A 144,179-nucleotide genomic window follows, 5' to 3' on the forward strand; every position below is an offset into this window, starting at 1 on the left:
GTTCCCTACATCCAGCTGTAAAGAGCATGGCAGTTAGAGCCATCTGATCACTGCACTCCAAGTTCATACTCTGTCCTGGTATTCAAAAAGCTGTAAATGTTAAAGTTTGAGTTACAAGCTGCTTTTTCAAAATCTAGCCAATTTTATTTTAAAAACTCTGTTTACTTAAGCTCTTTGTGGCCGTCGCTTTCAATAGTAATTAATTCTCTGCTTTTTATAGCCCCTGAAATTGTTTTGCACATGATACTATATTACTCTGGGAGAATTAGTAAATATGAAAAAAAATGTGATGTACTATCTCCAGAAAAGCAACACTGGATTTTATTCAGGGATAATGAGCTAAGGTGCCCTGAATTCTTTTCACAGTATTTTAACAAACATTGGATCAGATTCTGCTCTGACACTGAAGTGAATCAAGAATCTGCCAAAGTCTGGGTAGACACACTTGTGTAAAACTCATTTAAGCGCTTAGAGCATAATATAATGCACAATAAAGTTGGAAGGAGCCCCATTTGACTTCAATGGCTTTGAATCAAACCCCAAACCAGGGGTTGGGAACACAGAGTTAGCCACTGGTGAACAACAAGATGCTTTATTCAACTGAGCATCTGCAGGCATGCTGCTCCCAGCTCCCAGTGGTACTCGTTCACCATTCCCAGCCAATGAGAGCTTCAGGAAGTGGTGTGGACTGGGTCACCGCTTCCCACGGCTTCCATTGGCTGGAAATGGCAAACCATGGTCACTGGGAGCTGCAAGAAGCCATGCCAGTGGATGCAGTAATAAACAAACCATCTGGTAGCCTGCCAATGGATGACCCTTACAAACTATGTGTGGCCACGGGGCCAGAGGTTCTTCACCCTTGCCCATAAACAACTTGGTCAAGACCTTGAAGTCTGTTTTACAAGTAGGATTTAACCACATGCATTTGAATGATGTGGCGTAGGCTTTAGCACACAACCATCCTTTCCCTTTTAATATTACAAGTTGAATAATTGTGTATGTATATGTGTGTATAAATTATAGAGTATGTGCATGAAACACAATACATATTCTGTTACGTAGTGGAGCATGCAGCATACCTCATGGTGGTATGCTCAAAAATTGCAGAACAGTGTGCCACAATAAGCACCATTTTAAAAGAAAGAAAAAAAAGCTAGAGTCATGAGAACCATAAAAGTATCCGGACAGAGACTGAGCATTTAAAGTACTCAGGAGGATGTAGACACATACCTTGTGTTACTTTTAATAAAATATCAGATGTAAAATCCAGGACAGGTTTACACTATCACTTAAATCAAAGTCATTTACATTGCCCAGGGGTATGAAAATGACACCCTCCCTGAGCATTATGAGTTACATTGACTAAAAGTGCTGTCCATACTAACATGCTCTCCTGCTGACACAGTTTCCTCCTCTCATGGAGGGAGTAATTATGCCAACAACAGAGTGATTGTTGCATCCTGCATCTTCACCAGATGTTGTACATTGGCACAACTCCACCAGAGTTGCTGTACCACTGTGGTGTGGTAGTGTAAGCTTGCCCTCAAAAAGAAACTTCCCTCATACTGTGATAAAAGTAGAATTTTGTCTTCCCCTTAAATATCCTGGGTTAAAGTATGAGGGCACATACAAGCTTTCCTGCAGTTTCGACTCAGGGCGAATGAAGAGGGATTCATGCTGCAAAACTGAGTGTGAATGCTGCCAGGAAAAACTTAAAGGACTTGAGTTTGCACTAATCTCAGTATCCTTAAGACCATGACCATAACACTCATACAACGGATGAGATATACAGCACAACGAATTATTGTACACTGCTCTTTGTATCCCAAGAGTATGAACTATGGGGCAATGTAGAGGTGACCTAAATCAGGTGACATGAGCTCTGGGCAGTGAAATTGCTAAGGTTCAGTGCCTTGGAATTCTTGCTGCTAGAAAGGGAGACTACCTGTATATACTATTGGCAACAAAAGAATCCGAAATTCTAATAGCTAACTTGGCTCTTATTGCTTCTTAATCAATAAGATGCCAAGACATCTGACCTTAGCACTGTAAAACTGTGTATCAAAAATGTATTTAATTAACTAGACGGTTTTTTTAAAATTACTACTGAGTAAATAATTTATTTATTTGTTTGTTTGCTGGCCAACCTGAAAAATCAGGGGGAACAGAACTTGTCATGTGTCATTCCAAAACCAGAAATTTTTAGTGAACCAAAAAGTAAAATTTAAAACAAATCAAATTGAACAAGCCATTTTGTTTAGAATTATTTGTTATACATTTTTAACAATGGAAAAAATAGGTAAAATTAGAAACAAAAGCCTGTTTTCAATTAGAAAATTAAAAATTTTCATTCCAAAAATGTAAATTAAAGACTTCTTTTTAAGGGGGAAGGGAAATAGGGAAGTTGTGTTTTTATCAAACAATTTAAATTCAATATAAATTCCCAAAATATGTCAGTCAACACAAGTCTGCATTGTTTGGGGGTTTTATTTAAAATGCATTGTCCAGATTTTTCTTTTCCCTTTTAGTTCTTGAAAGTTTAATTCATACAAACTATGGTCTAATGGAGATATTCAGCTTTGAATCCTTTTAGCTGAACTAAAAGATGAATTCTCTGACGATTTCCTCGAGAAGTAGATAATATCAAGTTATCAGTAAGATAGGTGCCTTATCTATGTAGGATGGATAGCCATCTGAGATGAATAATAACTTCTGAATGTTAGTTTAGCTATTTTGGGTTATTATGAACTAAAAATAGTGGAAACCTTTACAATATGTCTCATGATTTGTCTCCACAGGACATTACAGTTTCCAGACAGCATTAATCTGCTAACAATTCTGATGTAAAGGTATTGTTGATGCATTGCGTACAGTGGTGGTACAAGTAAGTTCTTATTTTCTTTTAAAATCTTTCTTACTGAAATTTAACTAAGCAATATAGGGACCAAAACATAGTTTTAAGATTCAAAGATCTGGATACAGCAAGTTCATTGAAAGGGTGCTCCTCTGAATCATCTGTTATACAAAATAATTTATTTCCTCCATACATGTATGTGATTTCTTTATATTTTTAAACTTGTTATTACAGTTGCTGCTTGGTAATTTTTACCATATATATTTTTAACAAATATTCTTTCTAGCGCCTTACTCAATCTCATTATCGGTTAATTTCTCTTTTGTTATAATTGTTGGCATGAACTTAAACTCTGCAGCACCTTTTTGCTCTTCACTAGAGAATGTTGTTACCGTATGCTGTTACAAAGGGTTTTCAGAAGCATACCAATGAAGCTGTAATCATGGCTAGTTCAAAAGCTTCTAATGGGCATGGTGATGGGTAATTGAAGTATGGAGAAGAGACAATCATGAATTATTGCATTTTTTTAGTATTATTTTATATGCCTAAGATGAAACTGAGGGTCAGGAAGAGTAAATGTAATCATTCTCCCTGTTCTTTGCAAAATTATGTTCTTCACTTAAATAAACACTGTAAAGGACATGCATGCAAAACAATGGTGTTTTTTCAAGAAAAGAAACTAATCTAGAATGAAAGGGATACATTTTAATTGAGGACCGTGATTGAAATTTTCAAATCTATTCATGAATTTTAAGCTTCAAGAATCTCCAGTAGACCCATCAAAACAAAAGCATGTCACAATCTTTTTTCAGGGTCAAATATGTCTATTTGATTTTTTTATGATTTTAATTAAAACTTACCAAACAGAACTATTTGGAATTGTCCATAAACCACTGCACTCTTGGTATAAGTGGCCACAGTTCTCCCCAGTCATTAATGGTTGTCTCCATTCACCTCAGGCTTGAACAGCTAATTTGACTATAGATGTTATTTTCAGTTCTGTGCGTTGCCAGATCTCATCATGAACAAGCTTCTTTTTCTGGTGATCCTGCATATGCAGTTTGTTTTATTTTGTTTTCTCCCAAAACTGTTATTGTGATTTCACTGTAGGATCAAGATAGCCTACAAGAGAAAGAACCCAATGTTTGTGAAATTTCTGTGTGTGTGTGGGGGGGGGGGGGTTGGAGGGGAGAGGGTTGAGAGATAAAGGGACCTTAGACCCAATGGAAAGGTTTCTAAGCTGCAGACTCTGTGGATTGTGTTCTAGGATTTGTAAGGAACATTAAAGATTTACCATCTTACTTAAATTATGCAAAGGGAAGTTCTTGCCTACGTTAATTCTGTTATTTCTGTAACTGACTGTGAATGTTTCTAACTAAATTCTGCTGTGTGGTAATGTGATCTGTCTTTCTGATTTCTTGTTTGCATGGATAATAATGAAAAAAATCCTAACTAATTAATTTGGGCTTTTTCTGTAGAAATGTCAGCCTTTTAATAGAATGTTTGATAATTTAGTCAAAGTGTTAGATTCCATTAAGTCATAGAATGTCTGGTAATACAAACTAGGGAACACAGTGAGGATCACATGAATACATTCCTCTTCTGGAACAGTATGAAATTCCACTACCCCTTCATAAAGCTAACATATTCTGGCTTTGTGTGGGGAAGGTGAATGGCATGAAAGATTTGCTTCTGACCTGTCGGCACCTACCACTATAGCTGTTATTCTAGCCCAGTGTTTCCCTAATGGTGTTCCTAGCTAAACTGGCATTACACAGGGACACTTATCGTGGCAAACACATATGAAAATGGTTTTCGATAAAATTCATAAATGAATGAAAATTCTATTCCATTCCAATAATTCAGGTTGTAATGGAATTTTTTTCATGGAACTCCTATTTTCACTTTGCGAAATTTATGAATTTTATCAAAAACCATTTTCATTTGTGTTTGCCACGATAAGTGTCCCTGTGTAATGCCAGTTTAGCCAGAGAGTGGGGATGATGATGTCACTACTCAGCGCTGTGCGCACAGTCAATCAGTTCCGCAAAATTATTTTGAGTTCAAAAGGGTTCCGTGGCCAAATAAAATTGGGAAACATGTTCTAGACAATAGGGTGCATTAGCTGCCACAGATTTCCCATACTCTTTCCCCCACTCCACATTAGTACAAATTCACTTGCTCTAATGTCTCCTTCCATATCTAGTTATGCGGTGCTTAAAGGAACCTCTGTTCATACTGGCTCAGCATATGCCTGCCCATGTCATAGAAGGGCAATGCAAGATTAGATAACATCCTTAATGAGGGCTAGAATTAGTCTGACCCTAGCACAGATGGGGGAAGAGTACAAGGAGCCTTTTCCATTGTCTTGTGATTACTGGAGATCTGGTTTCCACCAGAAGGGACTACTCACTTCCTGTGCAAATCATCCCAAACTGGGTGGGAAGTAGCTGGGACCATGATACCACACCTTTCTTCCCCCGCCTCCTTCCACCTCTTTCCAAGCTGGTTGCATGTGGCAGAGTGGTTCTGTGCATGTCAGGTAGGAAGGAGAAGGACTGTAGCCTGAGACAGCATGGCTCCATACATTCCGAATTTTGGTTAGAGCATCGTACGCAGCCTGTGTAACAGGCACATTAGCACTTAGGAAAGCCTATGCTTCAGTAGGCAAAAGGATGTATATTTTACGTGAGGCTGATATAGTTTTAACAGGTTAGCTGGTTGAGATGAACCTCCCTGCTAGGGCTTACCTTAATATACTGATCAGCTGAAGTATATTAAAACAATTACCTTGTCTACACCAAGAATTTAACATGTGTTAACATGTGTAAACCAGCACGTACTAAGAATACTTTTCTCACTTCACCTTGATGTGGCCTAACTCACATATAAGAACATCAATTTATGTTTAACCACAAATCAACCTTAAGTATTTGTGAATGGAAAATAAAAGTTATGGAACAGTAAACACTTCCATTAACTTGATAGTTCCTCTTTAAGTCAGAAAGAGTAAGTGAGATAAAGGCTAAAACCTTGTTTTACTTGTTCAAATTTACCCTGTGCTAGGAAAAATGGTATGAGAGGAATCTTTATAAGCAAAGGTACAGTGTTTGTGATCACAGTGCATAGTTTCTGTTGTCTAAGGCCATGTCTCCACTTGCCATGCCAGAGATTGCTCTTCTGGCATTCAATTTAGGGAGTCTAGTAAAGACCCACTAAATCAAATGCTGAGGACACCCCTCTGCCCCCCATCAGCGCTGATACTCCTTATAGTCACAAGGAGTAAAGTAAGTCAATGGGAGCATTTGCTCCTGTCAGCCTTCCACTGTGAAGATGGCACCCAGTTCAGCTTAAGGTACGTCGACTCCATTTATGTAGCTGGAGTTGTGTAACTTAAGCTGACCTTCTGGGTCTAGTATAAACCTCACCTCATGCATTCTGAGAGGCAGTTCTCTATTCTAAGTTACAAGTTAGATTGTGCTATTCTAAGGTACAAGTTGTGTCAGCATTGCATTGTTATTGCTGGAAGTATTTTTTGTATTTCATGCTGCATGTGTGCTCATGACCCTTACCAAACCTTCTGAGCTTCAGCCTGTGTCTGATGTAGGCACATAGGTTCTGTAACGAGAGATGCAGGGGGTGCTGCAGCACACTGGGGCTTGAAATGGTTTCCATTGTATCCAGGATTAACACTTTGGTTCAATGGCTCTCAGCATCTCCACTATAAAAAATAGTTCCAGCTCCCCTGTGCATGCAGTAACATTGCCTTAAAATGCTCTTTTTGTGGCACCCCCTTGTTTCTCAGGAATTTACCATGTGCCCTTATTTGGAGAGGATCCATGCAGATCTTGGGAGATGAATGCATGTCTGGGGTAGTCAAAAATCTATTTTGCGGGTTCTGAATATGTGGTCCTTTCACTCTCTGTCCTTTTCAAGCAGAAACCTTCTATGAGGCAAGGCGCCTCGTTGTGAATTACCCTGCTATATATAAGCGAATGGAGCCTTCATTAGTTGCAATTAGAAATGCTGCATTGTAAATCTGAGTGCACTCCCAGGAGTTGAGAATGACAGAAGTAGATAACTGCTGAGTCTATCGCACTTTTAAACACTTCAGGGTCCTTATTGGAAGGAATTAATCAATTTTTATCTATAATGCTTTAATGTGGCATTTAAGGGGCTAACTCAGTAAACGCAGCAGGTTTAATCAAGTTCCTCATAGCAGTAAGTATTCTGCAGTAGGTATGGCTGTATCTTCCCTACACATGTAAACTATGTCAGGTCCTAATCCTGCAAATATTTGGTAGTAAATAGAACCAAATAGAACCCTTGTGGATAAGGGAGAAGCGGTGGATGTCATATACCTAGACTTTAGTAAGGCATTTGATACGGTCTCGCATGATATTCTTATTGATAAACTAGGCAAAGATAACTTAGATAGGGCCACGATAAGGTGGGTGCATAATTGGCTGGATAACCGTAGTCAGAGAGTTGTTGTTAACGGTTCTACATCCTGCTGGAAAGGGATAACAAGTGGAGTTCCTCAAGGGTCTGTTTTGGGACCCGTACTGTTCAATATCTTCATCAATGATGTAGATATTGGGATAGAGAGTACGCTTATTAAGTTTGCAGATGATACCAAACTGGGTGGAGTTGCAACTTCTTTGGAGGATAGGGACATAATTCAAAATGACCTTAGCAAGTTAGAGAAATGGTCAGAGGTAAACAGGATGAGGTTTAATAAAGAGAAATGCAAAGTGCTCCACTTAGGAAGGAACAATCAGTTCCATACATACAAGATGGGAAGCGACTGTCTAGGAAGGAGCATGGCGGAAAGGGATCTAGGGGTCATAGTGGACCACAAGTTGAATATGAGTCAACAGTGTGATGCTGTTGCAAAAAAAGCAAATATGATTCTAGGTTGTATCAACAGGTGTGTTGTAAGCAAAACTCGTGAAGTCATTCTGCCGCTCTACTCTGCACTAGTTAGGCCTCAGCTGGAGTACTGTGTCCAGTTCTGGGCGCCACATTTCAAGAAAGATGTGGAGAAATTGGAAAGGGTACAGAGAAGAGCGACAAGAATGATTAAAGGTCTAGAGAACATGACCTATGAAGCCAGGCTTCATGAACTGGGCTTGTTTAGTTTGGAAAAAAGAAGATTAAGGGGGGACATGATAGCGGTTTTCAAATATCTAACAGGGTGTCACAAGGAGGAAGGCGAAAATTTGTTCCTCTTGGTTTCTGAGGACAGGACAAGGAGTAATGGGCTTAAAGTGCAGCAGGGGAGGTTTAGATTGGACATTAGGAAAAAATTCCTAACTGTCAGGGTGGTCAAATATTGGAATAAATTGCCAAGGGAGGTGGTGGAATCTCCCTCTCTGGAGATATTTAAGAACAGGTTAGATAGACATCTGTCAGGGATGGTGTAGACGGAGCTTGGTCCTGCCTTGAGGGCGGGGGGCTGGACTCGATGACCTCTTGAGATCCCTTCCAGTCCTATTATTCTATGCTTCTATGAACATGGAACCCTATTGATTTCAATTGGTCTGTGTGCAGGCACAGGGGTCCATCTATGAATAATGCATAGCAGAACCAAGGTTTCACAAGGTGCTCTGAAATGGTGCATGTAGGACCTTTATGGATATGTGGGATGATGTCTGAGTCATGGGCATGCTGGTGAGTGGAGTATATCTCTTAGCATTGTTGTCTTTTGTGTTTTCCATCCATAACTTTGTTCATTCGGTACCCAGTTAAATTTCTTTTGGCTTTTACTAGCGTCTCTCTTCTGAGCTCTTAGGCTACATCTACACAGCAGAGCTATTTTGGGATACCTCTGGCTATTCAACATCTTAAAAGCAAACCCATTATATCGAAATATAAAACGCTCGCTATTCCTATGTCTCTGTAAACCTCATTGCATGAGGGTTAAGGAACGTTTTGGAATAGTACTTTATTTTGAAATAAGATCAAAATAAGCTACGCAATTTGATAGCATAACAAGGCTTGTGGATAAGGGAGAAGCAGTGGACGTGGTATACCTAGACTTTAGTAAGGCATTTGATACATTCTCACATGATCTTCTTATCAATAAACTAAGCAAATACAACTTAGATGGGGAAAATATAAGGTGGGTGCATAACTGGCTGGATAACCATTCTCAGAGAGAAGTTATTAATGGCTCACAATCATGTTGGAAGGGCATACCAAGTGGGGTTCTGCAAGGGTCTGTTTTGGGACCGGTTCTGTTCAATATCTTCATCAACGATTTAGATATTGGCATAGAGAGTCCATTTATTAAGTTTGAAGATGATACCAAGCTGGGAGGGGTTACAAGTGCTGTGGAGGATAGGGTCATAATCAGGGCTTGACAATTAATGTAATCTACTCTCACGTAGCGAGTAGATTACAAGCCGGCACGGCCGTGCAGTGTGGTCAGTGCATGCGCAGTGTGGTGTGTGCATGAGCAGCATGCAGAATCACGTGGCTGGCGAGCAGGGCTCACCGCCGCTTGGTGAGGCCTGGTCATAATTCAAAATGATCTGGACAAACTGGGAGAAATGGACACATGCAAAGTGCTCCAATTAGAAGGAACAATCAGTTTCACACATACAGAATGGGAAGTGACTGTCTAGGAAGAAGTACTGCAGAAAGTAATCTAATGGTCATAGTGGACCACAAGCTAAATATGAGTCAACAGTGCGACACTGCTGCCAAAAATGCAAACACGATTCTGGGATGCATTAACAGGAATGTTGTGAGCAAGACATAAGAAGTCATTCTTCTGCTCTACTCTGTGCTGATTAAGCCTCAACTGGAGTATTGTACCGAGTTCTGGGCACCACATTTCAAGAAAGATGTGGAGAAATTGTAGAAGGTCCAGAGAAGAGCAACAAAAATGATTAAAGGTCTATCAAACATGACCTATGAGGGAAGACTGAAAGAAATGGGCTTGTTTAGTTAGGAAAGGGGAAGATTGAAAGGGGACATGACAGTGGTTTTCAAGTATGTAAAAGGATATTGCAAGGAGGAGGGAGAGAAATTGTTCTCCTTTGTCTCTGATGATAGAACAAGAAGCAATGGGCTTAAACTGCAGCAAGGGGAATTTAGGTTGGACATAGGAAAATCTTCCTAATTGTCAGTGTGATTAAACCCTGGAATAAATTACCTAGGAAGGTTGTGGAATCTCCATCTCTGGAGATATTTAAGAGCAGGTTTGATAAACATCTATCAAGGCTGGTCTAGATGGTATTTGGTCCTGCTGTGAGGTAGGGGACTGGACTTGATGACCTCTCGAGGTCCCTTCCAGTTCTAGTGTTCTATGATTCTATGAAATTGTGTAGCTTATTTCGAGGTAGGAGTGCTGTGTAGATGCACCATTACAAAAGAATCTGGAGTTTACCTGTGGATTTCCCCCATATTTTAGCAATACATTCTCAGTAAGGATATAAGAAGCTTCCATTCCTTTCTTCAGATTAAGATGATGATCACTGTGATCCAAAGAAACTCCAATAATCAACACAGTCATTTGCAGATTTCTGGTTTTTTAAGCCTTACTTTCTCCATTTGCGAATAAACCCTGAGAGGCCGTTATCTTCTAGAGTAGATGGTAGTAGAGATGATGTAACATTCTCAGTGGACCCAGGTTGTTATCTGCATAGCAATCAGTCTGAAAGCCTCTGGTATTGCCCTCACAGGGTAACATTTGTACTTTTTACACTGATTTGATATTTTCTGTACATGCTCCAATTTTTTTTTAGTTTCTACAAGGTTTGTCCATGTTCTTGATTCTGTATCAGGATATTAACATGTTTCTAAGAGATATGGTCGGAGAAGTGTGATATTATCTCCCTTGTGTTCATGAAAACAATGTACCTGAAAAACTGGAAAATGTCATTTTCTAGTTTTAAATGTTTAATCAAAAATAGACTGCACCATACTCATCATGTAGGTGTACAGCACCTGCTTCAGTAAAAAAGATTTAGCAACATCTCTTGATCGGTGTGTGTATGTGTGTGTGTAATACCACAGAAACATATCTAATCGTGCTCAGTTATTTTTAGGTTTTTTTACTTGCTTTTCCTAAGGGTAAATATTTTAAAAGAGCACCAAAGTCCCATTTTCACAAGTGACTTTAGATACTGAGAGTCAATGGGAATTAAGTTTTTAAATCACTTTAATGCTTTTGAAAATTTTACCCTAAAGCTAAATGTGAGGGCTGTTACTAGATGGAATTTGTCTTTCAAGAGTCCCTGCTGCAGTTCAGCTGACCTGTGATAAGTGAAGGTGCATGGGCTCTAAAGGGAAGAAGCAGATAGTTAAAGTGAGAGCCAGGGAAAGGGCTGAAAGCAGAGTTGGTGCTCTCAAAGCCTGAAAGAGGACTCTGGAGCAAGAGGAGGGCCTAGGGCAGGGGTGCGCAACCTGAAGGTGTCGTAGCTGTCTTCCTGGGGGGTCACAGTGCTGGGCCGGCTGCCATTTTGTGTTCTTGGCTTGGCGTTCAATGTGCGCACAGTGGAGGCGAGGAAAGTGGCAGGGGAGCGGACCGGTTCTTGAAATTAAAGGGGCCACAACAAAATGTTCTGGGTTTTTTTCTCAACCAAAAGGATTTAAAAAGGTTGAGCATGACTGGCCTAGGGGACTGACCCATAAAAGCAGCAGGGAGAAGAGCCCAGAACAGGTGGGCATTGTTTGTTATTGTTTAGTTTGAATTTTGGGCTATAGTTTAGGGGACTCTGAAGGACAATGGAGACAGATGAAGAGCCAAAAGTCAAAGAGCTAGAACCTTTTGAGTTACTCTCCTGGACTGTATTTTGTAACTTGAGGTGTCCATAGTAATCAGTTAGTCTGTCACTTTTTCCAGCCTGAAGAAATATTCTTGAGGAGTCCCAGCCAAAGGAAAGAGTGTGGGGCATCTACAAAGCTACAGCCTGCCCAAAAGAGGCACTCCAATAAGGTGACCTTATTAAAGGGCCTAAATGACCCTGTCTGAGTCTGTCCTCCAGTCTGGTCAGGGGATGGGAGTCCACTAGCAGTGCTGGGAATGTCCCACCTGAACTGAGAGAATTGGCACGTAAGCAGTGGCAAAGCCAGAGTTTATTCCTAAAATTAGCTTACATCCCTATCAAAGCAATGGCACATAGAAACCTATTAATTTAATTGATGTAAGAAACGACATTTTGACAATTGAAAAAGCCAGTCATTTCCTATATAGCTACTGCTCTGTACATTTGCTTGTTATTATTACTTCAAAAATGAAAAATAAAAATCATTTTTATCCCCAGGTGATGTTACAAGTAACCCAAATGGGCAAGCAGCACATTTACGGTTGTGGGCTACATTACTACCTGGCAACGTGCCCTAAGTAGTGTGCAGCATGTGGTTGTGGTGCCCCAGGAGCATAGCACACCAGGAACTGAATAATGACTTGGAATAACACACATGTGTCCCTGCTGCACCCTGCCATGCCAGATCATGTGTGCTGACCAGTGCACTGGGTGGTGAAAAAGCTGCTACTCCTGACCCCTGCTTCCCACATGTCATCCACTAGCACCGTGGTCCCCAACACGGTGCCCGCGGGCATTTCAATGCGCCCGCCAGGTGCTCGGGGCTGGCCTGGCCCTGGGCACATGGCGCACGGGCGCTTGCGGGGGGAGCGCGCTTGGCGGGGGGGAGCGCCGGCCCCGGGCGCGCGGCACTCGGCGGGAGGGGGGGAGCGCCAGCCCCGGGCGCGCGACACTCGGCGGGAGGGGGGGAGCGCCGGCCCCGGGTGCGCGGCACTCGGCGGGAGGGGGGGAGCGCCGGCCCCAGGCGCGCGGCACTCGGAGGGGGCCCTACCCCCGGACGCGTGGCCCTTGGGGGGGGCCCTGCCCCCGGGCGCGCGGCAAGGGGGGGCCCGCCCCCTGGTGCCTGGCGGGCAAACAGCCACGCCCCCTGGTGCCCGACAACCTCAAAAGGTTGGGGACCACTGCACTAGCATGTCATGAGAAGTAGCAGCCAGGGACAGAGCCAAGATCTTCCTCACCTGAATTGGCTCTTTCACCTTCTCTATCTCCCCTGCGAGGGAGCATTGGTGGGATTATGATCAGGATCTATTATTGTTTAGCTGGCTACTAGGGTTACCTGTGCACTATGCAGCCAGTTACAAAGATAAATTCAGGTCAACAGAAAGTTCCTGCAAGTGACAGAAGTGTAATACAACAAAAATCCCAAATCAACGCCTGTTCTGCCTGGTGGAGGGGTGAGGGGTTCTGTAGTGCTCATTGTTGTGGTATCAAAGAACTTCATAGGTAAATTAAACTTACATAGTGACATCTTTTTAAAGCATGTTCCACTGTTTCCCTTTTCCTGCATAGGGACAAGAAATACATAGGATAACATTTGTATTAGATGGTTCCTCGTTCCAGTTATTGCTCAGAATCTCTGCTGCCACGAGGAACCATGCAGCACAGTATAAAAGCAGTCTGTCTAGGGTACCCTGCTCTCCTGATGAGCCTTGTCCCTCAGCACCTTTGACCAAGAATGCTCTTCTCTTGTGTTTATACCCTTAATTCTGGGGTTGTAAATTGCACTACCCACGAAGACTGCAGCTGTCTTGATGGGTTATGGATAGGGATGTGGGTGACAGTGTAACTAGGTCCTGAGGAAAGGCAGGCACAGCATGGATTTGTTTTTTAGTTTGCTGGCATTTCTGAAAGATTAAAGAAAAGTTTTGTTTTCAGGTGGAACAAAAATGAAATGTTTCTGACATTTTTGGCAAACCCAGAAAGTCAAATTTTGATAAATGTCAAACTGACACACTTTTTGTTTCTCCACCATATGATTTTTGTTGTTTTGACTTTGTTCATTTTGACAGAGGTAAAGAAGGATGAGATTGGTAGAATGGGGCTGTGGAAGAGGGACCTCCCTCATAGTCTTTGATTCTGAGTTTTTCACATTCCTCTTTTCCCTCCTATCTTGATGTGGAAGAGGGATTTGAACATGGCTTTCCCATCATACTGACATGTGCTCTCCCCATTGGGCTGTGAGATATTTTGGTGTGCAGAGCTCTCATTCATAGTGGCAATTCATAGACATTCATGAACACAATAATGAGCCATTGGGCTAGGGAAAGAGTGAGAATGTAGCCTAGGCTATGTCTAGACTGCAAGCCTCTTTCGAAAGAGAGCGTCTAGACTGCACGCGGAACTTTCGAAAGAGCAAGCCGCTTTTTCGAAAGAAAGCACCCAGTGAGTCTGGATGCTGTCTTTCGAAGAAGCCCTATTTACATTCAAGAACGCCTTCTTTCGAAAGAAGCACTTTCGAAAGAAGGCGTTCTTCCTCGTGAAATGAGGTTTACCGCCGTCGAAAGAAAAGCCGCGTTCTTTCGATTTAATTTCGAAAGAACGCGGCTGCAGTCTAGACGTAGGTGAAGTTTTTTCGGAAAAAGGCTACTTTTCCCGAAAAAACCCCTGAATCTGGACACAGTTAGTGATTAGGAAGTGAGAGACCTACATGCCAATTCCTACCTGAAGATTTATTTATCAAAATAATTAAACTAAAATATCTTCAACAGGAGAGACTGAGAGGTCTGCACACGAGAATATCCCATAGCCCAGTGGCTAAGGTACTCTGACTCTCTGCAGCAGGAGGACCCTGGATGACCTCACTCTCCACATCAGAGAGAGGAAGGAATTGAACCAAGATCTCCCACAAGTTGGGTTTAATGTTATAAGGGAGAATGACTCTGATCCACATTGTTTTATGACTCCAGCCCCCTTTTTTGATGTTGTCAAAATGCATGACACTGAAAAAGAAAAATGTTCCATTTTTATTTTACTAAAATGTTTTGGATTTTGCTTTGGTTCGGCCAAAACTATTCCCTTGACTCTGAATCTGCAAATAGCTTCAGATTGACTAACGCTGTATTTTTTTCAGCAAATAAATCATTAGATAAAAAAATACACAACTGTATTGTTGACTCCCTTGTGGCTGTGAAGATCAGGACCAAGGCTTTGTACTACTAGGCTATGTCTACACAGCAGTGTTATTTTGGAATAACGGATGTTCTGCCAAAATAACTTTGTGAGCATCTACACAGCAAGACCATTATTTTGAAATTATTTCAAAATAACAGGTGACTTATTCCGAAATCTGTAACCCTCATTGTCTGAGGAATAACATCTATTCTGAAATAGTTGTCTTGGAATAGGACATGTGTAGACAGGGCAGATGGAGTTATTTTGAAATAAGAGGCCTCCAGCCCTTCCAATGGGTGTCCTGCTGGCAACTCTGTCCACACTCATCAAAACACTATAGTCCCCCTTCCCTAGCAGCCCTTAAAGCTGCAGCCACAGGGGAAAGGGCTTCTGGCTCACAGCAGGCCCTGACAGCCCTGAGCCACACAGCAGCTGCCAGACCAGTGTTTTTCGTTGCCATGAGTGACCCCATTGCTCCCACTGAGTCCTCCACAGCTACAGGGGAGCCATCAGCTGGCTCCCAGGACCCTGTCTGGGTACGGAAGAGGTGTATGCCTTTCAGGTCTGGTGCGGAGACACTAGACCTCATTGAGGTCTGGGGAGAGGAGGGAAAACCTCCAGGATCTCCCCACCAGGTGCAGGAATGTGGACACCTACATCTTGGCACCCTGCCTGAAGTGCGTCCAGGTGGCCTTAAATGTGATTCAGTCTCCAGTGAGTGTGGATGCTCTATTTCAAAATAGTTCAGTGCTATTTCGATGGGCATTTGCTGTGTAGATGCACTTTTTTGAAAGAATCTATTTCAGAGTATTTCCTCTGAAAGAACTTATTCCAAAATAAGTGGGCAGTGTACACATGCCCCTAACGTGGACAGGGTGGGAGGAACAGGAACAAAGGAGTGATATGCTGTAGGACTTTGCATTCTCAGGAAGATAGCAACTCCACGTTTTATCCATATTCAAACGCAACTAAAATGAACTGCAATAATCCAGGCAGGCAACACCAAATGTCTGAACTCTTGTCTAGTTTCCCAGCTGGGAGGAGGGGTTAGAGTTTTCTAGCAAGCTGTAAGCAGAAGAATTAATTAGTGCTAATTTGTGCACTGTTGATCCAGTCAAACACTCCTTAATACCAATTAAACATGTCAATTAAATATATGAAAACAAAGTGCTGTGCTGAGGTAAAATAAACCTCTTGTGGCTTAGTTTCTGGTTAGCCTCATGGGATCATACTTTTTATTACGTATATAGTTGTATTGGGCTCTCTACAAGAGGTGATTTGTTCGGAGGAGTGATTAATAACACTAGGACTTTTCAGCTTGGAAGAGAGATGATAAGGGGGTAATATGATGGGGTCTATAAAATCATAACCTTTGTGGAGTAAGCAACTGTAGAAGTGTTATTCACTCCGCATAATACAGGAATGTCACCAAATAAAGTAAGCATCATGTTTCAAACAAAGAAAAGGAAGTATTTTTAATACAGTACATTGCACAGTCAACCTGTGGAACTGCTTGCCAGAAAAACTGTGACTGTAAAGAACTGTGTGGGCAATAATTTTCCATGAGGGACCACTACAAGAATTGTGTAAGTGATCAGGAGTCACACTTTTCAATGATATTAAGGGGATGCAGGGTCTGGGACAGAGTTTGGGTACAGAAGGGAGCTCTGGCTAGTGGATAGGAGTGCAGTGGGGGTGTGGGTTCTGGGAGGGAGGTTGAGTTCAAGGATGGGTTCTGACCTGGGACAAGGATGTAAGAGGGGGTGCAATGTGTTTGGGTGTAAGAGGCGGTTGTAGCCTGGGACAGGGTGTTGAGGTGTGGGAGGTAGTGCCAGGTACAGGCTCTGTCTGGGAGGCACTTAATGTTTTCTAGAACCGCTGTTACCACACCTCATCTAAAATGAGGAAAAATAAAACAGTAGTTATGTAGCCCTGTCAACTGGATTTTTTCTCAGAACAGGCAGTTTATTATACAGTGTTAGTGGAAAGGCTTTGAGTATAATGACTATATCAAAGATACTAAGGATGGATCATCGTTATTAATAGGAACATGATTCAAACACAAGGAACAGTATCAAAAAATACACAGGTAGTATTGGGGAGAGATAAGAAGCAATAAGAGAGATGTTTGTCCGGAATAAAAATAGCATATGGTAATTCATAAATATATAGGGTTTTGTTTTGGTTTTATGATCAGAAAGGACTATAAAAGCACTCTAGTCTAAATTCCTATATATCACGGGCTATGAAATTTCATTTGGTTGCTACTGCATTGAGCTGGTAACTTGTGTTTAGCTAAAGCATATCTCCCAGCAAGGCATCCAATCTTGATGTGAAGAGAACATAAGAATGGTCACAATGGGTCGACCAAAGGACCTTCTACCTCAGTATCCTGTCTTCCAATAGTGGCCAATGCCAGGTGCCCAAGAGAGAAAGAACAGAACAGGTAATCATCAAGTGATCCCATTCCTGTCACCCATTCCCAGCCTCTGACAAACAGAAGGTAGGGATACCATTCGTACACATCCTGGTTAATAAGCATTGATGGACCTAACTTCCATGTATTTACCTAGTTCTTATTTGAACCCTATTAAAGAGGATGGTCTTCTCAACATCATCTGGCAAGGAGTTCCACAGGTTGACTGTCTGTTGCGTGAAGAGTTGGAGGATCCAACACTTCCCTTGGTAGTGTCTGCCAGGTGTGTGTCATCATCAGTGTTATAAATTTCTATCCTGTTTCTAATCTGAATTTGTCTGGCTTCAATTTGTAAGCCTTGATTCTTGTTGTGTCTTTCAGAGCTTCTTAGTACCTGGATTTTCTCCTGTAAAGGTATTTTATATTGGATGATCACATCATCTCTTGTGCTTCATTTTGATAAGCTAAACAAATGAGCTCTTTAAGTCTCTCATTGTCAGGCATTAATTCCAGCTCTCAAATCATTTTAACGGGTCTTTTCTGCACCCCCTCCAAATTTTACAGTGTTTCTTTTAAAATGTGGACACAGAACTGTATGTAGTATCTTAGTCTCACCAGTGCCACCTATCGAGGTAAAAATCCTGCTCCTCTCTTGTGTATACATCCAAGGATCACATTTCCCTTTCTGACCTCAGCATCACAACTGGGAGTGCATGCTGAGTTGCTTATCCACTATGACCCCTAAGTCCCTTTGAGAGTCACTGCTTTGCAGGACAGAGTTCCCATTCTATAGGTATGGCTACAGTCTTTGTTCCAAGATGTATGACTTGCATTTGGCATCATTTAACACATTTTGTTGGAACAGGGCTTGCTTACCAATGTGATCCAGATTATATTTCCAGCAGATCATTAATAAAAATAGTGAAAAGGGCTACACCTAAGACTCAGCCCTGTGACACCCCACTAGAAACAAACTCTCTAGATGACGATTCCCCAAAAACAACAATTATTTGAGAACTGTCATGAGGACCAACCTGTGGAAAGGACTGTGGATTATTATTAAAATTAAAATGTCTTCTACTTTCTTAATCATTTTTATCATCATCCTCAACTAACCCTTCTCTTTTTCATGGAACACTTCAATCAGAACAGGGAAAAAATCATTTTTCCTTGAAAATTTCTGCTGAAAATTTCAACTTTTCCTCAAGAAGCTAAAAATCAATAATTTGTAGGTTTCAGTTAGGCTGTCTGCTGTTGATTTGATGAGAAGTTAAAATTTTCTATGGAAAGGAAGCTCAGAGTGCTGAGAGCTGGTGAGGTCACTATCAGTGCCAATTAAACCCTGACCTCCCCCTACAAAGAAAGCCTAATTGATCAATGTTCTTGATTACTAGGCCAGACGTGGGTGTGAAAATTAATGAACAAAATTGATCCATTAACAGGCAAGTGGTTTAAAAAGAACACTGGAAGGAAGTGCTTTGACGAAGAAGGGGGGAGCACCATTAGGACACCTTGTCAAGGGAAGTTCTTGATGTAGAAAGCTGGGAAACAGTGCAATGATGAGGACGAACCAATGTGTGCTAATAGAGGGATTGGGACTCTGTAAATAAAGTACTTGCTGATGTTTACAAACAAGAATGTCTCAGAGCAGTCTGTGTTCACGGAAGGAGGAGAACAGCAGGCATGCCCTGTCACGCAGGCACTTCTCATGAGAAACATTGAGGCAAGAACCCAATTTTCTGTTGAGAAACTGGTTTTGATTTAAATGATTTGACCAGCCCTACCGTTAACTTTCACACCCACTTCTGCTGGCAAACCGGTCTGCTCCAGAGCAGTAGCCCTTTTGGTCACGAAAAAAACAACAACTCATTATGCCTGATATTTTCAAAAGTCACATGATTTTGGATGCCTTCTTTCTGGATGTCCAACATGAAACACCTGAAAAGGGCTTGTTTTTGATCAGCACTTTCTGAAAATAAGTGCCCATTCAGAGGTCTCAAGTTGGGCACCTGATGAAAACTGAGGCTAATCACCAGCCTCTGGCAGATCATGGCCCAGACATCCACAAGTGTTTGTGAAAGGAAGTTAATGTTCAGTTTCCCAAGACTTTGCCACATGTTCTTTTTGTGTGACCGACACAGTTTAACATAGGTAGTGAAACAATCATGATGCTAATAAATAAAAGCCTCTGCAGAGGCTGGCGTTGACAAAAATGACACTGGTCTTAATTAGGAGGCCTTGAACTGATAAGGAATTGTACCAGTTGCCGAGTTATACTACTTCCTTTATTGAAAGGGGTGATTCTGTATAGTAATGACTCATGTATCAGGAGGATTTTTGCTCTTTTCAAGTGGGGGAAACATTTTTATAGGGTAGGTCATGGATACCATTAATGTAAACACTGATGAAGCAAGTGAAGTGAATGCATGCGAATGCAGGTGATTTCTAATTGCCTTTTAACGCTTGACTCTTCTGACACATCAGTCCTCCCAAACACTCATCCACAAGGTCATTCTGCTGTCATGCACAACGACAGTGTCCCCCAGGAGCAGAATGTCAGAGACTCACTGAAATGTCGCCTTTTGTGTTTTACACCTTCGCTCCCCTGATGTGAGTCGGGAACAATATTTGTTCCAATGCCATCGTTCTGTTTTACGCTTAGTAACTTCAGGCTTATAATGTCAACTTTGGTGTGTCTTTCCTGAATTTGTCAAAGACGAGACAACAACCATTGAAGCAAAACTGAACCTGCATATGTCTGCTGTGTAAACAAACTCCCCTGCCAAAAGGAAAAAAAAACTCTTCCACATGATCCCTTGGAGATTTTTTTTTTTTTGCTCCTGGGGTTTGTGCACTTAAGTAAATGGTATTGAATTTTATACATTTTCATTCCTTTTTTCGTGTTGCTCCCCCATGATTCACAGCGGAGGGGCAAAGGGATCAATGGTCCTGAGGCCCTGTAACTCAAAAGCGCCTGGGGCTCCTGGCTGCTAGTGCGGCTACTGCATTAGTGGCCAGAGCCCCAGGTCCTTTAAATTGTCACTGGAGCCCCATGTGGCATGCTCCAGGCAATGCTGAGAGCTGCCTGGTGGATGTATGGAGCGCTCTGGGTGGCAGTGAGGGCTGCCTGGGAGATGCTAACCCCAGCACCATCCCTTCTGCCTCAGGCCCTGCCCCTTCCAGAGTGAGGAGTCAAGACACTTCCCCTACCTTGCTCAGGGGCTCAGCAAATCTGTCAGCCCCACTACATGGAAGAATTTAATTAGGTTAGATACCTAAATCCATCAGGGTATGTCTACACTTGCCCCCTAGTTCGAACTAGGGAGGCAAATGAAGCATAACTAATGAAGCACGGGATTTAAATATCCCATGCTTGATTAGCATATTCGCAGCCGGTCACCATTTTAAAGTGCCGGTTGCCCGAATTAACTCGCCACATATAGACACGGTAGTCCTATCCAAAACCCTTCCCTCGAATGAACTGTTACTTTTCTTGCAATGAGTGTAAACATACCCTCAGAAAGAACAGTAATCCTTAGAATTTGGCATTTCCATAGCCTCCTTCATCTGAGGATCCCAAATCACTGTATAAACATGTAGGCCTTAATTGAGCCCCTAAAATCCAAGTAGAAAGCGCCAGTTGGAGAGAGGTACCCACTGCCTCTGAGAGCAACATCCCTCCCATTTTTGGGAGCCAAAGTAGGTGTATCTGAACGGTTATGATTTGTGGGCCAGTGACGGAAAAAGGGGGAAGTGAACAGAAGGTACGTCTACCCTGCATGCTTATTTCGAAATAGCACGTCTACATGGCAGGGACGCCTCAAAATTAGTCCAAGGCAGGCTTCCCTAATGTGCTATCTCAGTTTAGAGCCCCAGTAGGCACTGGGGAGGAATAACTTAGACTGGCCCTGGTGAGGGGCTATTTCGAAATAACAGGAATGGAGCGTCTACACATGCCTAATTTCAAAATAGCTATTTCGGAATAGGCCTTATTCTTCGTAGAATGATGCTTATAGATTTTGGAATAACCCATCCATTATTCTGAAATTATATCAAAATAACAGAATGGTTGTGTAGATGATCACATTGTTATTTCAAAATAACATTCATTTTCTTGAAATAACAGTACAATGTAGTCGGACCCAGACCGAGGGTAATCGCCATTAATCCCATAGGGTATGTCTACACTACCCCGCTAGTTCGAACTAGCGGGGTAATGTATGCATACCGAACTTGCTAATGAAGCCCGGGATTTGAATTTCGTGGAATACAGATAGTTCGGAATGGCTACGTAGTTCGAACTATCTAGCCCGTGCCGCGTGTAGCCGCGCGGCACCGGGTTCGCACTAGCCGGCTTTTAAAAATGGCGGCGCCGGCTTTATGCTAACGAAGCCCGGGAAATTCAAATCCCGGGCTTCATTAGCAAGTTCGGTATGCATACATTACCCCGCTAGTTCGAACTAGCGGGGTAGTGTAGACATACCCCATGGAGATTACCTAATCTTTGCCCATTAATGGTGCTTCTAACAAGACTAGAAGCCCTGGTGTGGAATATTTTATAATGGAGTGGGTTGAGAGGAGGGTTTTCAAAAGGACATAAAACACCACAGAAAAGTCATCTAAGGACATCACACAGTGAGTGAAAATAAGTCTCAGTAGAGAGAGAATAGGACAAAAAGGGAAAAACAGAAAGAGCATACTTTCTAACTAGTATTCTCAGGAGACTTGTGATTTTAAAGACTATTTTAAAAAAAATCCAACCAGCTCTGTCTCTGGCAGGAAACCCAAAGCAAAATTTGTGAAGTTTTTTAAAATCAAAGTTTGACACTGATTATGAATTTCTGCAGGTCATGCAGTAATTAAGGGACTATTGTGAAAGGAACCTAAGACTACATCTACACTGCACAGTTATTTCAGAATAAGTTATTCTGGAATAATTATTCCAAAATAGCTTATTTCGAAATAGCATGTCTACACTGCAGGGAAACTTCAAAATTAGTCTGAGGGAGGCTTCCCTAATGTAGACGTGCTATCTCAATAGAGCCCCTGGAGGAATAACTTAGAATGGCCCTGGGAAGGGGCTATTTTGAAATAGCAGAAGTGGAGCACCTACACAGGCCCTATTCCAAAATAATTATTTAGGAATAGGCATTATTCTTCATAGAATGAGGATAACAGAAATTGGAATAAGCTGCCGGTTATTATGAAATTATTTCAAAATAAAGGAATTGCTGTGTAGAAGCTCGCATAGTTATTTAGGAGTAACAACCATTATTCCGAAATACCTGGGCTGTGTAGACACATCCTAAGAGGCCCCAGTGTAAGCCCCCACTCTAGCCATTATATTACACTGCTTTTTAATAGCCAACACTTGCTCTCCATGTCACGCTGATGATAAGGCATGAACTACTTCTGGAGTTGAGCACTACTGAGCGCTCAAAAGCATCTCTCAACATGATTTGCGAAATAATGAGGTTTAATGTTGATCATGATGTGACTGTGAGAATAGCAAAGAGCCATGGTGCGTGTTACATTCAAGAAGTGAAGTCACGTGCTTCTCTTTAAAACTGACAAAAGATTCATTTACATTCTGTTTTGAAGAAATAATGGTTGAAGCATTTCAGTATTTGCTCTTTTTAAAAATGGGGTTGACTTATATCTCCATGATATAGCGGCATATGTGAGAAGAGAGGAGAAGTGTGTATTTGTGTATTAAAATAAAATTATCCTGCCTTCACAGCCAACGTGGACAAATTACTGGGACACAGAGATGCAATTAGGCAAACAACGGGTATTGTATTAAGTGGCTGTAGGTCAAAGCATTGGTGAGGTGATGAGGTGTAGCCATTTTATGATCATTCTTTATTATGTTCCCCAAAATACTGAAGGTATCATTTACTTCAGTTAAACTCAAGGAACTGGAAATGTGCACCCTATTTTTTCTTCTTCCCTTCCTGCACAAGACACAACTTCAACATGATAGAAACTCATCTTCTGGAGTTTGGTTTACATACTAATGACATGATAAAATAGACCATCCAACCTTAACTTTTTGCTTGCCATAGCACAAGCAAAACATTGAACAATTTACAGGCAAGTAATATGATATCTTGCTCAAAATTCTGGGTAATCTTTTGGTTTATAGGCTTGTTTATGATAAAGCTTCTGTTGCTGGTGAGGTTTTGAGTTTTGGATGCTGTGATCTATAGTTTGAACTCTATAACACTAGAAAACTGGAACGACTCAACAAAAATAACTAGACTTACACTGCTGCAATTGAGATCAGAGCCTGCCTCCTGCTTAATTTCATTTTTTTTTTTTGGTAGCTTAATTCATATAAAATCATAGGGTTGAAAGAGCCCTCAGAAGGTCATTGAGTCTAAAAGCAGGCCCAGCCCTAACTAAATCATCCCAGCCAGGACTTTCTCAATTTGGGACTTAAAACCTCTAGGAATGGAGATTCCACCACCTCCTTGGGTAATCCATTCCAATGTTTCACCACCCTCCTTGTGAAAGTTTTTCCTAATATTCAACCTAGACCTCCCACTCTGCAACTTGAAACCTCCTCATTCTGTCATCTGTCACTACTGAGAACAACCTCTTTGGAACCCCGCTTCAGATAGTTGAAGGCTGCTATGAAATCCCCCCTCACCCTTATGTAGACTAAATAAGCCCAAATCCCTCAGCCTCTCCTCATAAGTCATGTGCTCAGGGTCCCTAATCATTTTTGCTGCCTCATGTTTAGGGGCTGCCTGAGCAACAAATGTTGGGGTTCCTTTACAGAAAAAAATAGTTACTTTTGGTTTTTTTAGGCTCCAAATCTGCTTGTGATATGCAGAACATATGCTTCTGATTTGTGGAGAGGTGAGTGGTTTCATCTAGACAAACGTTTGACAGGGATGGTGTAGGCAGACTTCAGTGAGGAGCAGTGGGACAAGATGACCTATTGGAGTTCTTTCAAGACCTATATTTTTGTGATTCTTTCTTGCTGGTTCTCAGTTTCATCTGAAATAAGCTGCTTGAATAGAACTGGTGAAAAAGAGGACAAGCAGAGACAGGCTTATTGACAGAGTTAGATTAAAATATTGTCTGTTTTTCCAGCAAAAAACATGTTTTTGAGGAGAAACCACTTCCACTGAAAATAATTCAAAACCTCTCAACTGACCATACTTTTTTACATCATTTGCGTTTTCATTTTTGATTAAACTCTTCTAAAATTTCATTTTGGTGTGTAAGTATTTCAGTGGGTAGAGGGAAATGTTGAAACCTAATAATTAAGCTTTTCTTCTTTCTCAAAGAGCAAAACAGTTACCTTGAGCTAAAAATAGGTATGCATTTTGCAACTATCACTTTTCCATGTGAACTGTTGCTGCTCTGTGGAATGATAAAGGAACATGTTCTCCTCTTTTACTAGTGCGTGTGTGTGTGTGTGTGTGTGTGTGTGTGTGTGTGTGTGTGTGTGTGTGTGTTTGTTTCTTGTTCCTATTGCATAGAGATACTATGCCCCATGTTGCTGAAATGGAAAAAAATGATTTTTTTTTTGTTTCACTGCATATTTGACTTTTATCTCCCTATTTTTCTTTGGTGTCATCTTTTCTGAAGAACATTTTGAAAGGAATAAGCAATCAAGTCCCTCGTTTACTATCATTTACATAGCTTTTCTCAGTAGTTCTGTTACAGGGGAAAAGCAAGAAAGGCAATGTTCTGTTTGGAGCTGACATTAATTATATTTTAGCCAGCCCTGCTACTCTGATGTTAGCAGATTTCTACATTATACAAGCCAGAGAATGAATGATTCAAAGTGTGAAGAAAAAAAATCCTCACAGAAGGCTTAAAAATGTTCCAAATAATAGTATGTTAGCATACAGTGTGTATCTGCAACTGTTTGCATTAATGGTGTGAAGCCTCTAGAGGCATTGCACTCAATTAATCTTGCCAATTGTTGTAGGAAATTAGGAAACAGTCTATAAGTACAAGAGGAAATGAGGGAAAAAAGCACATGCTTCTGTTGTCTCTTGGCAGACATGTCTATCTCTTCCCGCATGAAATTTACACAGTATTTGAATCCTCTTCCTGAATGACAGTTTACTACCAAAAAGTCACCCAGCTTGCCATATAGGAATTTCCTAGTTATCATGGTAACTGAGGTCTGCCTCAAGACGTTATTCAGAGATGTTCCTTATCTCTACAACAGCAAAACAAAGAGATTAAAAGGGGGCCTGGTACCATTGCCTATTTTTAAGAGTTCCTGACACTTTCATAAGTAACAGACAACAAAGTCTTATACTTTTGCAAAACATTAACCATCTGGGCTGAAATTTTCCTTACTGGGTGTCTGCTTCAGGCAGAAGCATTTTTGGAAATGTAATTCAAATGTCTATACTGTTTAAGAACACGTTCTATAGCCTGTGATGTTCAAAACACAGCTCCCATTGATTTTAGTTGTAGCTAGAAGTACTCAGCTCTTCCACTCAGATCCCGGAGTATCACTTGCAGTATCTCCTTCCAACAGCTGGAACAAACAAGATGGGGCAAATGAGACAGACCATCACCTACTCCTCTGCACAACCTTGATTGATCCTCAGAGCATGCTCCATTCCATTCATGCAATATGGAAGAGGTTCTGAGGAAAAGTAGTAGATGATCGTATAAATACATACATACAATGGGGCTGAACTAAGGTTGCACAAGTCACCTACATTCTGGCATTTTCTAACTTCTGTTAACCAAAATATATAGAATCATGAGCTTTTTGTGGGCAAAACCTACTTCATCAGATGAACTTGAGTGGAAATAACAGAAACCAATAGATACATACTACTTGTCCTACAACTGACACATTTCTGACACAATATATATTTTGGACTCCGATGAAGTGGGTTTTGCGCACGATTCTATATATTTTGGTTAGTCTCTAATGTGCCACAGGATCACCCATTGTTTTTAAAGTTGCAGTCTAACACAGCTACCCTGCTGAAATTATTTGCAGTACTATATAGAGTTAATTGGTTATGGTGGTTGTTCTGAGAGGTGGGGTTTGGTAATTTCATATTTTCTTTTATATATATGATCAGAATCTTCTCATCTTCCTTACATTGAATAGCGTTCTGAATAATAATGCCACTGATTCAATTGAGGAACTTGCAGAAGAAAAATAGTTATACAATGTGGAATAGATTTTGCCATTTGAGTCACACTGAGTGAACGATGATAGATTCTTATGTCAAGGTAATCATACTAGGATTCAGCAACATAGGATAAGTTTTCAAGATTACATTCAGTATGTCTTTATATTGTTTGTACTGGCCACTATCAGTGTGTCTATACAGCAAAGTTATTTCAGAATAACGACCGTTATTCAGAAATAACTATGTGAGCATCTACACAGCAATTACATTATTTCAAAATACTGGCTTATTCCAACTTCTATAAACCTCATTCTACATAGAATAATGCCTATTCCATAATAGCTATTTTGAAATAAGGCGTGTGCAGACACTCCACTGCTGCTATTTCGAAATAGCCCCTCACCAGGGCCATTCTATGTTATTCCTCCTGGGGCTCTAAATCCAAATAGCATGTCTACATTAGGGAAGCCTGCCTTGGACTAATTTTGAGGCTCCCTGCAGTGTAGACTTTCTATTTCAAAATAAGCCATTTCAGAATAACTATTCCGGAACAGCTTATTCTGAAATAACTGTGCAGTGTAGACGTAGCCATGAGAACGGTTGCATTAATTCCACCATAAAATTATGGACTTGGATTCTCTTGAATCAGTCATATAAACAAGGTGCCCCGGCCAAAGTACCTAAGCTTTTTGAACGTGAGTGCCAGATATCTGACAACAATAAATAATTTTGCTATTAGGAATCTTGACCCAGCATTTAATCCTAAAAAGTTACCTCATGTTTTGTCCATGACTCTCAGTTATATTGAATTCTTGTACCCACAATTCCCAACCAGACATTAGGCTTACCTTGATGCTGGTATTGTTCCTTAGGCTGCATCTACACTTCACTGTGCCTCGAAATGAGATATGTAATTTGAGCTACGCAAATTGTGTAGCTTATTTCAATGCTATTTTGAAGTAGCTTATTTCATCATTTGGCGCGATCTACACAGCACCAAATTTTGAAATAAAGAGCTATTCCGAAACGTCCCTTGCTCCTTGGAGAATGTGGTTCACAGAGACGTCAGAATAGTGAGCCCAAAATAATGGGCTTGCAGTTAAGACACGGGATAGCTATTTTGGGATACTCTGATATCAAACTAGCATTGCAGTGTAGATGTACCCTTAGATGGACTGACAGAATTTCAAATGCAGAAATGGTGTTGGCACCCATTATACATCCAATTGAATATGCTATCAGAAATAATTTTCTCTGGGTATGTCTAGACTGAAGGGGTTTTTTTTAGAAAAGTGACCATTTTTCCAAAAAAACTTCACTTACATCCACACTGCTATTGCATTCTTTCAAAAGAAAATCAAAAGAATGCAGGCGTTTTTCCACCATTGGTAAACCTCATTCTATGCTGAAGAGCACCTTTTCCAAAAGAGCTCTTTCGGAAAAAGTTGTGTGCAGACTCAGAATACGGTGTTTTTTCCAAAGAAGAGGCCTCCAGGAAAAAGCACAGGTGCCCTGGTGGCCACTCCATCCACAGTAATCACAGCTTACATGCGAGAGAGCGTCCAATGAGTGTGGACGCTCTCTTTCAAAAAAGCACATCACTTTTTCAATGCGCTTTTGCAGTGTAGACACTCTCTTTTGGAAGAAGTTTTTTCAGAAGATCTCTTCCGAAAAAGCTTCTTTCAAAAGAAGCTTTCAGTCTAGACGCACCCTCCGGCTACATCTACACTATGAGTTTTCTCTGAAAAAATATGCTAATGAGGAACTCATTTGCATGAGTTGTGATTTCATTTGCATATTTTCTGCCGATACGTTTTTGCGCTAGGGGTATTTGCACAAAAATAAGCAGTGTGGACATTTTCTTTTTGCGAAAACCCCCTTTTTCCGCAAGATCCTTATGCCCCAAAAAAGGAGGTATACTGATCTCCTTCATTAGCATATTTTTTGTAGAGAAAACTCGTAGTGTAACCCTAGCATTTGTGCCTCAGTTTGACATCTTCATAGTGGGGCTAGTAGCACTGTCCTACATCACAGAGGTTAGATGTTCTGTTAAAGGAGAGCCATATAAGAAGCTAAACTAGATAATGCAAGAAATTCTTAATAATACAACATATGCCTGAAGGCAGAATTTGATGCAAACGATGTGATGATAAATGACATGGTGACATGCAAATAGTTAAAGATATTCTCAGCTCACCCCACATCTATATAAGTGAGATTATTCCCTTAATAGTGAGAATATTTCCAGGCATGGTTTCCAAAAGGGGGAACAACTCATTTTACATTTAATTTAACTAGTCTATTAAAACAATTTTGCAGCAAATCCATATAGTGAACAAAGGAAAAGAATATACAGTAACAATTTTTTAAAAGAGGACTATTAACTATAAATAGCACCTTAATCTCAAATAGGTGCTTTCAACTCCTAAAGCCGTATCAATATAAAATTATCCTGCAGAATATATATATATTCTGAGATTTAACTTGATCAGTTATACTTGACTTCTGTGGATTGGGGGAAGACAGAGAGTATAATTTTGTCTATAACTCAAATTAGAGATTACCATGAAGGATCCTGAAGATTTTAGAGCTGTTAAACACTAGAAAGAATAGGGAAAAAAATCTCACAAGAGGGATATCACAGCTATTGTTCATTCCTCTTCCCCACCCCCAACTTTTGAAGTTAGACTCCATATCTTTTTCTCATTATGATCATTCCTTTGAAATTTGCTTCTTAAAAAAAACCCTAGTAATTTTATAGAACAAAAGGGATCATATCATATTGCAAAAGCTTTTACTGGGAAATTAAACCTTTGAACTAATTTGAAAGAAATGATTCCCTGAAGGCTGTAAGTCTTAAAGGTTATTAAAAAATTCATTTTAAAGGTGGCAGCCTTTCCAAAAAATGGATAAACACCATTTAGAATGCTTAATGTCTAGTTAAATAATGTGACAATGCCTACTTTTTAAAAATAAAAATACATATCCAAGTTCACTTCCCATGGTAAATCAGGGCATCAGTGGAAGATTGGCTCCACTAGCAACATTGTTTCTTGTCGTTTGAGGACATTCACACTGTTGAAGTCAGCTTTATCTCTGCCATGTATGTGTTATCGAATTTAAAAGTCAGCATAGTTACAAAAGGAAAAATACTTCACTGCAGTGTGTGACTAATCCATAAAGAATGTCATAGTGGTAAGTAGATTAGTAAATTGGGGAAAATGGTACTTACCTCCTTTGCAAAGTGCATTGAGATCTTGATGAAAATACTAGCTCAATATTATTTACCAAGAGCTTTGGAAAAATCCGCCTTAACTTCCAGATCATGCACATACTATTCAATAAATACATTTCAATGGCTTGCATGGAAATAGCCTTAACTCTGCTCTTGGACTTCTATTACTATTAGAGCTGTCCAAGTGATTACAAAAATTAATTGCAGTTAATCACATGATTAATCACGCTGTAAATCAATAATATTTTGGAGGTTTTCTACATTTTCAAATATACTGGTTTCAATTACAACACAGAATATAAAGTTTACAGTAATTATATTTATTTTATTACAAACATTTGTACTGTAAAAACAAAATAAATTGTATAATAATATTCACACGGCACTGTTGTAGCCATCATTTTAATATATATGTATGTTCCAGATGTGCTGAAGATTCATATGTCCCTTCATGCTTCAGCCACCATTTCTGCAAAGATACGTTCATGCTGATGACAGGTTTTGCTCAATAAAAATCCAAAGCAGTGCAGACTAGTGCATGCTCATTTTCATCATCTGAGTCAGATGCCATCAGCAGAAGGTGAATTTTCTTTTTTGATGGTTTGGGTTTGTAGTTTCCACCGTGGAATGTTGGTCTTTTAAAATTTCTGAAAGCATGCTCCACACCTTGGGTCATCACACCAATCTTAAACCTTGAGTTGAGTGCTATGGCTGTCTTTAGAAATCTCACATGGGTACCTTCTTCCTCTTTTTTCAGTTCTGCAGTGAAAATGTTCTTAAAGTGAATAACATGTGCTGGCTCATCATCCAAGACTGCTATAATATGAAATATATGGCAGAATGTGGATAAAACAGAGTAGAAGGCATACAATTCTCCCCAAGGAGCTGAATCACAAATGTATTTCTTTAATGGACATCATCAGCTAGAAGCATGTCCTCTGGAATGGTGGTCAAAGCATGAAGGGACAACGTTTAACATATCTAGCACGTAAATACCTTGCAGTGCTGGCTACAAATATGCCATGTGAACACCTGTTCTCACTTTCAGGTGGCATAGTAAATAAGGGTATGTCCAGACTACATGGCTCCGTCGACGGAGCCATGTAGATTAGGTTTGTAGACATAGGAAAATGTAATGGCGATTATTTAAATCATTTAAATTAAAATGGCTGCTGTGCTGTAACGATCAGCTGTTTGTCGGCTCAGCACAGCAGTCTGAACACTCCGCGGTCAACATCAAAAGCCTTTGTCGACTGCCCCAGTAAACCTCATCCCACGAGGCATAACAGCGAACCACGTGCTGGTGAGGAGCGGTGCTGTGGGACCAATCTGGCAGCACCCCAGCTGCTCTGCCCCACGGCTTCTCCAAGTCCGCCGCTGCTGAAACTGACCAGCAGCGGACTTGGGGAAGCCCTGGGGCAGAGCATCTGGGGTGCTGCCAGGTGCCGAGCAGGGGGATGAGGGACGGCGCTGCGGGACCACCCTGCAGCACCCCAGCTGCTCTGCTCCACACCGCTTCCCCAGCTCCGCAGCTGGTCAGTTTCAGCAGTGGCAGCAGCGGACTTGGGGAAGTGGCGTGGAGCAGCTCCAATTGTCCGGCTGGCTGGAGCACGTCTGGGTTCCAGTTGGTGCGGGACTATCAGGAGTGCTGGACCACTGGATGCCAGAGAATTGGAGTTTTACTGTATTTGAAAGTATAGAAAAGTACGCAAGATATTTAATAAATTTAAATTTGTATTCTATTGTGTAACAGTTCCATGAAAACTGTGATTAATTGTGATTAATGTTGTAATTGGGATTAATTTTTTTAGTTAATCGCATGAGTTAACTGTGATTTATCAATGTCCCTAGTTACTATTTTAGGGTCCAATCCAATGTAACGAAAGATACTACAGAGAGAGAACTATCCAGATTTACACTATCTAGATTGGATTCATGATTCTCTATAAGGAGAACAATTTCTGTTGTATTAACATTTTCATATAATATGCTTTTGTAATTAGAGGCACATTTAATTATTTTGTTCTGTAAGAAGAGACTTCAGTCTTTGTATGTGTTGTGGTGATGGGCACACTAAGAAAGTTTAGTTACACTAGATCTAGACTAGAAGCACTTTACTGATCTACAAATACAAGTATACTATGCCAGCAAACTGATTCTAGTGTGGATGCACCTCTACCAACAAAGCTGTACTTTGTACTGATATAGTAAAACCACTTGAACAATGAAACAAGGGCTCCCTGTGCTACAGATTCTGGGCTGGCATAAACATGCCAGCAGAGCCCCCTAGTAGAGATGCAGAACATGCCAATGGAAGTTCTACTAGCATAGCTACATTACCTCCCTCAGTGAACATATGAACATAAAAATGGCCATAGTGGGTCAGACCAAAGGTCCAACTTCCCCAGTATCCTGTCTTCTGACAGTGGCCAACACCAGGTACCCCAGAGGGAATGAACAGAACAGGTAATCATCAAATGATCCACCCCCTGATGCTCATTCCCAGCTTCTGACAAATAGGCTAGTGACACCGTTCCTGCTCATCCTGGCTAATAGCTATTAATGGACCTATTCTCCCTGAATGTATCTAGCTCTCTTTTTGTAAACCTTGTTAAAGCCCTGCTCTTTACAACATCTGCTGGCAAGATGTTCCACAGACTGAGTGTGTGTTGTGTGAAAAACTAATCCCTTTTGTTTGTTTTAAATCCCGTCTAGACTGGCGCTTTTCTCCGGCAAAACCCCGACCCGGAAAAAAGCGGCAGCCATGTTCATGCAAATGCCGCGGGGGATATTTTCAATTCCGAAGTGTCTCATTAGCATCCCTTTTACAGAAAAGGGTACCAGTGTAGACACAGCCTGTGGCTTTTATTTTCAGAAAAGGGAACTACGCAAAAATGAGGTTAGTTAAACAGAAATTAAAAGGTACATTGACAAAAGTAAAATCCCTGCAAGCTGCATGGAAACTTTTCAAAGACACCATAATAGAGGCCCAACTTAAATGTATACCCCAAATTAAAAAACACAGTAAGAGAACCAAAAAAGTGCCACTGTGGCTGAACACACAAGTAAAAGAAGCAGTGAGAGATAAAAAAGCATCATTTAAAAAGTAGAAGTTAAATCTTAGTGAGGAAAATAGAAAGGAACATAAATTCTGTTAAATTATGTGTAAAAATATAATAAGAAAAACCAAAAAGGAGTTTGAACAAAAGCTATCCAAAAACTCAAAAAGTAAAAGCAAAATGTTTTTAAGTACATCAGAAGCAGGAAGCCTGGTAAACAACCAGTGGGGCCCCTGGATGATCGAGATGTCAAAAGAGCACTCAAAGATGATAATGTCATTGCGAGAAGCTAAATGAATTCTTTGCTTTGGTCTTCACGGCTAAGGATATTAGGGAGATTCCCTAACCTGAGTTATTCTTTTTAGGTGACAAATCTGAGGAATTGTCCCAGACTGAGGTATCATTAGAGGAAGTTTTGAGACAAATCAATAAACTTAACAGTAACAAGTCACCAGGACCAGATGGCATTCACCCAAGAGTTCTGAAAGAACTTCAAATGTGAAATTGCTGAACTTTTAACTGTGGTTTATAACCTATCCTTTAAATCAGCTTCTATAGCTAATGACAGACTGGAAGATAGCTAATGTGATGCAAATATTTACAAATGGCTTTAGAGGTGCTCCTGGCAATTACAGTTCGGTAAATCTAATGTCAGTACCAGGCAACTTAGTTGTAATTACTGTAAAGAATAACATTGTCAGAAACATAGATTAACATAATTTGTTGAGGAAAAGTCAACATGGTTTCTGTAAAGGGAAATCATGTCTTACTAATCTGTAAGAGTTCTTTGAGCAGGTCAACAAGCATGTGGACAAGGGGGATCCAGTATATAGTGTACTTAGATTTCCAGAAAGCCTTTGACAAGGTCCCTCACAAAAGGCTCTTAAGTAAAGTAAGTTGTCATGGGATAAGAGGAAAGGTTCTCTCATGGATTGATAACTGGCTAAAAAACAGGAAACAAAGGGTAGCAATAAATGGTAAATTTTCAGAATGGAGATAGGTAACTAGTGGTGTCCCCCCAAGGTTTCGTACTGGGACCAATCCTATTTAACCTATTTATATATGATCTGAAGAAAGGGTTAAACAGTGAATTGGAAAAATTTGCAGATGATATTAAACTGCTTAAGATAGTTAAAACCAAAGCAGACTGAGAAAAGCTTCAAAATAATCTCACAAATCTAAGTGATTGGGGCAACAAAATGGCAAATAAATTTAATGTTGATTAATGTCAAGTAATGCACATTGTAAAAAGAATCCCAACTATACATACAATGTGATGGGGAGTAATCATATATATAGTAGCCCAGGGCTCGTTTACATTGGCCCCTTTTCCGAAAGGGGCATGCTAATTTTTCAGATCGTAATAGGGAAATCCGCGGGGGATTTAAATATCCCCCGCGGCATTTAAATAAAAATGTCCGCCGCTTTTTTCCGGCTTTTAGAAAAGCCGGAAAAGAGCGTCTACACTGGCCCCGATCCGGCCCGATCCTCCGGAAAAAAGCCCTTTTCCGGAGGATCTCTTATTCCTACTTCGAAGCTGCGGACATTTTTATTTAAATGCCGTGGGGGATATTTAAATCCCCCGCGGATTTCCCTATTACGATCTGAAAAATTAGCATGCCCCTTTCGGAAAAGGGGCTAATGTAGACGTAGCCCCAGTGTCTGAGAGTCTGTAACGCTGAAATGCTGGCTGTACCCTCTGGGGGGCGCTGTTGCCTGAAATGCTGTCTGTTCCCTCTGGGCGGCGCTGTTGCCTGAAATGCTGTCTGTTCCCTCTGGGCAGCCCGTGCTGCATGGGGAATGCGGGCCCAAATGGTCGCTTTCACCGCTTGCTCCCCCGCGGCGGCCTGGCTGAATGGCGCAGAAGTCAGCTGAGCGCCACGTTGGGAGGCGAAGGGGGGCGGGGTGGTGATATGCTGTGTGACAGCGGCTACAGGCCCTGCCCCCTGACCGTGAATTTCACTGCCCCGCTCCCCTTTGCCTCCCGCCATGGCGCTCGGCCGCTGTGTGGGAGCAAATGGGGCAAGCGACCATTTGGGCTTCACACCCCCCATGCAGCTTGGGGTGTGTGGCGCCCAAATGGCCATTTGGGCTCCACGGTCCCCCGAGTGAGAGGCAGAACGACGAGGAGAAGAGAGAGAGGCAGAAGGCGGAGGAGAGCTGAGAGAGAGAGAGGGAGAGGCAGTAGGAGGAGGAGGAGGAGAGAGAGAGAGAGAGAGACAGAGCGAGAGACCGGAGGCTCAGGAAAGAAGACCGATGTGGAGGAGAGACCTGAAAATCCCATCTTATGACGGGCTAATTGGCTAGTTTAGATATAGCTAGTCAAGAGAGAGTTCTTGGAGTCATTTATCAGAGGGGTAGCCGTGTTAGTCTGAATCTGCAAAAGCGGCGAGGAGTCCTGTGGCACCTTATAGACTAACCGAAGTGTTAGAGCATAAGCTTTCGTGGGCAAAAACCCACTTCATCATCTGATGCATCTGATGAAGTGGGTCTTTGCCCACGAAAGCTTATGCTCCAACACTTCGGTTAGTCTATAAGGTGCCAAAGGGCTCCTCGCCACTCTTGGAGTCATTGTGGATAGTTCTCTGAAAACATCCACTCAATGTGCAGCAGCAGTCAAAAAAACAAACAGCACGTGTCTCATTAAATAAGACAGAGAACATCTTGTTGCCTCTATATAAAACAATGGTAGGCCCACATTTTGAATACTTCATACAGATGTAGGAGCCTCATCTCAAAAAAGATATATTGGCATTGGAAAAGGTTCAGAAAAGAGCAACAAAATGATTAGGGGCTTGGAACAAGTCCCATATGAAGAGAGATTAAAAAGACTGGGACTTTTAATCTTAGAAAAGAGGACACTAAGGGGATTATGATAGTGGTCTATAAAATTATGACTGTTTTGGATAAAGTGAATAAGGAAAAGTTATGTACTTGTTCCCATAACATAAAAACTAGGGGTCACCAGATGAAATCAATAGGTAGCAGATTTAAAACACAACAAAAGGAATTATTTCTTCACACAGTGCATGTTTGGCCTGTGGCACTTCTTGACAAAAGAGGTTGTGAAGACATTAAGGGCATGTCTACACAGCAGGGCTAAAGCCGAAATAAGCTACCCAACTTCAGCTACGCCAATTGTGTAGCTTACGTTGAAATAGCTTATTTGGGCTTTTGGCACTGTCTACACAGCAGGAGGTCTGAGAGAGAGCACTCTTCCTCCAATTTCCCTTACTCCTCCTAAAATACGGATTATAGGAGTCAGAGTAAGAAGTCCTCCAGCTTGACATTATTTTGACATTATGATGAAATAACTGCTTGTAGTGTAGATGTAGACTATGTTAGTTCGGAATAACATTAGTTATTCCGAGATAACACTACTGTATAGACATACCCTAATAGGCTTCAAGAAAGAAGTAGATAAATTCATGGAGGTTAGGCCAGGATGGGTAGGAATGGTATCCCTAGCCTCTGTCAGAGGCTGAAAATGGATGACAAGAGAGGGTTAATGTGATGATTACCTGTTCTATTCACTTCTTCTGAGGCACCTGGCATTGGCCACTTTTGGAAGACGGAATTCTGGGCTAGATGGACCTTTGGTCTGACCCACTATGGACATTCTTATGTTTTCAAAGTATTTTTCATGTGTGATTTGTGTGTGGATGTGGATGACTGTTTGACCTCTTTGTATGTATGAGTAAAAATAGGAGAAAGCGATGTGATGAATAAACTTTAAATTGTGCTTTGCAGCTATATTGAGTGGTCTGTTACTAGGGCAAAGGTAAGGTTGTGTGTCTGTCTGTTCCCTAACTAAACTGGATGATTTAGGTTGGTGTCAGAACAGTTTATATAACATTAAGGCATGATTTCCACTAGGTGATAATGCCGCTGTTATTTTAGTATCTGTTTTCAATGGATTTAGTTCTTTTGCATTGCACTTTGTAAACCTTTGATTGTAATTTAACAACATTTTCATTTTGGACCTTTGAAACTACTACCCACAGACCACACAGTTGCATATAGGAAACCTCAGACTGTTTTGTGACCATAGCTGTGCAGGAGCATTCGCTGGCTTTACAATGATAATTGCTAAGAGCTATGAAATGCGTGGAGCATGCAAATGTTGCGTTGTGGTAAAACTAGCGTCTCCAACTGCCCAATATGCCACTTGAAATGAATTCTCTCATTAACCTTAACCATGCCAACTTGTCAAAATGTAAAGGCCAACTGCAAAACTCTATGCAAACATTAGACTGACATCATATCACTTATGTGCCTTTGCCAATTAGTCTGTATAAATAACCCAGTCTTGGGAGATTACAGACTAGAGAGTCATGGGCATATCACAGAGTGAAAAATAAAAAACTTGACTGGATAAATAGAGGCATCTCTTTCAGACAGTAGAAATAGTGTATGAGAATAAATATTCTTGGCAATTTGGTCTCTATTATCAGGAATTCAAAGTATTATAGACAATAATGAATTAAACCTTGTAATCAAAGCCTTGGAGGATCTTCTCTTTCCTGCAGAACCTGTTCTCTAGAATGAAAAATCTAAACTTTAATTGAAAAAAGTTTCTGGCTCTTTTAATAGCAGAGAGAACCTTAAAGAGGTAGACCAGGATATATATCAAATCCAATATTTTCCTTCTTGACTCTACGGGTAGCCTGAAACATTCAATTTGAGAGGGGTGAAACTCTTTTCCAGTACAATGTGCCCAAGAACAAGGGGACAAGTTCAAAACCATTAATAGGAAACACTTTTTCCACGCAGTGAGTAGTTAATCTATGGAACTCATTGCCACAATATATGTGAGAAGCTAAGAGTTTTGCAGGATTCCTAAAAGGGCTGGACTTCTACATGGCTAAGGAGAACATCCAGTGTTGTGTGCAGTAAACATTACAAAAAAACCAAAATGAGTGTTGGAAGGGATGTAATTCCTCATGCTTCAGGTTATAAGACAGTCACTAATTACTAAGAGTGAGGAGGAAATGTCTCCTAGGGGGAATAACAATGAGGGGTCCTGTGGCACCTTTGCAACTAACTGATTTTTAGGGCATAAGTTTTCCTGGGGGAAGTTTCCCAACATTGCTTCCTTTGGGATTTCCTTCACTTTTCTTTGAAGCATCTTATACTGACTTTGTGGAGGGATGCTAGAATAGCTGGTGTGCTGGTGTGATCCGGTTATTATCAGTTGACCTTTCTCACTCTTTTTTCTTTTTTAGTCCCTCAACATTCTTTCAAGTCTTTGTTACTTCTCCAGATTAATTGGCAAAGGTGGGCAAGTGAAAAGAGACTGCTGCTAGCCCCTGGCTGTTAAGAAATTAAAAATGCAGACTCCGAGATTCAGGATCTTCAGTTAAATCCATTTTACTCAGGGTACAGGTTGGATTGCAGAGATTATCTGTCCCCATCATTATTTGTGATCATTATTGGAGCATAAGCTTTTGTGGGCAAAGACCCACTTCATCAGATGCAAGTAATGGAAATTTCCAGAGGCGGATATATATGCAGGCCTGAATAAGGCTAGAGATAATGAGGTTAATTCAGTCAGGGAGGGTGAGGCCCACTTCTAGCAGCTGATTTGGAGGTGTGAACACTAAGAGAGGAGAAGCTGCTTTTGTAGTTGGCTAGCCATTCACAATCTTTGTTTAATCCTAAAATGATGGTGTAAAATTTACAGATGAACTGTAGCTCAGCAGTTTCTCCTTGAAGTCTGGTTTTGAAGTGTTTTTTGCTGCAGGATGGCTACCTTTAAATCTGCTACAGTGTGTCCAGGGAGATTGAAGTGTTCTCCTACAGGTTTTTGTATATTGCCATTCCTAATATCTGATTTGTGTCCATTTATTCTTTTACGTAGGGACTGTCCAGTTTGGCCGATGTATATAGCAGAGGGGCATTGTTGGCACATGATGGTGTATATTACATTGGTAGATGAGCACGTGAATGAATCAGTGATGGTGTGGCTGATCTGGTTAGGTCTTGTGATGGTGTCGCTGGTGTACGTATGTGGGCAGAGTTGGCACCGAGGTTTGTTGCATGGATTGTTACCTGCCTCTGGAAATTTCCACTACATGCATCTGACAAAGTGGGTCTTTGCCCATGAAAGCTTATGCTCCAATACATCTGTTAGGGTACGTCTAGACTACATGCCTCTGTCGCCAGAGGCATGTAGATTAGGCTACCCGACATAGGAAAATGAAGCGGCGATTTAAATAATCGCCGCTTCATTTAAATTTACATGGCTGCCGCGCTAAGCCAACAAACAGCTGATCAGCTGTTTGTCGGCTCAGCGTGATAGTCTGGACGCGCGGGTGTCGACATCAAAGGTATTTGTCAACCACCCAGGTAAACCTCCTGGGATGAGGTAAACCTCCTGGCGACAGAGGCATGTAGTCTAGACGTACCCTTAGTCTATGAGGTGCCACAGGACTCCTTGTCGCTTTTGCAGATCCAGACTAACATGGCTACCCCTCTGATACTAGACAGAAACCTGTTGAAGAAAACTTTAACCTGCCTGGCACTCATTATGGATTTCCAAGTCACCGTGTTGTGTTTCAGACCAATTCCACAAGCCAAATACACAGGGAAGGGTTGGAACTTAACTTCATTTACAAGTTTAATTCTTATCAGAATGGAATGAACAGAGTTATCAGCTGGCTCCCACACTACCTTTCACATCCTAATGACTTAATCAACCAACCAAACAATGGAGGTGCTAATTGTTCTTATCAGCCTCTTGTAACTACTTGAACAATCTATTCACTGTGTTTTTTTCTCTTTTTTCCCTCATCCCTCACCCTTCCCTTATTTATTCTTGGATCTGGACTTTTAATACTCCAGTCATCTGAAGAAGCGGGCAGTGCCCACAAAAGCTCATGATACCATCTACATGTTTTGTTATTCTTTAAAGTGCTACTAAACTATTTGTTGTTTTTTAAGTTTTTTTAGTTACAGACTAACTCTGCTACCCCTCTGAAACTCTGATGCCGGTTATTGTGATATTGGGTGTTTCCTTTTTAGGTCATGTTTTTCTTTCCCATTCAGAGATGAGTGTGCGGTGGGGGGTGAATAAATGAGTATCTGATTCTACCACTCTCAGTGAGTGGTATTTAAGGTGCATCTACACTGCACCCGTAGCTTGAAATAAGATACACAATTTGAGCTATGCAAATTATGTAGCTTATTTCAAGTTAATTTTGAAATAGAACTCTACTTCAAAATGTCCCTTACTTCTTGTGGAACGAAGTTTATAGGGACATCAGAATAGCAAGCCCCTTATATTTTGAAATAATGGGCTTGCTCAAAAGACTCAAACAGCTATTTTGGATACTGGATACTGGAAGTATCCCGAAATAGCTCCGCAGTGTAGACATTGCCTTAGTGAACAAGACAAGGTGTGTAAAAGTGGCAGAATCAGGTTCTAGACATTGATCTGACACCCAATGAAATCTCTGGAAAAACTCCAATTGATTTCCCACTGGATGTTGGCTCATCCATCCCCTAAAACCTTAGTGGTGCCTTGTAAATGAAGGAAAGTTTTATAGCTTGGGGAGAGTTAGGAAGGGGTGAGGTTGCTAAGGCACAGAATTATCGCTTAGCCGAAGCTGAAGAGAGAGAACTAATGCACAGAGCCGTATAGCTGTGATCTCACTCTGAGAGATGTGTTTAATTACATGGAATTTTAATATCCTGTGTCCTCTCGCTTGATGAGAGGGAATCAAAGACTGAAATTGTTAGCAGGAGTATAAGCTGTTGAGCATTCTGCCAGGCTTCCTATCTAAAGATCTAGAAGAGGAAAGGGACGAGGGATGCAATGACACCTGTGTTGAACTTCAGCTGTTAAAGGCAGATAGCTTTTATATCTACTTTTTAAATGTGGAATCTACAGTTAAGGAGAAATGAAATGAGTCCATTAATGCAGCAGACCAGAGAGAAACATAATCTGCTTCACTAAAGAGTACACTGTTTCTTTACCTTGTTAATTAAAGTGAATGACGTACTGTGCTTTATGGTCAGTGTAAGCACTGACAGCTTCATATTCTCCAAGCCACCACCGTGCTGTGCACAAGGAAGGGGTTGTTAGAGTGGTGTTAGGGCCACGGCCAGTTTAAGGTATAAACACTGATAATCTATCTTCAGAGCTCCCATAGATTTACGGGATAACATCTGAATCTCAGCTCAACTACTTTAGGATTTTTGCTTTTCTTTTTTGTTCTTTAAAGAAAAGGAAGTTGGTATGTTTCTTATGGACCTTTAACATGTGACCTAAGTTGTAACCAATTTTGGGACATCTGCAGAGATCCTGAAACAGTAGTTCTGAGAGGTGTGAATACTGCAGAGAGGTGTGAATATTGCACCATTGTTAATTATGTATGGATGCAGAGTGGGGGACCTTTTGCCAGGTCCCAAAAGAAGTCTCTGTATGTCGATACTAGAAGAGTAAAGTGGAACCAATAAATCCACCCACTCAAGCTGGTATGCTCCATCTGCTGTCAGATATCCTGACCTATTCCACTGATAGAAGAGATTCCTAAAGCCATTCCTGAAGGGAAAAGGATGCGCCATGCTGATGCTGCTGATGATTCTTTGGTGGCCCTCTGTCCTCCATGTAAGGGTTAGAGACACAAGGGTCTCAGATTGCTTTGGTCCTGTCTTGGTAAGGGAAGCAGATTGAGAGTCAGGAGCCATGGGTTGTGCGCCATGCTATGTCATCAACTCTGTGCAACTCCAGCAAAGTCACTTTTCAGAGTGATCCATTTCTTCATGGAGATTTTAATGCTTTATGATTACGGGAGATCAGAAATTTTCACTGCAAACAGTTTAAATGCAAAATTCGATCTATGAATCATTAAAAGTTTTCTTTACAAAAAATGTCCACACTGTACAGAAAAATGTGTATATTTTTTTTTCTTCAAAACCCACCTATTTTTTGTCTCAGTATTTTGGGGTATTTGACATTTCCAAAAAAACCCAAACCGTAAGAATTATTTTCATGAACAAAAAGCCATTTTCTGACCAAATGAATGACACCCTCTCATCTGTCATGATAATCATTAAAAGTTTCACAGTACCGGGATGCCAGCTTCACAGGGTTGTGTGGATAATTAATTTTTGTCCAAGCTTTTTGGGATCTTTAAAAAAGACAAGTGCAAAATTGTCTGATTACTCTAGGGAGCCACAGCAGAAGGTAAAGCAGCATATACTAGACATAGCAAGAGGGGTGAAGTGGCATAAAATTGTCAGAGAAAAATTTCAGTTGAGTATTACATAATGCTGACTTTCTCAGAATGAGATGTGTTAGCCTGTGGAATAATTTTCCAGTGGAAGTGATGGATGTCTATCTGTTCCATCACTGTACTGTAGGGAACTATCTTGCATCAATAAGGAGAGAAGCTGCATGACCTACTAAAGCTTCAGAGGGGTAGCCATGTTAGTCTGTAACTGGAAAAACTTAAAAAACAACTAATAGTCTAGCAGCATCTTGAAGACTAACAATGATACCATCTATGTGTTTTGTTAGTCTTTAAGGTGCTGCTAGACTATTCATTGTTCCATGACCTACTAAGTCATTTCTGTCTTTGGGTTATTTCATTCTGAAGTGTGCAGTATTCAGTGTAGATGGTTTCAAGAGTATTTGTTGTTAAACAACATGCATTAGTTAATTGCAGAGATGATGTATATGAACTCTGCATTTTTTTGGACTGACCGGCTCAGAGGCTGGTTCCTTTTGCCTATAATACATATCAGCAAGAAGAGGCCTGAGGCAAGCCCGGAGCTTCTTCATTTCAAAATGCCTGGCTCTTTCTTACTCAACTCAAAATTCAGGGAGAGAGAGAAAGAAAAAACACACATCTGCATATTTTGTGGGCATGATAGTGCACACATATCAAAGTTTCCAATATGAAACCTCCGTTGAGGACTATCTTGCAGATCGGTTTAATTTTTGCCTGTAGGAATTTAAAAATGATCTTTCAAAACTCTCAGAGGGGTGGCCATGTTAGTCTGTAACTTTAAAAACAAGTAGTCCTGAGGTACCCGAACCCTAGTCTATACTAGGGAGTTATTTTGAAATAACTCCCCTTATTTTGAAATAACAAGAGGAGTGTCCACGCTACCAAGCCGATTATTTCAAAATAATAACTCCTGCTTTCCGCAAGGAATGACACATATTTTGAAATAGTTATTTCGGGAGTTATTATTTTTAAATAAGTTATTTCGAAATAATTTCCTAAAGTAGACATGCCCTGAAGGACTCACAAAAATATATAGAATCCTGAGATTTTGTGGCACCTAGACAGCTCATCTGATGAAGTGGGTTTTACCCACAAAAGCTCATGATACTATACATAGTTTTGGGGTCTGCACTCTTTCAGAAGTGACATGTCAAGATTTAACTTTCCCCATCCCGCTCAGTGCAAGCCCTACCCCCTCCCATCCTGACCCTGCATCCTCCTTCACCCCCATCCTACTCCCACATCCCTGTGCCCCCAGCACACACACCAGCAGGGCAGTAGCGCTGACACTCTCAGGCCCGCAGGAGCAGTGCTGGAGTAAGAAGGGTTAGTGGGGCAGAGTCACTTCCCTGCCTTGCCCAGCCCTTTGCCCGGGGCTCACCCTTCACCTGTAGGCTGTGGCTCTGGGGTTAGGGCAGGCACAGTCTGTGGCTGCCCAGGGTGCCTCCAGTCTCTGGCTGGGCAGAGCAGGGTGCTGGGGATGAGTCTGCCTGTGGGCAGGGAGCAGCTGCCACTTAGTCTGGGTCCCACACTCCACAGAGGCGGCAGCAGCACGTGACCAGCCGTTCCTCCCTGATCTGCAAAGTATCTCCAGCCCTGCCCCCTCCTGGAGTAGGAGGCAGAGCCTGTAGAAAGGGGGGTTATTAACCCCTGAGCTCCTGGGAGCTGCACGCCACAAGGACGCAGAGCCCAGTGCAGGGTCATGCCGCCTGCTCCACTCGCCAGGCTGCTTAGCCCCTACACCATGCGGCGTGTGCCACAAAAAATCATCTTACACGCCACTTATGACACGCGTGCCACAAGTTACCGACCCCTGCTCTAAGGGTAGGTCTATACTACAAAGGAAGATCGAACCTGCCGCTGTCAATCTTCCAGGGTTCGAATTAGCGGTCTAGTTAAGAAAACTAATTCAAAGTGAGAGGGGCACTCCAGCTGATGCTGGTAACCCTACTTTCACGAGGAGTAAGGGAAGTCGAAGGAAGAGTGTTCTCCCTTCAACTTCCTGCAGTGCAGATGGCGCCAAAAGCTGAGTTAAGCTGCTTCAACTTCAGCTATGTAATTAACGTAGCTGAAGTTGCAGATCTTAATTCAGCCTTGTCCTGTAGTGTAGCCGTACCCTGAGATACCACAGAACTATTTGTTGTTTTTCAAATAATCTTTACAGTGGAACTGGTTTCATGCAGAGACAAAGTATTTGATTATAAAATGCAGTGGAGAAGCCAAGTTGCCTTCTCATTGAGGGTATGTCTACACTACAAAGTTAATTCGAACTAAAAGACGTTAGTTCGAATTAACTTTGATAGGCACTACACTAGAAAACCGCTAGTTCGAACTTAATTCGAACTAGCGGAGCGCTTAATTCGAACTAGGTAAACCTCATTCCACAAGGACTAAGCCTAGTTCGAATTAAGTAGTTCGAATTAAGGGCCGTGTAGACACTTAATTCGAACTAGTGGGAGGCTAGCCCTCCCCAGCTTTCTCTGGTGGCCACTCTGGGCACCACCAGGGAAACTCTTCTGCCCCCCTCCCGGCCCCGGAGCCCTTAAAGGGGCACGGGCTGGCTACGGTGCCCGTGCCAGGTGCAAGCCTGCCAGCACCCAGCCAGCAGACCCTGCACCTGGCACAGCTCGAGCCAGCCACCCGCTGCCTGGTCCCGGGAGCCTGCCTAGGTCTGCAAGAGGCGGGTGCCCACTTGGTCTAGTGCGGACATCGTGGACCTCATCCATGACCTCTGCACTAGGCACAGGAAAGTGGCCGTCTAGGGCAGGAGAGCTGCCAGCCTGGCCACCCAGGAGCAGGTTTGCATGAAAATCAGAGTGGTCCAGTGAGACCCCCCGACCCTGAGCCCTGAGCTTAGAATGTCCGTACTGGGTCAGACCAAAGGGGCCAACACTAGGGACCCTAGAGGGGATGGACCGAAGACAATGACCAAGCCATTTGTGTCGTGCCATCCATCTCCAGCCTTCCACAAACAGAGGCCAGGGACACCATTTCTACCCCCTGGCTAATACCACTCCATGAACCCAGCCTCCATGACTTTATCTCACTTCTCTTTAAACTCTGTTCTAGTTGTAGCCTTCACAGCCTCCTGCAGCAAGGAGTTCCACAGGTTGACTATTTGCTTTGTGAAGGAGAACTTTCTTTTATTAGTTGAAGCCTGCTACCCATTCATTTCATTTGGTGTCCTCTAGTCCTTCTATTATGGGAACTAATGAAGAACTTTACTTTATGCACCCTCTCCACACCACTCATGCTTTTATAGACCTCTATCATAACCCCCTCAGTCTCCTTTTTTCTAAGCTGAAAAGTCCCAATCTCTTTAGCCTCTCTTCATATGGGACCTGTTCCAAACCCCTGATCATTTTAGTTGCCCTCCCCACTCCCACCCTCTCTCTTCCCCTCTCCCACCTCCTTTTCCCAGTCTCCCCGAGTTTTGTTCAATAAAGAGAGTTTCTATTTTTGAACACACGTGTCCTTTATTTTGTACATCAGGAAGGGGGGCTGGGGAGGGGTAAGTGGAAGGAGGTGAGGGAGGAATGGGGTACGAGCCCCCAATGGGGAGGATTGGGGTGGCTCTGCGGGCTCTTCGGGGTGGAAGCTCTCCTGCAGCCCCCCGATTGACCCCCCCGCCCCAGATGGCAGCCTGAGGCAAGTGCAGCTGGGCTGATGGCTAGAAGTGCTGTGATGTGCCAAGTGTAGGCACTCAGGGCACTCCAAGCCAGGACTGCTTTGCTGTCCCTCATCGAGTTAGACAAGTGAGCGGGGAACCCCTGAGAACTGTCTGTCTGGGGTGGGGGTCGGGTCCCTTTAAGCACAGCCCTCAGCTAGCCTGAGACAGCAGCTCCACACTCTAAGGGTATGTCTACACTACCCTCCTAGTTCGAACTAGGAGGGTAATGTAGGCATACCGCACTTGCAAATGAAGCCCGGGATTTGAATTTCCCGGGCTTCATTTGCATAAGCGGGGCGCCGCCATTTTTAAAACCCCGCTCGTTCGAACCCCGTGCAGCGCGGCTACACGGGGCACGAACTAGATAGTTCGAACTAGGCTTCCTAGTTCAAACTACCGTTACTCCTCGTGGAATTTGCAAGTGCGGTATGCCTACATTACCCCGCTAGTTCGAACTAGCGGGGTAGTGTAGACATACCCTTATTCCTAATCTGATGCCCTGCCGGCACTGCTTCTGGCCATCCTTAACCCCGGTTCAGGGTCCACTCAATGTGAACATGCTAGTTCGAATTAGGAAAATGCTAATTTGAACTAGTTTTTAGATCTAGATGCACTAGTTCGAATTAGCTTAGTTCGAATTAACTAATTCGAATTAAGTTAGTTCGAATTAGTGCTGTATTGTAGACATACCCTAAGATCTTCTTTTCCCACCTCTAGGATTATATCCTTCTCATCCATAGTGGTATTCTTGGAAATATGTGTCATTTCATTGTGCTGTCTTGTGTACACATTATGCTTGATGCAGACTCTGCTCTGATTTTTTTTTAACCCCTTCAGAGGAACTTCAGCTCCATATCACTTCAGTGGGAGCTGGATTTGCCCGGACATGTCTAGAAATTGAGCCTTTCTTAGTAGACAGACTATTTTTCTGAATAGAACCAAACCAGACTCCCAGATCCACATGCCTCAAAAATCAAAATACAACATAGACAGCAGCAGTCCACGCTTCTCTACACTGCCTTCCCTATGCATATCTACTTCAGGACATGGGGAGAGGGGAAGGTTGTATAGTTCAGGCTCACCTCCCTCCCTCCCACCAGGAGAAGAACAGAGAAAATTCTCCCTGTCTCTGCACAAAGAGAGAAAAATCGAAAATTAGATACTCGTATAGCCTGCTTGTGTCAAGTATTTAAATGTTACAACACACTCCGTTGCCACAATGGTGAGCACAGGATAAAAAACCTAGCTAGAGAACCTTCCTTCTGCTGAGTTTGCCAATGAGCTTGCAAATTGGTTCCAACAGCAGTGGTATAATTTGCAGTTTGGGTATCTAAACAGAGATTTTTCTACCCTTTTCATGTAGAAGAGGTCACTAAACTGCCAAACAGATGGTAACAACTTTAAGCCATTGGCGCCTTCCCAGGCTGTGCTGAATTCAAGCCAGATACTCTAGGTTCTAGTATCAATTAAACCTAAGCCCATGCCTAATACTTAAACAATTTGGAAGGAAATAGCTGAATAGATGAAGGCACAAAAACCTCACTATGTTTTGGTTATTATGTGACTGAGACTCACTCAGATAGCCAATACTTGGATCAGACCTTTTTTCTGCATGGTTACTGGACCTGGATACAAGATTCCTGTTCCTTCTTCATTGCACATATTTAGATACATTAAACGGATACTACCTTTAACCTACTTTGCTTTGCTCCTGGCCCCTTTTTAACTGACTTTTCCCAAGACTCTCTTCATGCTTTTTCACGCCATTCCTTCATATCTTTTCCCATATATGGTCTTCCCCGTTCCCCCTCAGAATTGCTGACCCCAAACATTCAAAAATTATGACTGGCAGGAGGTTTGACTTATAAGCTTTTAAAAATGACTTGCCCTCTAGTGCCCTCTACTTGTCCTCTAGTGTTCCCATTTTCAAGCTTTTCTCTGTAATCAGAAACCTCCTCCCCTTTTTGCCCTTTTTTTTCTTTACAAGAGATTGTCTCTCTAATTTAATCACCTCACTCCAGGAGTCAGAGATCTAAATGCCAAGTGTGGCGGGACTTGCAATAAAACTGTGTGTTAGCTAGCTACACTCTTCTTTTCCTCTTTTTGTCTCATCTTTTGGTCTCTCTCCTATCCTCTGGTTTTGTTCATCTTACCACCTCCTCCCCCTACCCCATCTCCCAAACACATTCTCTTCTGGCTTGTGCATGAGCTCCTATGCTTCTCTGATTTAAGTGCATTTGTGCCAGGGGCAAAGTGAAAGTGTTTAAATCCCTCCTGATTCTGGAACCATCTGCCAGTGCCTAGAGTGGCTGAAAGATGTGGATTTTAATCCCATTCACTATGCACCGGATGGAGGCAGGAGAGCAGGAACTGGGAAAGGGAGATTCCCTGGATACTGAGGGGGTCTTTGAGCCTCCCTCCGAGCTGGCCACTGAGGCTATGTCTACACTACAGAGTTTTTTCAGAAAAATGGCCACACCTCGAGCACATTTTTGCGCAAAAAAAATCGAAAGAACAGAGGGGGTTTTCCAGCGTAGGTATTCCTCATTCTACGAGGAAGAATGCCTTTTTGCGAAACAGCTCTTTTGCAAAAAGGTCTGTGTGGAAAGGGAAAAGGCTTTTTTTGTGCAAAAAGAGGAAAAAGAAAAAAAGCACAGGTGCCCCGGTGGCCATTCTGTGCATAGCAATCACAGCTTACTTTCAAGAGAGCGTCCATGCAGTCTGGATACTCTGTTGTGCAACAGTGCATTGCTTTTTCGATGCACTTTTGCAGTGTGGATGCGCTCTCGCACAAGAAGTTTTTGCGGAAGATCTCTTCCGATAAAAGCTTCTTGCGCAAGAAGCCTGCAATCTAGACATAGCCTGAGCTCCCCAAATGATAAATATTTTATAGGTAAAAGGACAATAGGTAGAGAAAAGTCAGGACACAATTAGTTCTGAATTTGCTTTAAAGAAAATCTGAATTATATTTATGTGAAGAAAGCTCAAACCATAGGAATATCATTTATGGCTTATTTATGGTATAATAAAGTTATTGAACCGTAAGTCTGACCCTTCAGCCCATCTGGCACTGAAGACTTGCAAGATGCCATGGTTCCCCTTGATTATTGTGTCATCTTCCTTCAGAGCCAGCCCATGCATGTCTTGAAACACTGGGGAACCTCTAGAAGACTGGAAGAATGTTAATGTTGTGCCAATAGTTTAAAAGGGTGAATAGGATGACCCAGACAATTATTCACCTGTCAGTCCAGCATCAGCCCCAGACAAGATAATGAAGGAGCTGATATGAGACGCCATTAATGAAAAAGAAGGGCAGTGTAATAAATGCCAATCTATGTGGGCTTATGGAAAATAGATCCTGTCAAACTCGCTTGACATCTTATTTTTTTAATGAGGTTATAAATTTGGTTAATAAAGGTGTTGATGTAATGTATTTAGACTTCTCTAATGTATTTGACTTGGACCTACATGACATTTTGATTAAAAAACCCAGAAAAGATACAAAATTAACATGGCACATGTTAAACGGATTAAAAGCTGGCTAACTGATAGGTCTCAAACTGTAATTGTAAAAGGGGAATCAACATCACATGACTATTTTTCTACTGTGGTCCCACTTGGATCTTTTCTTGGATGTCCATGATTAACAGTTTTATTCGTGTCACAGAAGAAAACAAAATCATCCCTGTTAATGTACAGAGGACACAGAAACCAGGAAAGTAGTAAATAATAAAGGGTACAGATCACTGATACAGAGTGATCTGGATATTTTGACAAACTGGGTGCAAGCAAACAATGTATGTTTTAGTAGGGCTAAATCTAAAGTTATACCTCTGGGAACAAAGAATGTAGGCCTTATTTACAGGATGGGGGACTCCATCTTGGGAAATGCTCACTGAAAAATCTTGAGGTGGGGTCATGAAGGATTGATTATAAGTTCACAATGTAATACACTGGCCAAAAGGGCTAATTCAGTCCTTGGATACATAAACACTTGAAAGCTGAGTAGAATACAAAGATTATTTTACCTCTGTATTTGGTACCTGGGTAACTGCTGCTGGACAACACGGCCCAGTCTTGGTGTCCACAATTGCAGAAGGATGTTGTAGGTTGGAGAGGGTTCAGAGAAGAACCATGAGAATGGAGCTTAGATAACCTGCCTTATAGTAATAGACTAAGAAATCTCAATTTACTTACCTTAACAAAGAGAAAGTTAAAGGGTGATGTGCAGTCTGGAAGTACCTGCATGAGAAACAACTATTTAATAATTTATTGTGTATTTTTTCCAGTCTGTCTGAGAAATGTATAACATAATCTAATGGCAAGGAATTAAAACAGGACAAATTCAGACTGGAAATAAAGAGTACATTTTTAACAGTGAGGGTAACTGGAACAATTTGCCAAGGATCATGGTGGAGTCCCCATCACTAACAATGTGTAAGTCAAGATTAGATGTCTTGCTAAAAGATATCTACTAGCAATTATTTTGGGGGAATTCTGTTATACCAGAGGTCAGACTGGATGATCACTGTTGCCCCTTCTGCTCTTGGAATCTATTGATTTTGAGCAGGCCTGAAAAACATTTTTCCTCTACCACAAACACTTTGAATGATTTCCATACACTCCTTCCACTCCATCTACAGTGTTGCCTGGAGTAATAAGAGGATGGTCAGGAAGACAATTCTTTGACTTATCCTGCAATCTTAACTGGAATAATTTTACATTAAAAAAAGAAGTGGATGAATGGGTGTTTGTGTGTGTTAGATTTCATTCTTGACCCTACCCTCAGCCTTTTTCTGAAGTGAATCCTAGAAGCTTTCAGCCCTTATAGAAATGTACATCAATTGCATTTTCAAGCTTTTTCTTTTGCACTTATGGTTTCCCTTTGTCAAAGGTTTGGTTTGGTCACAGGTTTTGCATAGCCCAAGAACAAGTTCAGCTTATACTAATGCTTCCCTATCTTCTCATATTAACTGAAGATAAAGTGTTGCCAATCCTGGGAGATGTGAGAAGCAGAGCCCACTGAGGATGCCTCTCTTTATGAGCCTTAACAACTGTATATTGCACTCATAAGAATGGCTGTACTGGGTCAGGCCCACGATTCACCTAAACCCGTATTCTGTCTCTGACAGTTGCCAGAACCATTTTCACAGAGGAATGTTGCAAGAAACTCCACAGCAGGCAGATGTGAAATAATCTGCCCCTTGTTAAGTTCATTGTTTTTACAAAACCTCATGCTTTAGATTTTATCCTTTCCAGAACCATTGAGTAGCATTATTTATTTATATTCATGTAACAATGATGAGTTCCCCAGAAATTTCAAGGGCAATACAAAGCCATCAATGTCTCTAATGTCATCCTGCTCCCAATGAAGTCAGTGGCAAAACTTCTATTGACTGTGATATAATGGAGCCCCAAATGAGTAAAACACTCATTTTAGATAGTAATAAAAAGTACTGGTTCCTATAGATAAATTCAGAGCAAGTCATATTAGCAACTGTCTTTAACAATAATTTTCCATTACCAGGGGAGTTTCAGATAATGATAAGTGTAGTCTCTTTCAATTTGTGTGTAGTTTTGTGACATACTAGTACAACTGATTTTTTTTTTATCACTGGAGTAATGAAGTCACAGATTAAACTTGTTTCATTTTATGAAATTTTATAAACTGATTATTTTTAGAATATTCTCTCCTCCCTGCTCATTGCCTGAGCTATTCAGTATTTTTCAGGACAAGCATTCAAAACATGCTACTTCTGTTTCTGACTAAAAATACTAAAATATGTCACTGCTATTTGTTTTCCCAGTCTCATGATCTTTTAATGGATTTTATCAGGCATCAGATCAGGCTGTCGCTCCGCAGAGCTGACACACACACACATGTATACACGATAACATGTTATATTTAGCTATGCAACTACCTGCATTCCATATCTAAATTTCTGAAGACAGGCAGCCATTTTGTATTCAGTGTGGACTTTTTTAAAGGACACTGCCAGACTGTAGGTGTTCTCTCATGGAGACTTCTCTCCTTCCTTGCTTTGGTGTTGGTTTAATCTAAATAATAATAAAAAACAAAAACAAAAAATACTCACTTTTTTTCTAGCCAGCCAGAATGTGTTTTCTGTCAGTGTAAGTAGAAATGAAATAAGTACAAATCCATTTGAGCTGAGAGATAGACATTACATGAGCCTGGATGGAAATTTAGTCCCATGTCATTCAAGGGGAAATGCCATGTTCAGTAATTTTTGCCCTGGAAGTAAACATGAGCAGATGTTTGTGAATCTCAGCAATTTTACAGTGAAGGGGTCTGTCCATATATCTTTTTTTGAACCCTTGCAGACTGAAGCACCATCAACCCAACACATCCATTGGTCAGGAAAGCAGAAAAAAGGGAGAGGTGTGAAGGAAGAAGAAAGAAAAGGGAAAGAATGAAGAAAAGTAGGGAACAAATGAAAAGTTTTAGTTTAAAAAATTAAAACACTTTTAGCATTTTTTTCTTTTTCTTCAGAAAAAAGAGATACTTTTGTTATTGTTTTTTAAAGGTTTTCATTGTCTAAATAATGCAATTTTTTTCAGAGTCAAATGAAAAATGCTGCCCTACTGGAATTATGCATATGCCATTGCAGTGACTTCATGATGGCTTGTGTATTATACTATAGTCATGTTTGAAAAGCTCTGCTTGTAATGGAAGGAGGAGGTTTAGTTATAGCAGACATTGCCTATCCAAACATACATAATCCTTAGCCTAAAGACTTATCACTCCATTTCAATATGAAAATAAGATGTCCAGGGTTTGATCTGACCTGATCTATATGTGCTTCTCCATTTACTTTTAAGAGACATGGGTGTTTTTTTAATATCATATTTCTATCTTTCAGCATCCTGAGTGCATTGGCAGGTTTTCCAAATAAAATAATTTCCTATCTCACAAACCAAATCTATCTCTTTGGCATCTGTAACTGCCACTGCTGGATCAAACATAGAGGGCTCGTCTACACTGGCCCCTTTTCCGGAAGGGGCATGTTAATTTCACAGGTCGTAATAGGGAAATCCGCGGGGGATTTAAATATCCCCCGCGGCATTTAAATAAAAATGTCCGCCGCTTTTTTCCGGCTTTTAGAAAAGCCGGAAAAGAGCATCTACACTGGCCCCGATCCTCCGGAAAAAAAGCCCTTTTCCGGAGGATCTTATTCCTACTTTTTTCCGGAGGATCGGGGCCAGTGTAGACGCTCTTTTCCGGCTTTTCTAAAAGCCGAAAAATCGGCGGACATTTTTATTTAAATGCCGCGGGGGGATATTTAAATCCCCCGCGGATTTCCCTATTACGACCTGTGAAATTAACATGCCCCTTCCGGAAAAGGGGCCAGTGTAGACATAGCCAGAGGGTTTCCTCAAAAGCAGAGCTTGATGCTTCAGTCTCTCAGGAAGAGTTGAGCATGTGCCTGTTGGAAGACAACATGCCAATCAGTTATATAACTAAGAAAAAGCTGGGCTTGTTTTTGATAGTTCAAGGTCTTTTAATTTTGCCTTGGGCTTCATCAGTAAACACCATGTTATGGTGACAATTTTGCAATAACATGTGCCTTTCTCAGGGGGTGCCAGTTTATTTCCGCAGGCAGCTTGGCTATTTATTTTTCAAATAATAGAACCAGGACAGCATCCCCCACTGCTATCCCAATTGATTTCTCCCATCACCAAACAATCGTTCATTAACACTAAATAATAGCATTCCAAATGAGCCATTATTGTTTCTGACATTTTGAAAAGTAGTTGGCAAAGTTGGGTTGATCCATTGACCATATTCCAGATTTCTCTGATAAAACATTTGGTTTAATTGTTCATTCTCAACACAATTGTCTTCATTTGTTTATTCATTGTTGACCACAATGATCATTTGTCTTAGCGTCATATGCTGCAAATCTTTGAGGATTTCAGGACAAAAAATGCTGTATTAAAGCATACTTCCATCTGCAAACATAGGAATGGTTTGATTTTCACATACATTGGGGACAAATACACAGCTATCAATCTATCGGGAGTGGCCCATGAAGATGAATACCAACCTTGAGGCCCTGTTACAAACCAGGGCACAAACCCCAGACTGGTTCTATAATTCAATTTGTTCTATAATTCAATTTCACCAAACAATTATTAAGTGTCAACTCCTCGAATGCTATAGTAGCCTTAACATGGGGTCACAGGCGGTCCCCTTCGATAGTCGTAAGAACTGCCGTACTGGGCCAGACCAAAGGTCCATCTAGCCCAGTATCCTGTCTACCGACAGTGGCCATCACCAGGTGCTCCAGAAAGGGTGGACCGAAGAAAATGATCTAGCGATTTGTCTCCTGCCATCCCTCTCCAGCCTCTGACAAACAGAGGCCAAGGACACCATTTTATCCCCTGGCTAATAGCCTTTTATGGACCTAACCTTCATGAAATTATCTCGCTTCTCTTTAAACTCTATTATAGTCCTAGCCTTCACTGCCTCTTCTGGCAAGGAGTTCCACAGGTTGACTACACACTGCATGAAGAAGAACTTTCTTTTATTAGTTTTAAACCTGCTACCCATTAATTTCATTTGGTGTCCTCTAGTTCTTCTATTTAGGAAACTAATAAATAACTTTTCTTTATTGTTCCTCTCCACACCACTCATGATTTCATATACCTCTGTCATATCCCCCCTCAGTCTCCTCTTTTCTAAACTGAAAAGTCCCAGTCTCTTTAACCTCTCCTCATATGGGACCCTTCCAAACCCCTAATCATTTTAGTTGCCCTTTTCTGAACCCTTTCCAAGGCCAAAATATCTTTTTTGAGGTGAGGAGACCACATCAGTACACAGTATTCAAGATGTGGGCATACCATAGTTTTATACAGGGGCAGTAAGACATTCTGGGTCTTATTTTCTGTCCCTTTCTTAATCATTCCTAGCATCCTATGCCTTATTGACCGCCGCTGCACACTGTGTAGAAGTTTTCAGAGAACTGTCCAAGATAACTCCAAGATCTTTTTCCTGATTTGTCGTAGCCAAATTAGCCCCCATCATACTGTACGTATAGTTGGGGTTATTTTTCCCAATGTGCATTACTTTACACTTATCCACATAAATTTCATTTGCCGTTTTGTTACCCAATCACTCAGTTTGGTGAGATCTTCTTGGAGTCCCTCACAGCCTGCTTCTGTCTTGACTATCCTAAACAGTTTGTATCATCTGCAAACTTTACCACCTCACTGCTTACCCCTTTCTCCAGATAATTTATGAATAAGTTGTAAAGGATTGGTCCCGGGACTGACCCTTGCGGGACACCACTAGTTACCCCTCTCCATTCTGAAAATTTACCATTTATTCCTACCCTTTGTTTCCTGTCTTTTAACGAGTTCTCAATCTAAGAAATGACCTTCACTCTTATCCCAAGGCCATATAATTTACACAAGAGACTTTGGTGAGGGACCTTGTCAAAGGCTTTCTGAAAATCTAAGTATACTTTATCTCCTGCATCCCCCTTGTCCGCATGTTTGTTAACCCCTTCAAAGAACTCTAATAGATTAGTAAGACAGGATTTCCCTTTACAGAAACCATGTTCACTTTTGTCCAACAAATTATGTTCTTCTACGTGCTTCACAATTTTATTCTTTACTATTGTTTCGACTAATTGTCCCGGTACTGAAGTTAGACTTACTGGTCTATAATTGCCAGGATCGCCTCTGAAGCCCTTTTTAAATATTGGTGTCACGTTAGCTATCTTCCAGTCATTAGGTACGGAAGCTGATTTAAGGGTTAGGTTACAAACCACAGATAATAGCTCAGCAATTTCCCATTTGAGTTCTTTTATAACCCTTGGATAAATGCCATCCGGTCCCGGAGATTTGTTAAAATTAAGTTTTTCTATTTGTTCCAAAACCTCCTCTAATGACACTTCAGTCCGGGACAGTTCCTCAGATTCATCACCCACAAAGGACGGTGCAGATTTGGGAAACTCCCTAACGTCCTGAGCCGTGAACACTGAAGCAAGGAAATCATTTAGTTTCTCCACAATGGCTTTATTGTCCTTGATTGCTCCTTTTATAGCTCGATCATCTAGGAGACCCACAGGTTTTTTAGCAGGCTTCCTGCTTAAAAAACATTTTATTTCTTTTTGAGTTTTTGGCTAGCTGTTCCTCAAAATCTTTTTTTGCTTTTCTTATTACATTTTTACACTTGATTTGACAGTGTTTATGTTCCTTTCTATTTATCTCACTAGGATTGGACTTCCACTTCTTCAAAGATACCTTTTTGTCCCTCACTGCTTCTTTTACATGGTGGTTAAGCCACGGTGACTCTTTTTTAGGTCTCTTGCTATGTTTTTTAATTTGGGCTATACATTTAAGTTGGGCCTCTACTATGGTGTCTTTAAAAAGTTTCCATGCAGCTTTCAGGCATTTGGCACTAGTCACTGTGCCTTTTAATTTCTGTTTAACTAACCTCCTCATTTTTGTGTAATTCCCCTTTTTGAAATTAAATGCCAGGGTGCTAGACTGCTGAGATGTTCTTCCACCACAGGAATGTTGAATGTTATTATATTATGGTCACTATTTCCAAGTGGTCCTGTAATGGTTATTTCCTGGACCTGATCCTGCGCTCCACTCAGGACTAAATCGAGAATTGCCTCTCCCCTTGTGGATTCCTGCACCAGCTGCTCCAAGAAGCAGTCATTTAAGCCATTGAGAAATTTTATATCCGCTTCTCTTCCTGAGGTGACATGTATCCAGTCAATATGGGGGTAATTAAAATCCCCCATTATTATAGAGTTATTTATTTTTGTAGCCTCTCTAATCTCCCTCAGCAGCGGCGGTCAAAAAGGCAAGTAGAATGTTAGGAATTATTAAGAAAGGGATAGAAAATAAGACACAGAATATCTTACTGCCCCTGTATAAAACTATGGTACGCCCACATCTTGAGTACTATGTACAGATGTGGTCTCCTCCACTCAAAAAAGCTATTTTGGCCTTGGAAAGGGTTAGAAAAGGGCACTAAAATGATCAGGGGTTTGGAACAGGTCCCATGTGAGAAGAGACTAAAGCATCTGGGAATTTTCAGTTTGGAAAGGAGGAGTCTGAGTGGGGATATGATAGAGGTATATAAAATCATGAGAGGTGTGGAGAGGGATGATAAAGAAAAGTTATTCATTAGTTCCCATAATATAAGGACTAGAGGACACCAAATGAAATTAATGGGTAGCAGGTTTAAAATGAATAAGCGAAAGTTCTTTTTCACACAGCGCATAGTCAACCTGTGGAACTCCTTGCCAGAGGAGGCTGTGAAGGCTAGAACTATAACAGAGTTTAAAATGAAGCTAGATAAATTCATGGAGGTTAAGTCCATAAAATGCTATTAGCCAGGGGGTAGGAATGGTGTCACTGGCCTCTTTTTGTCAGAGGCTGGAGACGGATGGCAGGAGACAAATCGCTTCAGCATTGTCTTTGGTCCACCCCCTCTAGGGCACCTGGCACTGGCCACTGTTGCCAGATAGGCTACTGGGCTAGATAGACCTTTGGTCTGACCCAGTATGGTCATTCTTATGTTCTTATGTAAGATCCTACCCAAAATGGTTGCCCATCAAAAGTCCTAATCCTGTAGCTGATCCTGGGAGGTGAAACTTGAGAGGGGCAATCTCATCAATATAACTTCACAAAACTTGATGAGTTCTTCTATATTGAATCACCTGACATGAGTGGGGATTAGATGGGAAAACGTGTATTACGGACAATAGAGGGAGCAAGGGATGGAATATAAAAGTCAAGTAACTAGGATTAGTTGAGTTAAATGTGTTATTTGTTTTCAGCTTTTTTGAGTAATTTTAAAGTATTGTAACTTTGATTTGCTGTCATATTTTTCATGGTAAAAGAGTCAAAAGCAGATGGCTCATGGTTAGTTTACTACGAGGTATATATTACTGAAGCTTCAGAGGGGTAGCCGAGTTAGTCTGTAACAGGAAAAACTTAAAAATCAACAAATAGTCTAGTAGCGCCTTAAAGACTAACAAAACAGGGAAATGGTATTGTGAGTTTTTGTGTGAGCGACCCATTTATGAAGAGGGTTGCGCCTACGAAAGCTCATGATACCATCAAAATGTTTGTTAGTCTTTAAGGTACTACTAGATTATTTGTTGCTTTTTTATATATTACTAGTTATTCATTAAAATGGAGAGAAGGGGTGTGTGTACAGGATGCAAGTTTGTTCATTCTTCTCTCCAAGAAGATGGAATTAATCAATACATTTTTCAGACTTTTTGCTACTGGCCAAATGTTAGAAATTACACTGTTACTACCATTAGAAATTATACCATTCACACTCTAAAACACTGGTCAGAGACCCCCTAGTGACTGAAGCATGTAAAGCAGTTTGCTGTCATCTCCAAACTAATACAGTAGATCAATTATTTAGTTCCAGCAGTAAAGACCCTTGACGTGAGTGTTAAAACAAGAAATGACCTAATGAAAGGCCACTTACCAGAAACATTCATCTGGGGGCCCTGCGAAAGCAAAATGTTGTCCACATCTCTTTCAAATATTGGAAGTACTGTGAAAAGGACAGCACAAATCAGATGCATTAGACCATTTTACATTAGAGTAGATTGAGTTGAAGTGTCAACCTTAATTTGTTTCCACTTTTAGGTCTTTATTATATACACCAAGTTTTCATTACCCCAGAAAACTATTATAACATGGCTTTGTTTAAGCAAATTTAATTTCCTTGATCCTACTCAATTAACTCAAATTAAGAACTCAGTTTTGCATACAGCACTTCTTCAGAAATAAAAATACATTTTGTTAAAACTGAGAGGCACAGTGAGATATGCATCGTTATACTTGTCAGAGAGCTTGTATCCGAAGAAGACACAGAGAGCAAAAGGGGTTTAAGGAAGCTTCTTTATGGAAAACTCAATAGTTTTACGTTGCAGGGTTCATGCAACTATTTTCTGTAGTTGAAATCCAGGTTGCCTTGCTCCGCTAAGTTTTAGTTTTTTTTCAAATTTAAACAAAGCCACAATTTCTACGTAAAGCTGAAGCAGAATTTCATATGCTTCTTATATAAAAACGTTAACTGGCCAGCTTCTGTTATGTTATTATAAGAGTATCTGAGGACTAGGGATGTCAGCATGTAGACAACTACATGATTAACTGATAATCCTGGATTTATTGGTTAATCTTGTTGACTACATGCATCCCCCCCTCCCCTTGCTACTTCTGTATGGGTATGTCTACACTACCACCCTAGTTCGAACTAGGGTGGTTAATGTAGGCAATCAAAGTTGCAAATGAAGCCCGGGATTTAAATATCCCGGGCTTCATTTGCATCTTGCCGGGTGCCGCCATTTTTAAAGCCCTGGTAGTTCGGACTCCGTGCTCGCGGCTACACGTGGCACGGAGTAGGCAGTTCGAATTAGGCTTTCTAATTCGAACTACCGTTACACTTCGTTCCACGAGTAGTAATGGTAGTTCGAATTAGAAAGCCTAATTCGAACTACCTACTCTGTGCTGCATGTAGCCGCGGGCACGGAGTCCGAACTACCGGGGCTTTAAAAATGGCAGTGCCCGGCAGGATGCAAATGAAGCCCGGGATATTTAAATCACGGGCTTCATTTGCAACTTCGATTGCCTACATTAACCACCCTAGTTCGAACTAGGGTGGTAGTGTAGACATACCCTATCAGAGGCAGGAAAAGGGAGAGGGGAGACGGGAGCTGGTGCCCATGGGAAGCTGGCCTTAAGCAGGCACCCCACGAGCACCGGATCTGCCTGCCTCCACCCCTGTGCTGCTACCTCTGATAAGCAGCAGTATGGAGAGTGAGAGAGGCAGGCGTGGGGGAGGCAGGAAGGAACCAGTTCTGAGGGAAGATGGCTTAAAAGCCATCCCCCCCAGCACCAGCTCCATGGTGCTTCCTTCTCTCCCCTCCCCCCTAACAGAGGCAGCACGGGGGGGGGGGGGGGGCAGAGAAGGGTGCTACAAAGCAGCCTTTGTCTGTGGTGGGTCTGGGCTCATTGTTGACAGAGGCTACTCCATGGCAATATCCCCTTTCTGTGTGTGGGGGTGTCTAAGCTCCTCGCAGACAGGGGTTGCTGCTGGGGAGCAGCCTCTGTCCATAGGAAGCTCAGATCCCACCATGGACAGGGGCTGCTGACATCCTATGCAGCAACACAGGGCGGCTCCCCGGGAGTGGGGCCAGGAGCTCACTGGCTGCTGGTCCCACCTCTGGGAACTATTGAATAGCTGTGTAACCACTTAAAATTGATGCCGTTACACAACTATTCAATTACATATTATCTAACATCCCTACCGAGGACCCTGCATTAGTTAATGAACCTATCTTTGCATCATTCTCAAAGATAGCATTCTCCTTTTACAGGTTGAACCTCTGTAGTCCGGCACTCTCTGGTCTGGCAACATCCTTGGTCCAGAATGATTTTAGTTACTTTAAGGTTTCCCACCGTCAAGTTTCCCACTGTCTCATACATTTGTTTAGAGTCACCGGTCCTGGCTCTCAGTGTTCTGTGCTGTTATTTAGCTCTAATTCACCCCCTAAGAGCCCAGTGACAAGTGGCAGTGTTGGTAATGCTGGTAGACAATATTGGCCTTCTGTGGTTTAGCAAATTCTCTGGTTCAGCACTGGTCAGGTCCCAAGGGTGTGGTACTAGAGAGGTTCAACCTATACAGGTAAAGAGGCTCCACTTCAAGGATACATTTAAGTACACGTATGGAAGAGCCAAAAAAAACTGAACTAAAATCTCTTGCATAAAAGTTCACCCCCTTAATGACAAGGCCTTCTTTTCTCTACTCAAAACTGGTACTGGATTTGTTTGACAGGTTCATGCAAATTTCCACACGGTCGATGACCCTGATTTTCCTTTCAGCTTTGTAGCTGAGCCTGAAACTCCCCAGTGATTTGCTGTGTTGTTTTGGATTTTGTTGCAAGCATTTCACACAGCTTCAGACTCTAAAACCATAATAATTTTAGCATCATGAAGAGACAATCCCACAAGAATGAGCTGCTTAATGCAGAATAGCAAGTGCACTTCAGTGCATAGAGGCTCTACCAGTGTGGACCTGTTGCTCTGTGTGAGTGCTTAATTTGTAATGAAAGAGGTGCCAGGGCTCCAGCGTTCCCCCCCTCCCCCCTTAATAACTGGTGCAGCAAGCTCAGAGGTGCCAGAACTATGAACTACCAAGCCTAAAGTTGCTGAGGCTCAGCCCTGGCAATCCTGGGCATAAATTTAGCACTGCTCTGTCTCTTGCTCAAATTTCTGTGCTACACATAAATTCCTGTCTCATTCACTATTGTTCGTCCCCAGATTCTTCAAAGTTATGCCAGCATGGAGTTCTGTTGATTTCTTAACTGGTAGTTAGTTGCATAAGGGGAAGAAACAAATGGTGAGTAAACAGTGTGGGGCTAAGTTGGACTTTTGTATGTTTATAGCTTTGAACTCGGGCATTCATTTAGGGCATAAGCAGTTATTCCTATCAAACTGAAAAATGAACTGGAGATAAACACTTGAATCAGGCTGAGGAATAAAGGCTGCCAGCTGCCCAGGGGTATATATCTGTCTTCCATACATGTACAAATTCCCCATCATTCCTTCCTACCAATGGTTGCTGCAAGATTTGATCCTAAAATCCAAGTTGTGCAAAATATGTGTTTAATTCTGTGCACGTGTACCATCCCCTTGACTTAATCAAGGCCACCCATGTATATAAATGTGAGCATGCACATATGTATTTGTAGGCAGAAATATGGAATGAGGACTTTTCCCCCATTTCTACCAAGTGATAAACGTTTTGTGAACTCTTGGCAAAGATAGGAATCTTTCCTAGTAAAGATGGCTGAGAGGAAGCATTTGCATGGTATTTGGAATAGACAGAGATGTCATTATCAAATTAATATGAAGATAAGAGCATTTTTCCTTAGGAGTAATTTGACATTGTGTCATATTAGCATTAATTTCACTAATGTGTTATGAAAAGACCATATTTAATTACATAGGTGCATCAAGTAGATTTTTTTTAAACTTCCAGTACAATACAACACATTAGCATGTAAAATTGCAATTAGGTAATGCAGTAAACAGTGAGTTCTGGAGAAACATTAGATCTGTAGTAGATTTTCTGTACTTTCCTTCAGTTACTTTCAATTCTTCTCCCTCGGGAACAGTAAATGGCTTTTTCTTGCTACTGTAGTACAGCCAATTAAATTAATTTGTTGGAAATAACCACTGGCTATCCTTTATGCATTGCTAGATTAGACTTCTTAATGTTCTGTGTTCTTATACAATTCTGCACTGTGGTTCTCATTTTTTAAGAAGCTCTATCTGTTTACCTGATGTACTCTGTTTTTACATTTAGGGCTCTGCCTTGGTTGTTAGGGCTGGAAAAGAATGAAAAAAGTAGCCAGGTTGAGGTCAATATGTTATTTATAAAACAAAATTTAGGGTACAGTTCTATAAGCACTTATACATACATTTAGCTTTTAAGCATATGAAGTCCAGATTAGTCATTGGGACTGCTCATCTGCGTAGAGTCAAACAATGCTGGGACCTTCAATGGGACTGCTCAGCATGAGTAGTTAGATATGTGCATTAGTTTTAAAAGGAATAGAGCATCTCTATAATAAGATTCCAAGGATTGTCATTGTGTCAGTCTAAGTCTAAAATGTCTGTTCAGTCACTGTGAAGCACTGGAAACAGCTACAAGCATTGCTGAAAACTCCCTTTGCTTGGAATACCACCTGGTTGAATCATCACTGAGTTTCACTGTCTGACACAATCCAGTTTTTTAAATTCTTAGTCATTGACTTTGCACATTACATCCATGTAGAAATATAGCAACAGTAACAGCCAAATCCTAGCCCATTATGTTATCAGAAGTAAATCAAACAATCACTATCCTTACTCTACAGTGAATTATATGCAACTATGTAATTGATCATGTGATTGCAAAAATGGTGGATTATTTGTCCCAACAACCTTGCACAAAACACAAATCTTTGAGCACACCAAATCAGCATACACCATTATCTTCCTGCAGCAAACCTCTCTCATTCACCAACTATGCACATCCACACAATATGACCCCCACACAAATCTGCACAATCCATGCACTGAAAACACCCCACTGTCATTCTTAAATGATGGCTCTCGTCCTTCCAGAATCCAGTATACCTATCAGAAGTTTGATCTGTCTTTCGGACCCCAAGTTTCACCTCACTTAAAAACTACTTGCTTACAAAATCAGATATAAAAATACAAAAGTATTGCAGCACACTGACAAACTGCTGACTTTAGCATTTTTACCATATAATTATAAAATCAATTGGAATATAAATATTGTACTTACATTTTAGTGTGCAGTACATGCAGCAGTATAAACATGTCATTGTGTGAAATTTTAGTTGTTATTGACTTTGCTAGTGCTTTTTATGTAGCCTGCTGTAAACCTAGGCAAATATCTAGAGGAGTTGATTTACCCTGTGTAAGACCTCTTCATATCCCCACAGATAAGTGCACCCCTGGTTGAGAACCACTGCTATAAAGCCTAGAATATCTGAATCAATGGGAAACAATGGAAACAGCTGTAAGTGTAGATGAGAGCTCTTTTTGCTTAGGATAGTACCATAGTCACTGGGATTTATGGTTTATTATTGCTGTTTTTAGATTCTCAGCCATTTTCAGCATTTTTACACATCTGACTTTACAAAATTACACCTACGCAGCAGCACGAGCTTTCAGCTACTAGTTAGTTTGCTTCTTATTCATGAAGTAGTAAGTGTTCAGTGGGGTAAATGAAATCTGTAGCTAGTATAATGTGTGCATGTGGAGGGGGAGAGAGAATGAACCCTGTAGTTCTCCATTGTAACCCAAAACTCTACAGTAATCCTTGTCTTTTCAGTAATTTCTTCGCATATTAGATGTTGTGTAATCATAACAGAATACATTGTTATCCTGGTGAAGACTTTATACTCTTACCAAGAAAAGGACAGAATACTATAATAGTCCTCGTAAAAAAAAAGTACAGGTTATTCTAGGAAATAAACACTTTAAATGGAAGCTTCAGAGAGTAGCCGAGTTAGTCTGTACAGGATAAACTTAAAAATCAGCCAATGGTCTGGTAGCACTTTATAGACTAACAAAACATGTAGATGGTATCATGAGCATTCATGGGGACAGCTCACTTCTTCAGATGACCGGAGTAAATTAATAGTCCAGATTAAGGCTATTTCCAGTTTACATTTTCCTATAAATATTTTGGTGATGTAACATACAGAAAGTGAATAAATAAAAGAAATGAGATGACATCTATTCACAGATAAATAAATTTGAAATAATGGGCTTCTTATTCTGACTTCTGTAAACCTCATTATTTAGGAGTAAGGGTATGTCTACACTTGCCCCCTAGTTCAAACTAGGGAGGCAAATGAAGCATACTGAAGTTGCTAATGAAGTGCGGGATTTAAATATCCCGCGCTTGATTAGCATATTCACGGCTGGTCACCATTTTAAAATGCTGGTGGCCCGAATTAACTCACCGTGTGTAGATGTGATTGTCTGATCCAAATCCCTTCCCTCGAATTAACTGTTACTCCTCATTGCAGTTAATTTGGGCTACTGGCATTTTAAAATGGTGACCGGCCGCGTATATGCTAATCAAGTACGGAATATTTAAATCCTGCGCTTCATTAGCAACTTTGGTATGCTTCATTTGCCTCCCTAGTTCAAACTAGGGGGCAAGTGTAGACATACCCTAAGGGAAGTTGGGGGAAGAAAACAGAAATAATTACTTTGTAGACAGCACCAAAAATCGAAATAAGCTTTTGCGACTTAAGCTACGCAATTGGCGTAACTCAAGTTGCATAGCTTATTTTGAGGTTAGCCTTGCTGTGTAGGTCCCACCCCACTTTCCCTATAGATTTGTTGTTGTCTCTCTTAGTGGGAATAAGGGATTCAAGGGACACCAAAAATCCTCTTCTGGATGGTTATAATAAATATTCACTGAAGCTTGAATATGTATGCAAACTATATTCCCCAAGGTTGAAAATCCAACCCCCATTCTGTAGATCCTTGTCTTGGTCACATTTTTTTAAGCCATTAGGGTATGTCTACACATCCAAGTTAATTCGGAATAACAGCTGTTATTCCGAATTAACTTCCATAGAGTCTACACAAGCAAACCGCTATTTCGAATTAAATTTGAAATAGCGGGGCGCTTAATTCAAGTTAGTTAAACCTCATTCTACGAGGAATAATGCCTAACTCGAATTAGCTAATTCAGAATAAGCACTGTGTAGACGCTTATTCTGAAATAGGGGGCCTCCAGCCTTCCCAGTTTCCCCTGGTGGCCACTCTGGGCCAAACCAGGAAAACTCTTCTCTCTCCCCCCACCCCGGAGTCCTTAAAGGGGCAGACTCTGGCCACAGTGCCTGTGCCAGCTCCAAGCCTTCCGGCCCAGAGCCAGCAGTCGCTGCCTTGATCCAGTGGTCCCAAAACATGAGGCAGGAAGCCACTGGCAGGCAGCCCTCCACTCCAACTCCCAGGAGCATGCTAGGGCCCGGAGAAGGCGGGTGCCTTCCTGGTCCAGGGCGGAGATCAGGGTGGACCGTACTCAGGTTTGAGGGGATGCCCCAACGTCCATGATCTCCGCACTAGATAAAGGAATGCAGCTGTCTATGGTAGGAAAGCTGCCAGCCTGGCTACCAAAGGCCACATGCGAACCCAGGAGCAGGTTTTCATGAAAATCAAGTTGGTCCAGCAAGACCCCCAACCCTGAGCTTCTTCTCCCCCTTCCAGCTCCCTCCTCCCATGTTTTCCCCTCCCCTCTCCCCTCATTTCTACCCCGGTTTCGGTTAATAAAGAGTTTGTTTTTGGCAAGAAACGTGTTTTTATTTGAAATCAGGAAGGGGGGTTAGAGAGGGGTAAGTGTAAGGAGGGAGGAATGAGGCATAAGCCCCCAGTGGGACAGACCAGGGAGGCTCTTAGTGCTCCTCAGGGTGAAAGCTCTCCTTCAGGGCCTCCTAGATACTGACAGCCCCTGAAGGAGATTCCCCTCTATGGTTTCTTCGGGCTCATTGAAGCCAGGCCTGGTTTCGTGGTCCCAGGAGCTAGGAGGTGCTTCCTGCATTGCAAACTCTCAAGATACAGAAATCCTACCTCTTAGGGGAACCTAAGGGCTCAGCATTCCAAGGCCCAAGGGTCAAGAGGGCTCAATTAAATACTATCATTGTGGGCAGCTAAAATACATGCTGTAACTGTGCCCCCTGGTGAAGTGTAACTATCTTAGGTGACACTTCACCCATCAGGGTAAGAAATCAAACCCACTACCAAAGGAAGCCGTAAGACCCTTCCTCATTTCCCATCAAGACTGGACTATACCAGGCAGAATCATAGAATCATAGGACTGGAAGGGACCTCGAGAGGTCATCGAGTCCAGCCCCCTGCCCTCAGGTTAACGTAATCTGACTGTGGATAAACAATCCTATGCCCAGACCTGCTCTTACCCAAGGCCTTTCAACCGGATTGAATAGTTTGGATTTCCTGTGTGCATGGGGAACTATCAACTTCCACCCATGGGAGAAAGACCCTACTCAATCTGGACTACCCTCCTCTACACCAGGGTATCTGAAACTTCATTGTGCCTTGACCCCCTTCTGTCAACAAAAATAACTTCATTACCCCAGGAGGTTAGAGAGAAGCCTGAGCTCCCCTTAGCCCCACCACAACAGGTGGGGGAGCAATGCCAAATCCCAAGCCCCATAGCCCCTGTGGGGCTGAGAGCAAAACCGAAGTCCTAGGGCTTCAGCCACAGATGGGGGCTTGTAACGTGAGCCCTGCAACTCAGAGCTGAAGCCATCAGGCTTTGGCCCCAGGGTCCAGCAAGTCTAAGACAACACTGACAACACAATTAAAGCAGGGACCCGACAAACTTTGGGGTCCTGACCTGCAGTTAGAGAACCATTGCTCTAGACAAATAACTTTGGTCTCATCACTGCATAGCATGAAGCTCGGGGCCTCCAAGAATGTTTTGATCAAGTCACGGGGGTATGTCTACACTACCCCCCTAGTTCGAACTGGGGGGGATAATGTAGTCATACGGAGTTGCAAATGAAGCCCGGGATTTGAATTTCCAGGGCTTCATTTGCATAAAGCTGGCCAGCGCCATTTTTAAATGCCGGCTAGTTCGGACCCCGTGCCGCGCGGCTACACGTGGCACGGACTAGCTAGTTTGGATTAGGCTTCCTAATCCGAACTAGGTGTACACCTCGTTCCACCTAATCCGAACTAGCTAGTCCGTGCCGCGTGTAGCTGTGCGGCACGGGGTCCGAACTAGCCGGCATTTAAAAATGGCGCCGGCCGGCTTTATGCAAATGAAGCCCAGGAAATTCAAATCCCGGGCTTCATTTGCAACTCCGTATGACTACATTACCCCCGCTAGTTCGAACTAGGGGGGTAGTGTAGACATACCCTGTGATTGGCAAGGAAGCCACAAAACAAATTTCCCTATTTCAGCTTAAGAAATGAAATTCTGTACTGGTTGGAGAAACAATCTCACAATGAAGAGCCCAGAATCCACCTCCTGGTTCCCAAGCCCCCTTGCTGAGAACTGTTTTGACTAGTCAATTTGTCCCACTGGCCAGACATCTGGATAAAGCACAGACACTTAATGACTACTAGCCTGATTCTTTTGGCTGGGTATGTTTCAGGAAGTAGCAGATTTTTGTCTGTTCTGTCCAGGGTACTAGAATATAACTCCAAGTGATGAGGCCAGACTCCCTAAATCCCCTTCCCTCCATAACAACCCTGTTCAAAAGGACAGGGATTAACAAAGTAGGCCACCTAGAGAAATGTTCCTGTGTCCAGAAATTTATTTTAGTACTGACTATGCCACAAAATACCCAGAGGCCATTCTCTTCTGGCCCCCTCTTTCCTTCCACCTTCTGATGGGACGTACTGCAGATCTCTCCTCCCTCAGAAATTACCACTGATCATGCATAAACTATATCCCAAGTGTTTCAACTTGTCTGTTACCTCAAATGTGTGAGTATTCTGAAGCTTGGTCCTGGAGAAGCAGTGCCAAGCTGTTCAGTGGGCGGTGAAAGCCATTAGATACTATTTTTATGTGACTCCCTGTATGTGGTTCCAGATGATGAAAGATTCCAATGTCCAGCTTACCTATTGGCACCTCAGCTTGCAACCCCTTTGAATTCAGATAGAGTGTTGTCCCACATGAATCACCAAAATGCAGACTGTCTGTCCAGGGCAGATGCAGATGGCAAGCTATTATACAGTGGCTATCCTGACAGGACTACTCAGTGGGTTTGTGGGATAGTGAGAGAAAGCAAAGAGAGTGAGAGGGACTGAGGGAGCTGCTTGCAGGAGACTTTGGGTATGTCTACACTGCACACTTATTTCAAAATAGCCCATCTACACTTCAGGGGAGCCTCAAAATTAATCTGAGGCAGGCTTCCCTAGCGTGGATGCACTACCTCAATTTAGAGCCCCAAGAGGCCCTGGGCAGGAGCTATGTCAAAATAGCAGCAATGGAGTGTCCACACAATTGCTATTCTGAAATAGCTATTTCAGAACAAGTGTTATTCCTCATGGAATGAGTTTACAGACGTCGGAATAAGCCATCCTTTATTTTGAATTTATTTCAAAATTGTTATGTAGACACTCGCATTGTTATATCAGAATAACGGCCGTTATTATGAAATAACACTGCTGTTTAGATGCACCCTTTGAGTCTGGAACAAGAACTAACCAGAGACACCTGGTATGGGTCAGGAACTCCAAACAACCAGTGCTTAATTTCTAATGAAAAAGAAGCCAGCTGCCAACCAAACCCTGAGCCAGGTCACCCCTTAAGAAATCTTAAAAAAGGAAAATGACTCACTGGAGGAACACTTCTGCTCACTAAGGCTCTGAAGAGCCATGTAATGGGACCCAGGGGCTTTTTGGGTGACTCTGAGTAATACTTTTAAGTTAGGGTCTAAATGTACCTCTATAAGGGTGGCTATTGGACAAGCCAAGTGTGTGGAATGTCATTGTTTAACCCCTCCCCCCCCCCAAAAAAAGAAAAGATCAGAGGCACCCTGGTCATAAGAAGTTTCATGGAAGAAGCCCATTTTTCCACACTTCTAAACCTACCTTCTCACTACTCCACTATTGCGTCCCCCATCCATTCTGAGAGAGAGAGAAAGAGAAAGTGATTCAGTTCCAATTCAGACTGGACTACTCCCACATTTCATCAGACACACTGATGAATAGATCTGTAATGAAGTACAATTTTTCCTCAGAAAATGAAGAAAATCCACTGAATGGAAATTTGGCATTACTGCCTGTGCATTGCAAAGTCATAGTTAGCTGGGTATTGAATACAGCAGAAGGAAAATCTAAAAGTGATGAAGTGCATTCAGACAAGAAAGTAGAAAATTGGGAAAGATAAAAAGAGGCAACACTGGGCTCATGTTATGCTGAGAGCAAGTGTAATAGCAAAAATGATTGTTTCATTTCCTAGGCTAGGATGCTGTTGTTTATTGTCTTGCACAATAGAAATCTTTCATTCTACTCTGCAGCGATGGTCCAGTTTGCACTGGTGTTCCAACCGGAGAAGTGATAACAATTCAGCAAGAGTTCAAAACAAGTATCTTGGGAAACTAACAAGAATGAGACTTGGCTTGGATCAAGTCTATCAGTTTAATATCTGATTCATCCTCTTTGGAGATGATTGTATGCTTCACTTGCTTAGAGATAGACTCAGCGGGTTTATTGCTCCATCTCCAGTGACAGTAACAAGGTCCTGTGATTCTAAATGTAGTTGATGTTAACTCATTGGCTTACTAGGAATGCTGTCAATAGCTATTACAATTTCTTATTCCAAGAGGATCCAATAGCTGCAGCTGTTACAACAGTGCAAGGCAAATCTTGGTTTGCACTGTGATCATTTCAAAAGTGTTTAAACAATTAATACTTCAGTCACTTGTATATGTGTAAAACACATAAAAAGTTATTGTGGAAATGATAAGGAGACATGGCTTCCGGTGGTCTGACATTCTGGTGTTATACTTTTGATCTCAACTACTTTTATGGCCTCTATCACCATAGTCTCTAATCACTTCACAATCTTTGCTCTTGTCACATTGCATTACTCTTGTGAAGTAGGGAAGTTCTACTTGCTGGCATGCAGGTGAAGCCATGAGGCAAGAGTAGCCACACAGCTGCAGACCCTTGGGGCATATGGGTGTCCTAGAAGATCCCTTAGGGCTTGAGAGTGGACCCCCCTGGCCTAACCCATGGCCAGATTTTCCTCTCATCCAGATCAGTTTATTAGAAAGGGCTTTGTGTTCTGTCCCTGCAGTATGAATTGCCCCCATATTCCACTCTCAGGATGACCGACTGAGTGGTGGCAATATCATAATATTGATCTTCCTTAGCTTGCAAATCTGGCCATGTCATCCCTCAAAGGTGCCATTTAAAATGAAATGAGGATATGGGATCTGGCCTTGGCTGGTTTCCCTGCACAGCCAAAGAGGCTTAAAATAGTAATCTAGCTGCAGTATGAGTAACTTTTATTTGTGGTTCCTAAAAACCACATGTAGTTTGCCAACTCCTGGAAGTATGGACTGAGTCACTAGAGTATCCTACCCTATTTACTACAATAATAATGGCTACCATAGCCCTCTGATATCATTTCCCCACATGCATTGAGTTGGGCAAGGGACTTGAGGGACTAGAATATCCTGTTGAAGTTGTAGGAAGGTTTGTGCATGGATTGATATGAAAAAGCAGGTTGCTTGGCCAGTGGTGAGCCAGATCTGCTCAGCCTGACTTGGAAAGAGAGATCAGCTTTACTGTCAGTTTTGAGCTTTGTTTTTTGGAGCTGAGTGAAGCAGAACAGTTTTCACTGATTAATTCCCATTTCCCAACAAAAGGGAGTCTTTCAACTGCTGTGGGATCTAATGCAGGAATCAGGTAATTCCAAGCCTGCAGAGACAAGTATTGTCAGAATCCCAGTATTCTCACTTTGGGGTGTGTCATTCCACTGATGGTTTTGTGTAAATGAACTTCATTGTTTCTTGAGTACCGGGTTTTATACTCTTTGCTGGAAGTGATGGTCGCTTTCCCAAGAAAAAGCATATTTTGTGTATGGACACAGTGAAGAGTGGAGACACCAGGCATTACAAAAACAAACCCAAGACCCAAACTGTGCATGGAGAGGGGAGAAACCACTCCAAGTAGCAGCACCAGGGGAGAGGCTTCAGCTGCCCCTCAAGAGAAAGCCTGCTCCACTTCTGTTGTAATGTTCTAGCAGCATGAAGGATGGAAATTCCTGTTTGCAAAAGAATTTCCAAATTTGATTTTATTCCAGTGTGGAATGAAATCTCAAAAATGTCTAAATTATGCACGAAAGAAAATTCTGGGGAAAACATCAGTTTGGCTCAATTGAAATGTTTATTTTTTTATTTTGACTTTATATTATGATGTACATTTTAAAAAATATAATTGAACAGTAGTTTCAAAATGAAAAATCAAAATGGGACGTTCCAATATTGTCAGGAAGGGCCATATGCAACCCACTGGGGTTCTATGTGTGGCCCCTGACACATTTTGTTTCCTGTTGCCCATGCACAGGATTGACAGATTCTACTGGTTTCCTTCTGCGTAGTTTTTTTTAGCTATCAGTATTGCAAAAGTGACACACACTAAAAGCAAGGGCAGGTGAAGAGAGGTGCATGCTGATTGCACACAGCATTGATTGAGAGCTGTGTGCTCCCTTTGCATCTCATCAAGGTGCTGCTACAGTTCAGTTAGCACACCTTGCAAATGGTAGGTATTCCAGCACAGTTAGCAAAACTACCCTATCCTGGGAGACCATCTTGGTTACCACAATCTTTCAACCCACTGAAATGAAAGAGAAAACTCATGTGGCCCACTCACTAGCCTTGGTTGCCACTTACTGTTTGCATAGTTCAGGACGAACTTATTGCATAGTTCAGGACGAACCTTTCTAGTCCAGCACTTTCTGGTCCAGTAACACCTATGGTCTGGCATCATTTTAGTTAGCTGGATGTCCACTTATCATGGGTGTGGTCACGTTTCCCATGATCCCATTAAGTTTGTTTATAGCCACCAGTCCTGGATCTCAGGCTATGTCTACACTACAGAGTTTTTTTTCCGGAAAAACTACCGTTTTCCTGAATAAATTTGAATTACGTCCAAACTGCAATTGCATTCTTTTGAAAGAAAATCGAAAGAAGAGAGCAGTTTTTCCGACACTGGTAAACCTTTTTCTGTGAGGAAGAAGCCTTCTTCCAAAAGAGCTTTCTTCAGAAAAAAGCGTGTGTGGACAGGGAAGAGGGAGTTCTTTCGAAAGAAGAGGAAAGAGGAAAAAAGCACAGGTGCCCTGGCGGCCATTCCATCCATAGTAATCACAGCTTAAATGTGAGATAGCATGTGTTCAGTGTGGACGCTATCTTTCGAAAAAACAGATTGCTTTTTCGATGCACTTTTGCTGTGTAGATGATCTCTTTCGGAAGATGTTTTTTCGGAAGATCTCTTCTGGAAAAGCTTCTCCCAAAAGAAGCCTGCAGTCTAGACATAGCCTCAGTGTTCTGTGCTGTTGTTTAGTTGTAATTTACTCCTAAATGAGCTAAGAGCTAAGAAGCAGTGGAAGTGCTGGTAATATTGCTAGACAATATTGACCTCCTGTGGTTCAGCAAATTCCCTTGTTTAGCACCAGTCAGGTCCTGAGGGTGCTGAACTAGAGAGGTTCAACCTATATATGATTTGTTTAGTTTCAGTTAACCTGATCTAATACTAACCAGTACTTTTGTGCAGCGTATTTCTATTGTAAAATTAGTGCAGAGTACATTTATAAAATCCCTATTATAAAAAACAGTGTTTGGTGTTTAAGCTCACACTTCCCTTTTTTTTCATAAAAAAAGCTTAACAAAGACAAGGGTGAGTGAAGACCTAACTACACTCTATCTGTATGGCTTTAATAATAGGCTCTTCTATCTACCAGACAAAGGTACAACATGATCCAATTGCTGGAATTTGAAGCTAGTCAAATACAGACCACAATAAAGGTATGCATTTTAAACAATGAAAGTAATTAGCCATTGAAACCATGTAACCAGGTCATGGATTCTCAATCACTGAGAATTTTTCATATCAAGATTGGATGTTTTTCTCAAAGATACAATCTGTGAATTATTTGGAGAAGTTCTACTGCCAGTGTTATACAGGTGGTCAGACTACATTATCACAATGGTCCTCTCTGGTTTTTAAAATCTATTAATCTAGGAAGAAGTAAATTTTAATGGTATCTGAATACTAAAAATATCAGACATAATGATCCAGTGGACAAGTCATTAGCTTGCAAGTTAGGAGACCTAGGGTCGATTCCTGGCTCTGCCACTGGCCTGCTGTGTGACCTTGGGCAAGTCACTTTACTTATCTCTGCCTCTGTTTTGTGTCCTCCTTATCTGTTTAGAATGTAGCCTGTTAAGGGCAAGGACTCTCTTTCACCATTTGTTTATATAAAGAACTGCTCAGTGAGGCCCTCACTTTCTTGAAGCTCTAGGAGTTTCAAGTAATTACCTATAAATGGGTGTTTTATAAAAGTCGCACTTTAATAAATAATACACACAATGTGTGTGCTGTTCTTATTATCCTTAATTGGAGCTGGTATAGAACAAAAGGATTTACCTAATCATTTACAGTCCCTGAGACTACCTAGTGGTGGTTTGTCATGTGAAAATGAGTGTCTGTTTACACATAATGCCAACTGTGTTGTGCACTCAAGGAAGACAATCCAGCCAGTTACAGATTGATCAAGCAGTTTGTGTATGTAGATTCAGTATATTTTTGGCAGAGGCCAGTGAGCATCTGCCCTTAGAAAATATGGACCTGTCTGGTTAGTGATTTTGTCACATATCCATTGCTGCAGTGCTCAAAAGTGAATGCTGTTCGCTAAGGGCCAGCTGAGTGGTTATCATCTTCGTAAGTCATGATGCAGGTTGCTTGAAATCACAATGGCTGCATCACAATTGAATCTCTTGAATAATTTGTCTACAGCATCTGTGTTGACTTCCCTCCCCCCAAACTCTCAGTGCATTAGGTTGTATTTCTCCTGTCTGTGGCTTTTGAAATCAAAACCTGCTTCTGTTTCTTGCTTTTTCTAGATACTTTTGGAGTATTGCCCTGTTCTCATTGCCAGTTACAACATTTGTAGTTTAATATCATTTTTCAGATTAATCAATCTTACAATTACCCCTCTTTTCCAGCTAAGTAACCAAGACATTAAATAAAGTTCTGATCCAAACCCCGTTGAAGTCAATGAAAAGACTCTTGCTGATTTTAAAGGGATTTGAATTAACCCCTAGAATCTGGTCTACACTACAACAGAAGGTCGACTTAAGACACTCAACTCCAACTACATTAATTACATATCTTAAGTCAAATTTCCAAGCCACTCACATAATGGGAGATTGGCTTCCCTTACTCCTCCTGAGGAGTGGGAATACTGGCACTGATGGGGGCACCCTCTAAATTCAATTTAGGATGTCTTCACTAGACCTGCTAAATCGAACCCCAGAAGATTGACTGCAGCACCATCAAATTTCTGCATATAGTGTAGACATAGACTAAGAGCCAACCTAACACCAATCCATGCAGTATGCCACTGGGACACCAGTCTTCCACTCTTAACAATACCATTTTAGTGTAACCTCTTGATTCTGAGCCTTCTGCCAGTTTTCAGTCCGTGTGACACACCATTCACGTACAGGCTATTCTGCATATTTTTTTCATTTTCAATCATTTTCATGGTGAGGCACATTCTTATGCATGTTAAATATTTTAAGGGCAAATACTTTCAGTTTTAATTAAAGGTATGACAGTTCTGTAGAGTTCTGAGGAGCACCACTGTTACAGAAATAATTAACATCATAACATGACATGAAAATTGTGATTAAAATTTAATCAACTCATTTCCCCTCAAAATAGCAGAATATAAGATGCTGATTTCTAACAGTAACAAAAATCTTCCAGTCTATCCTCTGCAAATAGTGTCAATGGTGCTTAAGCATGTAACATTAGCACCCTCATGACCAAGATGGAGTCTGCTCTGCAGGCAATCTGGTCAGGAAAAGGCTTGTGCGGGAATGCTGCAGGGAAAGACTCTTCAGCCCAAAGATACCTGTTCTAATCACCACCACCACTACCCCAGAGTGAACACAGAGACACTAGAATGGTACAATGAGAATACAAAAAGAGAAATATTTATTCACAGAGGGGCACATAAGGCGAGCAGTAAAATAGAGTTCTTAAGTGCAACAAACAAAGTTGCTGTAATGCACCCCTCCAATACCATAAGAACATAAGAACGGCCATACTGGGGCAGACCAAACATCTATCTAGCCCAGTATCCTGTCTGCCGACAGTGGCCAATGCCAGTTGCCTCAGAGGGAACAAACAGAACAGGCAATTATCAAGTGATTCTTCCCCTGTCACCCATTCCCAGCCTCTGACAGACAGAGACAAGAGACACCATTCCTACCCATCCCTCCATGAATTTATCTAGTTCTTTTTTTGAACCCTGTTAAAGCCCTAGTCTTCACAGCATCCTTTGGCAAGGAGTTCCACAGTTGACTGTGCATTGTGTGAAGAAATATTTCCTTTTGTTTGTTTTAAACCTGCTACCTGCTAATTTAATTTGGGCTACATCTAGACTACATTCCTCTGTTGGCAGAGAGGTGTAAATGAAGCACTTCGAAAGTGCAGATGAAGTGGGGATTTAAATATCCCGCACTTCATTTGCATAATCACATAATGGCACTCTTTTGAAAAAGCACTCTTTCGAAATTGAAACTGCAGTGTAGACACAGTTCTTTTGAAAACGGGGCACTTTTCATTTGAGGTTTACAGGACCTTTCGGAAAAGTGCCCTGTTTTCGAAAGAACTGCGTCTAGACTGCGGTTTCAATTTTGAAATTGTGCTTTTTTGAAAGAACGCCATTATGTTATTATGCAAATGAAGCACGGGATATTTAAATCCCCGCTTCATTTGCACTTTTGAAGTACTTCATTTACATCTTTCTGCAGACAGAGGGATGTAGTCTAGACACACCCTTGGTGACCTCTAGTTCTTATGTTATGGGAACAAGGAAATATCCCTCCACTGCATCCCACTCACCTTACTCCAGCCATCCACTGCTTTGCCATCTTTTTGCCGCTTCACTGGCCACTCAGAATGTCTTGAGGTCCCACCACATAAGGCAGCTTTCAGTGATTTCAACTGTTAGTGGCCCACTGGCTAGTGCAGTCTGTCTCATCAGCAGGTTTAATGCTGAGACCTGGGTTTCAGTGTTTTCTGCTTTATTGATCTGAAACACTAGACTGCAATTGAGTCTTAATCAGCTCTGTCATTACACAGTGGAGATGGGGATCCTTAAGCAAGGCCACACCATCAGGTACAAACGTCTCTTTGTCATGGATGATCTAGATGGTGCTCGGTCCTGGGTGCAGGGGACTGGACTTGATGATCTCTTGAGGTCCCATCTAGTTCTAATATTCTATGATTCCCAATCCTGCATGCACCCCCAAAGAACATCCCCACCACTCTCTCCCTCCCACTAGACCAGAGCATCAGGTAGTGTATTTGGGGACCCCTCCTTCCGCCAGGCATGGAGCAGTTCATCTGAGCCTCCAGTTTGAGAAGGCCCCCAAGCTGAGAGCATTGTGACCTGGTGCTTGGGGGATCGCAGCCCCATGTAATTTTGGCCCAGTCACCCCTCTGTCCCAAGAGAAGAGCAGCGGAGCCAAAACTGAGCAAGTGACTTTGCAAATTGCCTCACAGGGTTGCAGTGACCCACTGAGTGTTATTGGCCAACCGCTTGTCATGATGGAGGGGTGGCCAGGCCAAAACTGAGGGGCACGAAATGCCCAGAGGGACATGAGTTGATGCTGTGGGGTGAGTGGGTGATGGCTTCATTATCTGTCCCCCTGCCCTGAGGTCTTCTCTCAGTGTTCCTGCATGTTGCTAGGATTTTTGGAACGCCTGAGTCCGCGGTCTCATATTTTGCCCCTTCCTGTGGCCCTAGTGTGGGGAACAGGATCTGGAGGAAGTAACCGAAGCAGCAAGAAACCTGTTAGCATTCAGCCTCGGGGAGAGAGAAGCTAGCAGGAGAGGACAGTGCTGGGACCCTGTGAGCCAGAGAGCTGTGCAGATGTGGATCTCTCTAACTTTAAATGGAGTTCCACAGCCTGTGGGACAGCTCCCGGTAAGCTGTAGTTTCTAGATATTACTCTTTCTCTCTCTCCACCACCTACCTATACCAAAATATAGTTGCTAGATCACTTTAGTAAAAAAAAGTTTGGGAACCACTGTCTTAGTAAGTTCAGATTTGCTTTTTAGATAGAACTGTGAACTATAACCACAAAGGGAAACAGTCTCACTTCTCTCTGTCTGTCTGGCATCCTGCAATCCAAGCAGGGCTCCAAATATGTAAATTCAATTCCAGAAAAAGCTTTGGTGATTCTAATCTCTGTAGGCAAGGGATCTCATTTGTCTGCAAAATATACAGCATGCTTTTGGATGCTATAAATGCCCCAACAAGGAACATGCAATGAAATGGAACTGGTAGCTATTGCAGTATGGATACAAAAATGTATCTAGGCTGGTTTCAACAAATTACCAGAATATGCTGACCTGAGGAGAAATTGACAGGTACATCCATTTATCTGGTGCCACAAAACTTGTAAAGCAAGAGAGATTGGCTCCAGAATAAACTTTCCTGAAAAAGTTGGATGGTGCAAGGTGCTTGACCCCTGCCCAGCCACAATGATGTCAGTAGAGTAGCAGGGATGTTACTGGGACCAGAACTGCTGTGCCATTATGGCATTTCAGTGTGGACACTATCTACACTGACGAGAGAGATTTTCCGGTCAGCATAGGTAATCATCCTCCATAAGAGGCAGCAGTGAAGTCGACCTCAGTGCTATCTAGAAAGGGACTTAAGCCAGGTTTACACTAGACCTGGAAAGCTAGGTTAAGGTATACAACTCCAGCTATGGTTAGAGTTGGTTCTGTCTTCACAGAGGTAGATCGATGCTCCCATTGGCTTCCCTTACTCCATGTAACAAGCCAGGGCACTGGTGCCAACTGGAGCCACCATCAGACTTTGATTTAGTGGGTCTTAACTAGACCTGCTAAATCGAATGCCAAAAGATCAATCTGGTCTTAGGTTGGCTTAACTATGCCACCCTGAGTGTGTGGATATTTCACACTTCTGACCGATATAGTTGAATGGACCTAATTTTCTAGTGTAGACCTGTTCTAAGTAACTATAGGATGTTTTTTCCAATCCAAATTATTCTGATTACTTAAAGTTCTCAGATTCCTATGGTAAACAGAGAAGATAGTTTACAAGGGAGGAAAATCAACTCATGTTTACAAATTATCCCAGTGTGTGATTCCTAGTTACAGTATGGATATCTTAATTATCTAATAAATACACAGTGTGTACTTTAAAAGTACTTTATAAGAGTTATTGAATGTTATGTGCCTCACTGTTGCACATTAGTAAATGAATTAATAGTGCATTTTTTAAAGCTGTGTGCGATAAATACACCTTAGGATATATTTTTCTTGTAGAATGGTATATTGGGATCTTCATATTTCATTACACAATATCTTTTATCTTCCAATTCTGTCCCATCTAGAGAGAGATTTTTCTCTGGTGTGTCAGTAAGTATAAACTCTCCTCACAATTTGTATTTATAATGATTATGTTTGTAATGTTGTGTTTACTTATCATGCAGCATGGTAGGGCTTTAAAAAAATGGCTGTGCCTTGAAGGAACTTCAATAATTATGCAAAAGCCCTGAAATAAAACAGTTAAGGGAGTCATGCATGTTATTAATAATTCAATATACACATCTCTGGACAAGAGAATGAGAGAAAGCAGTTGATTTCTAAGAAGCTACATCTAGTCCTCATGGACACAATGGAAAATATGGTGTATGTGGCCGAAAGAAGAAAAATAAAGCAGTAAGCACAATTGACATGTCTAAGGAACAGGATCTGAAAGTTAATGCTATTTAAATTTAACTTAATGGTTGAAATATTTCTCATTTAATTATTTTTCTCTCAAAAGTACTTCAGAAAGATGTCAAGTATAGTTATAGTACAGGAGCTTAATGAAGTATAATCTCATTCTATAGGCAAGTTAGGGAAAGAAAGCTTTAGAGAGGTGAAACTTTCTATGATCTGCTGAATCATAATTTCAATGGTTTCACCCTCTCCAGGTGGCAGGGGGCAATTTCTGCCCTTCCTCCCCTGGCGCCCAGCTCCAGATCTTCCGACTGGTAGAAATTTTGATAATACAAAGCTGTTGGAAATGGGTCGAGAAGGGAGCCATCAAAAATCGGATGAACATAGTGATGCCATTTATGTAAACATATAACAGCTATGTAGATACATATGAGAAAATGACTTAAACACAACTTTTTAAATGATACTTTACCATAGCAATGTTACATAAAAAAACAATGATTTTTGATAATTCTAGGGAAAATAACCTTGACATACAGGACTGAAAATATTTACTCATCAAAGTCATCATTAGTGTTTCCTACATCTCACTTCAAGAGAACTTGTCATGCCGATGACCTCATTGACATCACACTCACACATCTCTGTACCAGGCTAGCTGCTGGTCAAATGTTTGCAGGCGGATTAGTTTCTCATGTTTGCATGTGAGCATTTGATTGTCTAAAGGATTGATTCAGGAGTGTATGGTATTTCACAAATATTGCTGTGATCAGTCCTTCCTCCAGAAACCAATCCAGGGCTGATAGGGGAGGATAGTTCTGGCTGAGCTCAATCATTCTGGAGCCATTCTATTGCTTGCTAATTTGTCCTCTCGCTAGTACATGCTAATGCACCTCTTGTGAATGGCAGATTTCTCCCTTAATCTGCTTTTTAGAAACATCTGTCAATGTAGCTCTGCAAGAGCTGTAATGTTGTCTTGTAGTGGTAAATTCAGCATGCATTTCAATGCACGTATGACCTCATTGATGATGTTCTGAGTACCTAAAATACCAGAAAACAGTTTTCAGAGGCTGAATACAGTTCCTTCCAGTAATGTCACACCCTGAAACTTCTCTGAGCACATCTGAGAGGGACATACCACAGTTCTGTTCTGCAGCACCAGGCACAAAAACAGAGTCTTGGGGAAGTCTTGGGTAGCATTTCATAAGATGTGTTTGTGTGTAAAACTGTGGAGTTGAGTAGCTGTGTTAGTCTGTATTTGCAAAAACAAGGAGGAGTCCTGTGGCACCTTAGGCTATGTCAACAGGAGAGAGTTATTTCGGGAGTTATTAATTCGAAATAACTTATTTCAAAATATCTTGGTAGTGTAAACGTAGCTTAAGGTGCCATATGACTTTTTTTTTAAAGATTATTTTAGTGTCTGCCCCCTCATGGGAACTACAAAGAAACACCACTGAATAGTGTGAGATAGGGGCTTCTTTACACCATGTGGCAATGGAATTTCTTCAAGCAATTATTTGTATACTGGAGAGTTTTTTCCTGCTAGGTATGCAGTTCACTCATCCTTTTTATGAGTATGAGAGAGTAGCTTTTTCATTATGACACTTGAGATGCTTGTGGAGTCAATAATTTTTATTAGACAGATGCAGAGTCTCTTGGTAGGAAAGTGAGTGAGTCAGGAAGTTAGGAAACTCCTTCAGGAACAATTCTTTGCTGGACCAGGCATCGCTTGAAACTGGTGTTTGTCTTCATCAATATGCTTCTGACAGTTGATCATAACAGTAGGGCAAGCAGAGTTTGAATGAACTCACTGCCGACATCTAGTGATAAGCTGGAGGAAAAGATTTCAAGTGTAGGCCATGTATAATTTGCTTGCCTTGCTTATCTTCATAGCAGATGGGACTTCTTTGCTAAAAAGATTAATTTTGGATGGGCCGGGTTTCAAATCATTCTAGTATTTAAATGCAGGGGTAATGAAATGTTAGCCTTATTGTATAAGTAAAGCGCAGCAGAACTGTGATTGGCATAGCCTGATTGAGGGGGTCACTCTAAACTCAACCTCATTTGCTAAGCAAGAGGTAGAGATGCTAAATCCCAGTGAAGAGGGAAGTAGGTGGGGACAAGTGTTCCTACTTGGTGATGCAGACTCCAGTCAAAGTGTCCTAGACACTCTTTGACCTGCTTCTCTCCAGCATTTCAGAATGGAGCTGATCAGACTCAACTGAGAGTCCTTGTTTCTGGTTGGTTATTTTGGTCTAAAAGTTAAGCTATAAATCTTGAGTGTGGACAATGAACACAAAGTGTGCACTGTCTGTAAGGTAATTCCTCCTTACCTGCTGAAATTACTGAAAACTGGTGTAAGTGTGGAACCTCAGGCCATGTCTTCACTAAACAGAAGATCAATGCTACTGTGATCGATCTTCCAGCATTCAATGTAGCGAGGGAAGATCTCCCATCAGTGTCTGATACTCCTGCTTCTGTGAGGAGTAAGGGAAGCTGATGGAAGTGTTTGCTCCCGTCAGTCTCATGTTGTGTGGACAGTGGGGAAACTTGTAACAAGGTACGTGGATTCCAGCTACATAATTAATGTAGAAGGAGTTGCATATCTTGATTTGACCTTCCCTTTTAGTGTAGTGACTGAGAGACAGCTACAACAAGGAATTGCTCAAAGGACAGGAGGTGAACCCCTGTGAACTGACCTCTGAATTGTTGCTAACCCAGGACAGGACAGAAACTGCAAGTGAGATGCCATAGAGTGAGAGGGGAAGGGTAAATGAAAGGAATGTTTATTTGTTGGATATTCTCATGCTTTAATGTACTTGTGACGTTTTTCCAAAACAATGCTTCTCCTTTTTTTTAAATAGTTCTGTTTTTATAGACAGACTTAGTGCTTGCAAGAGGGGAAGTACTGCTTCTTAGACATACCAAGGGTGGTGTCAAGTTTTCCCAGGTTACTGGGTGGAGGACCTGAACTGATTCTGCTGTGTGTCATAAGAGGAATCCCTAAATTCTGAAAATGGGTGGGCCTTGGTGCTGTTGACACTGGCAGTAGGGTTACAATAGGTTAAAATAGCACGAACAATACCTTCCAGGAAGTTCAAGTTAACCTCAGCACAGAATATAAAAGTGCTCTCAACAAGGTCTGTGGTGTTGTACAACCTTTCTTTCAGTTCTATTTGCCATTGCAGTTTCCGGGTGGAGTACGTCATTGTAGTCAATGGAGAAGCCACAGTTATGCGTAAGTTGCACAAGGCAATCGCTACAGTTTTGGAATGAATTGTTAAACTAGTAGATACTAGTAGTGGTATATTGCACGGTTATCATATATATGTTGGAAACCTGCTTTTCACTGAAACACCTGTATATAAGTAGGGCTCTACCAAATTCATAGCCATGAATGACACATCATGGACTGTGAAATCTGGTCTTCCCCTGTGAAATCTGATTTGTTGTGTGACTATACCTGGGGAAGATCAGCATTTCTAAAATTGAGGGTCCTGCCCAGAAGTTAGTTGAAGGGGGCTCACAATGTTATTTTAAGGGGGTTGCAGCATTGCCACTCTTACTTCTGCACTGCCTTCGGAGCTGGGTAGCTGGACAGTGGCAGCTGTTGGCCACACAAGTTCTGACGGCAGTGCCCCACCAGCAGCAGTACAGAATTAAGGGCAGCAATACCATCCCATGCCACTTTTCCTTCTGGGCTGCTGCCTTCATAGCTGGGTAACCAGTCAGTGGTGATTGCTGACTGAGGGCTCTGCCCTGGAGAGGGCAGTGCAGAATTAAGGGTGGAAATGCCTTACTCTTCCATCCTTACTTCTGCACTGCTGCTGACTGCAGCTCTGCCTTCAGAGTTAGGCTACCAGCCAGCAGCCGCCACTCTCCAGCTGTCCAGCTCTGAAGGCAGCAATGCTATCTACAGCAGCAGTGAAGTAAGGGTAGGAGGAGCAAACCCACCAAACAATAACCTTGGGTATGTCTACACACAATGGCTACGTCTACACTGGCCCCTTTTCCGAAAGGGGCATGTTAATTTCACAGGTCGTAATAGGGAAATCCGCGGGGGATTTAAATATCCCCCGCGGCATTTAAATAAAAATGTCCGCCGCTTTTTTCCGGCTTTTAGAAAAGCCGGAAAAGAGCGTCTACACTGGCCCCGATCCTCCGGAAAAAAAGCCCTTTTCCGGAGGATCTTATTCCTACTTTGAAGTAGGCGGACATTTTTATTTAAATGCCGCTGGGGATATTTAAATCCCCCGCGGATTTCCTTATTATGACCTGTGAAAGTAGGAATAAGATCCTCCGGAAAAGGGCTTTTTTTCCGGAGGATCGGGGCCAGTGAAGACGCTCTTTTCCGGCTTTTCCAAAAGCCGGAAAAAAGCGGTGGACATTTTTATTTAAATGCCACGGGGGATATTTAAATCCCCCGCGGATTTCCCTATTACGACCTGTGAAATTAACATGCCCCTTTCGGAAAAGGGACCAGTGTAGACGAGCCCAATTTGTATTTTGGGAGAAGGATGCAAATAGCACTGCGCATTTGCATACTTTCTCCGGGGGGTTTTCAGAACATGCTCTTCCAGTATTTACCCACGTCTACATTCAGCCGAATTTCAAAAGAAACCCCTGTTTCAAAAGACCCCTTATTCCTCCTACAATGAGGTTTACAGAGGTTTTTCGAAATAGGGGTTTATTTCAAAATTCAGCCACGTGTAGACGAGGGTAAATACCGGAATAGCGTCTTCCAGAAAAAAACCCAGAGGAAGAATGCAAATGCGCAGCGCTATTTGCATCCTTCTCCCGAAACAAAAATTGTGTGTAGACATACCCCTTGTGACCCTCACACAATTCCTTTTTGGGTCTGGACCCCTACAATTACAAAACCATGAGATTTCAGATTTAAATAGCTGAAATAATGAAATGTATTGTTTTTACAATCCTATAACTGCAACCGGCCAAAATGGGCCCTGACATTGGTAGGGCCCTATATATAATGGTTTGAGATAAAATATCAGCTTTCTGCTCCACTTGCTTTCTGTCATGCTTGCTGGTGTTGAAGTCACTGCAACCTTCAGTGCATCACTTAAAGTAGTAGTACGGGTTCTGCAACGTTACTTTTTTCAAGCTTTGCATCAGTTATAGGTCCCTGAAACTCTACATACTTCAGGACAAAATGTTTTTCCATAAAAATATAGCAGCTGAAAGGAGCCTTCATTTTAATTTAAAAAATCAGTCCTTTCTTTCACTTGCAGCTTTTTAAGAATACACACTGTGATTTATTTGTGCACATGGCATTGCTAAAACCTATGGTCAAGTCCCACAGTTCATCTGCTGTATGGTTTTAAGAGTCTCTCAGTCGAGCATTTGTTCCTTTTCAATAACATTCAAAGCACATATTTCTCTGTGTTTCACCTCTGCATTGGCCATCACCACTTTCCCATCCATTAGAGCTTCTGCGAGGCAATTTATGAACTCCAGCTGAGTTGCACAGTTTGCAGTAGTAAAATCTGTATTTGTTTCTTTTGCTTTTACCTTTTGACACAACACATTACAGACATTCTTGCTGTAGCACTCAATGTGTTACGCAATAGAGTATGCTCACACGTCTTTTGGGTCAAAACACCCACTTAACTTTTCTTTCTATACACTGTTTTCACTAGGAGTGATTGTTTCATGTTTTCGCACCTGACTCATGTGCTGAATCCATGCTTAATGGATGCCTTCAAGCCTCTGGCTTACTGCTGAAAAAGCAGCCATTCTTGAAACACATGCCAGGGGATCTATTATAAGACAAATCTGGCCAGTTGGCACTTGTTCTGCCATCTTCAACTTTTTCCTAATACTTACCGTACTTCTTCTCCAACCTTGCCAAATTCTGCTTATAGATATATATCACACAGCATGTAAGGTGCCACTGAATGCTATGTAGCCTGGTCCTCCGTAGTGGTATTCTCTGAAGATCCAGCTACTGGGCCGTTCTCTTAGTCTTCCCTTCATGCAAAAAAATGTTGAAGACCAAAGTAAAAACATAGCTTTTGTGATAAATTGCTTTGGGATTGCAATCTATCATGTTCTGTAACGATTTGTTATATAACTATGTACATACCATTTGTATGGATGGATTCCAGTAATTTCTGGTTGAATGTTGATATCTTAACCAGGGCCCCATTATGACTCTTTTGGTATAATAAAGAAAGGTGATAATCGGGATCACTGAACTGCTTCCATTTTTTGCCGACAATGGCAAACCAATTGGGTATCATGTTCATAGTATTAACTGAGAACTAGTCACTCAAGGACCACCATTTAACTTATGGAGGGGATCCTCAAGGAATCCATTTTGAAGCACTTGGAAGAGGGGAAAGTTATCAGGAATAGTCAATATGGATTCACCAAGGACAAGTCATGCCTGACCAATCTGATTAGCTTCTATGATGAGGTAACTCTGGCTCTGTGGATGTGGGAAAGTCAGTGGATGTGATATACCTTGACTTTAGCAAAGCTTTTGATACGGTCTCCCACGATATTCTTGACAGCAAGTTAAGAGAATATGGATTGGATAAATGGACTGTAAGATGGACAGAAAGTTCGCTAGACTGTCGGGCCCAACGGGTAGTGATCAATGGCTCAATGTCAAATTGGCAGCCAGTTTCTAGCGGTGTGCCCCCAGGATCTGTTCTAGGACCAGTTATGTTCAACATCTTTATTAATGACCTAGATGAGGGGATGGATTGCACCCTCAGCAAATTCGCAAATGACACTAAGCTAGGGGGAGAGGTAGATATGCTGGAGGGCAGGGATAGGGTCCAGAGTGACCTGGACAGATTAGAGGATTGGGCCAAAAGAAATCTGATGAGGTTCAACAAGGACAAGTGTACAGTCCTGCACTTGGGACAGAGAATCCCAAGCATTGTTACAGGCTGGGGATCAAATGGCTAAGTAGCAGTTCAGAAGAAAAGGACCTAGGGATTACAGTGGATGAGAAGCTGGATATGAGTCAATAGTGTGCCCTTGCAGCCAAGAGGGCTAATGGCATATTAGGGTGCATTAGCAGGAGCATTGCCAGTAGATCCAGAGAAGTGATTATTCCCCTTTATTCGGTTCTGGTGAGGCCACATCTTGAGTATTGTGTCCAGTTCTCGGCTCCCCACTATAGAAAGGATGTAGACCCATTGGAGAGGGTCCAGAGGAGGGCAACCAAATGATTAGGGGGCTGGGGTGCATGACTGAGGGATTTGGGCTTGTTTAGTCTTCAGAAGAGAAGAGTGAGGAGGGATTTGATAGCAGCCTTCAACTTCCTGAAGGGAGGTTCCAAAGAGGATGGAGAGAGGCTGTTCTCAGTAGTGACAGATGACAGAATAAGGAACAATGGTCTCAAGTTATAGTGGGAGAGGTCTAGGTTGGATATTAGGAAAAACTATTTCATTAGGAGAGTGGTGAAGCACTGGAATGGGTTACCTAGGGAGGTGGTTGATTTAGTTGGGATTGGTCCTTCCTTGGGCATGTCACTACTCAGATCACAGCGTCCCCTTCAGGAAACTGCCTTCCGGCAGTGTCCACCACACTAGTTTCTCACCCCCCTTTTGGAGGTTATCAGCAGTCCTTAGTCTTGCGCCTGCCACTGTGTCCAACTGCAGCATCAGTCTAGCCCCTCACATCATAGGCAAGCCATGGTCTATAAAGACCTTTCCTCAGTGTGACTAGGTACAGTGCAAGGAGGAAAGTTGGGACCCAGACCTACTCACTACTCTGGGTCCCGGCCCAGGGACCCTCTGGTGGCAGACTTGTCCTGCTCTTTTGCTCTCCCCCTCTACTGCCTCCTGTTTTCTGGGTCACTTCCCCTGTGACCCTTGCACCTCCTTGACCCTTGTGTCAAAGCCTGCAGCCTCTCTCTCACTCTCCTCAGCCTGCTCAGCACTGCTCCCTCTAAGGTGCTTCCAGCTGGGAACCAGTCCAGCATCCTCTGTGGTCAGGACCCAACTGCCCACTGCTCTGCTGAGCATCTCCTTATAACCAGGGCTGCCCCAGAAAACTGCCTTCTCATTGGCTCCTTTAAAGCCCTTTCCTGTTTGGCCAGGGCTCTGTGCAGGCTCTCTCCAGCTTGCTTTAAGCCCTTCTGGTCAGAGTGGGGCAGCTGCCCCGCTATAATCTTCATAATTATTCTATGTTTGCTGTGTTTGTTACCATTGTGCTAGCAGGAGAAAAGGCTTTCAAGTGATACCCAATTCTACTGATTTCTAATCACACTGTATTATCAAAATATCTAGGTCCCAGAGTGTGGAGTGGGGAGGAGCAAATGCCCCTGCCATGCTGCAGAAGGAGACACCATTGAAATTATGATTAAACATTTTATGAATCAATTACAGTTACTTTTTCTTCCTATCATTAACTAACCTCTGGAATTACCCATGCCTTCAAATTCTTGATTGAATCGCGAGGTGGTTTTTTTTTGCCCTGTAAGCTGAAAATTCCAAAAATTCATAAGAAAACTTATTTGGGTCAAACAAAACATTTCATTTTGATATTGACCATTTTTAGAAGTTTTTGAGTTCCTAATAAAATTAAGAAGAATGTTGAAACAAAAGGCCTTTTCAAACCAGAAGAACAAACTATTTTGTTGAAAAACAAATTACATTAATTTTAATTTTACAAACATTTAAAATGTAAGATAAATAAATAAATAAACGATCCCTGAACAAATTCTGCAAAACCAACACAAGCTAATTGAACATATCAGTGCTGCTGAATCTGTACATTAGGGTAGAGGTTGGGAAGTTTTGTGAGGAAAAAAATAAAGTACCCAATTCTGTGCCATGTATATGGAGTGGAGTCTTGTATCCATTATGTCATTGATGCTGTAATGGAATCGTCCCCCAATTTGGTGCTGCCCTGCGATCATTCCTCTCCTCTTCCCACTGCGAAAGGTGAAATGATGTGATGTATGTTACTGCAAGTCTGATATCTACATATTGCATCTTATAGAATAAAAATTGTCAGCAGAGCATATCTCAAAGTGAGTCAAGGGTGATTCAGATCTCAAACACTATGCTGTCCTTTACAAAAACTTGTGTTGAAAGACCTGATTGTTCAATCCTTACTCATTTTGGTGAGCACTTGTCATGCTGGCTTCAAGAGGGCTTTGTTGGATTCTTCAGGGAATGTTTAGATTTAGATAATTTTTTTTTAATAAAAACTCTTCCATGGGAAAAAATTAACCAACACTAACTCAGATATGCAGACAACCACTCTTATATAAATAATAATCAAACAAGTGAGCTGTGCTTCTAAAAGGGAAATAAGCAAAGCTATTGGGGAAAGAAACATGATGTCAAAGAGTCTAAGAGCTAGACACTGCCAAACTTATCCATGCAAAGCAGTAGCTTACTCTGTGGCTGCATCTAGACTGGCAAGTTTTTCCGCAAAAGCACTGGCTTTTGCAGAAAAACTTGCCAGCTGTCTACACTGGCTGCTTGAATTTTCGCAAGAACACTGACGATCTCATGTAAGATAGTCAGTGTTCTTGCGGAAATGCTATGCTGCTCCCATTAGGGCAAAAGCCCTCTTGCACAAATGCTTTTGCACAAGAGGGCCAGTGTAGACAACGCGGTATTGTTTTGCGCAAAAAAGCCCCGATCACGAAAATGGTGATCGGGGCTTTCTTGCGCAAAACTGTGTCTAGATTTGCACGGACGCTTTTCCGCAAAAAGTGCTTTTGTGGAAAAGCCTCCATGCCAATCTAGACGCTCTTTTCTGCAAATGCTTTTAACGGAAAAACTTTTCCGTTAAAAGCATTTGCGGAAAATCATGCCAGTCTAGACTCAGCCTGTGAGTATCCCCATTTAAATAATTAGGACTCCTCGCAGGGTAAGATACTACTTAATATGATGATGGAATGCTCAGGGTAGAACAGTGAATGTAGCAAAAAAGCAGGAAAGAAAATAAAATTAAGTTGCACATTTACTTTTTTTTTTCAAAATACAAGATAACATGCTGAGAAGATGGTAGAAACCAGTAGAGAAAATTAAATAAAATGCCACACTGCTTTAAGAGATTCATAAGAAAACCCAGCTGAGATGAACAAAGAACAGTTACTTATAGGCAAGTTACATATAAACCATGTCATCCATTTCCATAGATATACAAAATACCCATTCAAAATGCTTTGACCTGAGATAATTCTGGAGCAGCTTAAGTATATCCATATCTGTGGACTGTGTGCAACATGTCAGTGGCTCTATTCGTATGGGTTATATTGACCTTATTTTATAGTTAGTGAATTCTTGATATTTTACTCAGCAAACTAGAGTTGGGTAAACAGATTTTTCAGTTGTTGGCAATATTGAAAATAAAAAAAAAATTGGCGTTGAACATTTTCGTTTGACAAAACAAGTCATTTTGAGCACTTAAATTTTATTTTAAAATGTCAAAAACATTTAAAACTGCAGTCATTTCAATCTGAAAACTGTCTGTTTACTTACTAAATCCTGAACAAACATATTTAAAGTTTTTTGAAAGTTTGTTCTTCCTTTCCCCCTCCTTCCCCTCCAAAAAAACCACCAAACAAGTCATTGAAATCAACACAAAGTTGCGAAATGTTTTAGTGTTGCCAAATCTGCATTATTTTGCTGAAAATAAATTCAGTCAAAAAAGTTCATCCAGCTTTACCACAGCTCTCTGCCACTAAAGGGAAAGAAAAATCTGTGTGAACTATGGTGTTATGAGATCTGATACCATCCAAATATGGCGGCCATTGGAGGGGAGCTCTTATTGCAAAGGTATCCGTCCACGAAGATTTGAACCCATCTCAGTGACTTAGAGATAGCACTGTAGAGTTCTGTAATAATTAAGTGAAGCATTTCTAAAAAGAGGACACATGTTCAGAATTGGACGGACCAAGTGGCTTGAATGAAGTATAAACACAACCCTTAATCAAACTCTTGCTCAAAATTTGGAATTGCACCTTTTTAAGTTTTGAAAATGTCTGTGATTATCTTTCTCCATCCCCTCAACTTTCCTTTGTGCACTTCTTACTGTGATGTGAAGCAAAGAATCTGTTAGAGGGAAGTAATATTCCTGCAAGTTTCTTTGGGGACAATGAACATGCTATGGAGAGGCAATTCTGTAGAGACATTCCAAGAGCTGTTCAAAAGAGGATCTTCACCATTGTTCAAGGTCTCAAGGCTCACTTCTCCAATCCTTCCTATATTGCTATTCTAACTGATTATGTCCTCTTGCTCCCTCCGTATTTTCACTTGTTTCATACTGTTCTGTCTGAGTTCTAGTCAGGTTTTCATGCTGCTCCCAGCACCGTGGGTTTTGAGATCCTAGTTTTGGGCCTGATCCAATTCCCTTTGAAGTCAATGGCAAAATGCCTATTGATTTCACTAGATATTAGGCCAGTCCCCATGATTTTATGGTTGTTAGCAAAGCCAACTAAAGGATTTAGTCAAACAACTCCCCTACAAAATTTAGTAACCAGGATCACATGTTTCATTGTAATGGGTATGGTAAAGGAATCTAAAATTAATGAGAGTTGTAGAACTCAATCTTCTAATTGGCCTTGAAAATTTCTATCAGAGTTTCTTGTGGCAAGAATCCTGTCTTTTGGTATGTTTTAATAATTAACAACTTCAGAAAGTAGTTTCAGGCTTTATCGATGGCAAGGCTTAAGTTCACTGTTGATCCACATCACCTGCTTGTCTATAAACAAAATGATTAGAGTAAACTCATCACATAGCTGATCCAGATCAGCTGTTCTCTTGGCAGAAAACATTATAATAAACCCTGCATTCCTTAGATGAGAAATGGTTACTAAAGTACTTGCAAACCCTGTATACAGACAAATAATTTCAAAGGAGAAGAATGAATTATAATGAGATTCAGATATATGAAGGGACAAACTAAGCATCTTGATGATGATTCTGTCTTTCTGGGATCATAAGGGAATGAAATTTACCTTTAACCCTGAATCAGAAAAGAGGTAAATGTCACATAACTTATGCAATGTATAAAGCAAGGCAAAATCCAGTATTAAAGCAAACTTTGAAGATAAGCAACATGAGCATAATTCATTTAACTTAAAGTAGGTCTTATATAACTATTTGGCTGCATTTATCTTTTATAGTGTTAATTCCAGAGAGAGAATGGGAATAAGCAAACAGCAGCAGTTCTTAAACTAAACATAATATTTCAGAGGCATGGGATTTTAAACATGAACACTCAGATATTTTGTCCTAGAATATCAAGCATTAAGGAGGTTATCATTAGATTGTGTAATTCAGGCAAGAGTATAAACTCACAAGGGATTTAGCATTTCAGTTTCTATTTCATGGGGTGACAACTTGAAAATGTTGAGTAGGTCTTTTCGGAGATCTTCAAAGGCTGCTTGCTCTGGCTAATCTAATTCTTTGGTCGAACCATTAATTTTGACTAGAAGAATAGTGGGTGTTTTAGCTTATAACGAACTCTGGAGTCATGAAGCATCTACTTGAGGTGATTAAAACTAGCTCTTTTCTTGATAGGCTCAGCTAAAGAATCTGGATAAATGCTAATGCTGTGATTTTCATATTTCAGTGGCTTGGCTCTCTTATCAGTTTCCATTATACTGACTTTCTCATGAAAATGAAGAGAGAAAATGACAAATTAGAGTTAGAGGGCTTTTTAAAGGCAGCCAGCAGTAAACTGCATGTTCTGTTACAGGTTGGAACTCCCTGGTTCGGCACTCTCACAACCTGACTGCTAATGGATGAGGGATTTTGCCGGACTAGGAGAGGTCCTTTCTTGCCCCCCTTGTGCTGCCCCCCACTGGCCTCCCAGCTGGCTCCCCTCCTCTGTCACCAGCCCTCCTGCCCAGATAGGACCCACCAGGCAGCCCTGCTGGGCCAAGCACTGAGCTCCCAGCTCCCCTGGGCAGCCCTGCTGCCACACACTGGGCTCCTAGCCTACTTACAGCTTGCTGCCAGCAGCCCACTGTTCTGCTGGTCCTCAGGGCTCCCAGCTGCTAGCCCTCCACTGGGGATCTCTGGTCCTGGAACAGCCATTGTCCTGTTGTTACCAGATTAGAACCTCCCAGTTTAGCGAGGTGCAACCTGTACTAATTTTTGAGCTCCCTAGAAAATTGATCAACCAAATAGCTTTCAGTCAGTATGAACACCCACAAAATGCAAGGCTCTCTGCTTCGGATAACACCACAAGCTTGCTTTTTCATAATTCTCAATCATGGACTGGCTAGCTTTGTATCCATACTTCTTTAAATGTCATTTTTCCAGTAGTCTTACTTTTGGGTATGCCACCTCAAAAAAGTGACATCCAGGTGCCCCCTATGATTGCTACGTCTACACTGGCACCCTTTTCCGGAAATGCTTAAAACGGAACAGTTTTCCATTATAAGTATTTCCGGGAAAAATGCATCTACATTGGCAGGATGCTTTTCCGGAAAAGCACTTTTTCCGGAAAAGCGTCCGTGGCCAATGTAGACACGCTTTTCCGCAAAAAAGCCCCGATCGTCATTTTCGCGATCGGGGCTTTTTTTGTGGAAAAGACTACTGTGCTGTCTACACTGGTCCTTTTCCAGAAAAGGACTTTTGCCCGAATGGGAGCAGCATAGTTATTCCGGAAAAACACTGACAATTTTACAGTAGATCGTCATTGCTTTTCCGGAAAAGCAAGCGGCCAGTGTAGACAGCTGGCAAGTTATTCCGGAAAAGCAACTGCTTTTCCGGAATAAGTGGCCCAGTGTAGACACAGCGATTATGTATTGGCTCCCTATGCATAGTATGTGATCCTCATTTTATCCATATTAACATACCATATTAACATTTATATCTCTTAAAAGCCATACCATATTAACATTTATATCTCTTAAAAGCCCATTTTTTGTGTGCTGGTAGCCACTTCACAGCCCTAATGGAAATACGGTATAGTAGAAATAGTACAGAAATGTAATACAGTTCCATAAAAATACTCTTAAAATATATAGAATTTAACAGAGAACCATATCTTAACTGTTGGCTCTGATTTTTAAACTTTGGCACTTACCCTTGTCTACTTACTTCTACTCTGTCCTTGAGACCTGACTTCTGCTTCACCAGCTAGGTTTAACACCAAGAGACAAAATTGAACCCGGGACCCTTGGAGCTTAGTGGATAAGCCTTTGCCTCTCTGTAGAGCAGACTCATTATTCTCTCTGTAAGTGCCAGTAAGGGCACAAAGGGGTTCAGTGCACCCCACTCCGTGTGTGGGTTACACTGGCACACCTATCCATATCCTGACCATTCTCTCCATTCAAAAAAGAAAAAAAGCTAGTTGCCAGCTAATGTCCTTCTTCTTGTCAAACCCTTAAAGAAAAAAAGTTTAAACTATCCTGTAGCATTTAACTGACAACTTCGATATATAGACACGTAACTATTGTTACCTAGAGTAAGGTGAAGCTGGAGCTGAGGCACATCAGGGAACAAGTACAAGCTATCACAGCCATGGACAAAGTTTTTGAGTAGCTGCAAAATCATTGCTGGGCTTACGAGCTTCTCTGCTAACTCATCAAACTGAGCTTTATTTGCTCCCCCAGCATCCTGCTGCCATGAGCTTCACCAGCCCCCTGTGGTCCCACTGGCCTTCAGGGTCCCATCACCCACTGGCCGCACAGACTCTACTTATTCTCAGAGTGCCCCTGCCTGCTGGCCCTGCCATGTGGTCTTCAGCCAGATGGCTCCATCAGCCCCGGAGTCCTGTTGCCAGCCCAGGGCTCTGTAGCTGCCCCAGTTGCGGCCTCAGACTGGGGTGGTGAGTGTTGCCGACTCTTCCACACTGGCTGGACCAAATGCCATTTGCGGCAATGCAGTCTGTTCCATGTAGTCATGGAGAGCTGATAACCCAGCTTCAACAAGTGTAAAGGGTGGGGAGGGTGCAGCTCAGCACCCCCACCCCAAAAATAATTCTAGCGTCACTGGCCTAATACTCTTCTAAAGCCAGGGTGAGGGTATGTCTACACTACCCCGCTAGTTCGAACTAGCGGGGTAATGTATGCATACCGCACTTGCTAATGAAGCCCGGGATTTGAATTTCCCGGGCTTCATTAGCATAAGCGGGGAGCCGCCATTTTTAAATCCCCGCTGCTTCGAACCCCGTGTAGCGCGGCTTCACGGGGCTCGAACTAGGTAGTTCGGACTAGGGTCCTATTCCGAACTACCGTTACTCCTCGTGAAACGAGGTGTACCGGTAGTTCGGAATAGGCACCCTAGTCCGAACTACCTAGTTCGAGCCCCGTGTAGCCGCGCTACACGGGGTTCGAAGCAGCGGGGATTTAAAAATGGCGGCTCCCCGCTTATGCTAATGAAGCCCGGGAAATTCAAATCCCGGGCTTCATTAGCAAGTGCGGTATGCATACATTACCCCGCTAGTTCGAACTAGCGGGGTAGTGTAGACATACCCTGAGAGATCATAACACACTTGAGGTATGTCTACACTACCACCCTAGTTCGAACTAGGAAACGAGGAGTAACGGTAGTTCGGAATAGGAAGCCTAGTCCAAACTACCTAGTCCGTGCCGCATGTAGCTGCGCGGTGCGGAGTCCGCACTAGCGGACATTTAAAAATGGCGGCACCCGGCGAGGTGCAAATGAAGCCCGGGAAATTCAAATCCTGGGCTTCATTTGCAACTCCGGTTGCCTACATTACCACCCTAGTTCGAACTAGGGTGGTAGTGTAGACATACCCTAGGTAATTTAGTAGTATATGGCTGGTAGTAACATGATCTTGCTCTGGGAAAATTAATAAAAATACATGTTTGTGAACATGTACAGCCTAGGTCTTCATCCTCAGGACCTTCTTATAATATAGATGAATAATCTTCAGATACAGTGTTAGTCTGTATTTGCAAAAACGAGGAGTCCAGTGACACCTTAGAGACGAACAGATTTATTTAGGCATAATCTTTCGTGGGTAAAAACCATTTCATCAGATGCATGGAGTGGAAACATGCATGCATCTGACAAAGTGTTTTTTACCCACAAAAGCTAGTGGGTAAAGTACCGCAGGATCCCTCATTGTTTTTCCAGGGTTAATAGTAACTTATTTTGGATGTCCACTTTCTTGCGATCTGTGTGGAAAGATATAAAAATACGTCAATGTGACAGACCAAGCAGCCTTTTCTTTATTATAAAATTTTCATTTAAGCCTTCACCAAACCTGACAGCATCTCCATGAATTTTGTAGACTGTCACAAGCTGTTCTGAATTGAAAATACTTGCACTGAGCTTTCCAAGCAATCACACACTAATACTGTGATTAGTCCTGCCATTTTCAGGGACCATCCTATATATTTTTTTAATTTCTCCCTTTTCACAAATGGTTCAGCTTCCCCTCAGTGAATGAGTCTGCAGGTTGCATTCTGCACAGTGTCAATATTTATAATGGAGGTTATGAACTATTTTATGCTCATTTTCTGACATGAGCTCCTAACTACATGGTACAGATTCATATTTCAGTCTTAATCTCCTGGTGCATGCTGTCAAAAAGAGCAAATGCACATGTATAAGCAAGAAAAGTAGCAAGTGACTATCTAGATGTGTATTGATTAGAATCTGGAGCAACTAGACTAATATAATTTCTATAGCACAGAAGCTGTCCATGGTGCAATACAGAGTGCCAGAGATGCACAACCAGTGGAATTCCCTGCAAGGATCCCAAAAGTTCCTAAATATATTTGCCTATGGTGAAAGTTTAGTCCTGGGAGTCATAAACTGATATATAGACTGGGCTCATACTGACTACCTTTGGGACATTGGAAAAGTCACTCAATCAGTTTGCCTCAGTTTCTCTATCTGTAAAAGAGGGATAGTAGTATTTAACATGCCTACTTGTATCCTTTTTTAAAATCATATTACCCGAACCCCTCACAGTCTTTGATATATTTATCATCACAACACCCCTGTGAGCAGGGAGGTGTTATCTCAATTTTATGCATGGGGGAACTGAAACACAGGGAATCTAAATGCTAAAAAGAAGGTAGGCTCCTAACTTCCATTGAAATCAATGGAAATTAGAAGTCTAACTCCTTTTAAGCACTCAATCCAAAGTGACAGAAGGTATGTCTAGACTACAGGGTTTTGTCGACAAAAGTGGACTTTTGTCGATAAAACTATACCAGCATCTACACTACCGCCGAGTTCTGTCGACATTATGTCGACAGAACTTGGCAGTTTTGTCGACAGCGGTAAACCTCATTCTACGAGGAATAATGCCTTTTGTCAACAGAGTTCTGTTGACAGACGGCGCTATTGCATCTACACTGTCCTTTGCATCTACACTCTTATAGGGGCTTGCTTTGTTGACAGAACTGGATGCAGTATCTGTCGACAAAGCTTCTGTCGACAAAAGCCTGTAGTCAGAGCAGGGAACTGAATTCTGGTCTTCCTTGTGCTAGGCTGGTGTAGAGAGTGGGAGTTGGTGGATTGTTGTAAACTACATTGAAGATGTTAAGAGCTACATCAGTGCTAAGTATGAATATTGTTCCTGAACTCAGATTGTACTTAGATTGTACTTCCTATATGGGTTCTGTCACACACTAGGGAGTTTTGCATATTTTAAGTGTTTAATGGCTTCTGAGGGAACTGAGTACCCAATAAGGCTCTTCTTTTGGACATTGTGACTCAAGAACCTATGATACAAATACAGGTGGAGGTAGAGTTGCCAGGTGTCCAGCTTTGAACTGGACAGTCCAGTATTTGAATTTTCTGTTCGGGACACAAGTTGAAAAATATAAATGAGAAAATATAAATGTCCGGAATTTTCTAAATAAGATGTAATGTAGATTGTGATGTAATGTCAAGTGTGTCCGGTATTTTTGTTGAAACCATCTGGCAACCCTAGGCAGAGGAGCAGCTGAATATATCCACAGCAAGACACTCCACTTACCAAGCAGGCTGCTGCATTCTATGTTGACTAGCTTCCGAACAGATTAAAGATGTTGCCCCATGGAAAGTGCTGTATGATAGTCTAGTATCACTAGATGTAGTATAGACTACATCCCTCTTTCGACAGAGGGATGTAAATTAGACACTTCGAAATTGCAAATGAAGCAGGGATTTAAATATCCCACCCTTCATTTGCATAATTGCATCATGGTGCTCTTTTGAACAAACGCCATTTCGAAAGTAAAACTGCCATCTAGATGCGGTTCTTTCAAAAACAGCAGGCTTTTTCGAAAGATGCTGTACTCCTCATTTCTATTGAAAGAGGGATGTAGTCTAGACACAGCTTTGAGTGTTATATTTCCAGTGCACCTGCTTTCAGTCATAGAGGGTAAGAATGTCACACTACTCCTGCTTCTATTTGTCAGTAAAGGGGCCAGATCTGTAAATCAGTAAAGCCCCATATCTGACCACTGGAGAATTCCTTTGGTGCTGGAACAGAGGCAGACAACCACAGGCTGTCTCCTAAGGACCCCTCACTAGTATTGGCCTAGGGGACAAGACAGGGACAGAGCTGTGGGAGAGATGGGTGTGCTGGATGTGGTGACTTAACATACAGTGCTACTGTCATCATGGGTTGCATTGGTGCCCATACTGCAGTCCAGTGAGTCTGCCATATCTTAACTTCTCAACGTTGTCTTAATTATGGCAGATTAGAATCAGAAGAGCACAAAGGTGTCATAAAGACATAGTTTCCAATTTCCCTGGGTGGTGAATTGAGCTCTGTGCCTTCTTTCTTACAGGTGCATCCTAGAATTTTACCCACAACTCTTAGGTCAAGCTTGTCAAGTGTCCATTCATTTTAATGCTTCTCTTTCTCAGTTCCATTCCTGACTTGACATCTAGGACAAATTCTCGCTTTATCCCTGTTCAACCTCTTCCTCCTCCCCAAGGCCACCTTTTCCCATTGTTTCTATAAGCATATCACTAAATTCTTGCCCTCCCAGAGTAAATGGCAAAACTTCCAGGGGGCTCAAGATTCCCTGATTCTGTGCTCAGTATTTTTTCCACCATGGTGTACAGAGATGTGGAAAGGGGTCAAAGACTCCAGATGATGATTCTTAAAATAAAACCACCTGTTGGAATTTAAACACAATGGCATTTTAAAACAAATTATCTACTATATGGGTCTGTCTCACTGCATTAATATACAGTACGTGTAAATTTGTGTCAGCTGTTGAAATGCCAGTGATTACTGCAGGGTAATGTATTTAGCACCTACAAAAATATGTACATACAGTATAACTCATTAGTGTGGATGCCATGATTGTAAGTTTCAAAGTTAATTATCCTGAGGAGTGAGAATAAATAGAACAACTTCCAATAAATCCTAGCTTCCCTGCCAAAGAAAGAAGCAGGCACATATTTTTATGAAGTTCTGGGAATTTATTACAGGGTGAAATAAGAATAGCATGTGCCTTTCTTCCTCTCATAGTATTCAAAATCTTCAAAGAAGAAATGTAAAGGATTAAGGAAAAAACAAAGATTAGATGTAAATACTTTACCAGCCACATTTAATTAATTTGATAGACTAAGTATTCATTTTTGTATAAAAGGTCCAAAGTTTAAACTATTGTTATGGTTGAATACAGCTGTCACTGATATTACTTTAAGAATGTGTTGTATGTGTATATATACAGATCAAATGGTTTATTCGTGGCTGTATCTAGATATACTGCCAGATATAAATAAATAGACTGTAAATATTGTGACAAATGATATACACAAAGGGTAACATTAAATGAAGTAGCTCCAAGCTAGCCATGAAATACTTAAACCAAACATGAACTTGAAAATAAAAGTTTAAGTGTTAAGAAATTCAGGCCCATCTATATTAATTCTTATTTGTACTGTTCAGATTCATATCCACTGCAAGCTGTGGGTGCCTTTACCGCACTTACTGAAAAAATACAATGCAGAATTGCACAGACAGAACCTGCTCTCCCAAAACCAATGTTATGATCGCAATGTTTGCTGTGCCTTGCAATGATCAGTCAGAATGTCCCATATTGGTTTGCCTCTTTAATTTTCCCCATATATCCTGTTCTTAGACATGGCCAATGCACTGTTCCTATCATCTCATAGATTCTACAGCCAGAAATGAGTGTTGTGATCATCTAGTCTGAGCCCCCTATATAATGCAGGCCATAGAACGTCCCCAAAATAATTCGTAGAGGAGATGTTTTAGAAAAAAAATGGTCAGTGATAAAGAAGCCACCACAACACTTGGTAAATTGTTCCAGTGGTAAATTACTCTCAGCATTACAATTTTATACCTTATTCCTAGTCTGAATTTGTCTAGCTTCAACTTCCTGCCATTGGATTGGGTTATATCTTTCTCTGGTAGATTGAAAAGCCTATTATTAAATATTTAATCTCCCTGTATGTCATTATAGACTGTGATCAAGTCTCCCCAGAATCTTACTCATTTGTTAAGCTAAATAGTTTGGGTTCCTTGAATCTACCACTATAAGGCATGTTTTCTAATATTTTTATCATTCTTGTGGCTCTTTTCTGAACCGTCTCCAATTGTGGATATTGAGAACTGGACTCAGTATTTCAGCAGCAGTCCCACCAGTGCCAAATCCAGAGGTAAAATCGCCTCTCTACTCTAGATTTTCCTATTTACACATCCCAGGGCCACCTGGGCTCTTTTGGCTACAGTGTCACATGAGGAGCTCATGTTCAGCTGATTATCCACCATGATCCTCAAATTTCTTTCCGAGTCAGTGCTTCCCAGAATAACGTCTCCATCCTGGAAGTATGGCCCACCGTCTTTTTCCCTAGATGTATAAATTTGCAATCTGCTATGTTAAAATACATATCATTTGCTTGCATGCAGCTTCCCAGTCAATTCCGTTAGCTCTTTGTGAGTGATGAGACCTCTTCTTTATGTGCCGCTCCCCCAGTTTTTATGACATCATAAACCTTCAGTTATTATTTTGTTTTCTTTCGTCATTGATAAAAATGTGTTGGGCCAAGAACCATTCCCTTTGGGACCTCACAAAAAATACACACATTTGTTGAGGATATTTATTTTAAAATTATGTTTTCAGACCTATCAGCTAAATCATTTTATTTCTTTTAATGCATGCCATATTATTTTTTCTGTATAGGTTTTTTTAATTAAAATGTCATGCACTACTAAATCAAATGCTTTACTGAAGTCTAAGTATATTATATCTACACTATTACCTTTATCAACCAAACTTCTAGTCTTTTCAAAATAAAAAGATATCAAGTTAGCTTGACAGGATCTGTTTCCCATATACCCATGGGCTACGTCTACACTGGCCCCTTTTCCGGAAGGGGCATGTAAATTTCACTAGTCGTCGTAGGGAAATCCGCGGGGGATTTAAATATCCCCCGCGGCATTTAAATAAAAATGTCTGCCGCTTTTTTCCGGCTTTTAAAAAAGCCGGAAAAGAGCGTCTAGACTGGCCCCGATCCTCCGGAAAAAGCGCCCTTTTCCGGAGGCTCTTATTCCTACTTCAAAGTAGGAATAAGAGCCTCCGGAAAAGGGCACTTTTTCCGGAGGATCGGGGCCAGTCTAGACGCTCTTTTCCGGCTTTTTTAAAAGCCGGAAAAAAGCGGCAGACATTTTTATTTAAATGCCGCGGGGGATATTTAAATCCCCCGCGGATTTCCCTACGACGACTAGTGAAATTTACATGCCCCTTCCGGAAAAGGGGCCAGTGTAGACGTAGCCATGGGGTACATCTACATTACGAGTTTTCTTCGCAAAAAATATGCTAACGAGGGACTCATTTGCATGAGTCATGATCTGATTTGCATATTTTCTGCTGTTCCGTTTTTGTGCCAAAACAAGCAGCGTGGACATTTTCTTTTTGCACAAAACCCCCTTTTCCCGCAAGATCAATGGGGTGTAAAGCCAGGAAAATATCCCCCTCATACTCAGACCCCCGCACCCAATCCGACTGACTCCCCTCCCCCCTTCAAGTCCCCTTTACCCTACCTCTCACCCAGATCCTGCACCCCCATCCCTATCCCACTTACTGCAGCCTTGTCCTACACACTGAATCCCTTATTTTTGTCCCCGACCTAGAGCCTAAGGGAGTCCACAAAATCCACTGACTCTGTAAGCCCTGAAAAGTAACTCTGGCTTATAGGAAGCCCTGAACCTCAGTCCTTCATGTCCCTTTTCCTCATCCGACGGGGATGGAGCACCAGAGGAGTGAGGTGCCTCAGTGAGGGGGGGTTTGGAGAAGGTTTTCTTTTTTTTTTTTTTTTGCTACTCACTTGTGGTCCCCAACTAATGTTTCTGTGTGTCAAGTGACCCCCGCCTCCCCCAAAAAAGTTTCTTACCCCTGCCATAACTAAAGAAACATTGAAACCTTTTGTATTGGATATAACTTAGTATTTTACTTTATTTAAAATAAAATAAAATATTTATTTTATTTAAAATAAACTAACATGAGAAAGTTAAAATGCTTAATCTGTTTAATTATTTAAATTAGGCCATTCTCTTTTGCTGCAGCACTAGCAAAATGGCTCGGGTATATTTGCGTAATTAACGCTGGATTTCCATTAGCAACTGGTGATCCACAGAAAGGTTTGCATCCTGAGCCTGGTGGGCCACGGGCCAAAAAGTTTGAGAACCACTGGATTACAGGAAAGTATGACATGGCAGAAACCTTGTAGTGACACTCATTTTTATGCCCTACATTATTCACTCATGGCTTGAGAATATCATATCTCTGCCCAATCTAGTCGAGTAAATCTTTATATCATACTAATGCATAATTTACAGACACTTGATGTTGCTATTTCCTTGCCCATGTTACTATGTAGCCTATTCACTTTTCCTCCAGATACTTGATTTCTAGATGTTGTTCACGTTGCTCATGGACTTTTTTGTCTGATTCTTCATGTGGTGGTAATGGCCATTGTTGTTTCTTTGTATTACTTAGAGACCAAACCGAGATCAGAGTTGCATTTGATAATTAATTGTCCATAGACATAGAGAGAGACAGTCCCTGCTCCATGGACGTTACAGTCTAAGGGCAAGATTATCATTTACATAGTTACAATGGCCAGGAATTAGACTGGGAGACAGATCGTAGCTGAGTCACGGTTTCCTTCTGCTCTCATGCCTATACCCATTTGACCGTATACCTCCTGCAGAGTAATCTCCTCTCCTTCCTACCCACTCGCTGTCTACGTGTAGGGGCGTTGGTGAGCATATTAGCGTTGGGTGGAAATTATTCTTCCCTCCAGTTACTCATGGCCCTTCCCGCCACTGTTACCCATGCCCCTTGTGCCTCTTCATGCCCACACAGGGTAGTTAGGACACACTGAGAAGCAATTTTGGACAAGACACAATCTGGCCTTAACTAGAAGCCAGACAAAGGGTGAAAAGGGAAACACATATAGAGGGATAAAGTGACTTGTCAAGGTCACACAGCAGGCAGTGCCAGTCCAGTGCTCTATCCATTCAGCCATACTGCCTCACTGTCACTGTAGCCATCTAGTTTTCAGTCTCATCAAACTTCCTTGAGTTTTCTTCAGTTGAATCATTCTGAGAAAGGAGTGTGGGGTTTATTTCTTTTTACTAGTGAAGTATCACAGGTCTCTTTTTGTCCTTAAATCTCTTGTTCTCTTTGCTGACAGGGGTTGGCAGCATATGGTCAATTCTGTGACTTAGCACAGAAAGCAGATCCTCTTAAATAGCCAGTCACTAACCACAGCCCTCTCATCTTCTCTGCCTTTTATGTGTAGATGGTTATCTGGCATTATTGAACACTTCATTGCATTGCTACTTATATTGTGGCAGTTGCAGCTGATATCTACAGTCCTAGGGAGTTTTATGACTAGGGCTATGTGAAATATTTTTAAAAAAACCAAAGTACAAAAAATTCTCCATTAATAGCTTTCACCTTTTTACCAAAATGATTCAAATTAGCAATGAAAAAAATCCCTGAAATGTTCAGATGTAGATCCTGTTAAATAGTATGGATCAGGTAATTAGGAAGCATTGTTTACCAATCAAGATCTCACTATCTTTCTCAATGTCAAGCAAACCTGTCATTTTCACACACTGTTAGTACGTACTCGTGAGCATGGGGTGGACAGCACGGTCCACTTGACAGGACTGAACTAACATTCAGGAGAGCATGATTCTGTTCTTGGTCTACTTGGTGACTGTGGCAAGTTACTTCATTATTTTATACCTCAGTTTCCCTATCTGTCATATGGAAACAATGAGCCTCTTACTAAAGTTTTTTAAAATACAGGCAGTCCCCGGGTTGCATGGATCCGACTTACATCGGATCCCTACTTACAAACGGGGTGAGGCAACCCCGCACTAACTGCTTCCCCCCAGCAGACCAGGGAGACGCAAAGCTAGCTCCTCTCCCACCCCTCCAGCAGACTAGGGAGACGCGGAGCGGCTTTTCTCAGCAGACACCTCAGCTTGAGAATAAAGGACTGAGGGAAGTGAGGTATGGGAGAATAAAACTGAGCTCTGGAGAAATGTTTGGCTAGAGTTTCCCCTACAATATGTGCCAGTTCCGACTTACATACAAATTCAACTTAAGAACAAACCTACAGTCCCTATCTTGTATGTAACCCAGGGACTGCCTGTAGTCAGATTAAACACGTTGGTAACAAAAGACAGATACAATCCTATACCAGTCATTTTCACTTATTTCAGCGTATATCATCCTAACGTGCTTTTAACTGTCTAACCAGATAACCACCTGCACATATACAGTAGCTGACAAGCTGTAATTGATGAGGTGTTGTTTCAGAGAATCGATCTATACAGTGCTACCACTCCTAGCCAGTGGAAGAAATTTAAGGGCAAAATAAAAAGATGCTTGTGGTGCATACCCAATGAAACAAGCATGGGCTACATTCCTTCTACAGAATTGCAGTATTATTGATTTATTACTTGTAATACTGTAGTCCCCATTCTGAATCGGAGCATGAATGTTCTCTGCATTATACAACAGAGCTATCCGCAATCCCTGTCTGCAAGAATGTTACCCCTCTCCTAAAATACTTTGGTAACAATTGGCTGTAGGAAGATACATAGTGTAATAGCAACAGTTGCATCCGCCAGTCATAAGGCTCAGGTCATGCCCTCCCTGGAGGAAAAAGTTGCAGGGAGGGCTAAAGATGCTCAGAGAACTCAGTTTACATTACAGAGCTTTTCCAGGTATCACATCACTGCTCTTGTAATGAACACAGCAGAGTTCTTTGGGGGAATATAATTGAACAGCGACAGAGATTGCACCAACTCAAGCCATTAAAACACTCATGCTGGCATTCTATTATTTTCACACAAGTTATGCCTGTATTTTCAAGAATACAATAATCCCCCCTCCCCTAAAAATAATGTTAGGGGAGGTGGCAGGATGTCATGTACATGGATGAATATCAAAAGTAGGCTTTAGCCTGGAAAGCAAAAAAAGCTTTTAGAAGTAATTACATTTCCTTTTCTTTTATTACTGCATAGCAGAGTTAAAAAAGTGGTCCCCAAGAATAAAGGAAGTTAGTTTTTCCACTAGGGAGTATGCAGTCTTTTCCTCCTGCTAATCAATATGTCTTATGTCTTTGGTAATTGTCAGTGCACTGTGTGAATTAAGATACAATCTTTTCACAATATGTTTGGACCTGAAAATTGCTGTGAGCCAAGTAAATTATCAATTTTCATTTTATAGGTAATTTGCTTTGTTAAGGGTTTGCATTAAGTACCTTCCAGTAATGTCAATTCGTAAGGCTTTTTTTAAGTTTAAATTTTCTTGGCATTGAATAACTTACTCCCTAATAATTGTCTGTGCTTTATTCCGGTACATTTGAAAGCTGTGTAGCTTTTACCCATTATTGTTCACATTAAGACAATTTAATTAGTTGACCTTTCTACTTTCCTTTAAGATAACATCATTAATTGTTCTAATTATTTGGGTCTTTCCAACATTTTAAAACCACACATTGATTCCTATTAATGTTTCATTCTGTAACAAGTTTAATTTATAGCTAATTTATCTCTAGCATTTTTTTCTGTTTATTCATTTATTTGTGAAAGATTTTTTTCGGTTGTGCTTTTTTAAAAATTATTCATCTACCTTTAGAATTGTCAGTAGAAAAATCTTTCCCTAATTTCAGTTCAAAATACATTGTAATTGCACTTTGTAGAAAGAATGGATACAGTTCTCTTTGAACTTCTTTCCAAATTGTAGTCATAATAATTGAACTGCAGACCTTTGTATTTTTCTTTTAAGGTTTTTTTTTTCTTTCAGATTTTTGGTGTCTTAGATTCCAGTCTTGTTGCTGTTCATTTATACTGCAGAAGCCTGCCCCAGTTTTGGGACCACTCAGTGGTAGGCATTCTGCAAACATGAAGTAAATGATAGACTCGATCCCAAAGAGCTTGTGATCTTAAAGAAAAGCTGGAATGGGTAAACAAAGCTGTGGGGCTGACAGACTTACCAGGCCCATGAGCAATGTGTGGGGATAGCTCCATGCTCCCAGAAGGGGAGGGGCTTCAGACAGAAGAGACAGGACTGGGGACAGCCAGCCTTCAGCACTGCTTGGATTTGTGTAACTTTTTCCAATTGCTTTTCCAGAAGAGGCTTTTCCACCATTTGCCCCAGTCTAGACAGGGCCAAATGGCAGAAAAGCCTCCTCTTTTGGCAGATCCCTCATCCCTTATAGAATGAGGTATACAGGGCTCCCCAAAAGAGCGCGTTTGCTCTTCCTCAAATAAAAAAAGCAGAAGAGCAAATGTGTTCCTTGGACACAGCGGAGTTAAACCCCACAGTGTAGACGTACCCTCAGCCTCAGTATATACCTTTGATTCACCAGGTGCCTCCTCTTTCCTTTTTTTCTTTGCCTGTCTTTTCTGAGCAAGCTGCACCCTTCTATACCAATATCTGGGTCACTTGTATTATCCCACCAAGTCTTTGTGGTGCCAACTATGCCAACCACAGTTGGATTTGTTTATTAATATTCTTCCTAATTACTCCCCATATTCTTCTGCTAGCATACAGACCTCTAAGATACTGATTTGATTTCCCCTCCATGTTCCCTCTGGTCTCTCCTTTGTTCCTGCTAAAATTGCCCATGTTCTCCTAGATTATGACATTCTCTCAGGTTTCAAGGTCTTGGACTTACCTGTGGTCATTTGTCTCTTACCCGCTCCCCATTTAATGTAGTTTAAAGCCTGCCTCACAAGGTTAGCTGGTCTCCATCCAAAGATACTGTTCCTATTCCTCAATAGGAGAAGCCCATCTCTGCTTAACAGTCCTTCTTCCTGCAAGAGCATTCCGTGGTCAAGGAGACTGAAGCATTCCTGGTGACATCATCTGTGCAGCTATGTACTCACTTGCAGGATGCATCTCTCTCTGCGTGGGTCCCTACACTTCACCAGCAGGATCAAAGAGAACAACATCTGTGCCCATAGGCTTCTTTATCCTTACTCCAGAGCTCAGCAATCACTTCTGATCTGTTTAGGGGTATATTTCACAGAATCGTTAGTGCCCAAATGGATAAGATGCATGGGGTTGCAGTGAGAGGTCTGGGTGATTCTTGACAATCCCTCTGTAGTATCTCAGGCTGTGTCTAGACTACATGCCTCTGTCGGCAGATGCATGTAGATTAGACACATAGGCAAAGGCAAATGAAGCCGCGATTTAAATGATCGCGGCTTCATTTACATTTACATGGCTGCCACGCTGAGCCGACAAACAGCTGATCAGCTGTTTGTCGGCTTGCGCGCTGGTCTGGACGCTCCCCTGCTGACATCAAAGCCCTTTGTCGGCAGCCCTGTTATTCCTCGTGGAATGAGGTTTACCGGGGCTGCCGACAAAGGGCGTTGATGTCGACAGGGGGAACGTCCAGACTAGCACGCGAGCCGACAAACAGCTGATCAGCTGTTTGTCGGCTCAGCGCGGCAGCCATGTAAATGTAAATGAAGCCGCGATCATTTAAATCGCGGCTTCATTTGCCTTTGCCAAAAAAACAAATCTACATGCCTCTGCCGACAGAGGCATGTAGTTTAGACGTACCCTCAGATGCAGGCTCCTGACAGGCAGCTCTTGGGATGCCATATCAGGCTGACTGATGGGTTTACCAACCACCAATACTCTCCCTTTCCACTTTGGAGTGGTGGTTGTGATCCTCCCAGCTTTGGAGTTACAGAACTTCTCCTTCACCTTTGGGGCAACATAACAATTCTTCATCACTATGCTCGGTAGGTTAGGAGCAGAGGTGCAGCATTGCCTGACTCCAGGAATAACTGCAAGCCAGTGTCCTTTCTGTGACAGAGCCATATCTTTCTCCCCCAGTGGTACGACTGCTGTCATCTCTAGGTAGATTGAAAGATCTTCACCCTCCTTGGTGTTTACCCCTTAACATTCATAGCCAGCAGTCCTATTTTTTTTCTCAGACTTCTTTTTTTGGAATACTAAGAGTTAAACGTTTCCAATTTCCTCTCATGAAATAGGCTCTCCCTTCCCTTTATCATTCTAGGAGCTCTTTTCCCCTGTTCCAATTAGAACTATTTTTTTTGGAATATGGATGACCAGAACAGTACAAAATATATCAAATGAGGTCTTATCAGTCCTTTGTACCGTGACATTAATACTTCTCTTTCTCTACTGTAAATGCCTCATCTGATACATCCTAGAATCATATTTGTTTTTTTCACTGCAACATCCTATTTCATAGCTCATAATCATCCTGTGATCTGTTCAAAAACACAGATCCCTCTCCTCCTCTGTTGTGTCCAACTGATGAGCCCCCAGCTTGTAGCCAAAATCCTTAGTAGTAGACCCTATTGTATGTGTCGCTTCATACAACTGAATTTTATCCCATTTCCCTCACTCCAATTTTCAAGGTCATCTGCATCTTCCTGTATCATATTCTGATCCTGCCCTGAGTTGAAAGATGCTTCCCAAACTTGAATTAATTTCTCCATCTGTAAAATGGGAATAATGATACTGAGCTTCTTAATTAAATACTTTAAATCTGCAGATTATGAGCTCTATTAACAAAAGCTAGACACAATTCTACCCCAGACATTTTCATTTATGTTTATAATCAAAATTCATTACCACATGCCTGCTTTTTACTGGCAAGGTCATTAATAAAACTATTAAATAAGTTTAATCCCAAGATTGATCATTGAGGAATTCACTAGTAACCTCCCTCCAGTCCAATAACTCACCTTTTAGTACAATCCATTGCTTTCTTGCCTTCAGACAGTTCCTTATCCCCATACATGTCTCCTCCAATATAACTAATAATTTTCCATGTGGTGCCATTGCAAATGCTTTATTAAAGTTCAGGTGTATTAGATTTAGTGAATTCACTTATCTAAAAAAATCAGATCTTCCTCAAATAAGTACATAAGGCTAGTCTGGCATTTATATACTTTTTGTAAACCATATTGTATTATCTTCCCTTTACTGTTTGCTTCCATTAATTTAATTTTGTTCTCCCTTTACTGTTGGTTCTAAAGCATTGCATGACTGTCTTTATTTATTTAGGTTCAGACAGGGTGCCTCATATCTTTTAATATTCAGATAAAGGCAAGTGAATAATTGAATTATGATATGAAAAACTGGTCATGTAGCAACAATGCATGGTAATGTCAGATTTCACATTTGGAATCCTTTTCTCTACTCAGCAGCGTAAAATGTATGAGTGCAGTGTCATTCCAGTTCAGAACAAGTATGGACATTTTTTCATGTGAACTATTCCAGGTGACCGTAACAAATGTCAGATAAGCTTTCCAATTGTAGGGCTATGTCTAAACAGTGGCACGATTTCAGGATATCGGAAGTATCCTGAAATAGCTATTCCGCATCTTTAAACATATTTCAAAATAATAGGAATGCTAATCCAGCATCCCTGTAACCCTCCTTTACCAAGGGTTAAGTGACTTGTCAGAAAAGCGCTTTATTTCAAAATTTGGTGCTGTGTAGATAGTGCCAAATTTCAAAATAAGCTATTTTGAAATTACATCAAAGGCTACATCTAAACTGCATCCCTCTGTCAACAGAGGGATGCAAATCAAGCACATCAAAATTGCTAATGAAGCAGTGATTTAAATATCCTGCACCTCATTAGCATAAACATGGACCACCACTTTTTTTCGAAACAGAGTTTTTTTGAAAAAAACCCAGCAGTCTAGACATGGATCTGTCGAAAATAAAGCCTTTTCTGACGGATCCTGTATTCCTCAAAAAATGAGGTTTACAGGATCAGTCAAAAAAAGCTTTATTTTTGACAGATCCATGTCCAGAATGCCATTTAAAAAAAAATCCTCAGTTTTGAAAAAAAGTGGTGTCCATGTTTATGCTAATGAGGCATGGGATATTTAAATCCCTGCTTCATTAGCAATTTTGATGTGCCTAATCTACATCTCTCTGTTGACAGAGATGTGTAGTCTAGACAAACCCAAAATAAGCTGCACAATTTGCACCCTAGTAGTCTCCATTGACACCAAATGTCCAGTATCAGGCAATGGATTCAGTTATCTTGAACAGTGGCACTCAGCCATTAACATGGTCTTTTTGCTTAAGCAACCCAGAAAAAGTAATGCACTTGAATCAACCAACTACAATTTCAGCCAAACAATATTTATTTCAAAAAAATTAGAAGTATGATAAAAAGGGGTTAACATGATATTGTTTTGCTGTCTTGACTAGAGCATCAGTCACCATGCAAATGTTTAATGTGACTGGTATTTGCAGTTAAACTAGGTAAAATAATTACTACAACTTATTGGTTCACCACATTTTCCAAGGAATGAAGGAATCATCACCTGGTGTCAGGAAAAATGACCTTTTCTATTATAGTTTTGTACACTCAGGTGTCTCATAGGGAGTTTTCACCTGCTTCTAGAGTATCTACTAGGGTGTTGGACTGTACACTAATGACCACATTTTTACTTTAATTGGTAATTATACAGACACACACATGCACATTGTATCAAATAATTGATACAGCTGACTGTGACCTCATATTGGTGTGATTGGTCATGGCAAGCATGAAATGTGGAAGATGTAATCTTTTGAAAACCATGGTTTAAACAGTTGAATTTTTAATGCTTGTTTTATAGTGGCAGTGGAGTTGATGTTTTGAGATGAGCAGGCCAACAGTCTGACTTCTGTATGCAAGACAGAGAAATGTGCAAACTGTGCCCTATGAAATCCACACTGGAAGTGGATACTTGAAAACTCATATTGCCTGCAAGCTGAGGACCAGGAGACTTTGCCAGTAAAATAAAACTTCCTCCTTTTGCTTTGCTTTTTGAATCATTGTTTGAAGCAAGAACAGCACAGCAGCATTTTAAGAAAAAGCCTTGCAAAGACGTACTGTTTTAAAGGATTCTTCACTTTTTTGGCTACTTCTTACATTAAGCTTACAAGGCTAGAATCTGAGCTGGGAAGCTCCATTGACTTCCTAGAGAACTTGTCCTACTAAAATGATACATTGTAGTAAAAAAAAAAAATAGAATTTTGAAATCACACAGGGAGGTTAAATCTACCCCTCTGTCATGGGATGCTTCCCTCGTTGCCAATTTGGCTCCTCTCCCTGGTCATACTGGGGGGTTAGTTCGAGGTCAGCGCCCATGTCTGCAGTCTGCACACCATCACTTTGTCTCTGCTTCCAGAATTGCAGCATCTTCGCTGTGGCTCAGCCCTCTGGTGAGGTCAGCTTCTGTGTTTCCTCCTTCTGGAGGGGTGGTATCTCTTTCCAACAGAGCAGCCAATTCTCCAATGGTAAGAGAGGGGGACTCAGGCCTGTCCCCCTATGCTGGGCCTCCACCCAGGAACTTTCTAAATAGCAGCCTCCCACTGCTTCTCTGTAACCTCTCTCAATACTGCTCTGTTCAAGGTTCTTTCAGTTTTCTCAGCCCTCCAGGGGTACAGTCCTTACTCCCTGGGATATCCCTCAGCAACTGAACTTACTTTGCCATGCAGCTCCCTTTTATCTGAGCCTGCTGGACCCAGACTGATTGCTCGCAGCAATTCCTCCCTGGTTGGCTATACTTCATGTTATTTCTCTGGGCTGCTTGGAAGATTTACCTCCATTGCTTCTTTCAATTCAGGACATGATTAACTTCTGCTATGCCTGTGCAGGGTAGGCACACCTGCTACAGTATCTCTAAGTCCACATGTGATGACGCAGTCAGGGTTCCCCCGTTTCTGCACCCCTGTAGCAGCAAGAACAGACTCCGCCAGTTGTAGAATAGAGAGGAGTGTTCCTTCAGGATACAGCACAGCATATATGTGATATGGCTACAGGGCCCAGAGCCAGGATGCCTCAGACTCTAGGGTTAGAGATCCATCACCCCTAGGCCCCCAGCTTAGTCTCTTCTCTCCATGCTTCCCAGACAGCAACTGCCTCCCTCCCAGGCCGGCCCCCCAGACAGGTGCTGGTCTCTGCCTTCCTCCCTTTGTCTCTCTCCCTGGGAGGCTGAGCCTAAGTGTCTGGGTTAATACACATTTGGGAGAGTCAGTGAAAATCTCACATCACAGCGCAGGGGGACCCCAGGTTACAGAGCAGACAGCACTCCCACTATGCCACACCACATCAATGAATGTAGCTCCTTATAACATCGCTGTGATGTTGGCGGCATTATTTCTATTCTGTTTATGAGAAGCTGAGGTACAGAAAGTCAGCTGATTTGCCCAAGATCATACTGCAGGGCAGCAACAGAGACAGGAAAAGAAACGAAGAATCCTGACTTTTAAGTCTGTTCTCTGAGTTTTTGCCCCCACTGTCAATCTTATTGACCAAGGACAACTCTTAACAGCTGTTATGAAAAAATACAGGTCTGTCTCTGTGATCAAATCCCCTTTGTGCTGTCATTCCCACAGACAAAGGAAGTCATTGTGGCTCCTTCACTTCTCAGATGCATTTAGGAGCCTAACTTAATAGGTTTGAAAATTCTGGCTTGCATTTTTATGCCTGCTGTAGCATAATTTTAATTGTCATTCTGGGGGATATATTGTACACGTGGTTTATTGCGGATTTTTTTTATCCAGAATGCACTGAATTTCAAAGCCTCACATTAAATTATCTTTATCCCAGTGTGAAACCTCAGCCCAGGTATGGAAACATGACTGGATCAAACTGATGACACATCAGCAGTACTTTTCTCCCCCTCCCCCACTACCAGAAGGAAAAAAAAAAGCTTGCTGTTTCAAAAAGCATTCCACTATGTAAGGATTTGGTTCAAACAAACCATATGGTTGTCAGAGAAATTATCTTAAATGAGAAGACAAGGAAGAACTCTTCAACAAGCAAGACAATTACACTAAAACATCTGAATCAGTCAACTGCATAATGAATGTAAAGGAAAGCAGTTTAACATTCTAGTAGACAAATATCTTACTGACCACAGCCACAGCTGCTATTGCTGTTGCCAGTGTCCTGGACTCACTGAAGCTTCTTTTTTGAACATCTGGAGGCTTTAATTCTCTTGGGTGCATATGTGACATTGAGGGATTATCTGAGGTGCTGTCAACTATAGGGGAACAGGCATGCCAAAAGATACCTTGTGGGAACATCTTCAGTTTCGAGCACCCATCTCACAGAAAACAACTCCTCCAGGTACTTTACAAGAGTATCGATTTCTTGTTATGCCTGGAAGGAAGCCTTTGGCTCAGCTCTGGTTGAATCAATACCACGAGGGAAGTCAATGCAGTCAGTCCACACAATGTCATTCTGCAATTTAGTACCTCATGTTTTGACTTGCATATTGCAGCAGGGACTCCACAGCATGTTAGCCATTGCAGACATTCTACCTGCAGTAGCAGAAACTCACTGTAGTAAATAATGCTACCCAGTACGAGAGCATTCAGCAAATCATCGCCATCTACTTCTTCAAGGCGGTGGAATTCTTAGAGTAGCTATCTTTATATTTTTCTTCTGACACAATTACTGCTATGCAGAGAAGCAAGGCTGCAGAGTGCAGATATTTAACATTTGGGCCAACTCAGTGTGGGAGGAGCTTGTTTACGTAACCGGTCAAGGGTGCTGAGGTAAAATGATATATATTTAACCCTGTAACATTACTGCACTTTCACCTACTTCTCTGCTCATGCACAGGCTAGAGTTCAGGTATTTCAGAGCTTTTTTGAAGGCGTGTCGGACAGAATTAGGCCATGGGGAAAGAGTGCCATATAAAGATAGATGCATAGATAAACATATTTTTTCTTAAGCAACTATTATTCAGTCACTTCCCACACAGGTTCCTCACTTTGTTGTTGTGATATAAGTTTTAGTGAAAGAGATATCTAGCCTGCACACACATGTGCACACTCCATCTCATCTTTTGACAGAGATGACTTCTCAAGCTCTGCAGAATGGTATCCATGTGCATCACCTGGACACCTCGGAGCCAGAGGAGAAAAGACAGCCCCACATCTCCCTTCCAAACACCTCAAAATTTCCTCAGCAAAGCAGTCTGAAGAGCCGCACAGCCATCCATAAGTCCAGTCTTAGAAACAATAGGGCTACGTCTACACTGGCCCCTTTTCGGAAAGGGGCATGTTAATTTCACAGGTCGTAATAGGGAAATCCGCGGGGGATATTTAAATATCCCCCGCGGCATTTAAATAAAAATGTCCGCTGCTTTTTTCCACTTTGAAGTGGGAATAAGAGATCCTCCGGGAAAGGGCTTTTTTCCGGAGGATCGGGGCCAGTGTAGACGTTCTTTTCTGGCTTTTCTAAAAGCCGGAAAAAAGCGGCGGACATTTTTATTTAAATGCCGTGGGGGATATTTAAATCCCCCGCGGATTTCCCTATTACGAAGTTTAAAATTAGCATGCCCCTTTCGGAAAAGGGGCCAGTGTAGACGAGCCCTAGCTGTCTTTCTCTGCAGCATCCAAAGAGATAGGAATCTGTAGGGTGGAAGCAAAGTGTCAAGTGCACTGGGACTAACCTCTCACAGCTGACAAAACTTTGTCTCTCATTGGCTAGTAATAGTCACTGAGGCTATGTCTACACTACAGAGTTTTTTTCAGAAAAACAGCAATTTTTCCAGAAAAACTTCACTTACGTCCACACTGAAATCGCATTCTTTGGGGGAAAAAATCGAAAGAACAGAGGGACTTTTCTGACATTGGTAAACCTCTTTCTTCAAGGAAGAAGCCTTTTTCCAAAAGAGCTCTTTCGGAAAAAGGTGTGTGTAGACGGGGAAGAGGGAGTTCTTTCACAAGAAGAGGAAAGAGGAAAAAGCACAGGTGCTTTTTTTTTTTTTTTACTATGGTGGCAACTCCGACCATAGTAATCACAGCTGAAATGCGAGAGAGCGTTGTCACGGGGCTCAGACACGGACCTCCCTGGTCATGTTCCCCAGCCCCTTTTTCTGCTCCAGCTTTCCTCCTGTTCTGCCGAACCGAGAGATTCCATCACTCTTCCTGGTCGTCCCGACAATCCCCTGAGCAGGGAGGTGAGGGGGCCGGGCCCTCCCTCTCTCCAGACCCCAGCCCAGGGCCCTAAGGCAGGGGAGAATAACCTCTCTCCCCTCACCTGGCTGATGGGGCTACCCGACTGCTCTCTGCACCCGCCCTGGGCTGCTTCCTCACCCCCACTCACCAGAGTGCTTCTTGTGCTGCTTCTTCAAGGCCCTGAGCCTCTTCATCCGGTGCTCTCCCTGGCCTCCTTGGCCCCAATGTCCCTGCCTGCTTTATCTTATGGAGGGTGCCGCCCCTCCTCTCCAGGACGCCTGCACTGGCATCTCACAGGTGGCTCCTCCCCCTTTCCTGCTGCCCCCGCCCGTCCTTCCCCGGGTCAACGTCACCGGGCATCGGAATTTCCTCTGGGGCATTAGTGGGGGTACCGGCCCTGATGCTAGCGGAGCAGTGCTCCTCCACCGCTGCCACCATCTCTCCCGGCACGGGTAAAGCCTCCCCTGATGCGTCCGGGGAAGCAGCGGCCAAGCTGCCAGCCGGGCGTCACGTCTCTGCTGCCTCCACCGCCGCTTCCCTCGCAGCGGGGAAAGCCTCTCCGTATCCCTCTGATCCCTGGGGGAGGGCGCAGTTAGTGCGGGGTTGCGCCACCCTGTCACAAGCGTCCATTCAGTGTGGATGCTCTCTTTCAAAAAAGCAGAACGCTTTTTCGATGCGCTTTGGCTGTGTGGACGCTCTCTTTTGAAAGAATTTTTTTGGAAGATCTCTTCTGGAAAAGCTTCTTCCTAAAGATGCCTGCAGTCTAGATGTAGCCTGAATCCACAGGGCAGTCTCCAGCATCCATATTTATAACCTTTTCCCCACTAACCTAGCTACTGAACCACTTGCCTTGAATGGAAACCCTCTGCACAGCTTCAAAGACAGCAACCAAGTATGCCTTGTAAGAACCACACTCCCTCAAGATATTTCTTTAACTTTGGAACTAAGTGCTTTGTGCTGTTCTCTGCTTGTGTGATCTAGGAAGTCCTACATCATACTTGATCTGCTCCTCTTCCGCATTTATTTACAGAGTTGATTGGACTCAGCTGAGAGTCCTTGTTTCTAATTGGTAATTCCTAGAGCTGACATCCCCGCTGAGCATATCTAGGCACTAAGCCTTAGACCGTGTATGGGGAAAAGGAAAGATGACACAGCAACTGCACTGGATCCCCCACTCCCTGCAGAAATCAGGAAAACTGAAATCACTTAAGACCTGGGTTAAGTGGTGGAACCTCAGAACCTGACATTATGGGAGCAGCAAGCAATGGTGGCTAGTGTCAGCAAAAAGGCAGGGGCAAAGAAACAGCAGCATTTCTGTGACAGTTGCAGAGGCAGCAGTAAAGGCATTGCTCAGTGTCTGCCCCTGGGGGAGGGGCGGAGGCGAACCCCTATAAACTCTGGGTCTTTATTAACCAAGGACAGCCAGCTGTGGGTGGGATGTAGCAGAAGAAGAGGTGAGTGCTGTTTTAAAGGGACACTGCTTTGTTCGATGATCCTATCTCAAGGAAGGAAACTGAGGAAAAGGACACTGCCCACTGCACTTCATGGTTGGGTATATTTATAGACAGATGTGTTTGAATATGCTTGTGGTGTTTTCCCAGATTCATGCTGGGTTCCCTTTCCCTTGTAATAAAAATTATACACAGACTTCCTTTTTGAGGTGCCCTGGGGCAGTGTTACATTTTCCCAGATTACTAGACTTGCGCTTGGGCTGGTTCTGTTTTGCATTGTTAGGAGGACTCTCTGATCCATTGAACCCAACCATTGCTGCTGCTGACTCCACCTGGCGGAAGGGTGACACTTCTATGGTGTTTCTTCACTTCACCTTCTGAGGAAGATCCAGCTGCCTGCAGTGGTTGTGGGCAGATAGTGTAGAAGGGTATTCGAATCCTTGGTGACCACCAATATTATCTCATAATTTCCTTGCACTCCCTCACTGGTCTGTATCCATCTATAGAGCCTTGTGTGTATACAATTATATAGCCATGGATTAAGATATTCATCGGTATCTAGAAGTTCGGGGTATCCTAGGAACCACAGCAGTGAAAGGAGCAAAACCTGGAGCCACCGCTCGCACGAGCCAGTGTCCCATGCTGGCAGCTCTGCCAGTGTGGTCATACCATCCACAGCCACACAAACTGAGGTGGGCACCACGCTCACCGGCACACTCCTGGAGAGGACACTGAGACAGATCTGTGGAAGGGTCAGGGCAGGCCTGGAGGTGGGGCTGTACAGCCACACTGGAGGAGCTGTCTGCACAGGGCTCTGGCTCCTGAGAGCAGGGGGGCTACATTCTGCTCCTGTCCTCACTGTGGTTCACAAGAGAGCCCCTACAGTTCACCAGAAACCTATTTATATCCCTGAAAAATCTGCAGCTGTGGATATCAATTGATATCTGTTCAAGGCTCTATCCATCCATCATCTCTGTTGTTATAGTGGGATCATAAGCTCTTTGGGGGTTGGGACCAGCTTTTTGCTCTGTATTTGTATGGCACCTGGCACAATGGGGTCCCGATCCATGTCTGGGCTCCTAAGCATGATGATGGTAATAATAAAAAAGGAGAGGGTGAGCAGCCAGCTCTGTGAGGTATTGATTGGCATCAGCCATAATTTGTTGTTCTGTCAAAGATTCAGCATGCCAATTATGGGAAATGATGTGCAGTTGCTTAAAACTGATTGTAAATTGCATCTGACTGATTGGCAGACTAATGAGCTGAGGTTGTGGGAATCGACATTGGGCACACACGGTACCTTTTCATGCCATCAGCTATTTTTGCAGCTGCAGGGGTTCTTCGTCTGTTCGTGAGAGGATGGATTCAACTGGCAACTCTGCAGAAGCACTTCACATGAGCATTTTGGGTGGTTTGTTGCCCTGTGTGATTTGCTCCTGGCTGGTCTCCACCCACTCAGAGCCTCTCCACAGGCCTGCTTGTGCACTTTACACCACAATTTTTTTTTGTCAACATTCATGGTGTCTATGTAAAATCTGCTTTTTACCTATTAGACAGAGATGCTGAGAGTAAAATACACTCTTTTTCCCTGGAGAAGCTGCCCCACACTTCCAGTCATCCTTCAAAAAATTGCTAAAATACATATGAAAATGATGCAGGTCTGCCTGATCATTACAGAAGAGAGCCAAGGCAAAACAATGTTTCTGCTGTACCTGCCTTCATGTTTGTTTAAACAAGAGTTAATTTTGAACCCTACAAGTGTTCATTGTAAGTACATTTGTATGTGTATATATATTATATATACTTCCCTAAAACAAGTATGTGTTTGAGAGAAAGAGAAATTTGTATACACATATGAATGCTTAACACACCATTTACAGGTGCTTAGACAAGACATTAGTACTTCATAGCTACGACCTTACCATAGTCACAAATCATTTTGGCTAATGTCAGTCATAGGATTTTAAGAATTGTGAATTTCATCTCTATAAACTTGAGACTCTCTGGTCCAGCAACATCTGTGGCCCAAGAGGACTATGGATGTTCCAGGATCAGTATCCTGATGTGCAGCTGATGCCAACTCCAGCCCTAGGGAAGCTGGTGGTGGCTGCTGGCTGCTCCTGGGTGGATGGCTTGGTCTGGGGCTGCATTGCATCCCAGCAGTGGTCCGGGAGCCAGGTGTGATGATGGGGATGTGAGCCTATTGCAATGCAGGGGAGGGGGCCAGAGGCCATTGTGCAGCCCAGTTGGGCTGCCACTGCCTGGGGGCCTGGTAGCCAGGAAGCTACCACACTGCATGGGGGAAGGGGAAGGGAAGAACAGAGAAGCCCGGAGCATGGCTCATCTGGGATGTGGGGAGCCGGGAAGCCTGACATGTGGCTCACCTGAGCTGGGGGAGCTGGGTTAGGGAGGTGGGAGCTGGTGTATGGCTAAGCTGGGCTGGGGGGCAGAAGCTGGCGTGCAGCTTAACTGGGCTGGGGATGGCCCAGCTGGACTAGAGGGAGGGAAGGGGGTGCAGGCAGCATGACCCAGCTGGGCTACACATGGGAGCTAGTGGCGCAGCAGTGCAGCAGGTGGGGCTTACAGCAGGGGGGCCAGAAATGACCTCCTGTGATCCGGCAAAATCCCTCATCTAGGATCAGTCAGGTTCTGAGGGTGTCGGACTTTTCAGGTTCAACTTGTATTTAAATCTGAAATATGATGATATCATTATAAGGGTCCTGACCCCAAAAGGAGTTTGGTGGGGGTGAGTTACAAGGTTACTGCTATCTGTCTGTACTGATGCTGCTGGCCATAGAGCTGGGCAGCTGGAGAGTGGTGGCTGCTGACTGGGAACACAGCCCTGAATCCTGAGCTGCTGCAGCGGCAGCACGAAAGCAGTGATGGCATAGCATGGTATAGCCACCCTTACTTCTGAGCTGCTGCTGGTGGGGCGCTTCCACATGGCCGAAAACCACTGCTTTCCAGACACCCAGGTCTGAAGGAAGAATAGAAATAAGGAGGGTCATAACATGACCATCCCCTAAAATAACCTTGTGACGCCTGTGCAACTCCCTTTAGGGTCAAGGACGTCCCGTTTGAGAAATGCTGGTCTAACCCATGGAATCTGAATAGCATAGGGGAAAACACACAAGACCACATTTCACAGGGAGAGACAAAATTTCACAGTCTGTGATGCATTTTTTATTACCATTAATTTAATTGGGCCCTATTCATAGCCTATTGCAAGGAGATGAAACCTACGCTTTTCTCTTTTATCTACAAGTTATGAAAGCAGTTGTAGATGCAATATAAGTAAAATGCTTTGGAGGGGTAGCCGAGTTAATCTGTAACAGGAAAATCTTAAAAAACAACAAATAGTCCAGTAGCACCTTAAGCATGTAGATGGTATCATGAGCTTTCGTGGGCACAACCCACTTCTTCAGATGACCAGAGTATTAGAAGTCCAGATCCAAGAATAAATAAGGGAAGGGGGGCGGAGGGAGGAGGAGAAAAAGAGAAAAAAGAGGGGAGGAAAAAAGAGAAACAGTGAGTTGATGGTTCAAATAGTTACAAGAGGCTGATAAGAACAATTAGCATCTCCATTGTTTGTTAGTTTGGTTAAGTCATTGGAATGTGGAAGATAGTGCTCACTAGCAGATGTCCCTATTCATACCATCAGCATAAGAATTAAATTTGTGAATGAAGTTAAGTTCCAACCCTTCTCTGAGTATTTGGCTTGTGGAATTGGCCTGAAACAAAGAGGTGACTTAGAGATCCATTAATGAGTGTTCAGGCAGATTAAAGTCTTCTCCAACAGGTTTTTGTGTCTTGCCTTTTCAGATATCTGATTTGTGTCCATTAATTCCATTTGTGTCCATTAATTGGCCAATATACATGGCAGAGGGGCATTGCTGGCATTTGATGGCATAGATCACATTAGTGGATTTCAAAAAGAAATAGCAAAATGTGTTTTAAGTACATTAGAAGCAGGAAGAATGCTAAAAAACCAGTGGGTCCCCTAGACGATCGAGATATAAAAGGAGCAATAAAGGACGATAAAGCCATTGAGGAGAAACTAAATGATTTCTTTGCTTCAGTCTTCATGGCAGAGGATGTTAGGGAGATTCCCAAATCTGCACCGTCCTTTGTGGGTGATGAATCTAAGAAGCTGTCCTGGATTGAAGTGTCATTAGAGGAGGTTTTGGAACAAATGGAAAACTTAATGTTAACAAATCACCGGGACCAGATGGCATTCATCCAAGGGTTCTAAAAGAACTCAAATGGGAAATTGCTGAACTATTATCTGTGGTTTGTAACCTATCCTTTAAATCGGCTTCCGTACCTAATGACTGGAAGGTAGCTAACATGACACCAATATTTAAAAAGGGCTCCAGAGGCGATCCTGGCAATTACAGACCAGTAAGTCTAACCTCAGTACCGGGCAAATTAGTTGAAACAATAGTAAAGAATAAAATTGTGAAGCATGTAGAAGAACATAATTTGTTGGACAAAAGTCAACATGGTTTCTGTAAAGGGAAATCATGTCTTTATAATCTATTAGGGTATGTCTACACTACAGCAATATTTCGAATTAACTTATTTCGAATTAATTAATTTGAAATAAGCTAATTCGAAATAACACGTCTATACCCAAAAACTAATTCAAAATAGCATTTTGCTGTTTCGAAATAGTGCCTCCACAATGATTGTACCCTGGATCTCATTTAAGGGCAGCTGAAACCGGTTCCAGCAGGACATCAGGTCAGTAGTTGCTTTGTGTGGCTGCTGTCTGAGGCTATCTGAGGCTCGTGCTTAAAAGGACCCCCCTGGACAGCTGGTTCTCAGCTTTCCTGCTTGCTTGCCTACCTCGCCGAGGGACAGCAAAGCGTTTTCCTCTCCGCCTACTTCGGTCACTCTCCTTTGGGACACTGCTGCACTCGGCACCATGGAGCCAGAGCCACCCCTGGGCACTCTGGTGCTCATGTTAAACGTCTTGCTGCAAGCCTAGCAGCAATTGATGGAAGCTGCCTGGCACCTTCTGCTGCAGGCCAGATCCCTGGCCCTCCCTGTGGCCCTCCTAGGGGCCCTGGAGGCATGGTGACCAGATGCCAGCATGCCCCGCCGCAGCTGGTGTCTGCACACCAGCAGCGACTGGTGGGACCGCATCGTCCTGGAGTGCTTGGGAGACCAGCAGTTGACCCAGAACTTCAGGATGAAGAAGGACACCTTCCTGTAGCTCTGCGAGTGGCTCACCCCTGCTCTGCGGCGACGGGACACACGCATGAGGCCCACCATTCCCCTCGACAAGTGGGTGGCCATCGCCCTCTGGAAGCTCTCTACGCCGGATAGCTACCGATCCGTCGGGAACCAGTGCAGCGTGGGGAGATCCACCGTCAGAGCGTTGCTCATGCAGGTACGGCACTCACCAGCCACTGGGCCAGGACAGGGGGCTACAAGGAGGATGTGGGCTGCCCCAGGGAAAATGGGGGGAGGTGGTGTCCATCCCGGCCGCGCTACAGACTGCCCGTGGTGGCCAGGATTGCAGCGGGAGTTGCTCCTGGGAGTGGGGCATGGAGCATTGGTGGGGAAAGAACACTCCCAGCTACCTGGGCACCCCAGTGACCCTCGGTTTTGTGTGTCTCTCTGTTCTGCAGAGTCGTCCACCTCACTGACCCGGACTCAGTCATCCAGGGGTTCGGCGCCCTTGGCTTCCCCAATTGCGGGGGGGGGGCAATCAACGGGACGCATATCCCCATCTGCACCCTGGACCACCAGGCCTCCCTCTACATTAACTGCAAGGGGTACTTCTCTGTGATCCTGCAGGCCATGTCTGACCACAAGGGCCAGTTCACGGACATCAGCGTGGGCTGGTCCAGCAAGGCACACGACACGCGGGTGTACCGCAACTCCTCCATGTGCCAGAGGCTGCACGCTGGGACTTTCTTCCCTGACCGCAACATCAGGGTCGGGGACATGGACATGCCAGTGTGCCTGCTGGGGGATGCGGCCTACCCCCTACAGCCCTGGCTCATGAAGCCCTACATGGGACACCTCAGCCTCTCCTGGCAGGCCTTCAATGCCAGGCTCAGCAGGGCTCTCATCGTGGTCAAGGAGGCCTTCGGCCGACTGAAAGCATGGTTTAGGTGCCTCCTCACCCACTTCGACCTCTCTCAGCACAATATTCCGCACGTGGTGGCAGCATGCTGTGTCCTCCACAATTTATGTGAGAGGATAGTGGAGGCTTTCCTGCCAGCCTGGATGGCAGAGGGTGACCGCTTGGCTGGAGAGTACACACAGCCCTACACAGTTGCCAGCCGGGAGGCCCTTTGGGGGGCTGTCTGCATCCAGGAAGCCCTGCGGGAGAGTTTCCAGGCTGATGAAGACTGAAGTCCCCCTGGCGTGCCCCGCTGGAGCCTGGGGCCTTACATTCCTCCCCCACCTCCTTCCCTTTTCACCTCACTAACCCCCCCCCCTTCCTGATCTACAATAAAAACACCTGTGTGGCCACAAAAAAAGTCTTTATTTCACATAACTGGGGTGGGAGGAGGGAGGGAATGAAGGCGGGAGAGGGGAGGTTAAAGCGACTGGAACTTTTCAATTTAGAAAAGGGGAGACTAAGGGGGGATACGATAGAGGTATATAAAATCAGGAGTGGTGTGGAGAGGGTGACTAAAGTTATTTATTAGATCCCATAATAGAAGAACTAGAGGACACCAAATGAAGTTAATGGGTAGCAGGTTTAAAACTAATAAAAGAAAGTTCTTCTTCACACGGCACGTAGTCAACCTGTTAGGTCCATAAAAGGCTATTAGACAGGGGATAGAAATGGTGTCCCTGGCCTCTGTTTGTCAGAGGCTGGAGAGGGATGGCAGGAGACAAATTGCTTGATCTTATCTTCAGTCCACCCTCTCTGGGGCACCTGGTGCTGGCCACTGTCGGCAGACAGGCTACTGGGCTAGATGGATGTTTGGTCTGACCCAGTACGGCTGTTCTTATGTTCTTATGTGGATGTGCAGTTAAATGAGCCTCTGATTTGGTGGCTCCTCTAGCTTCCATCCCAGACACATTTCTCAGTCTATTGTGTACAGCCAGGCCCTGAGATACAGCCGGATTTTCTCCGGTCCCACAGACAGAGACAGGCACCTGCAGGAGCTGTGCAAAGCATTCTTGAGACTCAAATTCCTACCCGGAGAGGTGAGAAGGCAGATCAAGAGAGCCAAAAGAGTGCCCAGACATGAACTACTTCAGGACGGGCCTAGAAGAGAGGACGGCAGGGTTCCACTCATCATCGCCTGCAGTCCACAGCTTGGACCGCTCCAGCGCTTTGTCAGCAGTCTGCAACCTATCCTAGAGGGTGCCCACTTGCTCTCAGAGGCTTTGGGGGAAGGGCCGGTTCTTTCCTGCAGATGGCCTCCTAGTTTTGAACAGTTTCTTTCCAGTGGCCATGCAGCATGCCTCCATTGTGGTCATCCAGGAGCACACTCCTGTGGTCAGCCCCAGTGCCAACTCTGAGTGTGTGTCTACACTGGTGATTTCTTTGCTGGACCTAACCACATCGGCCACCAAATCAGAGGCTTATTGCATTTAAAAAAAGAAGTTATAGTAAGAATTATTGTATTAGAAATACTATATGTCACATAGAAAATATAAGGTCACTATATGCATCTTCAAGAACAGTGTAATGCTGAACAGAAACAGGAAAGACTAACATTAATTATGAAGTATTTTATACAAAAAAATTTAATAGCTTCAACACATTTCATCTTCTGTGAATTTAATAAACAGATATGAGTTTTCATTATATTTGCCATCGGTAACATTTCTAATACTGGTAAATTTCTCCATGGACAGGAGATCCCATGATTTATTAAACTGTTCATTTCTAGGGCTGCTGCTGGGGGTTTCCATTCAGGAGCTAGAACCACTCTGGCAGCTAAATAAGATGGTTGTAAAAGACAGCAAGGGGAACTATTATCAGGACCACCTTCATAGTCTGAAAGTGCTAATCCTGGTGTGAGATTAATTTAGGGGTGTAGATGTTAATATTAGTTATTATTTGTATAACAGAAGCACCTAGAGGCACCTTCTGCGAATAGGGCCTCAGAGTGCTAGGCACTGTAAGAATGTACAGTGAAAGACAATCCCTGCCACCAAGATTTGAGTCTAAAAAAGAAGGTAGATGAAACAAACCAGCTGATTAGGGTAACAAATATAGAACAAGATAGATCATATGAAAATGATGCACTTCTGAGGGATTGGCAAGCAAGGGAACCTAGGCAAAATATTGTTTCTGCTATTCCTGCTTTCAAATCATTTGACTGATATTGAAACATGAGTAATTTTGGACCCTAAAAGTATTTGTACATTATATATAAACGTCTGTTACTTTCAGTGCAGTGTGTGTGTGTGAGAGAGAGAGAGAGAGAGAGAGAGAGAGACAGACAGATAGACAGACAGACAAATGTTTAGATACACACTCATTGTTTATAAGTAATAGAGAGGTAGCTGTGTTAGTCTGATATTGGCAAACCAAAGGGAACAAATATGTAGCACTTTAAAGACTAACAAGATAGTTTATTAGGTGATGAGCTTTCATGGGGAAGACCCACTTCTTCAGATCATATTCTGAAAGTGAATTGGCATGACCATATATAACAAAGGAATACAATGAAGAATGTAAACAGATGATGTACACCCCCAGCTTCTGTTCTAATATCTGATTTGTTGTACATCATTTGTTAATTTTTTTCATTGTATTCCTTTGTTATATATGGTCATGCCAATTCACTTTCAGAATATGATCTGAGGAAGTGGGTCTGCCCCATGAAAGCTCATCACCTAATAAACTATCTTGTTAGTCTTTAAAGTGCTATATATTTTTTCTTTTTGTTTTACTCATTGTTTATAAATATTTATATGGGACATAAGTGATTCATAGCCTATGGTTGGAAGCCTATTTCATTCTTTGAGGCATACTATTTTCTCTTTTTACTATTATTTATTGGAACTAGTCAAAAACCTGACCTTGAAACAGGGGTGAAGTGACTTGCTCGAGGTCATATAGCAGTCATTGTCAGTGCTCACACATCTGAACTCAGAAGTTCTACATACTGCTTGTTGCCTTTACATTTATCACCACCTTTACAAGCACAGTAAAATCTATACTACAACCATAGCTTCCCATATTGCTGCATATCCACCCATTCCAAATTTGCCATGACCTAAGAATCTTTCAGGAGTCCCATTGCATTAGAGGTAACAAGGATCTTCTAATATTGAAGAGACTAACAAACATACTGCAATTCTGACTCACCTTTTTGGCATTCAGTGTAAGAGTTTGAAGAGTTGGGGTCCTCCTCCAAAGATTGTTGGCAAGCAAGGATGCCAGCACCCTGAACAAACACATCTCATAAAGGACCCAACCGAAGAACCCGGTGGTTTTTTATTCCCTTGACAATATAGTCCACTTTGAATTGTATCCACACATCATAAACATATCCATATTTCAGCTGGACCGAGTAAGCTCAACTCAGCAACCCAGCCAGAAATATTTCTCAAAACCCACCAGGTGGGTGCTGTCTTATTGTCAGTGCCATGGACTTTCCACTCTATTTAAAAGGGCCCCATGAAAGGGGTACCTGGAGTGCTTTGGGGCCTTTCATTTACCTTCTTTCCCTTGTTCAGAAAGACTTATGAAAGTCCACAACGGGTGGGGCCCCCCTGCAAGACCTGAGGCCAGTCTATACTAGACTTGAAAGGTTAGTTTAAGGTATGCAACTCCAGCTAGGTAAATAATGTAGCTGGAGTTGACATACCTTAAGCCATGCTTGGTGCTGTCTTCACAGTGGGAGGTCAATAGGACCAAATGCACCTGTTGGCTTCCCTTACTCCTTGCGACTGCAAGGAGTACTTGTGCTGACTGGGGATGCCCTCATCATTCAATTTAGTGGGTCTTTACTAGACCTGCTAAATCAAATGCCAGAAGATCGATCTCCAGCACGTAAAGTATAGACCTGGTCTGAGAAACTGTAACCTGTGCTGGAATTACCCATGTTTTTCAGAACCTGAAGCGGTGATAACTTTTCCTGTTTCTCTCCAGGCAGTGTGAGAATAAATCAGTTATGGCACATTGGTTTGTCTGATAAATAATTGGCAAAAACCAGTGTGCTTTCACCTAAAACTACATTTTTATTAGAGCATCAAGCGCACATGCATGCACGCGCACACACAGTGTGGTAATAGGTTTAAAGCATTTCAATATTTTTATAGTTACCCGAAAGTCTGCAATTGTTCTGAAGGTTTAGCAAAATTGCAAGAACAATTTGTATAGTGGAGGTGCTGAGAGATGTTGAACCAAATTTTAAACCCTGAATATGATGGAATCTGCTTCAACCCAGGCGGTGCAGCAGCCCCCCCAGCATCTCGAGTTCCCGCACCTATGAGGGGTCAGTGTCCAGGCTTCAAGGGGGCCCTCGTTCCATCTGACTGCTGGAGAGCTTAAATGGCAGATCCTTGACCAAAGAAAATTTCCTCAGACTGCTCCAAAACAAATTCTTTCATATAATCTTTTTATAGCTAACTTCAAACAAAGCACATAACCTGTCTTGACTCCTAGCGGGTCACCATAGTAACCCCCAATGGGTTACCAACTCTTCTACAAAACTACTTCAGCAAAACCACTCATTATTTCTTACCAAAACATGTCTACTTCTAACAATAATAGGACTTACCCATCAAAGGTGTCAGAGGCACTGCCATCTGAACACTCCTTCTATTTTAACAATACATTCACTTCTTCTTCCAACCTCCCATTACTATAGCAATAACTGCAAGTGGTTATTTGGCCATGCATTACAAGACCTAAGGTTTTCTTAGCCATGTGATGTTTGGTTTTCAGCTGACAGTGGCTGAACATTCAGAGGCTGACTTCATTATTGTAAAATTCTAGAGTAACAGAATCACCCAGGGTAAATAACCAGGTGCAGCCACATTCTCTTACAATCTGGGAAGAAAAACCATAGGGGCTTCCTTTACAGACACAAAAAATGTTCCATAATAATTTAGGATCTGTATCTCTCAGACCTTATGCTCAAAGATCTTCAATGTAGACTTCTGTCAATTTTTTTCTGTGATTGAGAAGATTAAAATGTTTCACCTTCTCTTGTGCATGTTATCTGTCTGTGGATATTTAATTACTAGTAAGGAATGTAATTTGGAAGACCTTCCTCCCTTGGTCAGCTTGGAACTTTATACACTCTAGGGGTACGTACGTCTACACTACAACGTTAATTCGAACTAACTTAGTTCGAATTAGTTAATTCGAACTAAGCTAATTCGAACTAACGGATCTAGACTAAATAACTAGTTCGAATTAGCGTTTTGCTAATTCAAACTAGCATGTCCACATTAAGTGGACCCTGAACCAGGCTTAAGGATGGCCGGAAGCAGTGCCAGCAGGGCATCAGAGGAGGACTTAGAGCGTGGAGATGCTGTCTCAGGCTAGCCGAGGGCTGCGCTTAAAGGGTCCTAACCCCCACCCCGGACAGACAGTTCTCAGGGGTGCCCCGCTTGCAAAGCAGTCCTGGCTTGGAGTGCCCGGAGTACCCACACTGGGCACATCACAGCACTTGGCCATCAGACCGGCTGCACTTGCCGCAGGCTGCCATCTCGGGAGAGGGGGCAATTGGGGGCTGCAGGAGAGGTTCCACCCCAGAAGCCCGCAGAGCCAGCCCAGTCCTCCCCATCGGGGGCTTGTACCCCATTCCTCCCTCACCTCCTTCCACTTACCCTTCCCTAGTCCCTTTTCTTGATGTACAAAATAAAGGACAATTGTGTTCAAAAATGGAATCTGTCTTTATTGAACAAAACTGGGGGAGACTGGGAAAAGGAGGTGGGAGAGGGGAAGAGAGAGGCTGGGAGAGGGGAGGGCAACTAAAATGATCAGGGGTTTGGAACAGGTCCCATATGAAGAGAGGCTAAAGAGACTGGGACTTTTCAGCTTAGAAAAGAGGAGACGGAGGGGGGACAGGATAGAGGTCTCTAAAAGCAGGAGTTGGGTGGAGAGGGTGCATACAGAAAAGTTCTTCATTAGTTCCCATAAAGAAGGACTAGAGGACACCAAAGGAAAGGAATGGGTAGCAGGCTTCAAACTAGTAACAGAAAGTTGTTCTTCACAAAGCAAAGAGTCAACCTGTGGAACTCCTTTCTGCAGGAGGCTGTGAAGGCTAGAACTAGAACAGAGTTTAAAGGGAAGTGAGATCTAGTCATGGAGGTTGGGTCCATGGAGTGCTATTAGCCAGGGGTAGGAGTGGTGTCCCTGCCCAAAGTTTGTGGAAGGCTGGAGAGGGATGGCACGAGACAAATGGCTTGGTCACTGTCTTCGGTCCATCCCCTCCAGGGTCTCTAGGGTTGGCCGCTGTCGGCAGACAGGCTACTGGGCTAGATGGACCTTTGGTCTGACCCAGTATGGCCATTGTAAGCTCAGGGCTCAGGGTCGGGGGTCTCAGTGGACCCCCTTGATTTTCATGCACACCTGCTCCTGGGTGGCCAGGCTGGCAGCTCTCCTGCCCTAGACGGCCACTTTCCTGTGCCTAGTGTGGAGATCGTGGACGAGGTCCACGATGTCCGCACTAGCCTAGGCGGGTGCCTGCCTCTTGTGGTCCCGGGCAAGCTCCCGGGAGCCGCCAGCCTGGTCCCGGGAAGAGGGGGAGGGCTGGGGGGCATCGGGTGGGTGTCTCGATCCGTGCCAGGTGCAGGGTCTGCTGGCTGGGTGCTGGCAGGCTTGCACCTGGCACGGGCACCATAGCCAGCCCGTGCCCCTTTAAGACGTCCGGGGCCGGGAGGGAGGCAGACGAGTTTCCCTGGTGTTGGCCAGAGTGGCCACCAGGGAAACCTGGGGAGGGCTAGCCTCCCACTAGTTCGAATTAAGGGGCTACACAGCCCTTAATTCGAACTAGTAAGTTTGAACTAGGCTTAATCCTCGTGGAATGAGGATTACCTAGTTCGTACTAAGCGCTCCGTTAGTTCGAATTAAATTTGAACTAACGGAGCGCTAGTGTAGCGCCTATGAAAGTTAATTCGAACTAATGTCCGTTAGTTCGAACTAACTTTGTAGTGTAGACATACCCTAGTTTATCCAGAGCCAGAATTACTCTAGTGAGAATATACTCACTAGAATTCCCAGTGATGTCAGTGTGGGACAGTTGATGAGAAGAACTGCTCTCCAGTGGAAATAAGGTGAGCCCTCAATGTCTGAAGGAAAGAATTTTGAAAAGATTATGCTGAAAACAAGTGTTGTCCTGGTCTAGGGGATAATATTACAGTACTGTGAATCAGGAAACTTGATTTCAGCTCTTGGTTATGCCACTAAACTTCTAGATGACCATTAGACATGTCAATTCACCACTTTGTTCTTCTCTTTCCGCTTCCCAGATTTTGGTTACGTGGAGGGTACACTCTTCAGGAGAGGAACAGTGTCTTGCTATGTGTTGTGAAATGCCTAGCTCAGTATTCTGGTTTGGGCCTCTAGGTGCTACTGCGCCATAATAAATAGAGATGAAGATAAAATGGAAACATTATTTTATCTGAAATTATTTGTAGGTCATCACTATGGTTTTTTTTCCCCCTTTCAATTCCATGAATAAGTTGGGTAAATCCCTCTCTTGGCCAAACTTAATATCCTGATGATGTAAAACTGGAGAACACAAAGGAGAAAATGGAGGAGATAATGGTTATGAACATATCTTTGCCTTGAGGGTAAGTGACACTTCAGTGCATTCTCTTTCCATTGAGAGAGGTTTAAGATTCTCATCTATAATAAAACCGTAGTAAATTCCTGAGCTAATTGAACCATGGTTTGTTTTCTGAAGTTGTACTGTTCTCTTCACTTACCTTCACATTCAAGAAGAATATGCTGACAGCTAGTTGGTCCACTGAAAAGGAGAATCCTGATGATGCTTCCCCATGGCCATCCATACTGAGGAGAGGATGGCTGCATTCTAGGTTACCCGAGAGCAGACACATGGTGAAAAGTGATCAGATTGACTACCTTAAATGAGCCATGTTATTTGGAGCTGTACACCATTAAAGCCCACACAGTAGTAGATCATTTCCCCTATTTATCCTAAGGTCTTGTTTGTCCTCTGAGCCTTCAGAAATGGGAATAAATAACTATTTTGTGGAGGGAGAGCTAAACTTTAAAAGGCAGTTGAATATTACTTTATGAAAACTTGACAAATGGAGTTATGGTACCAAAGTATTAATAAAAGTGAGATAAATGAGCTGATGTTCCAAATTAATTATTTCCCTTATTAATGCAATGTCCACCTTTCCTTTTTTAAAAGGGGGGGGAGGGTTAAAGTTCCCCCAAGAACTCTGGCTACAGAGGGAGAGGCATTGTTAGTCTCTTTTGGCAAAAACAACAAGAAGTCCGGTGGCACTTTAAAGACTAACACATTTATTAGGGCATTAGAGCATAAGCTTCCATGAGATACAACCCACTTCCTCAGATTCTGAAAGGAAAAGAAAAGAAAAAAAGGAATGGAAACAGAGAGTGCCACTCTCCCGTCTCTGTATCCTGTCCTTGTTTCTTTTCTTTTCTTTTCTTTTCTTTTCTTTTCTTTTCTTTTCTTTTCTTTTCTTTTCTTTTCTTTTCTTTTCTTTTCTTTTCTTTTCTTTTCTTTTCTTTTCTTTTCTTTTCTTTTCTTTTCTTTTCTTTTCAGGAAGTGAATTGTTTCTCACCAAAACTTAATCCCTAACATCCTAATAAATTAATTAGTCTTTAAAGTACCACCAAACTCCTTGTTTTTCCCCAAACCTCTGTGGTTTATGCACATAAATAAGCAGGATTGTGTTGTAGCTATGTTTGGGCTTTGAATTGGCTTTTTTTTGGCTAAGCACTGGAAGAATACTATTTTAAAAGATCCATGTTAGCAAGACACATCTACCACAGTAGTACATAAAATGTTAAATCTTTTCTTTTGTCCACCATCTCTTAACTTGACAGACTGGTGATCTGAACGCTTTCTGACATTATTCAGAAGTCACTACACGATTAAGTGTTCTGGAAAATAGTTGCTTGAAAGAGAGCCTCACTTCTAAGCTTTGTAAACTGAATAGATATTCTAAAAGCAATCCTGGAGCTATTGGACTGTGAAAATATCAGCAAACAACATGAGAAACAGTACAATTTACTTGAACTGTCCTTATCTAACCCATGTTGCTCTCACATCCACATGTTTGCAGCACGGTTACATCACATACTCTCTCTCTTCCTAAAAAGCACCAGAAGGCAATTCAGATTCTTGCTGAAGTGGCCTAGAGGTCAGACCAAGATACGGTTGCATAGACAGTCAACTGAGCATTGCAAAATGTACTGGAGAAAAGAATTGAGGAACTTTTCAGTGCTTAATGTTCACATTTTATAGACACTGCACTCTGGCAAAAGAGCAAAAGGACTGGAAGTACAGATTTTGATGTGGGATTCATTTGTGTGAGAGACCAAGGTTAGAGAAAGAAAAGAAACTGGGCAGAGCCAGTCATGTGTCCAGGATATGCACAATGAATGAATGACTATAGAAACTAGACATCTTCCATATACAAAAGTTCAATGTGCCCTGGTATTTCATGGGGTTACCATATTGAATCAGATCAATGGCTTGTCTAGTATCTTTGTCTCTGGCGGGAGCAACACCTGATGACTCACAGGAATAGGCAAACCCTTCCACTGATTTTGATATAACCACTTTTTTTCCAAAGGACTTTTTTTTTTCAGACGATATGTCAATGAGCTATATCTTTAAAACAAAAAACAAACAAAAAGAATATCCCTACCACCCCCCCCTTAAATATCCAGTAACAATACATTTTGATGGAGGTATTTTGATGCAGTGCTGAATGGAAGAGGAACAGAGTTTCACCGTACTGTTTTGGTTCCTTATAACGTCAAACAATTTATGTACTACTTGTTTGGATGCACAGAATTTTCAGGATGCATGTCAAGACTGTCTCCTTGCGGCCCATCGCTGACTATTTTTTTCCCAAACATAAGTACATGCATTTGTTAAAGTATCTGAGTGGTTTTTTTTTAAGATTCACCAGTCATCTATTTTTACATTTTTAAATTTACTGAGAACTTTCATGTGTTAAAATCCACAGCTTATCTGTAAAAAATTTTACCCAAGGAGATTTAAAATCCTATTAAGGTTCATGCAATAATGCTCAACTGTGGACAATTCTACTTCAGTAAGAAAGGATGCATATAATATATTTGACCTTGAATAAGTCCATAATCACCACCACCACCACAAGACCCTTCCTTTTAATGCCTTTAAAAGATGTAAATCTATTGGGGTACAATTTACACACTAAAACAAACAAACAAACAGACAAACACACACACACACACACACACACACACACACACACACACACACACTACTTACTACAACTTTTCCAGTGTCACATCTTTTTGAGTTAACATGTACAGTACCCATATAATAATCTAATATTCCTTCTGTTTATTAAATTAGATCTATTTTCCCTCAGAAACTGATACACTGCTGCTGCTTATACAAAGTAGTTCCCCATAAAAATCTGCACAGCCACCTACAGTAACCTTCTGTTACTCACTTCACCTGTGCTGTGATGCCCTCCAAATGCTTGACAATGATTACCACCTAGTGTGCTGCAACTGCTGCTTTTGAGGCTAATTATAAATATCTTGCTGTTTCTCTGTCCTCCTTCCTCCACCCATTTTGTATAACTACCTGTCATGTACTTTGGCCCTGAAGTCAGTGGGACTCTGTCCAGGTTTGAGTTTTTAGAGCTGTGTTCAAAACAGATGTATATTGTTTAGTCATAATGTTGAATACATTTTAATGACTGTATATTTTAATGGTGACATAAAGTGTACAATAAGAGAAATAGGAGCACCATCTAGACAGTGGTGCTAGAAACAGCACCATCTAGACAGTGGTGCTATTTTGGGATACCAAAAGTATCCTAAAATAGCTATTCCGTGTCTTTAAACATGCCCATTATTTTGAAATAGATTTCAAAATAATAGGCGTGCTATTCCGGCATCTCTGTAACCCTCATTCTATGAGGGTTAAGGGACTTGTCTGAATAGTGCTTTATTTTTAAATTTGGCATTGTGGCACTGCATAGCTCAAATTGCGTATCTTATTTCAACCCGCAGATACAGCGTAGATGCACCCTGAGTGAGCTACTGAAGGAGTCAGAGGAGCATTTGGGGCTGTTGCAGGAGGCATCTAGCCTGTAGCTATGTACTCAGGAGGTCTCTGTCTAGGTGTGCAAAATATTCCGAAAAAAAGGGATGAATTCTTCCAAATAATCAGAATTCTCTCTACATTGTTTATTTGGGGGAATTCATAGGTTTATAGAGTGAAATCCCAGCCCCACTGAAGTCCATGGAAAAGCTTCCTTTATCCTCAATGAGGCCAAGAGTCCACATATTGTAAGGCCAGAAATAACCATTTTGGTAATGTAGTCTGACCTCCATCTTACACAGGCAATAGATTTTTCACTCAGTAATTCCAGTTCAAGCCCATAATTTCTGGTTGAGCTACAGCATGTTCTTTAGAAAGACATTCAAACTTGATTTGAAGTCTCCAAGTGCTGGATAATGCACCCTATCGCTAAATGGTTCCAACTCTTCATTCTCCTCACTGTTAACATTTTGTTCCTTGTTTGTAGTCTGAACTGGTCTAGTTTTAGTTTTCAGCCATTGCATCTTATCAGCCCACCAACCGGGGGTTGGGGAGAGGGAAGAAGGAAGGGGGCAACTGCCCTGAGATTCAAATGGGCCTGGAGCTCCTGGGTGCCGCCGTTGCTGTGGCAACAGTGGCATTGGCCGGAGCCCCAGGGCCCTTTGAACTGCCACCAGAGCACCACTCCATGAAGCTCTTAGAGTGGGGGGTTGGAAACACGCCATGTTCTGGGCGGCATTAAGGACTGATTGCCCTCAGCCCCAGCCCTTCTGGAAGTGCAGAGCCACACCTCCCCCCCCCCACACACACATATGCACACCTTACACTGGGGCCCACAGTGACTGTCATCCCTGCTGCATCTTATTGTGTCTTTGTTTTCTGGTTTTCAGAGCCCTCTAATATCAGATATCCCCCTGTAGGTTCATAGAGACCATGATCAAGTTACCATGATCAAATTACCTCTTTGTTAAGCTATCTAGATTATTTCTTTAGTCACCTCTGTGCTGCAAGAAGCATACTTTACAGCAGAAGTGGGCTAAATATGGCCCATGGGCTGGATCCAGCCCGCTAAGCCACCGGATCTGGCCTGTGGATGCTGCGGGGAGCCCTAGGTAGGCTCCCTGCTTACATCAGTCGACCCACACGCCACTCAGAAACGCAGCTGTGGGGAGGTTTCACTTTAAAAACTGAGCCTGGAGCGGGGTGGAGAAGCTTTAGGGGCTGCTCCTGCCCCCAGCATAATCCCATGGGCCAGATTCTGGCCAGAAACTGGCCAGTGTGAGCTGCCTGTTTCAATAACAGCAGCCACCAAGCACGAGGGGGACTCATAGTTATTCACAGAGAACATGACTGCAGACTGTGTGGGGGCAGGGCAGGCAGGGAGGCTGATTCAGGAACAGGCTGCTGGATGGTAAGTCTCCTGGTCAGACCCTGTCTCTGGCACCCTAGCCTCTCCCTTCCCCAACCCTCTGCCCCCCTGTTCCACATGCCCAAATCCTCAGCCCCCCTCCTGCACCCATATCCCCTGCACCAGATCACAATTCCTTCCTGTCCTTGATCACAGCCCTAACCCCTGCACCCTTGCATCCTGTACACCAATTCCCAGCCCTAGGTCACAACCCAGCCCCCTGCACCTCAGTCCAGTGTTCCAAGTCACAAATGCTTCCTTCACCCAAATTCCCTCCCTTACCCCAAGCTCATTGCAGGAGGAGTAACGGTAGTTCGAATTAGGAGCTTTAATTCAAACTACCTAGCCCGTGCTGCGTGTAGCTGTGGGCAGGGAGTCCGAACTACCGGGCATTTAAAAATGGCGGCGCCCAGGAACATCCAAATGAAGCCCAGGATATTTTAATCCCGGGCTTCATTTGCAAGTTCGAACGACTACATTAGCCACCCTAGTTTGAACTAGGGTGGCAGTGTAGACATACCCGGAGGGAAATTGCAGGTATACAGGCCCTAGCACAACGGAGTTACAATCCCCAACTGAGGCCTGCAGTTGTTACCACAATACAATATAGTAGTTATTACTGCTCCCATGAGATCTGATATATTATTTTGGGGGAAGCATAAGAAGATTTCTCTTTAATAACTGGATTAAGGCTTATGTGAGAGCTCATTCAACAGAACTCAGACCTTGGGTATATGAGAATGTTGAAACTGATATTGTACCATCATCATGGTACTTAAAGCCATCTTCCATTCCCCATGACGTAACTATCTTCAGGATTAAAAATGACTACTGTGTCAGAAACAGCTGTGTCTATGTCATCAGGTCAGGAGCAAAATGTGTGACTGTAAACTCCGGTTCTTTGGCAGACCTCTGTAATCATAAGGAGACAGATTCCCTCATGCTTACCCCTAAAGGTAATCTATATGTTATATACATTGTTTCTAAATAGAATAGCTGTCGAAGTTTTTCGTCCGGCCTCATCAGCAGCTCTTTAAGGTAAAAAAAAAAAGGCTGATTGAAAAGGAGACTCAGTCAGTTGTAATTTAGCATGAGAGCTAATAATCAGCACTTCAGTTTCATCCCTATTAAGTTATAGGAAAAAGTTTCAGAGGGGTAGGTTATAGGAAGTCATTTGACATAGATGTCACTGGGAAGGGGAGTGAAATAAATAATTACATTTTGCAGACTTTGCAGAAACTGAAAAATACATTTGTGCACCATCACTGCTACAAATAGAAAGACCTTGCCCAAATGATCACCTAAGATATGCTTGTATTTAAAAGAAAATTACAATTAAAAAAGGGGAAAACATTATTTTATTTAAATCAATGCTTTGGAGGGATTAACCTACAAAACATGTTCAAGAGTGACTACTGGATGACTGTGTATATGTATATATATAGCATTATATGTATTTATATGTACATAGTACATATCTCTGTACAAAATATGGTAAAATTCTACAATACATACAGTTCCGGTGACTGTGCTGAATGAGGTAAATATCATTGCATAATTGTCAATTCAAAGGTTAATCTGTGTCTATTTTTTGCCTCTACACTTGATTTGTGATTTGCATAATCCAATTAAAGAATGAGATAAAAATAGAGACTGGCGCACTAGCTAACACATTTCCTTACATTTGCTACTTAGTGAACACTCATTAAACATTAATAATAAAATGGATTACTAGGAACTGGATATATGTGAGGCCTCTGTATTTGCAGAGTAACCACTGATTTCAGTAAGAGCCAAGGGTGCACGAATGAACTATCACTGGGTGAGTTGTCAGCAGTTAAGCTTGAATCCAGGTCTTGTTCCACTGTCTGCATGAGCTAAAAGACACAACCTTGTTAGCTCAAAGGCTATAGTAGACTCCAGCCACTAGCGTGAAACAGAATGCCACACTATGGCCTATACTAGACCAGAAAGGTCAGCTTAATTTAAGATGAGCCGTGGTGGCATCCACACAGTGGAAGCCGACAGGAGCAAACACTCCCATCACTCCTTTGCAGAAGGAGCACTGGATGCTAGTAGGGGCTGCCCTCAGCTTTTGATTTATAGGTCTCATGCTAGACCCGCTATATTGAATGCTAAAAATTCAAGCTCTGGAGTGCTAATCTTCTCGTAAGTATACATGTGCCCTAAGTGTGGGTTGAAAACCAGTATGTCTCTTTATGTAGATATATGGATTTCAGTGCCTATCGACAGGCACCAAAGTTGGAACGCTCATGGCCATTTTAGACTTTTTTTTTAAATAAAAGAAAAGAAATGAAACTCCTTAGTTTTGTGTCTCTACTCTTAGCTCCTTTAGCACCCAAGAAATCTGAGGACAGCATGAGCATGTAGAAAAAATCAAACCCTAAAACATTCATGCTCTGCTTGCATTGAGTTCTCTTTCTATTAGCTTTGAAGCTACAGTCGTGGAAGACCTTCCCCATTCTTAGCATGCATGTTATTAAGTTTTACTACATTACAATAATAAGATCTGTATTTTATACTTATGCATTAGAAAATAAATTGCACTTCTTAGAGAAGATGGGAAGAGAATATTAAAGGTAGGCACCTCTACCTTGCTATCTATTTATACCATCTTCATCACTATAGTATCTGACTGCTTCTATAGTATGAGGAAAAGCTAATAATCTCCTAACAGGTTCCTGTAAATTTGGGAAATAAAATATTGTGGAATTGGGCCATCAAGATGCAGATTGAATATTTTAAATGCTTGAGACTTTAGTAGTAGGTAATCTGTACACTAAAAAATTGCTATAAGGGTAATATCCATTTCAGTGTTCCTTTAAAAGGTATTTTATGTAGCACATGGTAGGCCTTACACTTTCTATTATCTGAAGACTAGAAGAATAGCCAATTTTAATATCATTTTATAATGACCTCTGCCTCTGTAGATGCATAAGAATGCATTAAGGAGACATACGAGAATCATGAAAAATACTGGCAATTCTTCATGGCTTCGTCTAGACTGGCCACATAAGACGGAATAGGCATGCAAAGCAGGCAAGTCAGAATATGGAAATCCGCAGGGGATTTAAATATCCCCCGCGGGATTTAAATAAACATGGCCACCGCTTTTTTTCCGGCTTGGGGAAAAGCCGGAAAAGAGCGTCTACTTGTAAGTAGGAATAAGAGATCCTCCGGAAAAGGGCTTTATTCTGGAGGATCGCGCCAGTCTAGACGCTCTTTTCCGGCTTTTCCCCAAGCCGGAAAAAAAGCGGCAGCCATGTTTATTTAAATCCCGCGGGGGATATTTAAATCCTCCGCGGATTTCCCTATTCTGACTTGCCTGCTTTGCATGCCTCTTCCGGAGAAGGGGCCAGTCTAGACGTAGCCCATGTGTTCGGGCCTGAGATTTTACAATGTTAGCTTTTTCTTTTACTATGTTTTTGAGATCATAACAGAGTAATGAGCCTAACTTTTATTTTGAGCTGCTGAGCACCCGCAGCCAATGTTGGTTTCACCTGGAATTGTGGGTGCTTGGGAACTTTTAAAAAATCAAACACCTATGGATAGACCTGTAAAGAGGTTTTGGAGATTAATTTCCAGTTTAGGTTTCTAACTCTAAAATTTAGATCCTCAAAACTCCAAATTGCTATTTACTTACTTTATTGATGCCTGAATTCTCTATATGCCTAATTATCTGCTGGTGGACATGCAACATAAGTTTCTAAGTCCTGATTCCAAGCTCAAAAGTAAACCCTGGCAGGATTCTCAAATTCAATACTTTACCATTTATCTCACCTACAGAGCAGGAAAAAGTACATATTGCCAAGGGTGCATAAGAGCAGGCTTGCTGAATCAGGCTCCTCACATAACACAGCCAGAGGAGTTGGTAGAGCTTCAGATGCCCCTCCTCCATCCTCTAACCCAGTACAATGTAGGCTTAAATTCTCACTCTGCCTAAGAGGAACAAGAACTTGAACCCAGCTCTTCTGTTTCTCAGGTGAATGCCCTAATTACTAGGATATAAAGTAGTACAGGTCTCACTGTATGGGATATCTTGCAGATAATAGTGACAAGGAATTCTGTGGCACCTTATAGACTAGTAGATGTACTGGAGCATAAGCTTTTGGGTCTTTGCCCACAAAAGCTTATGCTCCAATACATCTGTTAGTCTATAAGGTGCCACAGGACTCCTTGTTGATCCAGACTAACAAGGCTACCCCTCTGATACTTGCAGATAATAGATGACTTCAGGGAACTCAGACACATACTGAAGAAGAGTGTCCTAGCAATGTTCTGTAAGATCCTTCTTGATCCATGTACAAAGGAGAATAGAAAGCAGGGGTGCTAGAAATAAACTGCTGGCTAGGTAAATGATGGTGGGGGGTTGGTTTTGTGGAACACTGGTCCACATTCTATGGGGAGGAGTAGTTGTATAGTTAGGATGACCTCTACCTCAGTAGGATGGGAATCAATTTCATTGAAGACAGGCTGGCTAGAGTGGCCAGGATTAGCTGAATTATTAGCAAAATGGGAGGGTAAAAAAGAAGTAAAATATGAGCGGCACAAAATCTAGATGCTGAGAACAAAATTAATCAAAGAGCCTGACCTTCACAGACAAAGTCAGCTTTCAGGTTACTGAACTAGGCAACACAGTATGGGAAAGAGGTGAGCAGCCCTTAGTGGAGAAATAACAGGTTAAGAATTATTTAGAAAAGTTGGACATACACAGATCAATGGGGCTGGATGTAATGCATCTGAGGGTGCTGAGGGAGTTGGCAGATGTTATTGCAGAGCCATAGGCCATTATCTTTGAAAGAGAGATTGGGGGAGGTTCTGGATAATTGGAAAAAGGCAATGTAGTGCCCATCTTTAAAAAAGAGAAGGACAATCCAGGGAACTACAGACTGATCATCCTCACCTCAGTCCCTGGAAAAATCATGGAGGGGATCCTTAAGAAATCCATTTTGAAGCATTCGGAAGAGAGGACAGTAATCAGGAATAGTCAACATAGATTCACCAAGGGCAAGTCATGCCTAACCAACCTGTTTGGCTTCTGTGATGAGGTAACTGGCTCTGTGGACATGGGGAAGTCAGTGGATATGATATACCTTGACTTTAGCAAAGCTTTTGGTTTGGGCTCCCACAGTATTCTTGCCAGCAAGTTAAGGAAGTATGGAATGGATAAATGGACTTTAAGGTAAATAGAAAGCTGGCTAGATTGTTGGGCTTAACGCGTAGCGATCAATGGTTTGATGTCTGGTTGGCAGTCAATATCAAGTGGAGTCACCCAAGGTCAGTTTTAGGGTCGGTTTTGTTCAACATCTTTATTAATGACCTGGGTGAGGGATTGGATTGCACCCTCAGTAAGTTTGCAGATGACACTAAGCCAGGGAGAGAGGTAGATACATTGGAGGGTAGGGATAGGGTTCAGAGTGACCTAGACAAGTTGGAGAACTGGGCCAAAATAAATCTGATGAGGTTCAACAAAAACAAATGGGGCTCGTCTACACTGGCCCCTTTTCCGAAAGGGGCATGTTAATTTCACAGGTCGTAATAGGGAAATCCGCGGGGGATTTAAATATCCCCCGAGGCATTTAAATAAAAATGTCCGCCGCTTTTTTCCGGCTTTTAGAAAAGCCGGAAAAGAACGTCTACACTGGCCCCGATCCTCCAGAAAAAAGCCCTTTTCCGGAGGATCTCTTATTCCTACTTTGAAGTGTAGACGTTCTTTTCCGGCTTTTCTAAAAGCCGGAAAAAAGCGGCGGACATTTTTATTTAAATGCCGCGGGGGATATTTAAATCCCCCGCGGATTTCCCTATTACGACCTGTGAAATTAACATGCCCCTTTCGGAAAAGGGGCCAGTGTAGACGTAGCCATGCAGATTCCTGCACTTGGGACAGAAGAATCCCAAGCATAGTTCCAGGCTGGAGACCGACTGACTCAGCAGCAGTTTGGCAGAAAAGGACCTGCGGATTACAGTGCATGAGAAGCTGGAGATGAGTCAAGAGTATGCCCTCGTAGCCAAGAAGGCTAATGGCATATTAGGGTGCATTAGAAGGAGCATTGCCAGCAGATCTAGAGAAATTATTCCCCTTTATTTGGCACTGGTGAGGCCACATTTGGAGTATTGCATCCAATTCTGGGGGCCCCATTACAGAAAGGATGTGGATGGAGAGGGTCCAGAGGAGATCAACGAAAATGATTAGGGGGACTGGAACAGAACTTACGAGGAGAGGCTGAGAGATTTGGGCTTGTTTAATCTACAGAAGAGAAGAGTGAGGGGGAATTTGACAGAAGCCTTTAACTAACTGAAGGGAGGTTCCAAAGAGGATGGAGAGAGGCTGTTCTCAGTAGTGATGGATGGCAGAATGAGGAGTAATGGTCTCAAATTGCAGTGCGGGAGGTCTAGATTATTAGGAAAAATTATTTCACTAGGAGGCTGGTGAAGCACTGGAATGGGTTATCTAGGGAGGGGGTAAAATCTCCATCCTTAGAGGTTTTTAAATCCCAGATTGACAAAGGCCTCTCTGTAATGGTTTAGTTAGGGTTGGTCCTGCTTTGGGCAGGGGGTTGGACTCAACCTCCTGAAGTCTCTTCCAGCCCTTATGATTCTATGATTCTAGGCAAAGGACACAAAAAGAAGAAATTCTTGAATTGCCTATGCACCTATGTTACAAGCCTAAGTAACAAACAAGAGAAATTGCAATTGCTCATTTATTAGCATATATTTTATTTAGTTGGTATTATTGAAACCTAGTGGGATGACTCATACAATTAGAATGTAAAAATCAGTGGTTATAACTTATTTAGGAAGGATCAAGTGGAGAAAAAGAAGAGAAAGTGTGTCACTGTTAAAAATAGCACTATCTGTTTTCAAGTGGCTGATAACTTAGAACAAAAACAATCTTGAATGCTTATGGATCTATATCCTATTGATAAATCACAAGATAGGATATTAGTTGATGTCTGCCACCAACCACAAAAACATTATGAAACAGGACGACTGCCTGTTTACACACCCTTCTGTAATGAGTAGGAAAAGATTTTCATGTTCATAGGGGAATTCCGGTTGAGTGACACATGCTAGAGGTGTCATGTTACCAATACCAATCCTTGTTATTTCTAAAGTTAACTGATGGAAATTTCCTAACTGAAAACTGTTGCAGCCAACATGGTGAACTTCTTTATGAAATCTTGCTATATAAAAAAGAACTGATCGCTGGGCTAAGAATTCATGGTAGCTTAGGTACAAGTGATCATGACTTAATAAAATTTGAAATATACAAGCAGAATAAAGTCCAGACCAGTAACAGAAAATATTTGGTGCTCTAATAGAGTTGAGGTGAAAATAAAGCTAAAAACAATTAGCCAGATCAGGTGGAAGAAAAATGTAATCAGAAAAATGAGAATGATATTCGGGAATCATTTAAGAATACCTTAATAGATGCTTCCCCTCCCCCCTAAAAAAAAACACAATAAAAAAATCAGACCATACTGGCTAAAAAACTGACCAGGTTTTAAGGGGAAGTAAAGGAAGCTGTAGATTATTTAACAAATGAAAGAAAGGGGATGTGGATAGTAATAAGTATAAATCATAAATTTGCATTTATCCAAAATTAGTAAGAGGAGCAAAGGGACACACATAGTAATGGCTAGCAAAGTAAAGGACAATAAGAAAGAGTTCTTAAAATATATTCAGAAAAAGAATCTGACAATGGTATTGGTTCATCAGTAGATGGAAATGGAAAATTTAGCAATAATGATGCAGAAAAGGCAGAAGCATCCAATAAATACTTTTGTTCCGTATTGGGGGAAAAACAGATGCTGTCTCATCATATGGTGACAACTCTTTACATTCCACTAGTGTCTCAGGGGAATGTAAAATAGTAGATACTAAATTCAGACATAGTTAAATCAGAAGGCAGTAGAATCCAAGAATTTTAAAAGAGCTTTCTGAGGAGCTCCCCATTACTGTTGATTTTCAATAAGTGATGGTGCACTGGGAAAATTCCTGTAGACTGGAAGAAAGCTAATGTTGTGCCAATTTTTAAAAAGAACAGTTGGGATGACTCATCTAACTATGGACCTATCAGCCTGAGATTGATTCAAGGCAAGATAATCGAACAACTAATATGGGATTCAATGAATAAAACATTAGAAGAGGTTAATGTAATTAATGCAAACCAACATGGGTTTTTGGAAAATAGATGCTGTCAAATTAGCGTGATATCTTTTTTATGAGATTATAAATTTGATTGGCTAAAGATAATTGTATTAATATAATATATTTAGACTTCTACAAGATGTTTGGGTATCACACAATATTCTGGATAAAAATTAGAACAATATAAAATTAACAAGGCACACACTAAATCGATTAACAACTGGCTTACTGATAGGTCTTAAAATGTAATTGTATATGGAGAAACATCATCAAGTGGGTATGTTTCCAGAGTGGTCCCACTGATGTTGACTATTTGGCCATGAAGTATTTAACATTATTATCAATGAGTTGAAAGAAAACATAAATAATTTCTGACAAAGTTTGCAGCTGGCACAAAAATTGGGAGAGTGAGAGAAAAATGAAGTAGGAATGCTAGCACATTCTTCTTTTTTTTTTTTTTTAATTTCTTTGTGTTAGTCATGGAAGCCATTTATCTGTTTTCCAGTCCTTCCTAGAGTACAAGGGATAGTACAATACATATATTTGAATATAAAAACTGTTTTGAATGTTTGTTATGCAGTAGGTTAGCAAATGAGAATGTGAGAGACAAGAAATGGCAGCAACACACAGAAACTTCAGGAGTAAGTTGGCTAGGTGCAGGGTGGAGGGAACTACTTCAGAACTTACCATTGAACAACATGTTATACTGGGCTAAGAACCTTATCCTGTTATCCATATTAAGCCTTGTTGTGTATCTTTGCCCATGGGGGAGAAGGCGTGATAAATCCTTCGTCCCATCTGCGCTGGTCTAGTCTCAATGGCAAGGCCTAATCTGGCAAATTGCAGGAAGTTGAAGACACTCAGCACTTCCCAGGACTGAGCTCTGAGATAATACCTTAGATATAATTAAACAATTGGAATGTAGTGTTTTTGTGTGTCTCACCTCCACTTGCCTATTATTCAATAGACGGTTTTGTGTTGAGTTTTTACTCTGAATAGTTCTGTGTTCAGAATATCTGACTGGCAAAGTGAAGCATCATTAAGGATCTGGTAACATCCACTTGAGTTCTGAACTGAGGTAAAATAACTGAAGTACAGGCTGGACCTCCCAGGTCTGGCAGTCCCAATTGAGAGGATTTGCCAGACCAGGGGAGGCCCCTCCCAACGTGGCCCAGGCTGAACTCTTGTTCATTGCTAGGGCTCCAGCCCAGCACCACTACTCCCTGCCCAGCCATGGCTCCCCAGGCTGGAGCTCCCTAGCTACTGGTGCCGGACCCTGAGTCCTGCGGCCGAGGCCAGAACTCAACAGCTGCTGCCAGACCCCTGCTACCTCCCAGTCACAGGGGGCAGAACTCTCCACTGTGCTGCCCATCCCTCCACATCCGCCCTCCCACATGGGGCACCCAGCTAAATTGCTGCACCCCCCCACAAACACTGCACTCCTGCCCCATGGCCCAACCTCCTTATGGGCTCTGTGATCCAGGAACATTCCTGGGCCTGCTGGATCATGAATGTTGCCAGACCAGAGAGTCCTGGTTAAGAGAGGTACAAGCTGTATAGGTAAATTTTGTGTCATTGAGTACATGGCCTTTGGAGATATTTGTGTGCTAGAATGTGCATTATCATAGGATTTAAATTCATTCAAGAAATGTTCTGTAGTTTTCCAGGTCTTATTAACAAACTTCATATAAATTCTGTGATGAGTCTGTTAAAGCATAGTGCATTGTTGAGAGCAAGTTGGCACTTTGAATAACATGGAAAAGAATGTAATTACTATTACTCTGATGTGAGATAAGAGGTCAGATCTGAAAAAAAAGTTTTTCTTTTTCCTGTTGAAAAACTAATGGTTACTTTTATCCTCTTCCCTGGCCCCCTCCCCTTTCAAACATTGGCAAGTCGAAGAGCTGAATTATAAT

Source organism: Pelodiscus sinensis, chromosome 1 (assembly GCF_052426305.1).
Source record: "Pelodiscus sinensis isolate ZL-2025 chromosome 1, ASM5242630v1, whole genome shotgun sequence".
In the NCBI taxonomy this organism is placed as follows: Eukaryota; Metazoa; Chordata; order Testudines; family Trionychidae; genus Pelodiscus; species Pelodiscus sinensis.